Below are 144,179 nucleotides of genomic sequence, written 5' to 3' on the forward strand. Positions count from 1 at the left end.
TTTTGTGGAAAAAGCTAAGAATAGTTTGGGAGAAAGAAATTATACCAAGAGCATGGCGTAGGGCAGGGGGTGTCCTCATTCCTAAGGAGAAGAAGTCTGTGGACCTTAGCCAATTCCGGATGATTTCTCTCTTGAATGTGGAGGGGAAGATTTTCTTTAGTGTAGTAGCGCAGAGATTAGCTAGGTAATTAGAAAGGAATACTTTAACAGATACTATGGTGCAGAAGGCAGGAATACCAGGTTTTGCAGGGTGTTTAGAGCATACTAGCATGATCTGGCACCAGATTCAGGCAGCGAAGATTAAGAAAAGGGACCTGCATGTAATATTTTTAGATCTTGCAAAAGCGTTTGGTTCAGTACCGCATAGCCTCATTTGGAGTGCGTTTGACTATTTCAAAGTGCCCCAGGTAGTTGTTAACTTAGTGAAAGCATATTTTCAGGATATTAGGTTGTGTTTAAGTACGGCAGGTTTCACAACAGGTTGGCAGAGGCTAGAAATAGGCATCATGGCAGGGTGTACAATTTCAGAGTACAAGGTCCACACGCACATCCAAACGACAAAAAAGGGGCAGGTGCTGAGCCAAAAAAAACATAGAATGTAAAGAAGAAACAGCTCGCACACCGCAGGGCTCCAATGTTCAGTCCATTTATTTGCACCGTGTGCAGTGAATAGAAGTAACGTTTCGAGCAAGACGCTCTTCGCCAGATTTGAAACACACAGGGTGATGCCATCTTAAGTACATGTGATGTGGGTCACGTGATCCAATGGGTTACAGGGAAAAGAACATAAAGCAAGCAAAAAAATATATATATAATAAATCACTAAAAGCGCAATACAAGACTCTAAAGTGTTAAATAAATAAATAATGAATAAAGTGCCCTGACACCCATACTGCAACAGTAGTCAAAAACAGAATTTCTAAGCAGATAATATATGCACGTGCACAAGGGCACACTCCCACACAAACACACTAAATGTGATGCGTGTGTACACAGGAAGACATACACATGATTAAAGTCACAATACCAGCAGCAGTATATAACAACTAAATTGTGAAATCTCATATCAAGGCAAGTATACCAAAGATTAAGTGTGAGTACACAATACTGTTGACACCAACAACATCTGTATCAACACAATAAATAAATACACAGGGGAGCGGCACTCAGTGGAACGTGCAGGCAGCCATCGGGCAAAAGTGCCGTCATCAAGCCCTAAAATAACACTAAGGCTGCACCTCAATAGATACAAAATGGGACACTAAAGTCCCAGAAAGTAAGAGGTACCAGTACATAGTGGAGACATGCAGATATCAAGGCAACAACTGACAGAGAATATAGAACAAGTTACAGGAAAGGATGGATGTCCATTTCTTCATTCATACCCTTGGGTGACATAGTCTCTAAAGTGTAAATCCAGAACAATTCATGTTTGAGGAGTAAGTTATTTGCACCCCCCCCCCCCCCCCCCCCCCCCCCCAGGTGGACATACCTGTTCAATACCGATATAACTCAAGGAGGCAACAGTGTGTTTCATGAGGTTGAAGTGATTGGCCACGGGGCTCTTTTGGTCATGATTTCTGATAGCACACCTATGTTCAGAAATTCTGTTCTTAAGAGGTCTGGATGTTTTACCAATATAAGCGAGACCACAGGGGCACTTCAGCATGTATATAACATTGTTAGTTTTACAAGAAATCACACCTTTGACAGAGAAGACTTTACCAATGCATGGATGATGAAAAGTTTTAGTTTTACGTGTAAAGTTACACTGTTGACAGTTGCCACATTTGTAGTTGCCTGGTTCCACAGGACTCAGAAAAGAAACAGAAGTGGGTGGGGGACTGGGATTGTCCGCCCTCTCCAACATATTTCTGAGGTTGGGGGATCTTTTTAATGACTTTCTTTATTGGAAGCAATATCACAGGTAGCAACATGACAGTACAATGTGACAGAGAGGACTTCCATTCTATCATTTTTTCCCAGTTTTTTATCCCTCTCACAATCCCACCCCACTCAAAGGAGAACAGTTCTGTAAATCCAATATCAACATGCAAACAGTACAGAATACATACAACAAATACATGAATAAGGAAAATAATACAGTAAGCAAGTAAATAAAATAAAAATGTTTAAAAACAACAAAGAAAAAAAGAAAATAAATAAAATTTAAATGAATAAATAAATGGGGGGGGCGGGGGGGGTCAGTTGTCGCAATCAGGCAGAGATGTCAAAGATTCAATATAATTTAAGAGAGGTCTCCAAGTCTTTTCAAAAGGGCCTAAGGAACCATTGAGGGAAAATCTAAGTTTTTCAAGATTAATGGACAGTAGCACCTCTTTCACCCACCTGCTGTGAGATGGAGGTTGAGGGTGTTTCCAATTAAGAAGTATGAGTCGCCTGGCCAACAGGGTGGCAAAGGCAAGAAGAGTTTGCATAACTTTAGAGGCAAGAGGCTGCAGGGGGGAGCCAAATAGGGCCAAGAGAGGATCAGGAGAGATAGTAGTGTTATATGCTGTGCTAAGAGTATTAAAGATTTCAGACCAAAATGTGGTAAGCCTGGGACAAAACCAAAACATATGGGAATGGGCGGCTGGAGATTGTTTGCACCTATTACATGAATCAGTTACATTGGGGTAAATCCGAGATAGCCTCAAATTAGTGTAATGAACTTTGTGTACAACTTTACACTGTAGGAGGCCGTGCCTCGCACAGATTGAAGAGGAGTGAACCAACCGTAAAACTTGTTGCCAATAATCATCAGGCAGTGTGGTTCCAAGCTCTTGCTCCCAGGAATCCTTGGGACCGGATGCTGGGGTGTCAATAGCAGAACTGATAAGGCTGTAAATGCTAGAGATTAGCCGCTTTTGTTTAGGATCAAGAGCCAATAATGAGTCAACCAAAGTTTCCGGGGGACGACTAGAGAATTTGGGGTTCTGATTCTGAATAAACTGCCTTGCCTGAAAAAAACGAAATAGGTGGGATTTAGGCAGGTCAAATTTTGTTGAAAGCTCAGAAAAGGACATAAAAGTCCCTTGGTTGTAAAGGTCCCTAAATTTAGTTATCCCTTTATCAAACCAAGTCTGAAAGGTCAAATCAGTGCAAGAGGGCAGAAATAGGTGATTGTTTACAATGGGAGAGAGGTCTGAGGCTCTATGGAGGCCTAGGCTTTTCCTAATTTGAATCCAAATTCTAACAGAGTTTGTTACCACTGGGTTTGAGGTAAAGTTGGAAGCAGTCAAAGGGAGTTGGGAGCAAGCCAGGGAGTGAAGAGAAAGTTTAGAGGATGCTAGTTCCATATCTACCCATGCAGGGTGCTCTACATCTGCTGTGTTGGTAATCCAGTATAAAAGTTTATGAACATTACAGGACCAGTAATAGAGTAAGAAATTGGGCAATGCTAAGCAAACAAGAGCCTTTGGGAGCTGTAGAACTGATCTTCTGATGCGTGGATTTTTATTGCCCCAGAGGAAGGAACTTATTAACTGATCGAGCGATCTAAAAAAAGACTTTTTAATAAGGACGGGGATATGTGAAAAGAGATATAGAAACTTGGGTAAAACAACCATTTTAACTAAACTAACACGACCTACCAGGGATAGAGGGAGACTGGACCATCTGTCAAAGTCTAGTTTACACCTCTCAAGGAGAGGAGCGAAATTTTTGGAGAAAAGTTGATTGATTGAATTTGTAATGTGCACCCCCAAGTATTTAAATCCGTCTGTAGCATATTTGAAAGGGAAAAAAGCAGGGGGTATATTTCTGGCCAGAGAGTTGATGGGGAGAAGTTTGCTCTTGTGGAGGTTAAGCTTATAACCTGAATAGGACCCAAATTTGTCAAAGATATTTAGAACCACGGGGAGAGAGGCAGCTGGATTAGACATGTATAAAAGGAGGTCATCGGCATACAATGATAATTTATGAACTGTACCAGCTCTGGTGATGCCCTCAAACCCACCCTCCTGACGCAGCCAGATGGCTAGAGGCTCAATAGCTATGGCAAATAGGAGGGGGGAAAGAGGGCAGTCCTGTCTGGTTCCACGGTAGAGGGGAAATGGGACGGACTGGAATCCATTTGTGTGGACGGAGGCAACTGGGTTGGAGTAAAGCAACTTGATCCAAGATATAAATTCTTGGGTGAATCCGAATTTCTGCAAAACAAAAAAAAAGGAAGCTTCACTCCACCCTGTCGAAGGCCTTTTCTGCATCTAGTGAGATAATCACTTCCGGGATAGTCGAACTAAGAGCGCTAATGATATTTAAGAGCCTTCTTGTGTTATGAAATGAGGGCTTTCCAAGCATGAAACCTGTTTGATCAGCTGATATTATATTTGATAGGACCCGCTGTAGGTGTTGGGCTAGGATTTTTGACAGGATCTTTAGGTCAACATTTAAGAGAGAAATGGGCCTATAGCTACCACACATAAGAGGGTCTTTATCACTCTTAAGCAGGGGAGACATAGAGGCCTCCGACAGGGTGGGAGGTAGGCGGCTCTCAGCAAAGGATTCATTATACATTCTCTGGAGGGCTGGAGCAATGGTGGCAGAGAATAGCTTAAAAAACTCAACAGTGAACCCATCAGGACCTGGAGTTTTACCATTCTGAAGTGACATAATTGCCTCCTGTACTTCCCTGGTAGAAATTGGATTTCCCAGCTCCCTACACAAATCCTCACCCATTCTAGGAAAAACAGTCTTATCTAGAGGGTTATTTCCATCCCAAACATCTGAAGGGCATTGTGAGGAGTAGAGATTAGAATAAAAAGAACAAAATATCTTATTAATCTTGATAGGATCTGAGGTAACTTCACCTGACGCGGATTTGATCTTGGGGATCAGTCTGGATAGTGTGGCTGCCCGCGCCTGATGCGCTAATAATCTTCCTGCTTTGTCCCCAGTCTCAAAGAAACGTTGTTTAGCGAGGAATAACTGCTTCTGTGTTTTACTTGTGGCTAATAAGTCAAATTTGGACTGAAGCTGAAGGCGTTCTTTGTAAAGAGCTGGGGTTGGAGCTGTAGCATACAAATTGTCGATTTTAAATATGTCCTTGGTAAGTGACTCTGACTCCACCCTTTCTGCCTTCTTTAGGGATGAAACATATGATATAATTTGCCCACGCATAAACGCCTTAAAAGTTTCCCACAGAGTGCATCTAGAGATCTCTGGAAGATCATTAGTATCAAAGAACAAGGAGATCTGCGTATGAAGGAAGTCTTTAAAAGAAGAGTTAAGTCTCCACTGTCTGGAGGGGGGGACACGCCTAGGAAAGCTAATATCTACAGATACGGGGGCGTGGTCTGAGATAACAATGCTATGGTGCTCACATGAGTGGACCTCTGATAAAAAATAATTATCCAAGAGAAAAAAATCTGAAATGGGATTTAGCTCTCCATGGATCAAATAAACCTAAACTGGTCCTATATGTGTCAAGGACTTTAGCTGACTTGGATAACACCTGAGGATTAGAGGAGGACCTGTCTAGGGAGGGGTTTTGAATCAAATTGAAGTCGCCACCAATAATTAAGTAGTGGTCATCAATTTTAGGAAGAGAAGAGAAAAAGCTTGTAATGAATTTATCATCATCCCGTGTAGGTGCATAAACACAGGCCATTACCACAGGCATGTCACATAGTCTACCAGAAATAATTACAAATAGACCATTAGGGTCTTCAATGGAGTTTGACAACTCAAACGGAACACTCTTATGTATGAGGATAGCCGCACCCCTTGCCCTTACTGGGAATTTAGAGTGAAATATATGCCCTATCCAAGGTCGCTTGATACGGTTAACCTCTGAGGAGCAGAGGTGAGTTTCCTGTAAAAAGAAAATATCACCCCTGAGTTGCTTTAAATGAGTCATTACCTTGTTACGTTTAATGAGCTGGTTGGCGCCCTTCAGGTTCCAAGAGATAAAGCGAAGATTCCTACACTGAGTCGTCATATCATAAAGAAACAAGGAGCTCTCCGAAGGAGAAAAAGGGCAGAAAACAAAACAAAAACACAAGACAAAAACAAGCATACCAAAAATACAACCCTCCCACCCCCCTTTCCCTTATACAAACCGAACACATCCACATCTTCAATCCCAACAGGATAACACTTCCTGCTTCCATAGCCATCTCTTGTTCAAGAGGTCATCCAGATGAACATTGTATAAAACATACACCACATTTTTAAAGAACGACTCGAGATTACAGAAAGTCAACATTAGTCTTAACATTTACCTAAGGTAAACAGGCCAGTAATGAGTTTGCCTCAATATTTTCCTCAATAAAGAAACCATTCTACTTAATAAATTCTACCGCAAGACAGAAAAGTAAACAAAAAGAGGTAGTGAGGTTAGAGGAAAATAAATAAATAATCAAATAAAGTGTCTAATAAAGTAATGCTTCATATATGATAGACATGAGTGCATCAGAGGCACATCAGCTAAACCAAGGACTCACTGAGACCAACTTAAAACGTTTACCATCAAAATCAGGACAAAAAAGATAGTGATGACATCACATATAAATGTTACTCACACTGAACAGTTGGAAGTAAACAAAGTCCCCAATGTAACAGAGCAAAATACAATAAGTCTATGCACCTGGTTCCTGGAGCATGATCAGAGTAAACACAGTTCATGCACCTACCAATTTCCATGGTTACCATGACTCTTGTTGAGGATGTCCGGGGGGGGGGGGGGGTTGCAAATAACTTACTCTCAAACATGAATTGTTCTGGATTTACACTTTAGAGACTATGTCACCCAAGGGTATGAATGAAGAAATGGACATCCATCCTTTCCTGTAACTTGTTCTATATTCTCTGTCAGTTGTTGCCTTGATATCTGCGTGTCTCCACTATGTACTGGTACCTCTTACTTTCTGGGACTTTAGTGTCCCATTTTGTATCTATTGAGGTGCAGCCTTAGTGTTATTTTAGGGCTTGATGACGGCACTTTTGCCCGATGGCTGCCTGCACGTTCCACTGAGTGCCGCTCCCCTTTGTATTTATTTATTGTGTTGATACAGATGTTGCTGGTGTCAACAGTATTGTGTACTCACACTTAATCTTTGGTATACTTGCCTTGATATGAGATTTCACAATTTAGTTGTTATATACTGCTGCTGGTATTGTGACTTTAATCATGTGTATGTCTTCCTGTGTACACACGCATCACAGTTAGTGTGTTTGTGTGGGAGTGTGCCCTTGTGCACGTGCATATATTATCTGCTTAGAAATTCTGTTTTTGACTACTGTTGCAGTATGGGTGTCAGGGCACTTTATTCATTATTTATTTATTTAACACTTTAGAGTCTTGTATTGCGCTTTTTGTGGTTTATTATATATATATATATTTTTTGCTTGCTTTATGTTCTTTTCCCTGTAACCCATTGGATCACGTGACCCACATCACATGTACTTAAGATGGCATCACCCTGTGTGTTTCAAGTCTGGCGACGAGCGTCTTGCTCGAAACATTACTTCTATTCACTGCACACGGTGCGAATAAATGGACTGAACACTGGAGCCCTGCGGTGTGCGAGCTGTTTCTTCTTTACATTCTAGGGTGCATAATTTCTCCATTAGCATTTACTATGGCAATGGAAGTAATCATCGACGGGACGGCAGAACGGGTCGCATCTTCCACCAGTTAGGGCTTACATGGATGACATGACACTGGTGACCACAACAATGCCATGTACAAAGAGGCTACTAGAGAAGGTAAATAAGAACCTCAAGTGGGCCAGCATGAAGATCAAGTCTAGTAAGTCTAGACGCATCTCGATACATAGAGGGAAGTTAAGTGACAGGAAGTTTGTCATAGATGATGAGGAAATCCCAACAATTAGGGAAAAGTCAGTAAAGAGCTTAGGTAGGTGGTGCAATGTGGAGTTGAATGATGAGGCACAGGTGGTGAAATTTAGAAAAGATGTGGCAGAAGGATTGGATAGAATAGATAAATCAGAACTTCCAGGAATGTTGAAGTTGTGGTGTTTGCAATTTGGGCTATATCCTAGGTTAATGTGGCCATTGTCAGTTTATGAAATTCCAATATCCGTTGTGGAGAGAACTGAAAGGTTGGTTAGCTCCTATATTAGGAAGTGGTTGGGGGCTCCTAGGTGCCTAAGTAGTGTTGCATTGTATGGAAAAGGGATACTTCAGCTGCCAGTATCTAGTTTAACAGAGGAATTTAAATGTACCAAGGTCAGGACAGAGCTCTTGTTATCTGGGAGTAAGGACGTGGTAGTTAGGAGTGTGGTTCCAAATCCAACCAAGGGGAGGAAGTGGAACCCAAGATCGGCAGTTCAGGAGGCAGAGGCAGCTCTTAGGCATGCAGACGTTGTAGGTAATGTTCAGTTTGGCCGGGGAGGCCTGGGGCTTGGCTCAGGCAAACTGGTATGGAATAAAGCAGGTCTCAAAGATAAAAGAAAGCTGGTTGTGGAACAGATACGTAGACAGGAGGAGATGCTAAGGGGTGCAAAGGTAGTGGCCCAGGCTAAACAGGGACAGTGGTTGAATTGGGAAAGTGTAGAGAAGAGGAAGCTTAGTTGGAGGGACCTGTGGAGTATGGAGGAGAATCGTATTAGATTCCTGGCTACATACGATGTGCAACCCCTCAGAACCTAAAACTGTGGGTAAATGAGGACCCATCATGCCCATTGTGTTCAGGTACTGCAACCTTAAAGCATATTTTGTCAGGCTGTAAAGTTAGCTTGTCATAAGGCTGATATACATGGCGACATAACCAGGTGTTGAAAAGTTTAGCTGCAGGCAATGAAGGGTAAATTCAGAGGGTTTTAAGAATAGTAGTTTAGCAATTCAGTTTGTCCGTGAGGGGGAGAAATACAGAAGGGATAAGTTAATAAGGAGGCAAGAGTGTGGCTGCCTAGAAGGTGCTTGTGATTGGGAAATGCAAGTAGATTTAGAGGGAAAGCTTGTTGTTCCTCAGGAAATAGTTTGTACCAAGCAGAGGCCTGACAGTGTTGTGGTCAGTGAGTCAACGGATAGTTTATTTCATTGAGCTGACAGTTCCTTGGGAAGACTCAGTGGAAGAAGCCTATGAAAGAAAAAAGCTTAGATATGCAGACTTAGGAGCAGAAGCTGAGCAGTGTGGATGTAAAACCAGGATTTGTCCAGTGGAAGTGGGGCGTAGGGGATTCATAGCATGATCAGCTATCTCGTTCCTGGGGGAACTCGGAGTGCGGGGACAGAGTTTGAGGAAGACAGTGAAGGAAATGTGAGATGAAGCAGCCAGAGCTAGTCAGTGGATTTGGATGAGGAGGGATAATGTCAGTTGGGGGCCAGCAGGGGGAACTACTAAGCAGGGTACATAACTCCTTGAGATCAGGTGGAGAGAATCAACAATCAGTCCTCTCAGGAGAAAATCCAGGAAGAGGAGGGTTATTTAAGTGTGGGAGTGGCCTATTTGAATCCCCTTTGTTTGAGACCATGCTGCAAAGTGAGTGTGTTTGCTGATCCTGGGAGTTTATCTTCTCTATCTCCTTTAACTTTAGCTTATATTGGAGTTATGCTATGTAATGTGTGAAATTGAGTATGGTTAATGTGCGAGGATAGGTAGTATCGGCACTGTCTCTACCTGGAGCTCGCATGTACGGAGCCTGGGTTTGTTGAAGGTGGCAGTGCTGTTTAGGCTGAGAAAGCCATGTGTAAGTAAGGTAAAGGAGGTTATTGGGTTGGTGCGGGGAGCAGTGAGACCTGGCATTAGGGGAGTGTCTCTGGGATGCCAGAGATCACTGTCTAGCCTCCTGGAGGTGTCGTGGGACCAACTAGACGAAACACTGGTGAAAGGAGGTTCCCACCTGATGACCCCAAAGACATGTTAGTTTTCACTGCTCACTGGTCTGTATAGTTAAGCCCAAACAGCTTCCTATACAGTTAGCGCTTTCAGTGGCCGTGGAAAGTCAGCCATATTTAAAAAACTGAAGACAAACAAGACCTGCCAAGACACATTCAGAATTGGGAAGCTCCTGGTAGGTCTCAGATGACCTATTTCGCATGTCAGATGTACCTGCCTTCCACAAACACAACTAAAGTTAACACGCTCGCTACCAGCTATTTTGTGCAAGGCATGGAGAAATAGACACCAGTCAGCTTCCATCTTGTGAAGATTGTCTCTACAATGCATGCCTTATGAGGGATTTTTTTTTTTGATTCTACGTGCAACTCAGGGGGAAGTGACTGACCATTGCAACTTCCACATGGCAATCAGCACAGCACAGCGCATGCGTGGTGTCACTGGTTTCCCCGTCACTTCGGTCCGGTAAAAAACACAGCTTTTAATCCAGTTTCTCGCTTTTTTTTTTTTTTTAACGAACCACTTGCTCTCAGCTTTTATTGTATGTACTTTTTAACATGTACTAAGATTTTAAGCCATCAGGCCTGTGGTTGTCACGGATAGGCTACTGCAGAAGTGAACGCGGAAGTCGCCAGCTGCACCGCATTAGCGAGGCGCCAACTTTTAAAAATCTTTTAACTTTGGGAGACCTACAACTCACCATCTGAAGCGGACTGCCCCCTTAAAATTGGGGGAGGTCCCCTTGGACATTTCGGCCCTACGACCAAGGGTAAATTTTAACTCACCTCCATGTGTTTATACTGTGTCCCGGGGGACGGATCTCCAGCACAGGCCACAGGTATGTTGGCGGTGTGTGAGTCCTGCCTCCCAACCCTGTCAAAACTGAGGGAGAGCATCTCTGGACTGCAGGCCGGCCTCAAGGAGAGGGACAAGATCCTCCTGGATTTTACCACCGTCGCCATGACCCAGGCAAAACATATTGCTTACCTGACGGCATCCGGCGCTGGTGACCGGAGCATGACGGCCACGAACAACACCACCCTGCCGTGGACCGGCTCCATCACTACCGGAACTCCGACACCAGCACTAGCCGAGTCCCGCTGGCACCGCCAGGGAGCCAAGCCCAAAACATCAGCACCCTCCACCTCCTGCCTTCGCCCCACGGAGCCGCAGCGCTTCATCGCAGAGGATGGAGCGGGAGCACCGGTGAGCTCAACTCCGCTCAAGCCGAGGGAGCCCTGGTCGGTGGTGGCCAGGGGCTCTGGGGCTCGTCCATCTCCTCCTCCTCCGCCTCCGGAGCTGCTGCTGGATAACAGGTATGACATCCTAAGCCTGCAGGACTTCCCTCCCGTGGATGCTTCGTCCAGCTCGCCTGTGGAACCTGTAGGCCGACATCCAGCTGGCCGCGGCTCTCACCAGTCCAGGAATCGGCGTCTGCTCGTCCAGCCTGACCCCTCCCCTCCATCCCGGTCACAGCGTCACAAACCTCGGGCTCCATCCCGTCACTGCTGTACCTCCAGGCAGTCGGAGGCACGCACTTGGGAGCAGCGCACCCCCTCTGTGCTGGTGATCGGGATCTCCATGGTCAGGCATGTGGAAGTGCACAATGGCCGCACCTTCTGCCACCCTGGTGCTCGTGTCAGTGAGGTTGCATCCTCCGCCCTCCACCTGACTGCCCGGCACAGCTCGGCCTCCACGCTGGTCCTGGAGGCCGGTATCAACGACCTCAGGAGCCAGCAGTCCCTGGTGGACAGCCTGCTGCCTTCCGGCCCACTTTCCCCACCTCGTTATGGTGACGTCACCACCAGCCGCCTTCGTCAGCTGCACCTGTGGCTTTTTTAAACAGACCCCACCTTTTTAAAGGGGACGACCTCCACCCAAACCAGGAGGGATCACAGCTTTTATCAGTCAACACTGACCTGACCGTCCGATCCTGCACCACAGCCATGTCCTGACTCACTGCTCACCCACCTCCACCCTCCTCCACTACACATTGCACCACACACACTTCTCCCTCAGTAGCACCTTCTCTGCAACCGGAAACACAGGACATTCACACCATAAAAATCATCATTACACTTAGAAACTTGAAACCCAGGATTGTTTTTAGACCTAACCATGGTTTTAACATCCTTTTGAAATGTAATGATGAGCGCCAGTTCAGCACAAACATTAAAATGGCAGTGCTGAATGTGCGCGCCCTTTTAAACAAATCTTTTATCATAAATGATTTAATTTTAGACAATAACCTAGACAGTATTCTCCTTATAGAGACATGGCTTGGCACCGACGCACCTGTTGTTCTCACCGAGGCTTCCCCACCAAATTTTAACTTTTTATATTCTATTAGGGGAGGTAAAAGAGGAGGCGGAACTGCATCAGTAATAAAAACCACAATGTCCTCAAATGAAGTTTCTTTCAGCAGTTACACATCATTTGAGTATCATGCTTTTGTTTTTAGCAGCCCTCCTATCCTTTGCATAACGGTTTACAGACCACCCCAGTATTCCACTTCTTTTATCAGTGATTACTCAGAATTATTATCAATCATTCACTCCACCTACAACAGGATTTTAATAACTGGTGATTTTAATCTACACATTGACAACACCTCGGACCCAGTATCCAGAGAATTTTTAAACCTCTTAAACTGTTTGGATTTTAAACAACATATCACGCAGCCGACCCACAACAGAGGACACACCCTGGACCTGGTCATAACCTATGGCCTGTCCGTGGGTGTGTCCTCTGTTGTGGATCTGGCTGTGTCCGACCACTTTTGTGTGTTTTTTAACATCACCACTTTTAACCAACAGGAGGCCCCGGTGAGAACAGTGAGGAGACGCTACCTAACTTCTGAAGTGGCTGCAAATTTTATCCAGATTTTACAGAGCACTCCTGCTGAAATTTTACCTGCACCCTGTGATTTTATTGTGGATAATTTTAACAACAAACTCAAGTCAACGCTGGACTCAGTGGCTCCACTTTTAATCAAAACAATTGTAACAAAACCTACACCCCCATGGAGAAATCAGGAAATCAAACAACTGAAAAGATACTTCAGGAGTGCTGAGAGAAGATGGAGAAAATCAAACCTAACAGTCCACTACGAAATATTACGTCAACATCTCAAAACCTACAATAATAAGGTCAAACAGGCAAGAATTTCCCACTTCAAAAAACTAATCTCTGACAATAAAAACAATCCCAAATTCCTCTTCTCCACAATTGCTATTTTAACAAACAGTAATTTAACAGATCGCCTAAGACAACAACCTGTGCCCTTTGTGAGGACTTTGCAGACCACTTCAGAAGTAAAATCAATGACATCAGAACCAGTCATTTATCTCAACAGATTTTAACTGTGGACACACCTGGATCATCACCTTTACCTGAGGAAACACTGGAGAGTTTTGCCCTGGTTGATGCGAGGACACTTGGTCAAGTTTTCTCCCACGTAAAGCCCACAACCTGCCTTTTAGACCCAATTCTCACACCGTTTTTTAAAACATTTTATGGATTCTTTGAGGAACAGCTACTGTACATGTTGAATTGCTCTCTTCAGACGGGTGTCTTCCCGGTCTCCTTGAAAACGGTGGTGGTGAAGCCCCTTCTGAAGAAGAGCAATTTAGACCCCAACATTTTTAGTAATTATTGGCTTGTATCCAACTTACCATTTTTAAGCAAAATTTTAGAAAAACTGTTTTTAACCCAAGTAAATGATTTTTTAAATACAAATAACACTTTAGAGAAGTATCAGTCTGGTTTTAGGATGAACCACAGTACCGAGACAGCCCTTTTAAAGATTTTAAACGACATCAGGTGCAATTTAGATAACCATAAACTCACAGTCTTGGATCTAACCGCCGCCTTCGATACAGTAGACCATCAAATCACAAATCACATTTTATTAAATAGACTGAGGCACCTGGTCGGCCTCTCTGGTACAGTTTTTAACTGGTTCGTCTCTTACCTTACTGATCGACACTTCTTTGTAAGTATGGATACATGTTCCTCAGGAACCCATGAGATAAAGTGTGGGGTCCCCCAGGGGTCAATTTTAGGTCCACCTCTTTTTAATCTCTACATGCTTCCCCTGGGGGACGTCATCAGGAGGCACGGCATCAGCTTTCATAGTTATGCTGATGATACGCAACTGTACATGGCCGTGTCTCCTGATGACGCAGGGCCAATTGATGCCCTTTTTAACTGCATTTTAGACATAAAGTCATCGATGGCGGCAAATTTCCTGCAGCTCAACCAGGACAAAACAGCGGTTTTAGTCATTGGTCCTGAAGGCCAGAGAGAGAAACTTTTACCAAAACTACAGGATTGTAAAAACTCTGGTTGTGATTTTTGACTTTGAGCTCTGTCTTATTCCACATATTAAAAACATAACAAAGGTAGGTTTCTACCACCTTAAGAATATAGCCAGAGTCCGCCCGTTTCTCTCTCAGGCCAGCACGGAGGTGCTGATGCATGCTTTTATCTCCTGTAGGTTAGATTATTGTAATGCCCTGCTCTCTGGTCTTCCCAAAAAGAGAATCTCAAATCTACAATTATTACAGAATTCAGCTGCATGAGTGCTGACGAGGACCAGAGGGTGGGAGCACATTACACCAGTTTTAAAATCGCTGCATTGGCTCCCCGTGCGCTTCAGAATCGATTTTAAGGTTCTTTTATTAGTTTTTAGATGTCTTAACAGTCTTGGGCCTTCTTATTTATCTGACCTGCTTTTACCATATCAACCCTCGCGGACCCTGAGGTCCTCCGGCACTGGCCTTTTAATCATACCACAAGGGACTAAAACACACGGGGAGGCGGCATTTAGTTATTATGGCCCCTGATTGTGGAACAGCCTGTCGGAGAACCTCAGGGCTGCAGAGACTGTTGATGTTTATCTATCACCTTTATCTTTGTTATTTTAGTTATAGGTTTTAGTTTTGACGCATTTTATGTCTCTGTTTTAGATCATTCTTACCTAGCTATTAACTCAATTTTATGAGCTAAATAGCTTTTTGTTTATTTGGCTCATTTCATACCTTTTATCCTATCCTACTGTTTTAGTCCCTCAGTTTTTAGCCCCAGTGTTTCCTCATGGGGGCCTACCACACTGAGAGTTGTTCCTGGTCTACCGATGGGGGTGCTGTCCCGTGGACAGCTCTGACCTGGGTGGCTGAAGGGCACTGCATCTCGGTGTGGAGCCTCCTGTCTGCCCAGGTTGGGGTGGTCTCTGCGGCGGCACTCCCTGTGGCCGTGGACCATGGGCTTTCTCAATGTGGACGGCCCCCAGAGGTGGCTTTTTCCTTGCCTCGGGTCTCAGTGCTCGGCCATGTCTTTTTAGTGATAGCTAGTGTGTGTGTGTGTGTGTGTGTGTGTGTGTATATTTATGTATCTCTATGTGGGGTGGGAGGGTTGGGTTTTCTCTTTTCTTTTTGTTTTCTGTTTTGGATCTTTGTTGTTTTTAACCTCTGTGAGGCACTTTGTGTTACTGCACTGTAAAAAGGGATTTGGGGTTTTAGTCAGATGGACTAGTGTAATCATGCTGAGTGAACTCATTGTCCATTACAACACAGCAAGATGAGTTACAACAACTTCAACTTAAAAATATACTTAAAAACTCATAGTAATCCGTTCAGTTAACTGCAAATACTATGTTAGGGTCGTCATTTTATGTAACACGCATACGCCGCTGTATGACGTCATGACGCCGACGTTGCGTGATCACGCAAATCTGAAATTCAGCAAAGAAGCTGGCCGATATCTTCAGTGCTGGAACCACGCGCCATAATCAAGTAAGTATATTATATATATGTTTAAACTAGCAACTTTATCGTAGGCAATGCAAATTCATTCATTCATTCATTCGATGCATATTTCATGTTTTGGTCGTTTTGCTTATTGGGAACATAGACATATAGTCTATGATTGGGAATACGTTAGCATGTTAGCGAGCTACCTAGCCGTTGGTTGGAAATTTTGCTGACAAATGGCATCAGTTCACTTCATTCTGCTTTCAATACCTCCACACTCATTAAGCGGTAACGTTAAATAACCGATTAATTAGCGCAAAAAGAAGTGAATTACAAGAGGTGCATATTGTCCCCATGTGTTCTCCCACTCAGCAGCCTCTCGGCCGGGAGGGGGAGGAGGAGGGAGGGAGCCATCGGGCCCGGCACCTGTTCATGTTCATGTTCACGTCCGTTAGGGAGTATCATTTTTTTTCTTTTTGTTAGGGAGTTTAAGCAAGGCGATGGTCTTTTTGACTTCATTGCTGCAGAAAAAGCGACGTCCTGCTTATAAAAAGCTTGACGGTATAAATTAATTAGATCATTATGTTATGAAGATCCGCTCTACGTGTGATTAAAGACGAGCAGAGGGGCAGATTGACTTGTTGTTCGGCGCAGATAAATGCGCTGGTGAACAGCGGGGCTGTTCAGGCTTCTCCCTCCTGTCTGAGCCCGCGGCGTCACGCGTGTTACGCCTTTATGCCGGCGTTGTTGGTTCTGTGTTAAAAACAAAAGGCAGAATATAGAAGAGTGTTCGTCGCGCTGATATTGCGCGATCTCTGTGTAAAAAGGGCCTCTCTCTCCTCTCCGTTGTCAGTTTCAGTGGACAGGCAGGAGTGGAAGAGCTCTGAAACTTTCTTGCACTGAATAGTTTCATTATGTGATGAAATATATTAATAGTTTGTTTGATCATCACCTTCCCATCGTGCAATGGATTGATTGAAGCACATTTGTGATTGTCAATATGTTTTTTTTTTGTTTTTTTTTTAGAAACCAAGCTGCCCTCAACACACACACCAGTAAAACGTAAGGTAAAATTTAAATTTATTAAAGTTTTACTATCAACTTCATCTGTATTGGCCAGGCACCATAAATGGTACACTAACATTTGTCAGCCTAAATAGATTTGTAAGATTTGTTGGTGCACTACTTACTGGAGGGGCTACTACCTTGCTGTTTCCGGCACTTGTTTTTTGTGCTGTCCCTCAACTGAAAAGTCAACTCATCCTTGTGCTCAGTGGTGGAATGTAACTAAGTACATTTACTCATTTACTACATTTAATACTGTACTTAAGGACATATTCAAGGTACTTGTACTTTACTTGAGTTTTTTCATTTTATACAACTTTCTACTTCTTCTCCGCTACAATTCAGAGGCAAATATTCTACTTTTTACTCCACTACATTTGTCTGACAGCTTTAGTTACTGGTTACTTTTCATATCTTTCCTGTCCAGTGAAAACCACGTATCTCCAAATTTGAGGACTTTTAATGTTTGTCATAAATTGCAGGAATAAGTGTTCCTTTATGGGTTGAGAAAATTCTCCTACTTCTTTAAACTATTTAAAAGCCTTCTTGGAACAGCTGGAAAAGGCATCATCACAAAGCTGAAAACAGGGCTGTTTTTTCTCTGAGCTGTGAAAATTTGACTTTTTAGATTTTTGTAGTTTGAACTACCCGATAGTATATAAAGTAGTGAAAGGGATGGTTCAGATTATTTTAAGTGGGCTTGTATGAGGTTGTTATCCATAGTCAGTGTATTACCTACAGTTCATGTCAGTTGGCACGCCCCCAATTTAAGGAAGCAGAGATGGGGACCAGCACAGAAGCTAAGCAATATACTGTATGCTATATTTAGAATATTTTCACCACTTTCACAGCCTTTTCCAACCATAAACTGCTGTTAAATAAACCAAATATCGCTCTCTCCAAAACAATCCTCCTTTGGTAACATCAGACATTTTACCTTGTAGAACATGGGAGTTGCAGGTCTTCCACTGACTTGATCTGTAGTTTGTTTGTGAATCCGAACTATACTTTTAAAACAAGTCACACGATAGCACAAACTAATTGATCAATGCAGCGTTAGACCAGCAACTCCCATGTTCTGTGAGGTAAAATTACTGTTTTCGCTTAAGGAGTCTATTTTACCTTGTTCTAACCATAGAAGTTGAAGTTTTTCTTTTTTCTGTACAGGATCGTTGCAGTGCAGGCTGTGTGGCGTGGGGCAATTGCCCCTCAATGAGGTGGTCCTGCAAGAGTTGTTGTTACTCCTCACCCAGTCAACGCACACTAATTGTCCATTACAAACTGAAGCACTGTCATCAGGCAAGGAACTGTCCTCTTCCCTGTGTCTATGCAGACTGTGTGTGCTCCTTCAGGACAGAATCTTCTCTGAAAAAGCATTTAACTAGAGACCATAGTCAAGCCCGTTCAAAGCAGGTGACCACAAAGTTAAATTGTGAACTGTGCAATTTCTCAGAGGCTTGCAGTGTTACACAGTATTTTGCGCATTTAAAAATACACATACACAATAAGGAAACAGTGAATTGTCCCTTTAAAGACTGTAGTTTTCAGTCTACTGTATATAGTACTTTTCGTGCACATAAGAGCAAGAAACACCACTTCTGTACCGTTGACAATTTTCGTACAAACTTGTATCAAACTTGTACTCCATGCACTCCAAACTCTGAAAGTCCAGAGTTTGAGGCATATTCAGATGATGTAGACTTAGCAACAGATGATTACATAGAGGATCCAGACCTGCATGATTTGCTTCAACACAGAGTTGCATCTCTCTTATTGCGTACGCAAACAGTTTTACATGTGTCTAAGGCAACAACTCAGGAAATTATAAATGAACTTTGTAGTATTAGCTCAGTTGTGGAAGAGTGCACACCAAAACTAATTGAAAGTGTACTGATCAAGCACAGTTGTGCAGTAAACAGTGAAGTAACTTCTGCTATCACAGAAATAGTTAAAAAAGCAAACCCCCTAAGTTTCTTCTCAAAAGACGGACCTTTTAGCTCTGAATACAAAAGAGCAACTTTTTACAAGAATAATTTTAAAGTGATTGAGCCAGTTGAATATATCATTGATGACTCTTCCAGACGGAAATGTGTTTATATTCCACTTTTGAAAGTCTTGACAGAGCTGTTAAATCGTAATGATGTGTTAGATAAAGTCTTGGAGACAGGACCCAGGGAAACTGTTGGACACTTGTGTCAGTATAAAACATACAGAGACGGTCTATACTGCAAAGAGAATATTTTACTCTCGTCAGAAGATCTAAGCATTGCCCTAGGACTGTATATAGATGACTTTGAGGTTTGCAACCCATTAGGAACATTCAAAAAAAAAACACAAGGTCTGTGCAGTCTATTGGGTCATTTCAAATTTACCAATACGGTATAGGTCATCTGTACAGTCAATCTATCTCGCATGTCTTTGTCATAGCAATGATGTGAAGAAGTACGGGTATGGTGCCATTCTTGAACCACTGCTAAAGGACCTTGAAGTACTTGAGCAGCAAGGATTGTATGTTCAGAAGTTGGGAACAACTATTAGAGGTACTGTGCTATATGTTTCCGCAGACAACTTGGGGGCCCATTCGCTTGCTGGATTTCAGGAGAGTTTTAATGTTGACAAATTTTGCCGGTTTTGTTTAGCTAGTCGGAAAGATATTGACATTCACGAGGTGAAGGAGGGAGTGTTTCCACTACGAACAGTCGAAACTCACAAACACAACCTTCTGGAATTGAACAGAGATCAGTTAGATTCCCTGAATGGTGTAAAGAGAGACTGTAAAGAGAGAATGTGTTCTCATTTCCACACAATCCAGGGCTTCCCCCCAGATTTTATGCACGACCTTTTTGAAGGAATAGTGCCAAGGGAGCTGAGTCTGTGTATTAAGTGTCTGATATCCAAACGGTACTTTACAATAGATCATCTGAACTCATCATTGAATCCTTCCCTTTCAAGTTTACGGATAAAACCAACAGACCGCAACCAATTTCACAGTCTTTTGCATTGAAAAATTCTATTGGTGGGAATTGCCATGAGAACTGGACACTCCTGAGATTGCTGCCGTTGATGATTGGTCACGTTATACCACAAGATGAAAAAACGTGGCAAATTCTACTAGATTTGAAAGAAATAGTTGAACTTCTGGCTAGCGGACATTTTTCAGAAGAGACATTGTTGTACTTGGAGTGTAAAATTTCAGATCACAGGTGCCTATTAAAAGAGGTGTTTCCTGATTTCCACCTCCTGCCCAAGCACCACTTTTTGGAACATTACCCAGAACTGATTAGAAGATTTGGGCCCCTGATTGATTTCTGGACTATTAGGTTCGAAGCAAAGCACAGTTTTTTTAAAAGGGTGGTGCATGATTCTCACAATTTCAAAAACATCTTGTTTACTCTTGCAACAAAACACCAGCTTTCTTTAGCTCACTATCTAGACTTGCCAAGTCTTTTCAGACCTGATCTTGAAGTTGGACACATTGCGGTTGTTTCATCTGATACAATAGAGCACTCTATGAAGCAGGCTGTAGAACTGAAATATGGAAACATAACTCTTGTATCTCTTGCAACCCATGCCTGCCTCTATGGCACCAAGTATTCAGAGGGTATGTTTCTGTCTGTGGGGCACACCAGTGGGCTGCCTGACTTTGGGAAGCTAGTTAAAATTGTAGTTGTGTCCAGCAAAGTGTCTTTCATCATTGAACCATATCAAGCATGGTACATAGAGCACCTGCGGAGTTATGAGCTGATGAAAAAACAGTCTTCTGAACTGAAGATTGTGGAACCCCATGAACTTAATGGATATCAGCCATTGTACCCATACACGAGAGCAGGCAAACTGATTGTGACACCAAAAGCTTTCTTGCTTCACTAAGGTACAGTTGAACTGTTGTGGTCTTGTGGTATAGTTGTGGTCAGTATTGCTTAGTTGCTCCTTTGTGATGCTTGCATGGCTATATGTGCCTAAATGGTGTTTTTTGTTGCTGAATTATTGTACTGATGATTTGCTGTTTCCTGTTGCTCTGCATGGCTCAGGTTCTGTCTTGAGAATTCTTGTTTTGTTGGAGTTGCTTTTGTTGGTGTTTTGTTGTGCTCGTTCTGTTAATTTTATCACTTTATAGGTCTCAAAATATCTCGCCAATTGACCGCAGTTGAAAACTAGAGTACTCAGAGAGTGCAGACCTCCGCCAAGCAGCTCAGATTTCCCACCATTTTATTATTTTTATCCACATTGCTTCAACCGATCACCACCAAAATTTTATCATCTGTTCCTTGTGCCATTATCAACCTTTCCTGAAAATTTCATCAAAATCCATTCAGAACTTTTTGAGTTATTTTGCAGACAAACAGACAAAAACATAACCTCCTTGGCGGAGGTAATTAGCCAGCTGGCTAACACTAGCACATTTACAGAATATGTAAATATATAAGTGTGATATAAGTGTGTTGTCCTTATAAATAGATGAATGAAATTAAACTTATTTATGTTTACATGGTGTACTCAATATCAACTCATAATAATGTAGAGCACATTCTCCTGAAAAAATGATATGCAGCATGTCCATATACATAAAAATATTGTAGAAAATGGCTCATAGTTAAGAGTTAAAGGACTTGGATTGCAAAAATTAATGAATGAATGTTTATTGGCTTTATTGCTCATTTTGTCTTTTCTCTTATTCTTTTTTCTCCATCCCCAGAGGAGTTGAGAGTTTCTCACTCAAAGGAAGATGCTGTTGCGAGTGATCATTTCACCACAGGACATTAGGAAGCTCCGATTGGACTCGGTACCGGATTCGGTTGATGGCCTAAAACTGGTGTTGAAAGACAAATTGCAGTTAAGCCACCCGTTTGACCTTCAGTATGAAAATGAGGACTTCCAAGACTTCTGCAACCTCATGTGTTGATGATCTGTGTTGATTCTCAAGGGAGAAGGCTACATTGAAAGTCATCTACTGCCTTGCTGTCTCCTCAGACTCCAGTTTGGACACTTTAGGTTTACCATCATCTCCGTCAGCATCCTCTTCATTGAGCAGCCATTCAGAGTCCTTTGCAGGTTGTTCAAAGCCATGGCCGACTGTCTTTCCCATTCCCACCTTCTCGTATGATATTGAGCTGAGGCTCAGGCAAGGCAATGAGTCTTTCAGAAAAGATGGAACACGTCTATCCATTTCAAGGGACGTGAAGTCTGAGGTTCTGGATAAAATTGCTGAAGCAATTTATTCCTTCAAAACATACCCTGGGAATGAAGAATTTGAGAGTGTAGCCATTGCGCTCGTTGAAAAACACCCTTGCCTGAAAGAACCTGGCTCAACATCTGGATGGTATGGATGGAAACTAAGTTTAAAGTTTAAGATGGGCAATTACAGGCAGAAATTGAGAGAGGCAGGCTGTCGAGAGCTGAAAATAAATTCTGAGAACAGAGGTCCTGGGGACGTGCGAGGGAAGAGAAACAAAGTAAAGAAACCCAGACGGTCCGAAACAAACTTCCTTCCAGATCTCCCACAGGGAAGAGACCTAAAAAATCTTGAAGAAGAGCGAGAGAAGATTGCCCAAGAGATGAGAAAAACAACCCCAAACCTGGCCTTCATTGATGATGCAATGAATGCCACATATGCATTGAGAAGACAGGAGATTATTGAAGAGGAGCCACCTGTGTCTGAAATGAAAGTCAGATGGCCTGCGCTTTTTACTGAAAGACAGGTAAAGTGTGTTCATTTTTTGTTGGATTTATGTGCTTTGAATTTTACCTACAAAAAATCTTAGGATTCAAAAATGTGCTGTATCAACAGGCATGACAAAGTAATGATGTTATTATATTTCATAAATAGCATATTCAATTGAAATTTATAGGCTTGTGCAATACCAAATATTACATCCGGCCAGCTTGCTGAAATGTGAAAATTTTATGTCACTTTTAACTGTGTCAGTATGTCACTTCTTCATATAGATCGTCAAGGAATTCACCAGGCTGATGTCGATGGATCTCAACTCTTTCTATGAGGGTCTGGACAGCCATCTGCACAAACTCCTTCAGTTGTTCAGGTCAAAGCTCTACGAGGGGAATAAAGAAATGACATCCCTACTGGAGAGCCTTGACAAAGATGCAAGTACATTTCTTTACTTTAAAATATTGTTAAGCCAGATCATTCTATGTTCACGTGTAAACTGTTATGTTCTCAAAATAACTTATCTATTTTATCTGAAGACCATGGAGTACAAGCGCTACCGTGTCTTTGTGGTGATCACATACAGGTGCTCTTTGGAGACTTGAGGTGTACTGTGCTTATTCCATCTTGTGAAGGGCTCATTGCATGGGTGGAATATGCTATGGTGACACAGATGTGCTGTGAGAGTTTCAAAATAAAGGCGCATCTTAAAGATGATAATATACAGTATCTCACATAAGTGAGTACACCCCTCCCATTTTTGGAAATATTTTATTATGTGTGCCAACCATTATTATCTAGCACTGCCTTAACCCTTTTGGGCATGGAATTCACCAGAGCTCACAGGTTGCTTCAGGAATCCTCTCCCACCCCTCCATAATGACATCATGGGACAGGTGAGTTTAGGGCTGGATACATACTTGGCCAGTCCATCACCTTCAGCTTCCTCAGCAAGGCAGATGTCATCTACTAGGTGTGTTTTGGGTCATTATCATGTTGGAAAACTGCATTGCGGCTCAGTTTCCGAAAAGGGGCGATCATGCTCTGCTTGGAATTCATGTTTCCTTAAATGAACCGAGCTCATGATGCTCAATCCATCTGCACTCATGAAGATGTGTGAGGTAAATGGCGTAATTTCATCCAAGATGATCCAAAGAAAACTAGTTCACAATGAGCAGGGGTGTATTACAGAAAGTGGGTTTAGTGAAAATTCTGAGTTTGTTGAGAGAAACTCTGGGTTTTCAGTTCCAGAAAGAGGTAATTTAAACTCTGGGTTAGTTACCATGGTAACTGACTCTGAGAACCTAACCTTTGACAAACCCTGAGTTTCTCTCTGAGAGCCAGACATGCTGTTTTATTTTATCATTGATTCAGTCCATATCAAAGGAAGCATAAGGACGGAAAATGGAAGCGTAATTCCTGTGTCAAAAAAGCATATTTTAATCCCCAACACCTTATTGTGTGACTTTGGTGTTTTAAAAGGTTATATCGTCACACAATAACAAAAACAAACCAACAGATTGGTAGACCAGTAACTCCAGTGTTCTGCAAGGTAAAATTACTGATTTTGCTACTGGAGTCTGGTTAAGGGAGAGAGAGCAATATTTGGCTTATATAATGGCAGTTTCCCTTTTCCTTTTTTTTTTTTTTGTCTTAAAGTGGCTTAAGTACGTTTTGCTGCTGACCCTGTTCACAGCAATACATTGCTTAGCTTCCGTGCTTTTTGTCCTGTCTTCTTCTCTAAACTGGGGGGGGTGTCAACCGCCATCTACCGTAGGTAATACACTGACTATCAATAAGTACCTCATACAACCCCATTTCAAATAATCCGAACTATCATTTTAAAATGAAGGCTCTGTCTAAGGTTGGGTCGGTTCTCGGTAATACCAATTCGGTTCGGTACTCCGTCTTGGACCGTTTTTTTTTTGTTTTTGTTTTTTTTTGAGACAGACCGGACCACATACTCGGGCGGAAAGGACTCCACGGAGGTCCGCCCGGTAAAAGTGGACATCCGCAAGCCCTGTGCACACAATACAACGCGGAAGTGCGCTCGACTATGGAAGCCCGAATGACTGTGGACATTCCTCGCAGAGTCCACTCCGCTTATAGTACGCCCGAGTCTGTGAGCACCTTGTGTCTGCCTCTTCGCCAAGCGCACAGCGAGCAGGAGAGAGAGAGGGGGGTGGGGGTGCGGCGGGGACTGAGCTAGGGGGTGCGAGTGCGCCTGCGCCGAGGCCTCTACTGTAGCCTGGAGTTTGTTTAATAGTGACAGGGAGTCGATAATGGCGGACAATTTAGTCTCGAAGAAATCAAAGAATGCGCCACTATGGCAACACTTTGGCTTTGAGCCAGACGAAGGAGGCAACCCTTGTTTGCACTGATTGAGTAAGCTGCAAAATTTATTTGTAAGAAATAATAGAAACAACGTGTTACTGTCACTCTGTTGTCCTATGGTCGTTTTTTATTTTAAATGAGTCAATTGCGCCCCCAAGTGGCAAAAATCTGGTATTACCGACTTGATGCAGTTTTTCACAAAAACCGGACCGTTTTTTTTTTTTTCTCATACCGACCCAACCCTAGCTCTGTCTTTTATTTACCTGTTGGTGTGCTGAATTGTAGTATCTCAGCTCCATTGATGATGGCTTTTTTCATTCACCATGCACAAGCTTAACTCAGAGTGAAAATACTTGGAGTTGATGGAACTGACTCTGATCAACTGTTCTGGAACCAAAAACTCAGAGTTTCCCATCTCAGGGTTAATTAACTCAGAGCTCAGGGTTAGGCTCAAAGTTTTTAAACCTGCTTCCTGAAATAGAACCATGGGTTACACTTGTTTTTTTCCTGCATCCTGTGTGTATGCACAAAATGGCAATGCATCTCTAAAGCACAGACACCTTTGTTGTTGTTTTTTCTTTGTTTTTGCATAAAGCCAACGGATTCTGAAGAAGACATCATCAAGGGAATGGTGATTGGAATCCTTTTCATAGCTGAAGATGTGAAGGAACCCCTTCCAGTTTCCTACAACGATGTTGCTATCGTGATCGAGGAAAAGATTGTCATGCGTCACCTGCGTGAGGTACCCAACACTTTTGTGAACCTGATGGGACTGCTGTACATGCTGAACCTTGACTATCCAAAAGACTTAAAATACACCTTTGAGGTGATTCATGGGAATTGGGTTGGGCTCCTGCACTGCCAGGGTCCACACACTGAAGAACAAATTGCTCAGTTAGAGAGATGGGCATGTAAGATGTCTCTGCATTTGTCCCAGAGAATCCTTTTTTTTTTTTTGCCATTTGTCCATTGCACTATGTAAGAGGGGAAAAAATGTTTTCATGTTCTGACTGATCTCTGTTACTCTATTTTGTTATAAAACTGTGGAAATGTGTCTGTGAGACACTGCATTTATGTTGAACAGAGTGGACATTTGAGTAATGTTTGAATTACTTTTTTTCATGTTCTGACTGACATTTAGTCAAGTTTCTCAGTTAGAGAGGCATTTTTTCTATGTTTGGCTGCATTTTACTGCAGCAATCCTCAACACTCACTCCTCAGACTGAACTCTGTTGAACAGGTCCTTTAGAGTTATTTTTTTCCTCAAAGGATGCTCTTCTTCTTTCTATAGTAATATCTGGAGGAAATGTGTCTGAGACACTGAGACTGTATTTTATGTTGCAGAACAGCTATTAACAGAGTGGATATTTCAGTAATGTATTAAGTATGTTTTCATGTTCTAATTTAGCTCTGTTGCTCTATTTGGAGGAAATGTGTCTGAAACATGTATTTTATGTTCAATCGATGAACAGTCATGTATTAAAGGAACACTATGTAACTTCTGCAGAAAGATGGTAGATTGTCGAGTCTCATTCCCAGGTCGTAAAATACCATTGTTTTGGTTTGATTCTCATCGTTGCTGGTCCGAACCACCAACCCAAAATGTCGGTATTTTACGACCTGAGAATGAGACTCAACAATCAACTATCTTTCTCCAGAAGATGCATAGTGTTCTGACTGACAGTTTCTCAGTTAGAGAAGAAGTTTTTCTGCATTTTACTGCAGCAACCCTTAACACTCACTCACCCGACTGGAGTCTGTTAAACAAGTGACTTAGAATCTTTTTTTTTTTTTTTTTCTTCATTAAAGGAGGTTGCCCTGCTTTTTACGTGTGGGACACTAATTTCAGTTTTTGAGCAGCCCTGAGCCAAGAGCAAGGATGTGTGAGAGGGCCTGAAGACTTTTGTCTATACACTGATTTTAGCTTTAAAAGCAACACTGAACACTTGTGAGTGACTGGGTTGAAGTTGAAATACACTTACATGAATAAAATTTTTGACTGAAATGTCTTTTCAGCTACTTTTTTTTCATGTGTTAATATTTAGGTTGGACTTGGTAAGTTCTCATGTAGATTTATAGTAGCTTCCTAAGTATTGTTCGCTTGTCCTGGTAAGTTTTAGAAATCTGTCAACTTGTGTAAACTTAAGTAACTTGGTAATGTAAGTTGAAAGATTTAAGTATTTCACGTTGAGCCAACTTGATTCACATTTATAAAAACTTGATAAAACGAGTTCAACCAACATCTTTTTCAGTTCTCTTAACTAATGTTTTCTAATTCAAATTATTTGACACAGGAAGTTGACTGAACAAACTGCATGTTGCATCAACTAATTTATTTAAGTGTGATAAACTTTACACATTACATTGACATAACTGAACTCAGAGAGTTAAGTCAACAAACTGCATATTGTATCAACTAATTTATTTAAGTGTAATGAACTTTGCACTTTTAAGTTTAGCTAACTTAACTTAGTCAAAGCAACAAGATGACTTGACTAAGTCAAGTTGAGTCAACAAATCTTTTTTTACAGTGAAAAGTGCCATATAAATAAATTTGATTTGATTTGATTTGATTTGATGAGCAAACTATCAGGCTGCTATCTGGCGGAGGAGTCTGGAGTGCAATCCAAGTGTACCAAATCCAAAGGATCATGGATGGAAGATCCATGATGGGGATCTGGCCATTGAGTGGATGTGAGGTACGCCTGCACCGGAGGCTGTATTGGACCTACTATCATGCTCCTGCTCACGAACATGTAAACTTCCAGAATGGCCATGCCTGCAAAGTGGTCTGCATTGCACAGATATGTGTGAACTACAAACCTGCAGCAACCAGGCAAATGAGCTGGAATGTTTTCCGGAGATGAATGATAGTGATGTGGACGATGAATGATGTGACCAAGTAAATGCTATACTATATAACGGCTCTAGATGACATTATCTCTGTGCTCTGCCTTATGCAATCTATCCCTCTGTTTTAAGGACTCACCAGCCACAGCTCCTGTCTCTTCTCCACCTGATTCGAAGTCTGCCATTGCTGTCTCTCCATGCTCTCCGCTGACATTCAATTTCAGTATAGTAGCTCTATAGTAGTGTTAGTTAGGATGAGGGCAGCAGGTGGCTCCCCCTATTTTAGGACGGCCTACAATGGAGAAATAAGGCACCTTCTTCCCTCTGCTAGCCTGGGAGTCCGCCTTAGACAAGCGGTAGCACTCCCTTTGCCTCCTAGTTATGGGTCAAATAGCAACTGGGCAGCTCTGAGTGCTAGTAGGCCTACTTTAGGCTACAGTAACACTGAGTGTTAGCACAGTAATGGCGTAATCAATTTCCCCTCCTTGTGATTGTCTTCATTAACAAAATTGGTGCATATTTAAATAAAGTATTTCAGAAAAATTGTAATACAAAAAATACTTATCTTAATATGAGTGATCAACTGGGCAAGTTTCATGGGGATATCTATTAGTTAATTTTTCACCCTATTTGTAGTTGTAGTGTTTTGCCTACACGGGTGTAAGTTTGTTTACAGAGTGATAACTATAATTAAGCTACTAGATAGGCAGGGCTATCATACCAAAATATAAAATAGAGACCTGTAGAGAGATAAAAATGCCAAAATTGTTTGGTCCCTTTAAGTGATACCAATTTGTGAAAATTAGCCCCTTGGCCCCTGGACTAAAAAAGGAAGACACTTAATCAAGTTACACAAGGATCAACATCAGATGCAAAATAACACTCAAAACTGTAAGGTAATACTTTTCTTCTACAGCAGCTTGGGTGGTCATTCAGAAATTACATGACAACTTCCTGTAAATAATGCCTGTCACACGTGCAGGATTGGTAGTTTCCACCAGGAGGAACGTCTTTTGCCAGAAATATTAGTCTGAGCTGTTACAGTTTTTTTTTTCAATTGCTAAAACACATTGGTCGCTACTGAAACTACTATTTCAAAACTCTTCACAGTCTGCATTACAAACATGCATCTCAGCTAAACAGTTCATCTCACCTCCAAAACTCTTTCTCACCATCAAAACACATCACAACTGTCTCAAAATAAGCCCATTCATCCACAACACTGACAACAAGTCTCATTCAGGAAGTAAACACTGTCACTGTGAGCACACTGAACTACAAAATACTAACAACAGAGAGCATTACATAAAAGACATTTAATCTTTAAAGTTTGAATGATTCTTTTCACAGACAAATCAGTATTTTATTATAGAATAAGATCTTTGCACTTTGAGTCTACTGAATTGTTGTATTGTATATTGTAACAAGAATGAGTCAGCATCAGCAATGCAGCAATTTGCTTCAGTTACATTTATTTATGTTTTCAGTATCTTGGCAGAGTGATTTACAGTAACTCAAATATATGACCAAGTTCACACTGGCAAAAGTAACATTGTCTGCCAGCACTCTGTCCCGAATTTCTCTCAGTTTTATGGCATTGTTTGCAATGACCATATCAATGAGAGCAGTTTCCTGGGCATCTGAAAACATTCGGCCTCTCCTCCTGTAGGAGGCAACCTTTGAATCCTGCATACAGTAATATAAAACACAAAAAATGTCAGTAGATATAAACATAGTGTACTGTACTGTAAAATGTAGTTCAGTAGTTGAGGGATGAATCTCTCACCTGTTGATTTTCACCGGAAAATCCTAAATATTGATGCAACTATTGAGCATTGCAAGTTTGGCTGCACCCTTGACCTGGCCTCTCTCAAAGAGAGTCCATGATTTACCACATGGTCAATACAGTTTTTCTCATTCGCTTTGGTGCATTTCTCACATCACTATTACAGTAACATTTGCACAAGAGTTAGTGCAGTTCTCAAAACAATCAGTGGAAACTGCAAAACCTAGTTGATAACCTGCAAAACTGTGTCACTTGCTCAAAATGGATAGTTCATTCATTCATGAACAATAGAGTCAAACGGCTTTGTCATGTTTTCATTATGACAGTTTACTCTGTAAGTGTTTTCATATGCAAAAAAGTCAGATCTTGGTGACACTACCTGAAAATACTCAAAACAGCACTATACACTATTTGCACAGCCATTTGAAAACTACAGTAAAGTTACACATTACTGTATTTAGTGAGGTAACAGAGTACAAGACACTGAATACGTATGTTTCATATTTTTACTGCAGTTCTAATTTGTTCACAGCATTGTGCAAAAGAAAAATACACACTTACTTATTGACAACAAACATAAGAAACACCCTTTGGGTAGAGCTGTGCATAACTGCACAAATGCACAACTGTAAACAATATTGCAGGACATATTGGAACATACAACATACACAGTATCATTCACGCACATCCAGACATTCCTGTCTGTCTGGCCACATATTCTCATCTACGTCACACCGAATATCATCCCTTGCAATGCAGCGAGGAAAGTATCTCCTGGAGTGGCGAATCCACCCTCTGCAGGACTCTGCTGTGATGTCTTCACATGCTGCATCCATGGGCGCTAGCAGGGCCATTTGGGCATGTGGATGCCAGTAATATACCTTCCACCTCAAGGCAGAGAAAAACTGGATTCAGGAATGGGGAGTAGGGAGGGAGATATTCCACCAGCATCCTGTCGTGTACCGCAAACCACTGTCTGACCAGATCTGAGTGGTGAAAACGCACATTATCACAAACAACAACATACTTATTCAGATGCTCTCCAATTAGACCCCTCTCATTCTCAGGGATTATGTCCCTGTAAAGAGTGTCTAAAAAGGTCAGCAGATGTTGTGTGTTGTATGGACCAAGAAGAGGGATATGGGTGAGGACGCCGTTTTCTGAGATGGCTGCACACATTGTAATATTCCCTCCTCGTTGGCCTGGGACATCAATGGTTGCTCTCTGTCCAGTGCGATTTCTTCCACGCCTTCTACCTTTTGCCAGATTGAAACCCGCCTCATCAAGGTATATGAATGTGTGCAGCGGTTCCCTGGTCTCCAGCTCCAGTACACGCTTTATCCCAGAACAGAGAGAGAGAAAAAAACTATAACAACTTTTCCTGTGTAACATAATGCATTTTGGACAACATATTGTACAGTATGTACTGTGAATACACAGAACTGTCATGTAAGTGTACTGCATGGCACTACACAAAGTAAACCGTTTACAGCACTGAACATTAGAGTATGCATAGAACACATACATGTTTTACCTGTACATACTGGTGAGGGATCTCCTTCACTCTGTCGCTGTTCCGTTCAAATGGCACATTGTACAATTGTTTCATGCGCATTTCATTTCTCCTGAGCACTCAGTCAATTGTAGCGATTGAAACAGATTCAATATTCCCAAAGACATTGTCATCCTCTATAACAGTGCTTTGTATCTCTCTCAACCTTATGGCATTGTTTGCAATCACCATTGCACAAATGGCTTCCTCTTGTTCCGGAGTAAAAAGGGGCCTTCTTCCACCTCCGCGAGGTTGTCTTGCAATCCTATGTGGTGCAGAGTAAAATTACAGTAATGTACAGTAAACATGAGATACACTGCATTAACCCATATCACTGTAGTGTACAATAACAGTGCTTCCAAATATGGCAAATCTTTACTGTAACACTACTGTACACTACAATACAGTAAATCTGTGCTGCAGTAAAGCTGTAAGTCTATATGTAAAATGTAAAAAGTGACAAGTTCTTGTCCCACTCTAAGTTTCATGTATGACACAATGACAGTAGTGCAGTGCAGATTATTTAGTGCTGAATTACTGTCCAATATACACACCTGTTCTCCCGACGAAATGTTTGAATAGTTGAATTTACAGTGGTTCTCCCAACATTTGGCTGCACCCTTCGACTAGCCTCAGCCATTGTGAGGCCATGATTGACAACATGGTCCACAACTGTAGCCCTAATTTCATCAGGAATCCGCCTATATACTTGGCCTCTTCTTCCTCTTCCCCTGTTTTGTCCCCTTCCCCTTCCTCCCCGCATCCTCACCGCTCTTCCATGACGTTGACCTTCCATTTCTGTGTCACAGTATAATAGAAATGGTACACACTATGTCCTGCTTGTTTCATATATGTTTGCCAAGTGAAGGTTCATGGGATTTAGCTTTGAGTGACTGTGGAGAAGTGGCTTATGATTGGTTACAACTAATGCTTCACACACTCCTCCTCATCAGTGAAAGCTGAGGTTCACCTGAGAGAAATTGTTCAGTTTAGGAGACATTTTCAGGAAAAAATGATAAAGAAATGTAAAAAATTTGCTTGACAGATTTTGACAATTAGTTCAATATTTTTGTATGTAATGACTCAAGCAATGAAATGAGGACTATTAGTTTTATAGGGAATGACTATTCAGCATTCATAAGTATAGTTCATTTTGACTGACATGACATAAGCAAATGATAATGTTATAAAACAGCAGAGAATTGTATGAAACAATTGATGCATGTCCAAAAGCATTTGCAATTTGTTGGAAGGAATGAGAAACTGCTATTATGATGTGCACAAATGACTAAATGTTGTGGAGGTTGAACTAACAGTTATGAGAATTTTAATTCTGATCAGAGAAATGCACTAAAGCAACTGAGAAAAACTGTAACTGTGGCTCTTATCTCATCAGAGACCACAGCTCTTGGTCTTCCTCTCCTTCTTCTCCCTCTCACTGCCACTCTTCTCTCTTCACCAATCTGTCCTCTTTGATCCATATTTCCAAAAAACAAAATTCAGAAGCCATCCCCTTTTATCTGCTTGCTATAGTGACAAGACAGGTCACCTGGGTGGGTTTTCAGCTGCAAACTGCACTCAGCTGCATTTGGAATTATTATTATTTCATTTTATTGTAAATATTTTGATATTATTTTCTATAGATTTCAAGGTGGCTGCAGCAGATATGCACATTATTTTTTCCATCATTCTGTTTTGATTGTGTTTTTAACTGTTTTGAACAAAGTGTGTAAGCATTTGAAAAAATGTGCTTTAAAAGTATAGTGTTTTGCAGGTGGTGAACTCTGACTGAGAAAAGAGTTCATGAATTTTGGTAACTGTGGTCACTGAATGCAATTTGTGTGAAAGCAATGACAAGTGATTCACAGTTTGCTCCACATACACTTCTGTTTTGCTGACTGTGTGGAGAGTTTTGATAATGTGACTCTGGTTCTGACCAATGCTTGTTAGGAATTGAAAAAAACTAATATCTTCCACATGTCTCTCATAAAAAATTTATTGTCAATTATATCAAGTTAAGATTTACAGAGAGCAGATATATTTATTATGATACACAGATGCAATATGAAAAAGGTGTTATTGGACATAAAAGGTACCTTACACAATGTATTTTATTACTCATTTAGGTGTATCAACTGTGATAGCACTTGAGCCTTGACATGTGTATCTACAGGAAGTTCCCTGAGGTGTCTGGGAAAACGTGACAGAGCCAGCTGTGTCAGAAACCATTCCTTAGCACGGCTCCTGTCCTTGAATGTGACCTCTTCAGCTTTGCTGACCTCTGCAAAGTCATCTGAGACTGTGGTGATGTGCAATGGACGGAAGGTGATGGCAAGCATGTCACTGAAGGCAAGGGAGGCCGAGTGGAGGACAGGGGTTGATGAGGACAGCGCTGCTCTGCCTCATTTGGGAAATATTATTAATCAAAAGAGTAAAAAGTGGAGAAATGATGCCTGAGATTTTTATTCCAGGAAAGTTTTATTAGCATGTTGACAGTGCACTGTCATTTTGGCTAATGTGTTTAGTCATAAATTGAAACTTTGAACTGAATGTTATTCTATATGCTGTGTTTTATGAAAATGTAATGAGTTCCAGCTGTGAACATCATTAACAACACTGCTCTCTGCTTATACTGTATCTCCAGCAAGATGTGTGCATGTAATGTTTGTGTTTATGTGTTTGTGTGTGTGTGTGTGTGTGTGTGTGTGTGTGTGTGTGTGTGCAATGCCTGCTAGCCAACTTGTCACTACATGTTTATCAAACTGTGTAGAACAGTTTAAACACCATTTTTCTTGTTGGCTTCAATGTGGTGTCATTCTAGAGACAGTGCACTCCGGCGTCCTCACTGTGTTGACAGTTGGTAACTCCAATTCCTCCATGTGGGCAGCTAAAGATGTCAGACTCTGTTCCTAAACATCTCAGCACATCCAGCCAGATCCTACCAGACCCTACAGAAGCATAGCAGGGTGAGAATGAGACATGCGTTCATCAGGTGCTTTTTTTTTTTAAAAGTTATCATTCTGAATGATGAATTGTTGAGTGTTGGAGATATCGGAGATGTCTGCCTTCTCTCTACTGTAATGGAACTAGATGGCAGCTTGTGGTACTCACAGCACCAAAAAAATATATTTGGAAAACTCAACAGCAATGTCTCTTTCAGAAATCATGACCCGCTTACTCAAGAGAATCCACACAGCTTGTGAACAGTTTCATTGGAACTATTTTATTTCTACCAAACTACACCTGCCAACCATATCTGCGCAAAAGACCAACATCCTTATTCACCTAGGTCCACATTACTTCCTGAGGCTGAGTGCATAATCTGTTTTTCTGTGCAATGAGTTTTTATAAGCAACAGAGCTACTTTTTTAGGCCCCGATCACACAGAAAGCATTTTGCTGGTTGCAAAACGTGAGGTGCACCGCACTGCCTTTTGTGTATTTAATTGAATGTCGCTAGTAAAAAAATGCTTGCTGTGCCTTTTTATTGTTGTCAGATGACCACCGCATTATCTCCTTACCGTAACCTTCCTGTGGAATCAATCTACTCTCTATTTATTTATTTATCTTTTAAATTTTATTTATATTCACTGTAATCAGTATCTAGCTCCTAAAATGGACAGGCAGAGGGTACTTGCTGTAGCTCTGGTTGAGGGTGAGAGGCTGTCAACAGATAGTTTATTGGGCACAGCGAAACCGCAGTTATCATGATCTTAATACAAAACAGCAGGTGTAGAAGCATATAGGTGCAGTATTTGAAACACCCATCATGGAGGCGTACCACCAGTTGGTCCTGGAGCTTCGCCTCCATGATGGGTGTTTCAAATACTGCACCTATATGCTTCTACACCTGCTGTTTTGTATTAAGATCATGATAACTGCGGTTTGTAAAGTCATATACATGTAGCTCTGGGTATCCAACAACCGCTATCAGTTTCTCCTCCATTGTTTGCCAACTGAAAATTTGTCGTCATGACCACTGCAGAAGGCCTGCCTCTGAAATCATCTAATTGGACAAAGGGAAAAAATGGAGAAGACATGGGGTGCTTTTCCAGTGTGAGAGCGCTCTGGCATAAACACTAGACGCCTAGAGCACAGAAAAGGGAGGTGCATAGCAATACAAAAACAGCAAGCAAAAAGTTCAATTCCCATTACAAACAATTAGAAAAAGACACCTCCAGCTGCTAAAATGCTTTCTGTGTGATCTAGGCCTTAACTTGTTGGTAGTTTTATTCAATACCATGAAAGAAGTTCAGAACTCAGAAGCTCAACAAAAGAGGGGGTAGTGTAAGGGTCAGAGGAAAAGATGTAATGGGAGAAAATAAAATTAAGAGTTTAAGAAATACCTGTAAAATGACCATTTGAATATCAATTACTCACACCACGTTAGCTTGAATTTGTGATTTAATTTTTTATTTTTTTTGTATGCTTCCAAGGTTAACGAAGAATCCCAAAAAAAGCAAACAATCTTAATGAATTCAAGTAAACAGGGACCACATTTAACAACAGTGAAACTAACTCTTACCCAACTTGTGCAGCACAGTCCAAATCTCATTTATCCAGTTAAATGTTCAGTACTTTATGAACACATGCATTTTTGCTTAAACGTTACGATTTAAAACATGTCAGTCTATACAGTCTTATGTACGGCTGAGTAGCATGCCTGGGCACACGCATTAATTTGAGCTCAAGTAAAGCTTATACGCATGTTGTTTTATAATATAACATTTTAGTGAAAATGCATGTGTTTGGGAAGTAGTGAACATTCAGTTGGATGAAGAAGATTTGGATTATACAACACCAGTTGGGTTAGAGTTTTTAAACAGATTTTTTTTTTTTAATGTACTTTGTTGTTAAACGTAATCCCTGTTTACTTTAGTTCATGAAGAATGTTTACTTTTTTGATTCTCTATTAATGAGGAGGCATGCAAGAGAAACTTACCTTACTTCATGATTTCATGATAACATATGTTGAGTAAATACAATACAATATACAAATTGTCATTTTTGAGATTCAGTATTCTGTTAAAAGTTTTCTTAAGCATAAGAGGATATATGGTACAGAGAACATGATGTGATGGTGGCAGTGGACTTCTTACCAGGACTGGCAGTGAAGGTGGAAATGGCAGTTTTGAAGCCCAACATCTTACAGATCACCTTGCCATCCACAGTGTCAAAGCTGTCATCACACACGGTGCCCCATACCCCATTGTACTTCACTTCCACACGCCCGCGGTATTTCCCCGGCACCAGACGCACATTTACTGTGATCACACAAAGTTCTGGCTGTTAAAATTATAAGTTCATGTATATATACAAACAGAAGCATAACAAATGTAGATGCTTCCACACAGATGCCCTGCATAGTACAATTAAGCAATTAACATCAAATTATAATATAATATGCTGTGTTTAAAAATGCTGAGCAGGCCTAGCTGGTTCTGATTTTTCATTCTTTTAATTGAGATTTTGGACTGACATGTAAGACAGTGCTCTCTGCTGTATGGCTGTTATTATGGGTTGATCGTATTAAAAATGATGAAACTAATGTTTTCTACCAATTCTTTCTTGAGTTCATTTGCAGTGGCAGTTCTAGGCCAGTTTCAATGGGGGGGCCAAGCTAGGGTCAGTCCTTTTGATACAGGGGCACATACAAGTAGGGTCAAATATCTAAGTCTGCACAATAAGATATTCACCAGATTGATGCCTTTAAATCAAATATATAGGCTACAAAATTTTCTCCCAGGGAAGCATGCCCCCGGACCCCCCTACAGGGTTGGATGTAGTCTCCAAAAATCTTGTGGGAAACACTGGTATACATATATATTAGACTTGCACTGATTTATCGACAGTGCTCGGAACCGGGCCGGTTTTCACGTGATTGGCCATGACCTGCAACCGGCTGGTCAGTCTAAAATATGCCGATTTAAAATACGCCGGTCAACTTCCCGGCGCGCGTATGATTGTCATCGTGTAACATCAGCACCGCACACACACGCACATGTGCAACTCACGGCTTTGGCGATGTGAGAAAGTGAAACATGGGTGGCTTCTCACCTTAATCATTCACACACACACCAAGACAGAGAAGGAGAAAGTTGTTAATTGTCCGTGTTTAACTTAACTGCGGAGCTATCACTGCTGCACTGTGCCGCTTGAAACTGACGAGGCGCATGTCCGCGTGCCGAAGATGCGTGTGTCCACGTGCTTACTGGCAGTTGCGTCCTGAAGACCTGTGTGAATTTTTCCACATACATACATATATATATATATATATATATATATATATATATATATATATATATATATATATTTTATCTTTTAAAATTATTTATTTTAATACTGTACCTGAAGTTATATTTGGGCAAAAAGGAAAATGTTTCTTAACCTGTGTCACTGTTTTTGTTTGTTTGTTTGAGATGATTATTGAAAAGCTGGTTGTATCGTGGTTAAAATGTTCTAATAAAGCAAAGATAGAAAATATTGCAATATCTTGTGTGCTGTATAGTGGTTTGAAAAAAATGAAATCAGAATCGGCCATCCAAACACTCTGCAAATCGGAAATCGGTATCGGCTCCAAAAATTGTAATCGGTGCAAGTCTAATATACATATATATATATATATATATATATATATATATATATATATATATATATATATAAATATATATATGTACCTTACCGGGAGGCAACAGGCTTCTAACAAAACAAGCAGATAAAGATTAGTAGGGAATGCATTGCAGAAGAAGCATGAACAAACTGAAACAAGGAGGCAGTGAATGTGAAAGGACAGATTTTAAGGCCTGCATGACTCCTGAATGGGGTAATTTAACCTTGATGAGAACATATGGTCAGGATGAGACTGGGACAACAAATAGGGAGCTGCTATCTAGAAAACAGGGGATGTGAGATGAGCATGGAAGGGAAGTGGCAAAGGGAGGCTTGGATAGATCTAAACACCGAGATGAAGCTAGGGTGAAATGGCAGTGGCAGGGGATGAGGTCATATGGCAGAAAGAAGGCTGGGATGGCATGATTCTGGAGGCCATGGTGTCTATATGTTGAACGAAATAAAAGGTCAACTAGGACCAACAGAAATGAAAGATCATAGACCAAACCTAAATTAAGGTCTGAAGACCAAACTTAGGATAATGCAAACAAAAGGCAAAGGTGGGGCAACCAAACATAAATTAAAGTCAGCAATTTTCAGCATGACAGCAACAGAAATTAAGGGTCTGATGACCAAACTGAAATTAACATGACTGGTGCGAGGTCCTAGTGACCTGGGCCTATGTATGCAGAAAATAATAAAAGATCAATAAAGACCAAATGTAAATAAAAGGTCATAAGACCGAACGAAAATTAAGATCATAAGACCAACTCAAATAAAATGGTGAAAGTAAAATAAGGTCTTGCGACCAAAAAGAAATTAAAGTCATCTTGACAAACAGAAATTATGGCCCGTCGGCCGAAAAGAAATTACTGTGTATAAGCATGAGGTCCCGTAGACCTGGGTGCACAAGCTGGAGTCCTAAAGACCATCAGTAGAACAAAATAAAAGGTTGGAAGGCCGAACAAAATAAAAGGTCATATGACCAAACAGAAACTAAGGTTGGAAGACCAACTTAAATAAAATGGATAAATTAAAATAAGGTCCGACGACCAAACATAAATTACGTCCAGTATGACAAAACAGAAATTAAGTGGGTCCCTCTGACCAAAGAAAATTAAGTGTTGCAGGGGAAACATTCTGAGGCGGTCCAATGACCTTGGTGTGGTGCATGAGGTCCACAGACCATGGGGGCATTTGCATGAGGTCCCGAAGACCAGGGGTATTTTAGCATACAGCATGGGGTCCACAGATCATGATGGGGCATTTGCATGAGGTCTGAAGACCGAGGGTGTTAGGGCGTACAGCATAAGGTCTTACGGGCCATGATGGGGCATTTGCATGAGGTCCTGAAGACTGAGGGAGGCAGAGCATATAGCATGAGGTCCCACAGACCATGGTGGGGCATTGGCATGAGGTCCTGAAGACCAGGGGTGTAAGAGCATGCAGCATGAGGTCCCACAGAACATGATAGAGCATTTGCCTGAGGTCAGAAGACCGAGGTTGTTAGTGCATACAGCATGAGGTCCCACAGAACATGATAGAGCATTTGCATGAGGTCCGAAGACTGAGGCTGTTAGTGCATACAGCATGAGGTCCCACAGAACATGGTAGAGCATCCATGAGGTCTGAAGACCAAGGTTGTTAGTGCATGCAGCATGAGGTCCCAAAACCGTGATTGTGCATTTGCGTGAGGTCCTGAAGACCATGTAAATGAGCAAGAGATCAGGCGAACGAGGTGAAAGGAAATGAACCAATAAAATTGCATTAAATCACAGCCAACTTGAATAAATGAATACAGCAGAATATGTCCCAGGACCAGCAGATAGAGAATTGGCAGATAGAATTTGTGATTATATAACCAAAATGGAATATTCATGGGTGATGCATGATTGAGGATTATAAAACGATAGGTGAGCAGTAGCGGATGAGCAGGTGTTCGTGCATGCAGCATGTAGTTGGAGGTCCACGGATGACTGTGCAAACGGCATGAGAACGCGTAGAGCATGGGTATTGAGGGAACGTGGGATAAATGACAGCCATCCTAACTGAACTGAGGCAGACGGAACTGGAAACATGAACGAGTGCAAGGAACATAGGACTGCACAACAAGCAAATTTCAGGTCAGCAATGATGCAATAGCAATAAGAAAACCAAACAGAAATGGCAAATGGCTGATGCATGACTGCCGCTCCATCGAATATAAAGGTGGGCAATAGGACAAACCATAACTGGGATTTGATTGAAGGTAGCAGAAGAGGAAACTACGAAAGACCACCACCAGCTATTTGCATGAGTTAGTGAGAATTTGGGGAGCAGAAATTTGATTTATGAATTGGTGCTAGAATGGAGCCATACCTAGTTCCCCCCAAAAACCAGTGGGTACTTGCTACCCACTAAAAAAAAAAAATTCTGCCCTGGTCCTTGATCCCTGTGTTTGTATGTTATATTGATCACTTTTTATTTATTTAGTTATTTAATTTTATTTTATTGTTATTATTTATTTATTTTTATTAAAGAGATGAATTTATTTATTTATTTATTTATTTATTCATTTATATATTTTCTTCCTCCCTGTATTGCTCAGCCTTAATAGATATTACCAACACTGATTGGGAAGTACAAAGCTAGATGCATCTATCTCAACATAAGTGGATCAGGATTATTGCCCAAATAGATGTAGTGGGTCCTATGATAAAAGCCCTACCGCTGAACTGGACAAGTGTCACTAAGAGGATTAGAGATTGCATGGGCATCTTCGAGTGTATGCTGACCGGCTACATCTCCCCTACAGGCAGTCGACGAATGATGCTCTACTTGCTGAGCTCAAATAAGTTGACAACTACTATACATGTCCTTAAAAACAGGAAAAGATCGGGCTGATTAGAGGCTGCCCTGCATACTGCTCTGCATGACGGGATTGAGGCATGTTCCGGGCCCAATTCATGGATGAAATCGTGAATGGTGAATCTGAGATGGATATAATTGTGAAGGGCAGCTCGAATTAAGTTAGACCATTTATGACTGGGAACTGTGATTACCAGAACTGATCAGTGTGCATACCACTGAACTGCAGACAGACTGGAAACATGACAATTAAAAATAGCACAAGGGTTGAGAAAACGCCTGGAGCGCTGCCAGGAAGGAGCTGCTTGCGAGGACCTCTTAATAGAATAGAATAGAGCGAACCAGATGATTGAGCCCCAGCCGTCATGACCACAGTGTGTGTCAGAACGGTGGTTAAAAACATCGTCGCTACTAGGTGAAATAAATCTCACTAAATAAAAGCCCTGCAAGTGCAAACTTACTGACCCTTTCTTAATGTGCATGTTAATCAACCATGGTGGAGGGAGCCCAACACGTGACAATGGCTGCGTCTGTATTTCTGTCCATATAATGATGATAATAATGATAATAATAATAATAATAATAATAATAAGACATTGTATTTGGAGGCGCCTTTCAAGATGCCCAAGGTTGCCTACAGAGCATGGAAGAAAAGATCAGTAAGACATCATTAAAACAAAACAACAACATAGGAACAAATATACTGTAGGCTAGTGCACAGTGTCCAGATAGAGTGAATATGCCCTTTTTTTTTTTCTTTTTTTTTTTGAGGATGCAGTATTGTACAGGAAGGTAATGAAGTTTGATGAGAACAGGGGTGATGAGGTCGGATAATTAGATACAGGTGATCATCCGGGCGGCTGAGTTCTAAATATGATAAATGACAAGAATCAGGCAGATGGATGTAATGGTACTGCAATAGAGGCCGCCATTTATCCTTTGAGTATTTTAATTTTTTAATTTATTTTATTGTCACCTGATGAAACAGCTGTTGTGAGAGCACGTGCATACTATGGAGACGCATGCGAACTCTGCTGTGTTTCCTGAAAGAAAGGGAATGCGAATAAATATGAGTGCTGCAATGAGGCGTTTTTAATTGATTGTGCTAGAAGTATATTCTCGGTCACCTGAAAAACTCGCACAACCCCAGTGGAGAATCGCTGAAGGGCTTATGATTGAAATGATACAGGAAGTGTGGTAAGATAGCGGCATGATGCGCACGTGAGTTTATTTTATGAATGAAGATGAAGAGGAAAACTCGCTTAGCTTAAAGCGAATACCATAGAGAAGAGAACGGAGGGCATAGTGTGCCTGCTTAATATGCTCACTTTGATGAAACCCGGTGAGCCGAAAATTGAGGTCCGGCTGATCATATGAGACACACTTAACAGTGAGGGAGGCTGATGATCGGATGGCTTAAACTGCCGGCTCTCTTGCCGTGAGGGATTCGGGAGCTCCGGGGCTGGAGAGGCTGGAGACAGAATGAAGCGTTGGTTCGGGGTGGACGCCAGCTGAGTGGACCGGTCAGCTGAGAGTGGTGGCCACTGCATGTGGAGGCCTGCGGTGATGATGACGATGACGAGGCAGAGGTGAAGCATGTCCAGGGACTGAAGCAAGGTGTGCGTGGAAGCTTGAGTGGAGTAACGGGGGACGGCGCGTGGCAATCCGGGTGTACGTATGCAACGTGTCCCGGAGAAACAAATCATGTTACGTGTAGGATGGGCCCACATCTTGAATCCGTACACGACACTGAGCTCGAGACTGAAGAAGAAAACGGAGGCAGAAGACGCGCGTTGACAATATGACTTAAAAACAGGTGAAATTGCCTGAACTGGAGGACGTGATGAATGAGAGATGAATCCGCTGCTGCTGAGGAATCGCACGAGGCTGTACAATCAGCAATAGACTGCAGGGAAAAAAGGCACTGTTGCCAACTCCTCAGTAAGAAAAGTAGATATTGGCTGTCCTAAAAGTCGCTAGAAGTCGCCAAATGACGTCATTGCCTAATTTGCATAATTGTCCATATGCATGTAATTGTAATGGCTGCTGTAGGAAAGAGGAATAACGTCGTGGGAGAGACATAAACTGAGTAAAATAACACCCTGAATATGTTTAGAACTACAAATGAACCTTCTTTCAGTGATTTATATTAGACAAAGAAAATTTTACATTTACATCCCGCCCTGACTGTAAACCAGGTTGGGATCAACCAGCGGCGGTTCCGCACATGCGTGATTCACTTGCAGTCTGGACGTGGAGGGGTTAACATCCCCTGCTCTGACTGCTGCTGGGAGGGAGGACTGGGCCGTCTGTGAGTGCTTTGGGGCAAGGGAAGGGCCCACGGCAGCATCCGCTGCTCGTTGAGAAGAATAAGAATGATACGTGCTCTCACAACAGAGTCTCCAGAAGTCTCTAATAACATCAGAAAAAGTTGCTAGATTTGTCGCTAGTCGCTTTTTTGAAAAAGCGTCGCTAGAGGGGTCTGAAAAGTCGCTAAATATAGCGACAAAGTCGCTAAGTTGGCAACACTGAAAAAAGGTAAGGTGAGCAATTGTCGGCGGCGATTCTGCCTAGAATGACAACTGAAAGCGGTAGAGGAGAGAACAGATTTAAAATCTCGTAGTGACAACCTGATTGGCTGATGGAGGCTGTGGCTAATTACGATAGGACAGCAAGAAGAGTGCACGCCCAGTGGCAGCTGATTGGAGGAAGCAGTGGGAGTGAGAGAGGGAATTGTGAATGAATGAGCACGGAAAGGTCTTCCTGATTGAACTTACGCTGAGCTTCATATATATAGGCTTATATATACTGTATATGTGTATATATATATATATATATATATATATATATACAGTACAGGCCAAAAGTTTGGACACACCTTCTCATTCAATGCGTTTTCTTTATTTTCATGACTATTTACATTGTAGATTCTCACTGAAGGCATCAAAACTATGAATGAACACATGTGGAGTTATGTACTTAACAAAAAAAGGTGAAATAACTGAAAACATGTTTTATATTCTAGTTTCTTCAAAATAGCCACCCTTTGCTCTGATTACTGCTTTGCACACTCTTGGCATTCTCTCCATGAGCTTCAAGAGGTAGTCACCTGAAATGGTTTCCAACAGTCTTGAAGGAGTTCCCAGAGGTGTTTAGCACTTGTTGGCCCCTTTGCCTTCACTCTGCGGTCCAGCTCACCCCAAACCATCTGGATTGGGTTCAGGTCCGGTGACTGTGGAGGCCAGGTCATCTGCCGCAGCACTCCATCACTCTCCTTCTTGGTCAAATAGCCCTTACACAGCCTGGAGGTGTGTTTGGGGTCATTGTCCTGTTGAAAAATAAATGATCGTCCAACTAAACGCAAACCGGATGGGATGGCATGTCGCTGCAGGATGCTGTGGTAGCCATGCTGGTTCAGTGTGCCTTCAATTTTGAATAAATCCCCAACAGTGTCACCAGCAAAACACCCCCACACCATCACACCTCCTCCTCCATGCTTCACAGTGGGAACCAGGCATGTGAAATCCATCCGTTCACCTTTTCTGCGTCTCACAAAGACACGGCGGTTGGAACCAAAGATCTCAAATTTGGACTCATCAGACCAAAGCACAGATTTCCACTGGTCTAATGTCCATTCCTTGTGTTTCTTGGCCCAAACAAATCTCTTCTGCTTGTTGCCTCTCCTTAGCAGTGGTTTCCTAGCAGCTATTTGACCATGAAGGCCTGATTGGCGCAGTCTCCTCTTAACAGTTGTTCTAGAGATGGGTCTGCTGCTAGAACTCTGTGTGGCATTCATCTGGTCTCTGATCTGAGCTGCTGTTAACTTGCGATTTCTGAGGTTGGTGACTCGGATGAACTGAGGTGACTCTTGGTCTTCCTTTCCTGGGTCGGTCCTCATGTGTGCCAGTTTCGTTGTAGCGCTTGATGGTTTTTGCGACTCCACTTGGGGACACATTTAAAGTTTTTGCAATTTTCCGGACTGACTGACCTTCATTTCTTAAAGTAATGATGGCCACTCGTTTTTCTTTAGTTAGCTGATTGGTTCTTGCCATAATATGAATTTTAACAGTTGTCCAATAGGGCTGTCGGCTGTGTATTAACCTGACTTCTGCACAGCACAACTGATGGTCCCAACCCCATTGATAAAGCAAGAAATTCCACTAATTAACCCTGATAAGGCACACCTGTGAAGTGGAAACCATTTCAGGTGACTACCTCTTGAAGCTCATGGAGAGAATGCCAAGAGTGTGCAAAGCAGTAATCAGAGCAAAGGGTGGCTATTTTGAAGAAACTAGAATATAAAACATGTTTTCAGTTATTTCACCTTTTTTTGTTAAGTACATAACTCCACATGTGTTCATTCATAGTTTTGATGCCTTCAGTGAGAATCTACAATGTAAATAGTCATGAAAATAAAGAAAACGCATTGAATGAGAAGGTGTGTCCAAACTTTTGGCCTGTACTGTATATATATATATATAGATATGCATACATACATACATATATATATATATATATATATATATATATATATATGTATATATGTATATCAGTGTTTCCCACAGGATTTTTGGAGACTACATCCAACCCTGTAGGGGGGTCTGGGGGCATGCTCCCCAGGGAGAAAATTTTGCATAAAGGCATCAGTCTGGTGAATTCTGAGAGCCAAGTTATGATGGCAGAATATGCTTAGATTTCAACATCTTTGTGCTTTTTATGTGTGAAAAATGTTCTATTTTTATTAATAAACACACTAGTGGTATGTTATGGTGAAGGGTTACACTTAAAATACGGCTAAGGATGAGTGGTTTAACATTTCAGTAATCAAAAGAAAAATGACTGACGTACTGATCTGCCTCTGGAGGGCTTTTTTATTATTTTAAATCATGTGCAGACAAAATATTCTTTTAAAACTCTCTCACTCACAAACACAGTTGCAGATATGCAAACAATACAAAATACGCAATACGAAAAGAAAACCAAAGGTAAGACTCAAATTAATTACACACAAACAGACACAAATTACAGCCCCCCCCCCCCCCCCCCCCCAATGGCGAAAGCATGCACAGATAACTTTGTCTGGATGGACTACGAGGTGGAGTTGCTACACTAACAGATCTACACTTCACTTCAAATCAACAGGGTGAGCAGCACAAACAGAGCTCGGCATTGTTGTTGTGACGGTCGACTTTCTCGCGCATGCCTAGTGACTGGGACCGTAATGCGCATGTGCGAAACGTCTCCATTTTCAGAGAAACTGCATATTGCAAGTTTACATGACAACGGAGACGCTGCCGTTTCCAAAAAATTGCACTCTGGAACCCGTTTTCAAAACGTTGCGTTTTCAGGCACCCAAAACGCCGCTGTAGTGTAAACGATTGGCCAAAATGCAACTAAAGTTTACCATTTTCAGTTGAAATCGTTGTCGTATAAACAGGACCTTATAGTGGCCATTCAAGTCAATGTAAGCTGCTCCACCAGCCGCGGCCTACAAGTGGCTCGGCGCTCCGCTCCGCTAAAAACATGCGCCGGGTCTATTTCTGACGGACGCTGTGCGACAGCACATCAATTTGCAAAGACCAGATGAGTCAAACAGGAAGTCAGGTGCAGAAAAGGCAAGAGTATCCGGTCAATTTTCACAATAAAACACCCATGAAAACTCCAGATCGTATTTCACATGGCTACATCAACATGATGTGACATGTAACTACCATGAGCCAAATGAGAAAGAAAAGGATAACATTTATATTAAGGTACTGTAATAAGCATTAATTAATGCTTAATAAGCACCAATTAACCAGTTAATGAGCACTTATAAGACAGAATAAGATGTTTATTATCATTAATAAGACTATATAAGTGTTAATAATAGCATAATTAACACAGTTATTATTGCATATAGGAGCATTATAGGCACTTAATAGAAACTTGATAACAGCTTATAAAGCTATCCTAAATATTAATTAATAAGATGTCTATTTACATTAATTATGATTTATAAGGGTTAATTATAGAACAATAACCACAATTATTACTGGTTTATAAGACACTATAAGACCCTATCAGATTAAATTAATAAGGTGTTATTAATAGTTAATAATAAAACCGACGTCCCGGGGACTATAAGAATTGCTACTGGGACACAAAGATAATGTGTCTGGGACAATTCCGGGACAGCAAAAAAAAAACAAAACAAAAAGCAAAGCAATATGGAAATGGGTGTTATTTACAATGTCATTACGTATGGGTATCTGAACATCGCTTTTGTCGCTTGAATAATTTCAATAAAAACAACAAAAATATAGTGGCTTTTGCTGCACCTGATCTGACGTGTACATGCACACACACGCTGCATGACGGTCACGCTGGGTGCCACTCGCCAGCTATGCTCACCACTCCTCATCAGAACACAGAACCTAGCAATGCTGAGATGGTTGAAAAAACTGATGCAAGCCCCTCCAGTGCCGCTCCAGTTGGTGTAGGATGTGACACTTGGCTTCGGGACTCTGAAGAAGATTTTTCATCTGTTTCTGCCATCTGTGTGTGTGTGTGTGTGTTTGTGTGCTCCGCCACCGTAAATCATCACCACATGATTCCTGAGCGTGGGACAACTCCTGCTCACTGCTCCCTCAGGAGATGGGTCAAATGCACAGAACAAATTTCACATACTCAGGTGTGTGACAATCAGTGGGATTTTAACTTTAAATCACCGTAGGCCTCGATGCTGCTCTGATGGTCCTGCAGCGCACTCACTCACCTCAGCTTATTTGGATCGAGCAACTGGGTGATTTATTCATGCGTAGTAATGATTATGCCTACTGATTAAACGCACGTGTGATGTTTGTATCAAAATAGGCTATATATCATGAATTACTAGAAAACAAATACATTCTATGTCAAATCAAGATGTTCAGCAGCAGTGAGCACCTCCATATCACCCCAGTTTTAACTAGCTTCACTGGCTTCCAGTATCTTTTAGGATTGATTTTAAAGTGCTTTTACTTGTTTTTAAGGCTCTTAATGGGTTGGGACCAGCCTACATTACTAATTCTTTGTTGTTTTATAATCCTTCACGGCCTCTTAGATCCTCTGCTGCTGGCTTTTTAAATACAAACTACTCTAATAAGAAAATTGGCAGCTCAGCCTTTTTTAACAATGCACCAAAATTATGGAACTCACTACCCAAGGATATAAGAGATACAAGCTCTGTGAACATTTTCAAACAGTTGAAAACTTATTTATTCAACATTGCTTGCTACACCTCCCTGTATGAAAGGTGCTATATAAATAAATTTTATTATTATTATTATTAATATTATTATATAGTCAGAATAGTACGGTCTTGTTTCATAACCACATTTTGTGACGATTCGGCGGTGAGACTGGCAGTCGAATCAGACTTCTTCCAATCGAATCACCGAATCATCGACTGTCCGGGGTCACCCCTACTTATTACAGTACCTTAATATAAAGTGTTACCAGAAAAGGTTTTCAGAGCTTACTTAGATGGTGCTGTGTGTTGCCGTGCAGGCTCAGAGTTGTCTTAACCCTATGGGCCCTAACGACGCATAGTGCGTCCAAATTCACACCTGTTCTTCTCTGAGGATTTTCTCCGCGACCTTGCGTCATAGCGAGAAGCCACGCATATCACGTGAAACAGCGGAACTGTAGCTTTCCGAGAAGGCCAAGCACTTGTCGTTTTCACAGCAAAAAAAAAATTTAAATTTACATTAAAATGATGTATAACAGAGCTCTCATACAGCTCTGCACACACATTACTGTTGGATGGATTACTGGCGAACGCAGGCTTGCACAGAAATACCACACATATCACATGAAAGCACAGGACCAGAGCTTTCCAGTGATACCACACACGTCATTGTGCTGTCATCCCATCACGCTATGAATCCAGATTAATTGTCTACAAAATAAAAACCTGATGAATTTCTTTACAGTCCATTATACAGATCTTGTTATCAGTCACTTCATATAGGGAGGAATATCGTATCTTACCACGTCTTAGGCTTGTGTGTGTTTCTCCCTGTCTATCCACATTTGTAGTCCGGCTTTCAAGATGCAAATATCTCCATATTGTCCAGTTGACACTCCATCAAACTTTGTATGACAAGACCAGCCACTTCACCTTTGCGCACCCGGACAACTCTAGCCTGCTAGCATGCTGACAGGGCCCTAGTCACCATATACATTAAGGGGGACACGTGCCCCCCCACCAATGCCCAAAATGTTCCCCCAGTATATAACTGAAACTGAAAAACAACAACAAACTTTGTTTACTGCAAACAAAGTGGCAAATATTATCTTGGAGGACATCATTGCACTTGGTTGACTATTTTTCTATGATCTTAGATGTAAATATTGCATGTTTCTTTCAGATAAATCACATTTTTGACTTGTGAATGAGTCCATGGAATTTCTTGCAATAATGAAAAAATACTGCCATGTCAAAACACTACATGTCCGCCTGGCACAAACCACATGTTTTGGACAGCTGTGAAGTGACAGAATGTCCCACCATCATGGTTCTTATATTGCCAGATTCCAGAGAGTCTCCCCTCTTCATATATGGCAGAATATGTCATTTTCCAACTTGCTATGCTGAGATACATGTAAAAATGTAAGAATTTAGTCACACGGATTTGTTTTTTTCATTGATATAAAAATCAATATAAAATACAGGCACATAGAAGGACCTGGAATGATGGCAAATTTGGTTAGCCCAGATTGTCCTGAAAAAAAAAACAAGACATAGCATGTGTATGTAGCCTTTATAATGACTGTGATATGAGCTTAAAAGTAAAGGCAGTAAAAATACCCCAAAAACGCCTAGGGCCCAAAGGGATAAATACAGCCACACAATTCTCTACTGATGTTTTTGGTGGGTGCGCCGCTTTAAGTGGTCCGACCGGCAACCTTTTGAGATGATTTAGTTCCGCGTTCCCCCTCCGACTCTTCAGCAGGGGGGCCACGGGGGGGCAGTGGCCCTGCCATTGTTCATTTGCATACTGCTGTTACAGTTAACTGTGCATTTGAAAGTGGCATTTTAGTTTTAGTTAGTAGTTTCTCAAAATCCCTATGCTCTATACTTCTGTTCTCTGCTGCTCTCAGGTCAGTCATGTGCAGACTTACACTCTGGTGCATTTACTTGGTCTCCCTTGTCTCCTTTGGCACCTGGTGGTCCGGGAGGACCTGTAAAGGAAAAATAATACAAATACATCTTCCAACCAAAGTGACAGTTTACATGAACATACAGTCAGGTCCATAATTATTTGGACAATGATACAGTTGTCATCATTTTGGCTCTGTACACCACCACAATGGGTTTTAAATGAAACAATGAATACCTGCTTAAAGTGCAGACTCTCAGCTTTCATTTAAGACTTTTTTCAAAAATTTAGTATGAACCGTGTAGGAATTACAACCATTTCCTCACACAGCCCCCCAACTTTAAGGGCTCATAAGTATTTAGACAAACTAATATAATCATCAATTAAACAGTCAGTTTTAATACTTGGTTGCAAATCCTTTACAGTCAATGACTGCCTGAAGTGTTGGACACATAGACATCACCAGTTGCTGGGTTTCTTCCCTGGTGATGCTCTGCCAGCCCTTTACTGCAGCCGTCTGCACTTCCTGCTTGTGTTTTGGGTGTTTTGGCTTCAGGAAGAGAAACGCATGCTCAGTTGGATTCAGGTCAGATGATATGACTTGGCCATTGCAGAACATTCCACTTCTTTGTCTTAAAAATGTCTTTGGTTGCTTTTGCAATATGCTTCAGGTCATTGTCCAACTGCACTGTGAAGCATCGTCCAATGAGTTTTGAAGCATTTGGTTGAATCTGAGCAGATAATGGTGCCCCAAACACTTCAGCTTTCATCCTGCTGCTCTTGTAAGCAGTCACATCATCAATAAATACAAGAGAACCAGTTCCACTGGCAGCCATACATGGCCATGACATAACAGTACCTCCACCATGCTTCACTGATGAGGTGGTGTGCTTTGGATCATGAGCAGTTCCTTCCCTTCTTCCTTCTCTTGTCTTCCCATCATTCTGGTAGTTGATCTTTGTTTTATCTGTCCATAGTATGCTGTTCCACAACTGTACAGGCTTTTTAGATGGTTTTTGACAAACTCTAATATGGCCTTCCATTTTTAAGGCTAACCAATGGTTTGCATCTTGTGATAAACCCTCTGTATTTATTCTAGTGAAGTCTTGTCTTGCTTACAAGAGCAGCAGGATGAAAGCTGAAGTGTTTGGGGCACCATTATCTGCTCAGATTCAGCCAAATGCTTCAAAACTCATTGGACGATGCTTCACAGTGCAGATGGACATTGACCTGAAGCATATTGCAAAAGCAACCAAAGACATTTTTAAGGCAAAGAAGTGGAATGTTCTGCAATGGCCAAGTCATATCATCTGACCTGAATCCAACTGAGCATGCGTTTCTCTTGCTGAAGCCAAAACTGAAGGCAAAACACCCAAAACAGAAGCAGGAAGTGCAGACGGCTGCAGTAAAGGGCTGGCAGAGCATCACCAGGGAAGAAACCCAGCATCTGATGATGTCTATGTGTCCAACACTTCAGGCAGTCATTGACTGTAAAGGATTTGCAACCAGGTATTAAAACTGACTGTTAAAACTGATGATCATGTTAGTTTGTCCAAATACTTATGAGCCCTTAAAGTCGGGGGACTGTGTGAGGAAATGGTTGTAATTCCTACACGGTTCATACTACACTTTTGAAAAAAGCCTTAAATGAAAGCTGAGAGTCTGCACTTTAAGCAGGTATTCATGGTTTCATTTAAAACCCATTGTGGTGGTGTACAGAGCCAAAATGATGACAACTGTATCATTGTCCAAATAATTATGGACCTGACTGTATTTCATTAACTGATTACATCACACTCATAGCATCAATGTCCTAGGTCATTTTAAACAGGACACAGCAGGCAGTGAGATGGCTCATCGCCTTCATTTTGTGTAGCTCAGCAACAGTTAAGTGAACTGGACACTCTTACACATGTAAAAGTTTATTCTAAATAGTACTGTAGACACTGTATTTGTTACCTTTTACCCTTAACAGTTTTAGCTGTGTCTGATGTTGTAATGTAAAACGGTCTGTGTTATACACACACAGAGTAAAATACCTGGGGCCAGATGTAGAAAACTCTACACAACAAAACGAACAAAGACAGAAGTATGTGCACACATTCTAGTCGTAACATAGGATATATAAAACCTCATTTACGATTAGGCTGTTTTATAAATCTCAATCATTGTGGAACTTGGTGCATACGCATGAGCCATGTAAGCATGTTAGTCGGACTGAAATCATACTAAATTGAATTTCTCAAAGTCGGACTAACACATCCAGATAACATAACTGGGAGTTGAAATACTGCTGCATGTATACAGTCAATTTGGATCCAAACTTGCCTAGGTGCTCTGCACATGATCCATAATTTCCACCCCAAGCTTTGACCCAGAAGTTGAATATTGTTGAATGTGTAATAGAATAGAATAGAATAGAACAGTCCTTTATTATCATTGTGTATGTCAGTGTATTGTCAGCGCATCACCATTAAAAAACCTAACACTACAGTAATAAATACAAAAACAACCACAAACACTACAGTAATAAATACAAAAACAAACACAAACACACACAACCATTCATTCTGTCATTGCACGATCCCGTCATTGTATATATGTGTTGTGTTAGAGATTGTATTTTATGGCATTGAGGGTGGTTATTGCTGTTGGATAGAAACTGTTTTTGAGTCTGTTTGTTCTTAATTTGATTGTCCTGTATCGTCTGCCTGATGGCAGCAGTTCGAACATGGAGTGTCCAGGGTGAGAAGTGTCCTTTACAATGTTCTGCGCTCTTTTGACACAGCGAGCACTGTGAAAGTCGTCCAGTGAGGGGAGGGGGCAACCAACGATTTTCTGGGCCGTGTTAATGACCCTCTGGAGCGCTTTCCTCTGGGCTGCTGTGCAGCTTGTAAACCACATGCATACACAGTATGTTAGTATGCTCTCTATGGAGCACTGGTAGAAGGACACCAGCAGTCTCTGTGTGATGTTATTCTTCCTGAGCACCCTCAGGAAGTGTAGTCTCTGCTGGGCCTTTTTCAGCACCTCCGAGCTGTTCACACTCCAGGTCAGGCCCTCCTCGATGTGGGCACCCAGGAAGCGGAAGTCCGACACCCTCTCCACACAGTCCCTGCTGATGATGAGTGATGGGATGTCAGTTTTTTTACTCCTGTAGTCGATCACCAGCTCCTTGGTCTTTGATGTGTTGAGGAGCAGGTTGTTCTCTCTGCACCACACTGCTAGATGTTCCACCTCGTCTCTGTAGGCAGACTCATCCCCCCCAGAGATGGGCCCCACCACCTTAGTGTCATCCGCGAAATTCACTATGACGTTGTTGTGGTGAGCAGGGGTGCAGTCATGTGTGTGTACAGCAAGGGGCTCAACACGCAGCCCTGTGGGGAGCCGGTGCTGAGGCTGAGGGCTGTAGATGTGTGATGGCCCACTCTCACCCTCTGGTTGCGACCAGTAAGGAAGCTGTTGATCCACATGCAGGTGGGGTGTGGAATGCCCAGATCCTCCAGTTTGTTCACCAGTTTGTGAGGAAGGATGGTATTGAATGCAGAGCTATAGTCCACAAAGAGCATCCGTACGTAGCTCCCCTGCTGCTCCAGGTGGGACAGTGCAGCATGGAGGGCTGTAGCTACGGCGTCCTCTGTGGATCTATTAGCCCTGTATGCAAACTGGTGTGAGTCCAAATTTTTTGGCAGGAGTGATGTGATGTGACCCCGGACCAGCTTTTCAAAGCATTTCATCACCACCGGGGTGAGAGCGACTGGCCGGTAGTCATTGAGGCTGGAGATGTGAGGTTTCTTGGGCAGGGGGACGGTGGTGGAGGACTTCAGGCAGGGTGGGACAATGGACTGGGCCAGGGACTGGTTGAAAATCCTCATGAAGACTCCAGCCAGCTGATCCGCGCAGTCCTTCAGTACACGTCCAGAGGCACCATCGGGTCCAGCAGCCTTCCTCGGGTCCACGGCCCGCAGTGTGCGCCTCACCTCATGCTCTATGAGGGTGAAGCTGCTGTGGACCATGGAGTGTGGTGTGGTTGCCTTGGGTGGTTCCACCTCGAAGCGGGAAAATGTTCAGCTCCTCTGCCAACAAGACATCACCCTCAGCAGCTCCCAAGGTGGACCTGTAGTTGGTAAGATGTTGGACTCCCTGCCACACCTGCCTGCTGTTGTTACTTTCCAGATGTTCCTCAATCCTCCTCCTATAGTCCGACTTGGCCCCTTTGATGCCTCTCTTCAGGTCAGCCCGGGCTGCACAGTAGAGGGCCTGGTCTCCAGACCTGAAGGCGGTGTTCCTCTCTTTCAGCAGCCGCTGGACCTCCCGGGTCATCCAGGGCTTCTGGTTGGGGTATACCCGGATTCGTTTGTCCACGGTAACAGTGTCTATGCAGTATTTAATGTAACACAGTACACTGTCCGCGAACACCTCCAGGTCTTGATGTACAAACACATCCCAGTTGGTCCTGTCGAAGCAGTCCTGCAGCTGATGAGAGGCTCCGTCAGGCCAAGTCGTTACAGTTTTTGTGATGGTGGGTGCAGTTTTCCTGAGGAGGGCATATGTAGGAATTAACAGCAGAGACATATGGTCAGAGTGGCCCAGGTGAGGTAGTGGTTTAGCCCTGTAGCCCAGCTTGATGTTGGAGTAGACCTTGTCCAGTGTGTTATTTCCTCTAGTAGCACACTCAACATGTTGGTGGAATTTAGGGAGCACTGCTTTCAATTCAGCATGATTGAAGTCCCCTGCTATAATGTGTACAGCGTCAGGATGTGTGCTCTGCTGGCTGCTAATGCTGCTATACAAATGACTGCAAGCCGCTTTAGCATTAGCGTCCGGTGGGATATAAACAGCTGTTACCATGACGACGGTAAACTCTCTAGGGAGGTAAATAGGCCTGCATTTCACAGTCACATACTCCAAGTCCGGGGAGCAGTGGTAACAGAAGAAGAAGCCAGTAACAACATGACGAAATCTACATCGAGATCTGTGCATTTTTGGACAGATGAAATGTACAGAGCTGTAAAGTTGTTCACCATGGTATCAGTTTTGCTGCTAGCTACCAGTATCCAACATATTTGCCGATTGTTTGGTCTGTGATGTAATAAGTCAACTGGAAAAGGTCCAATACCAACAAGCTGAAAGGGAGCATATTGCCACCTACTGTAGTAGAGTAGGACATAATGGATTCCCTCCTGTGCTTGTGTACTGGGTCAAGGACAGTGGTCCAATCAAATGGCCTAGTCCAGCTATAACTGGAGCTCCACTTGAAGTGACACTTACCTTTCTGCTAATTTTACGCTTTTCTTTGTTTAGGTTAAAATGCTATTAATAAGTTGATGGCACACTAAAATGCAAGTGAATTCCACCAGAGATCAAAACTCATAATTATACCATTCTCATATGGTTCTAAGAAAACTCCGACCAGTCATTGCATGCAATGATTGGCCGAGTGTCCTTTCTGTCTTCCTTGCATGGAGGCCTCCAACTGACGTAACCACTCGCGTAAAATCGAGCGATGGTGAAGGCTGATGCAGTTTCGTCCTGAGCTAAAAAGGAACGAGATGGTCGCAGAGTTTCTGCTGGACAGGTATTTTTAGTTTGCCTCTAATATAACATAGGCTATAACGTAATATATGACAACACAGCATCCAATTGCTAATGGCTAACGTTAGCCTACTGTAGCGTAGCCTCTGAAACATTAACGTTATCTTCCTTGTGCGTTTCCACTTGCTAGTAACGTTAACGCTACTATCTAACATTAGGACTGTAACCTTATTCTAAAACTCATCAGTTAGCACTGACTCTGGTTGAGTTTTAAAACTCTGGGGTTGCGTTTGACTGTCTTGGTTGTAACGTTACACTCTCTCTCTCTCTCTCTCTCTCTCTCTCTCTCTATCTATCTACAGTATCTAACATTACCTTTGCAACGCCTACGTCTATCATAGACATAATGAAGATGTAATGGAGGAGAGGGGAGTAGGCCTTTGGAGGGAGGTGGAGTTGTAGGAGGAGGGGGATGGGACTTTGGAGGGAGGCAGGAGTTGTGGGTGTTCAGATTTTTTCTAGGTGCTATGTGAAATGCAAGAAAGGTAAAAGTAGCTTTAAATGTCCATGTAAACATACTGACTAAGAAATACAGCAAAGAAAGTGCAATGTCACCAACTTGCACTGGCTAGCTTTGCAACAGAATGATAAAATTAATCTCTCATTAATAATGTAAAATTTATAAATGCGCCTTTGATTGACATTTTACATAACACTGTGTAGCCTGCAAAAATAATAACACTATCAGTGAAATTGGCTGACAACATAAAAACAATGTTTTACCATGAAGTCACATCTCTCACCTTACATGTAATCTCCTCTTACCATTTCATCTGCAGCTATCTCAGCTAACACAGTATGGGCACTGGTCTAAGGTCTGTGTGAGGAGCTCAAATTCTAACCACACATATTTCTCTCTAAAAAACACCAGGTTATGTGTAAGAAATGACATCTGCATACATACTTATACATCTGGCCCCTGGTGTTTGGATTTTTGTGACAAAAGTTAGAATGTTTTGCTATTATCTGGCGTTTTCTGTAACTTTCTGTAATGCTTTGCACAGTACATCACGTACGGAAGAAGCATGACTATAAATCCTGTAATTTTAAGACACACTCACCCTCAGTTCCATTGAAACCAGGAGGTCCACTTACACCTGATGACAAGACAACAAAATAACATCTTATGAAAGACATCCATGATGTGGGCTGCTAGACCTTGTTTAACCACTAAATGAACATGAGTGGATTAAATCTACAGTTTAATGTTCTGGTTATCTTTAGAGGCCAGATCAGCAACCAAAAATTCTTCTGATTCACTGGACCGTGATGTCTGTGTTGAATAAGCTGGCAAGTGAGAGTCAGTGCAAACTGAAGCACACTATGTTAAAAACATAACAGGTATGGATTCACAACTCTTGACACTCAACATGTGTAGCTTACTGAAGTTCCTGTAGTTTTGCACAAGGAAAAAACTCCTTACAATGCAGACACAGTCTCCCTCTGAAGCACCTGGAGTATAGGATTTAAATCACAACAAAAACACTAATGACTCACTCACCAGAACCCTGCGCCGCGCCAGGAAACTAGAGCCCTATGACTCAATACACTGCATGATATCGAATACACAGGAATTACTGGCTCTTTATCTCGGAATGATATGTCAGTTCAACCATATAAATGATACGCAGAATGCAGCTAATCTGGAGGGAGGGCAATCAGAAGGTCACTTGTGTATTCCAGCTAACGACAGATTCCTGCTGTCCAGGGTAGAAAGGTCTCTAAAATAGCATGTAGAATGAAAAGAATCCTCAAACACTCAAAGGCTCAGTTTTAGTTTTGTGTTAGTAGCTTTTTAAGGAGGAAGACCCACCATGCCTATTTAATAGCAAGGAAACTATTTAAAGTGAGGAAGGAAAAATGGATTTCAGGATGGTTTTATTTCCATGTATTCAGGTCAGGTTGGACAGAGATTCCACAGTGGTGCTATGAACTCTTCAACCAATATTCGCATCCTTACCTGGAGGCCCGGGTTCTCCTTTCTCTCCCTTTGCACCTGGTCCTTGATCCCCTGGAGCTCCTGGAGGCCCAGGTGGACCCCTAGGACCTGTATTCACACACACACACATGAGTGAAGATTGTGTACAGCCTTTTATGTTTTTGGGTGCACATTCACAAATGCAAGCTGTGCAAATTTAATTATTCATCACGTGAAACAGTGCCATGTCAGCAATATTACAGATAATGACAGAAGTTGAAGGAGGAAGAGAAACTGAACCATTTCATCATTTCAATCTGCTGTTACATTTTTCCATCCAGTGACTGAGTTTCAGTAAAGTCATTTGGTATTACTGTGAGTCAGTATGTGAATGATTCAGTACACACAGTATAAAGAAAATATTATGAGGATTTTTTCCCTGAACACACATTCTCCCCTTCAGCACTGCCTGGTTTATTTGGAAAGAGCACTGTAACAAGTGTTACACCCGCAAACGTAATAACAGCCCACAAACGTAATAAACCACAAACGTAATACAAATCTGCAGCTTTGAATGTAATAATCCCGCAAATGTAATAAATTTCCCATTAAATCCGTATTAACAAGAGGCAGAAAAAAATAAAATAAATCCAATTAAACAACATATTTGCTGCCACAGAGTAATTCTGTGAACTGACAAGGAATGACCAGTGTGTGTGTGTGTGTGTGTGTGTGTATGTGTGTGTTTCCGTAAGTTATTTCTAACTTACTCAGAACGCTGCTCTGTCACTTTCTGACCCGCCCCACCCGACCTGCGGGTTGCTTGTCAACACACGCATCACTATTGGCAGGTGTATAAGTAAACAAACAACAACAACCACAAAGATCATTATTCAGTCTCATATTACATTTGTGGGAAGTTATTACAGTTTAGATTTTCACCTTCCCACATATGTAATAATTTTCCGCAAATGTAATAGTTATTACATTTGCGGAAAATTGTGTGTTACGTTTGTAGCAGGCAGCTGCTATTACGTTTGTGGGAAATTTATTACATTTGAGGGATTATTACATTGAAAGCTGCAGATTTGTATTACATATGTGGTTTATTACGTTTGTGGGCTGTTATTACGTTTGCGGGTGTAACAAGCACTCTTCAAAAAGCAGTATTCTAATGTATTTATGCATCAAATATATGCTAATTAAAAATGAAACTAATGGGCAATATACACAGTGTCCAGCTACACTACCTGGGCCTGCTTTTACTTGAGCAACTTGCATCTAATCTAATAATGATATTAATAATAATAATAATAATAATAATAATACACTTTTTTTGTATCATATAAAACATATCAAAAATATAGCCTCAAGACAACACAGACCATTAGAAATTCAAAACTGCAAAAAATCTAGACCTTTTACAGTTTTCAACCCCTGTATCAGAGATAATTAACAGGTTTTGTGACAGTCCAACAGATGCTCATTCATTTACAACAAATAAGAGAAAAAATTAAAAAGCCAAATCTACTTCAGGCCTTGCTCTCCATTGGCAATGCCGTCCAATTGTTGTAAGGCCAAATTTTAAATCAGGCAAGTGCCCCCTATATAGCAATTTCAGAATAATTTTATACATGTTGTTCAACATTACTATGAAACATATCCTGCAAGTTTATTATAATTGGACAACCAATTTCTGATTTATTTTCTATTTGTGTTATGCCACACCCTTTTTTTTTTTTTCCTTTCTAATAATCAGAATGAAACCCACCACTTTGGCCATCAACTCCTGGCTCTCCAGTTTGTCCCTTGAGTCCCATGTCACCCTTTGGTCCTGGAGGGCCAGCAACACCAGGGTCACCTGGAAAAAAGTATACAGATATAAGATTTTCTGATGGACTGCATTTTCTGCTGCTCAGCACTATCACTGAAGAATACTAAGTACAGTGACTGTAGGCTGTATACCAGTCAGGAGTCACTAACCAAGTCCTCAGTTGAAGTTGAAGTTGTTTAGGCCAAACCATAGACTGTAAAAATAATGGACGCTACTGTGACCTCACCCATCAGTTTGTGGAGTCCTGTTTTAAAGCCTCAAGTCTGGCATGTCAGCTGTCCCTATCTTGGTTGTTTTTGGAGCCAAAAGTGACCATATTTGGGTGAGAGGCTGGAGCTGTGAAGGACTGAGGGGTGGATCTGACCAAGAAGCTGAGGACAAAATCAGCAGACAGCCTGTCGCTCAAAGTGGCCCGCCCTTAAGTATGTGTAGCATAAAGCCTTAATAAAATGTAAATGTGTGAGTTATACAAAAAAAAATCCATCCCCATACAGTTGTCATGAATGTTGAAATTAGCTATGGAGTCCAAAACTGTTTTTTGTACCTGGCTTATTTCTGCTGGTTGGGCATTTTAGCATGGTGGTCTATGGGGATTGATGGGCTGCTGGAGCCAGTCTCAAGTGACCATTAGAGGATCTGCAGTTTTTGGCACTTCTGTGTTGGCTTTATTTTTCAGCCCTAGAGGATGCCACTTGGACCAAACACAGGACAAGTGTCACTAATTAATATATTTCAACGTAATTACTGTATAGTGTATTATAAGCCATTTATTTTGTTGTATAGTTTGTATACTGCTTATAAATAGTCAAGATTTACTAATTCAAATAAACACAAGAAGTTTGTGCTCTAAAAAAAAAAAAAAAAAAAAAAAGGATCAGCACTCAGTGAATAACCTGTTAAGCCCTACGATAAGCTATTATGGCAAGGCTTAACTATACAGACCAGTGAGCAGTGATAACTAACATGTCTTTGGGGTCATCGGGTGGGAACCTCCTTTCACCGGTGTTTCATCTAGTTGGTCCCACGACACCTCCAGGAGGCTAGACAGTGATCTCTGGCGTCCCAGAGACACTCCCCTAATGCCAGGTCTCACTGCTCCCCACACTAACTGAACAACCTCCTTTACCTTACCTATACTACCACAGAGGAGGTAGACCCAGGGAAGGAAGCCTTGTTAGGCTATCACACTCCCCCGCCGGGTTAGGCTGTACAGTCTACCTCCCCAAGACGAGCCCTCACAACAATGACACCTCCAGGAGGCTGGACAGTGATCTCAGCCCAAACAGCACTGCCACCTTCAACCAAACCCAGGCTCCGTTTATGCGAGCTCCAGGCAGAAGCAATGCTGATACTACCTTTACTAGCACATTCACCATACTCTATTTCACATGCTACATAACATAACTAGAATGTAAGCTAAAGTTAAAGGAGATAAATGAACTCACAGGATCAGCAAACACACTCACTTTGCAGCATGGTCTCAAACAAAATGGATTCCAATAGGCCACTCCCACACTTAAATACTTCCTCTTCCTGGATTTCTCCTGACAGGAAGTGGATCTCTCCACCTGAAATCAAGGAGTTATGTGCCCTGCTTAGTAGTTCCCCCTGCTGGCCCCCAGCTGACATTATTTCTTCTGTAATAGATAAACTGGCTGCATTTAATTGCTTCATCTGACATTTCCCTTACTGTCTTCCTCAAACTCTGTCCCCGCACTCCGAGTTCCCCCAGGAGTGAGACAGCTGATCTTGCTATGAATCCCCTACACCCCACTTCCACTGGACAAATCCTAGTCTTCCATCCTTGCTGCTCAGCTTCTGCTCCTAAGTCTGCATATCTAAGCTTTTTTCTTTCATAGGCTTCTTCCACTGAGTCTTCCCAAGGAACTGTCAGCTCAATGAAATAAACTATCTGTTGACTCACTGACCACAACACTAAGTCAGGCCTCTGCCTGGTACAGACTATTTCCTGAGGAACAACAAGCTTTCCCCCTAAATCTACTTGCATTTCCCAATCACAAGCACCTTCTAGGCGGCCACACCCTTGCCACCTCACTAACTTATTCCTTCTGTATTTCTCTCCCTCACGGACAAACTGAATTACTAAGCTCCTATCCTTAACACCTTCTGAATTCACCTGTCTTTGTTTCCCTTCGATGCCTGTAGCTAAACTTTTCAATACCTGGTTATGTCGCCATGTATATCTGCCTTGTGACAAGCTAACTTTACAGCCTGACAAAATATGCTTTAAAGTTGCGGTACGTGAACACAATGGGCATGATGGGTCCTAATTTACCCACAGTTTTAGGTTCTGGGGGGTTGGTAAGACATCGTATGTAGCCCCTACCAGGAATCTAATACGATTCTCCTCCATACTCCACAGGTCCCTCCAACTAAGCTTCCTCTTCTCTACACTTTCCCAATTCAACCACTGTCCCTGTTTAGCCTGGGCCACTACCTTTGCACCCCTTACTATCTCTTCCTGTCTGCGTATCTGTTCCACAACCAGCTTTCTTTTATCTTTGAGACCTGCTTTATTCCATACCGGTTTGTCTGAGCCAAACCCCAGGCCTCCCCGGCCAAACTGAACATTACCTACAATCTCTGCATGTCTAAGAGCTGTCTCTGCCTCCTGAACTGCCGATCTTGGGATCCACTTCCTCCCCTTGGTTGGATTTGGAACCACACTCCTAACTACCACGTCCTTACTCCCAGATAACAAGAGCTCTGTCCTGACCTTGGTACATTTAAATTCCTCTGTTAAACCATATACTGGCAGCTGAAGTATCCCTTTTCCATACAATGCAACACTACTTAGGCACCTAGGAGCCCCCAACCACTTCCTAATGTAGGAGCTAACCGACCTTTCAATTCTCTCCACAATGGATATTGGAATTTCATAAATTGACAATGGCCACATTAACCTAGGATATAGCCCAAATTGCAAACACCACAACTTCAGCTTTCCTGGAAGTTCTGATTTATCTATTCTATCCAATCCTTCCACCACATCTTTTCTAAATTTCACCACCTGTTCCTTATCATTCAACTCTACATTGTACAACCTACCTAAGCTCTTTACTGACTTTTCCCTAATTGTTGGGATTTCCTCATCATCTATGACAAACTTCCTATCACTTAACTTCCCTCTACATATCGAGATGCTTCTAGATTTACTAGGCTTGATTTTCATGCTGGCCCACTTGAGGTTCTTATTTACCTTCTCTAGTAGCCTCTTTGTACATGGCATTGTTGTGGTCACCAGTGTCATGTCATCCATGTAAGCCCTAACTAGTGGAAGATGCAACCCATTCTGCCGTCTCTCCCCACCTACCACCCACTTAGAAGCCCTGATGATTACTTCCATTGCCATAGTAAATGCTAATGGAGAAATTGTACACCCTGCCATGATACCTATTTCTAGCCTCTGCCAACCTGTTGTGAAACCTGCTGTACTTAGACACAACCTAATATCCTGAAAATATGCTTTCACTAAGTTAACAACTACCTGTGGCACTCTGAAGTAGTCAAACGCACTCCAAATGAGGCTGTGCGGTACTGAACCAAACGCATTTGCAAGATCTAAAAATATTACATGTAGGTCCCTTTTGTTAATCTTCGCTGCCTGAATCTGGTGCCAGATCATGCTAGTATGTTCTAAACACCCTGCAAAACCTGGTATTCCTGCCTTCTGCACCATGGTATCTATTAAGCTATTCCTTTCTAAGTAGCTAGCTAGTCTCTGCGCTACTACACTAAAGAAAATCTTCCCCTCCACATTCAAGAGAGAAATCATCCGGAACTGGCTAAGGTCCACAGACTCCTTCTCCTTAGGAATGAGGACACCCCCTGCCCTACGCCATGCTCTTGGTATAATTTGTTTTTCCCAAACTATTCTTAGCTGTTTCCACAAAAATTTAAGGGTATCAGGCGCACTTTTATAAACCCGGTAGGGGACTCCATTAGGCTGTGGGGCCGAAGAAGCCTTTGCACGCCTGACCACCTCCTGAACTTCCTTCCACCTAGGTGGCCTGACATCCATCTCATGCTCTGTCCCTCCTTATGGAGGGATATCCGGTGGAAAACCTACTATCCTATTCTTCTCTAAATCTGAATATGTATTTCTCAAATATTCTTCAACCTCTAACCTTTCTGCTTTGAGCTGCCCTCCCTTTTCCTGGCTGAACAATCCTTTAACAAACTTAAAAGGGTCCCTGAAAAAACCTGTCCTTACATGTTCCTTCTTCCTCCTCTTTTTCCTGAGATGCTCTGCCCTTCTAAGAACTGCTAGCCTGCTTCTCAACTCCTCTTGCAACACCTTAATTCCCTCCCTTTCTTCTTCTGTAGCCTTTTTCCACTGCTTTCTTAACTGTCTCCTTTCCTTGACTAACTTCTCTATTTCTCTCTGCCGCCTAGACTTACCTGACTGTACCCTCTCACTCCTCTTTCTCTCATGCACCCCAAACCTCTCTACACCATATGAATACACTATATCTCCCATCTTTTCTAACCTTTCTATTGCATTTCCTCCAAGCCTACTCAAGATTACTGACAAATCTCTATTAACTATCTCCCATTCTTTACTGTCATTTGCTCTAGGCCGTCTAACTCTAACCTTTTGCTCCATGGTTCTCTCTCTGACTGGCATACTGACCTCAGTGTCGCCTGCATCCTCTCTTACTACCCCCTCCTCCTCCTCCTCCTCCTCCTCAGTGGCAGCGTTACTGATATCCTGCGAACTGTGGTTTTCTACCTGCCGCTGGACTTCATCCGACTGACTCAACTGACTTCTTAGGAAGTACTGATCAATGTGGCTACTCTGCCCTTTCTTTGCCACACACTTCTTCTTTCCCTGATGAGTTCTGAGGCCTTTCACTGATGTTACTTTCTGCCAGCCGCAAGGACAAACCTGAAGCATCTTGTTCTCAACTGTGCTACTTTTATCCTCTACAGATGCGCTCACCTTGCCCTGCGTGCTGCTAATTCTAGCACTGGTGGATAGGTCCGTGCCCCTATCCTTCACTGAGTCACAGATCCAAGTCATAGTTGTGTCCGTTCCAATGTCTGTTACCGTGTAATCCACCTGTGAGTCATCTTCCACCCCTGCTCTCGCTGACTCTTGGGGTATTTTTCCTATGGTGGCTGTAGCTAATTTTGGTTGTAATAAGGCTGCTAGGCCTCACCACTGCTACCATGGGTTGCTAACCCATGCCATCACCGTTGGGGTCTTTTCCCTCCTGTCAGCTGTCTTTCCAAGCGGTCACATGGTCTTTCCCTTGTTGTCAGCTGCCCTATTCACAGCAGTCACTAGCTGGGCTAGTTCTGAATTCAAATAAACACAAGAAGTTTGTGCTCTAAAAAAAAAAAAAAAAAAAAAAAAGGATCAGCACTCAGTGAATAACCTCCTAAGCCCTACGATAAGCTATTATGGCAAGGCTTATCTATACAGACCAGTGAGCAGTGATAACTAACATGTCTTTGGGGTCATCGGGTGGGAACCTCCTTTCACCAGTGTTTCGTCTAGTTAGTCCCACGACACCTCCAGGAGGCTAGACAGTGATCTCTGGCGTCCCAGAGACACTCCTCTAATGCCAGGTCTCACTGCTCCCCACACCAACCCAATAACCTCCTTTACCTTACCTATACTACCACAGAGGAGGTAGACCCAGGGAAGGAAGCCTTGTTAGGCTATCACACTCCCCCGCCGGGTTAGGCTGTACAGTCTACCTCCCCAAGACGAGCCCTCACAACAATGACACCTCCAGGAGGCTGGACAGTGATCTCAGCCCAAACAGCACTGCCACCTTCAACCAAACCCAGGCTCCGTTTATGCGAGCTCCAGACAGAAGCAATGCTGATACTACCTTTACTAGCACATTCACCATACTCTATTCCACACGCTACATAGCATAACTACAATGTAAGCTAAAGTTAAAGGAGATAAATGAACTCACAGGATCAGCAAACACACTCACTTTGCAGCATGGTCTCAAACAAAATGGATTCAAATAGGCCACTCCCACACTTAAATAACCATCCTCTTCCTGGATTTCCTCCTTACTTACACATGGCTTTCTCAGCCCAAACAGCACTGCCACCTTCAACCAAACCCAGGCTCCGTACATGCGAGCTCCAGGCAGAAGCAATGCTGATACTACCTTTACTAGCACATTCACCATACTCTATTTCACACACTACATAGCATAACTACAATATAAGCTAAAGTTAAAGGAGCTAACTGGACTTACAGGATCAGCAAACACACTCACCTTGCCGCATGGCCTCAAACAAAATGGATTCCAATAGGCCACTCCCACACTTAAATACTTCCTCTTCCTGGATTTCTCCTGACAGGAAGTGGATCTCTCCACATGATCTCAAGGAGTTATGTGCCCTGCTTAGTAGTTCCCCCTGCTGGCCCCCAGCTGACATTATTTCTTCTGTAATAGATAAACTGGCTGCATTTAATTGCTTCATCTGACATTTCCCTTACTGTCTTCCTCAAATTCTGTCCCCGCACTCCGAGTTCCCCCAGGAGCGAGACAGTTGATCTTGCTATGAATCCCCTACACCCCACTTCCACTGGACAAATCCTAGTCTTCCATCCTCGCTGCTCAGCTTCTGCTCCTAAGTCTGCATATCTAAGCTTTTTTCTTTCATAGGCTTCTTCCACTGAGTCTTCCCAAGGAACTGTCAGCTCAATGAAATAAACTATCTGTTGACTCACTGACCACAACACTATGTCAGGCCTCTGCTTGGTACAAACTATTTCCTGGGGAACAACAAGCTTTCCCCCTAAATCTACTTGCATTTCCCAATCACAAGCACCTTCTAGGCGGCCACACCCTTGCTTCCTCACTAACTTATCCCTTCTGTATTTCTCTCCCTCACGGACAAACTGAATTACTAAGCTCCTATCCTTAACACCTTCTGAATTCACCTGTCTTCAAAGATACCTGTTTCACAAGCCAAGAATTTATAAATATGTGGTCATGACTCCAAGTGCCCCTACAGCAGTTAACTGTGAAGTTAATTCCCTTCATGACAGTTTAACTAAATGTTGAAAATTGTTTGCTACACTACAGACAATGGTACGAATACATTCCAAATCGTTATACATCTATAATTAATTATTAACTTATTATTATTATTATTGGCCCTACACATGGTCAAAAGTCATACTGGATCCTAAAATACTATGAATATACCCACTACAGTATGTATAAGTAGGTCCGTGTGTGTCAAAGTACAGAGCATATGATCTCAGTGTCCTCTGTGTTACTGTAGAAACATCCCTGTCTGGAGCAAAGTGTTGGACAGATGGAAGTTTGTTTGGATTTAATCTGCCATTTGTTCCTGATTACATACATACATGCACACAAACACAAGCAAAGGTTACTTAAGGTCATTATCACAAAATGTAAGTTTGATGTTATTCAAGGACTCATATTTGGGTTTTTTTTTGTTTGTTTGTTTGTTTTTTTGTTACAGTAGTGGTGTGGTCGGGTAGGGGTGGGCCTATTGGAAAACATCTGCCGCAGACTCTGGTAATTTGTTGGCTTGAGTAGAAGTCCAGCCCTGATAGAGATTTCATACAGGAAATGTCAGACTAAGTTGTGAGGGTATGTGAAATAATGGCTAAAGCCCATCCATCAGCCAGTTTTCATCAGCCGTCTGACAAGAGATGACAGGTCATCAACGCTGAGATCATCGGCAGACCTGCAGCTGAAAGCTAATGCCTCCTGCTGCACACATATGCACCTTTTGCTGAATCAGTTGTAACCAGATGAACTTTTTACACTGAGAAACTTTATTCTGGTGTCGTTTTTAGTTCAGAGGTTCGAGTGAGGCTCTAATGCTGCCAGGGTTGCACAGTTCATTCTCTTTCTGAACCACTCTGATATCAGACCCTAAAATGTGATTATTGTTCCGATGCTTTTGAGAGAAATGTAGATTTGTCTGTTCTTTCTTTTTTTGTGTTGACCAAGTAATTTTGTGATTACAGCACCAGGAAATCTTTGGTCCCTAAACACAACCCACTCATATTTCACTGTTTAACTTCAGCTTCTAACATTTTTTTCTTAACTGGTTAAGGTTGACTCACCTTTGAGGCCCCTCTCTCCTGGTGCACCTGGGTGACCATCTGTACCTGGAGTACCAGGAGGTCCTGAGGACACACACACAATTTTTTTTAAAGGGACATTGTGTAGCATTTTCAGTTGTTAATTGGCAAAAATCGATATCTGCATTCATAAATTTGTCATCATTGGTGTACTATTACCTCCACCAATAATCTGACTTAGTCTCGTAAAAGGAGAATTTCAGATTTGTTTGTACATTGGGCGGGTAAGTCGCTTGGGGGGGCTCCATAACGTTTCACCATCTTGAAATTACATCCGCCAGCAAGGGACCTAGCACTACCAGGGAATAGCCGCGCCTTCTGCGTTTTTGTTGAGAGCCAGGCGCTGCGTGACTGAGAAGTCGAAGGAGAGGTGCTTTCCTACTAACCTGGCAAATTTGAAAGCCTGCACTACTGCAGCATAACAAAGTCCCACTCTTTGAGCATAATGCAGGATCATGCATATGCAGCATCACGGGAAATGGAGTCCTCATCGCCAAGGAAGCGCAAAAGGGAATAAAAAATGCAACTTCGGGGTAGCCTTTCCCAGGCGGAAAGAGCTGCTGAAGGAGAAAAGTAACGCAATCACAGGCCAACGCCGCTGTCAGCGGCGCAGTGACGCAAGGAGAGGGATGAGGTGTGTGAGGTTGAGCCACTTGTCAGTTGTCAAAAGACAAGACGTGATTGGTTTGTTTCGATTTACACCCGCCCCAACAATCCTACGTTGTAAACACAGCCAGCATGGTGAGGAGGGGGTTTGTCAACTCGCGTCATGTGTGTCTGTGTAGGAGCCTGAATGAATACTCCATGTAGTATCGGATGACATGGTTTCATCAGTGTTATCATAGCTTTTTGGTGCACAGCGGCTACAGTTGTTGCAATACATGTTTGAAACAGTGAGGCGCTAGAGTGTGCTATCATCGCTAGTTTGAATGCAATATATGATTTCAGTGTTAGACGTGGAGAAATTCCTAGACACTGTGGCTTTAAGGGTTAATGAACTCTGCCCATAAGATACTATTAAAGCTGTTACAGTTTTATGCTTTGCAGTTCAACCCCAACAGTCAGACCTAAACTATATCCCAAGATGAACTGCCAGAAGACGAAGCTCTTTGTGATACATACTAATTGTCCACATTGTCACTTAATGACAAGTACACACACACATACACACACAAACACACACACACACACAAATGTGTGTCCTACCTGATTTGAGGCTGATGTTTGTCAGTCTGCCCTCCAGGTTGTGAGTGCTGGTGTTGAGCTGTTTCAGGTCAGACCTCAGCCGGTCCAGCTGACCCTCCTCTCCACACATACTGTTGACCTGTTGTCATGGCAACCAACAGAAACATGACTGGGATGTCAAGAGCAACACTGTAAATCATGACCACATCAAATTAATCAAAACTAGTTTGACAGCGAGACAGTGCAATTTCTAAAAAGATCATTCCATTTTAATCCTACAAATTGAAACCTTGCAATTTTTAAGTAATACATCCCATCCCTCAGTATATGCTCAGGGGTTTTATTAGTACAGCCTTATTTGGTCTGGTATGACCAGTAGTTTACTGTTGCTAATGTTATTAACAGACTGTACATAGATATTGCTGTGTCATTGATATTTCTGAGTCCATTCACTGTAGCTATGTTTTAGCTACTGGTGCAAAACATTCTCACTTCCAACTCATCACACATCACTGTTTGGTCAGTGTACTTTCACGTATACATATGACACACTAGGTTTCCTGGGTGCATCTGTTGTTGACGTTCTTATACGCAGTGTCAATTTACGCCTGTTACATCCTGTTCGTTAGATGCATACAGTCAGGCCTCCAGGAAGTGTGCTGGGCTTTGAAGCCAGTGCTTCTAGTGGCCATAAAGTAGACTTACATTGTGAAAGACAGGTCTGTAAATCAGTTTGGATTTTTTTTTTTTTTTAGCATCACAACCCCTGCAGATTGACTCATTCCACTGCCAAGATTTGATCCATTCAGTCCAATAACATTTGGAAAGTCTAGAGGAGCCACAAGATTACATTACATCATCCTCATTCAAGTTTGAGAAGCGCTAAACCGAAATTCAACCATACGGCCATTGGAAAGTGAAACACTTAGCTGCCCTTGGTCACCGTTATAAGTCTCCAGTGCACCTGCTTTATGAGCCGCACAGTGCGGAAGCGGTGCCTGTGATCTGGGAAATTGTATACACATCAGTTGAACCATTTTGGCTTCATGTGCCACTGAGCAACTTTCATGGGAATGAGTTGGGCCCATGCTCCCAATATGTCCATCAGTAAAACACCTTATATTTATGTTTATTTCTTTGTGTCACAAAAACATGTGGTAGGTTTGGAGAAAAAAAACATCACGGTCTGGCTCAACATTCATGAGGGAAGTGAACACCAACCTGGTGTTTATTGGACCTACCCATCCTCCCTCCTGCCCACCTTATAGGGACTTTCCATCTCCTTGAATTATGTTGATGTCTGGTGGTGTTATTAACCGACACCCACCAATGGCATAACATACCATCGCAAAAAGAATGCCTGCTTTTCATCCTTGACTGATGCGGAAATCAATGTCCAAGTGACATATTTGATGACTTCATAATGAGAATGGATCATTTCGGTTTAACATTGCACAAGGTCCTTATTTCCATTAATAACGGACGTATGAGCAGACTCTCACCCTCTGCCAAGTTTTGTAACAAATGTATTAAGTGAATTTTCAACCCAACACTTAAATGAACAACATTCAGAGAAATAAACAAATATGGTGTACTTAAAAACATTGCCATCAAGGCATTATCTTCTGTAATTTTAATCCACTTTGATCTGGCAATGCAACATAACAAATCTAATTGCAAAAGAGATAAACAATGTATACAACTAAGCAAATGAATACAAATAATGTTCATAGAATATTCATGAAAGACGGGTTTCTGCAGATTTCTACCCCTAACTTCATAAAAATTTGTAGGCTTGGTCTGTTAACTGATTTGGCTGTAGCATGCTTTGCTTATAATGAAGAAAATATGGCACATACATGTCAGACATACAATCACATTATCCATTTATATTGCTGTAATTTAAAACAAATATTATGGTGTTTGAGCTTTTTAAGCAGATCTTGTTAGTCCTTAGCCTTGAATTTGTTGTTTATGTTCTCACACCACACAACTTCTGCATTTCATATTGTGAGTCATGGTCAAATGTAAAATAATAACTGAATTTGTCAGCCCAAGCCATGAAGTGGTTTCTGATCTTTGAGAAATAGAGCTCTTTTAGTCTTTATCTGTTTCAGTTATATCATAAAGGAAATCTGTGAGTACAAAAGAAGCCCTGGGATGAGGTGAATCTTGTCCTCATGTCCAAATGTATCACATTTTTGGAAAATGTGCCAGTTTGCCCTCTCTATTACCTCCGCCAAGGAGGTTATGTTTTCGCCAGCGTTGGTCTGTTTGTCTGTTGTCTGCAAAATAATTCAAAAACTTATGAACGGATTTTGATTAAATTTTCAGGAAAGGTGGATAATGGGACAAGGAACAGATGATAACATTTTGGTGGTGATCGGTTGAAGCAAAGTGGATAAAATAATAAAAAATAAAGTCTATCATCTGACAGCCTCAGCAGCAATTCCAATTTCTAAAGATGGTGAAAATAGCACCATCTGGTGGCCAGAAAGCACGTCTTGTTCTACTTGCTAAATATTGTTGTAATTCTAAAGTTGAAATTAATGTTCTGTGTTGGAAAAAAAGAAAGTGAAAAATACAAAAAACATGTTGGTACAAAATAAAAACGAAATAAATACACCACAGTATCTCCGTGGTGAAGGCATATATAACCCATTCTCGGAACCCATCGGCTGTATTCGGTGTCTGACTTCCGGCAGACAGCCTCTCCGATTTTTTGGCATTCCGGTTTGATTTGGGCGGAGGAGGCGAATTTCCGTTTCCGACTTCCGTTTATATATAAGTAAATATGCTGAACCATTGCGATGGATTCAGAGTTTGCAGTGACACCAATTATGTTCCGCCTCGTTAGTTCATTGCACGGACTGTTTAACCTGGCAACAACTGCAGCCACACCTCAAACGTGATTGGTCAATATCACGCGGACTACAAACAGCCTACAACCGGAAACCAGGGCTCTTCCGCTCTTCTTCCAGAGGCAAGATCTCCGGGGTTTGCCTACAGTCTCTACATTCACTGAATGTAGAGTCTGTACATAGAGACTATATATAACCTAATAATGATAGTGATCAAATAACCTAATTGTGATGCAGGCTGCAAAATCTGATGCAGAGGGGGAGGAAATATCGCCTACTTGGCGGAGGTCTGCACTCTCTGAGGGCTTTTCTAGTCTTTCATATGAGGAGATCAATATAAATTTTAAGACTCTGTGTTGGCACTGGTCAGGAGGTGCTTGGCCTAGCTTAGCATACAGGGTAAATTTGTTATGTTCGGATGAGTGAACAATCTGCTCTAAAGTGTCTGTTACCTCATATATTGTTTTTGTCTCCTCTGTTTCATATTGTCATGGTCAGCCTTTTGTGTTTTTTTTTGTGCACCTAGCATTGTGCACCTGGAACACTTTTGGAGGTCGGAAGTTAGAAATTTGGGAAATTCTTACCTCTGACTTTGATCTGTGTACAGATTAAGTAAGGGATAATGTATAGTGAGCCGATGACTGTTGAAAGATAACTCCATTACAAGCAAAACATGCTACAGCTTAAAACATGGCTTACTACTAAAACATTCAGTGATGTGACACAAAATAATGATTAAAGCATGTTTTATTAATTCAAAATTTTGCCATGCCAGTGCTGCATTTTGCCACTCCGATCCTATTTGGCCTGTGTGGACTAATGTTAATTGATTTTGATGCTCCTCAGTCTAAGGCCGTTGCTATGGCATCCCTAGCAACGGAGCAGCAGAGCAGTGGTGATACCTCAAGAAATAAACACTGCAAATTTTTTTGATTGACCAATCAGAATCAAGTATTTAAGAGTGCCATGTTCTAAACAAAGGAAGCATGTTCTTTAGTAAGTGTCAGAGATATAGGAAGACATTGGCCAGAACGGGGCTAGCTGGTTTTCTCTGGTTCCAGTCTTTCTGTTAAAGTCCCGGTAAAGCAAAAATAAATGTGTAATGATTTGTCACACCGCAGAAAAATGTGTCATTGACCACCCAGCCAAAATTTATATAGTATATGACATTAGGTTTCAAAATCATAAAAAAATGAGCAGTATTCTCTGCTCTGAGATGAAGCTGAAATAAAGACCCCTGCTGCAAAGCCAAAGACTCTTGTTAGCAGCTAATCCTGTTGCACATTCATATCTCATTCATCAGCTAACAGAAGCTAACAAGAGCACAAAGCACATACCCACCGCAGTGAGCAGTAACTGCCAGAAGGCCAGTTAGCTGATTCAGCCTGAAAGATTATAAGGTTCATTGGTGACAGCTGTTTAGCTTGTGTTTATATGACTGTGGTATTTAAAGCAACACAATGGAGGGTTGCACTTTTTAACTCACGGGTCCCCCTACAGATGAAAAACGGTATTGTCTGTTACAACTGTCAATCTTTCTGCGCGTGCATTTATTGACAAGCCAACGATACAGGTACAGTAGCCTTATAGCATTTTGTACATACATGATTAGACCGATTGCTTTATTTATTTATTCATTTTCGAAACTTAGAAATGAGTTGCTCTCTGCATGTCCTCACAGCACGCGCACACACACACACACACACACACACACACACAAACTCAACAGAGTGAAGTCAGACAACAGCAGAGAGGCCGAGGTGCAGATGAAGGGAACATAACCTCAAGCTTACTCTAGTTGATGACAACTACGCTTGTTACTATAAGTAAGTGCGATACAACCTCTGCCAGCCAAGCCAATACTTTATCAATACATGTGATCAGCATGTAGAAAGCCATATTTCAATCGGTTCTGTCTGCAGTCTCTCATTCACCGCTATTATGATTCATGATCGCGGTCGACACAAGCACATCGTGTTCGCGGCGCTAACAGCAAACTGTTAAAGACAAACTAAAATGAAAGCTGTCTCTATGTAGGTAGACTCACAAGTCAGTCTTTAGATGCTTTGCTTAACTAAAGACTGATGTCTTTCTCCCTGATTTTGTGTTTAGATGGGCGGATACAATTTCAGAGTTTAAAAAAACTCCCTACGTTGCAGAACCAATAGTAAATCCACAGGGCGGTCCTTCGGTGGCTCACTGAACTCTTGTGCTCGTAAACATAGTCCGACTGTGTTAAAAGTTTTAAACAAAGTCACTGTAAGTCCTTCATTTCCACAATATTGCGGACTGAGCACACGTTTGATAAAACGGAGTTAAATCTCTCGGCATCCATTTTCAAGCTCTCTGTGTGTTTGTTTCCTTGTGGATGAGAAAAGGGGGAGCGCACATTTCCAGGAGGGCGTTTCCTTTTCAAAAATGCAAGAGCTGTTGCTTTGTTGCCGGCCGTTTTCTCCAGTGTGTTAAATACACTTTAGAAAGGAGTGTCCTCAGACTATCAGAAGGCGGAGATCTGTGATTGTCTGGTGGCGAGACTAGTATGTAGGCTAACACTTTATCTTAAAATGTACCTGAGGCAGCCGACCTGCAGACAGTGAGTCTCCTAAGTAGAGGGTAACAGCAGTAACAGCGCCAGGTCACAATTGGTCTGGCATCTCTCCTCTTCTTTCAGCTCTCGCCAGCGTTTGAAAGCTGGGCCAATATTAGTCCTTGTTCAAGCTCTTGTTTTATCACTCTCCCGTTTTCTTTTCTTTGTCTCTTCGGACAACACCTTCACCTTCTTCCTTTTCTTTGTCGCTTCTGCCATTACAACCACGTCTAACTTCGTTCTCCTCAGTTCGGCTACGCTACTCTAAAGAGAGGAGGGGGATATGACGTATGCTGTAAAGCAGCCAAATTTTGTAGTCCTTTTTGTGTCCGGGTTCCTACCCGAACCCCGAAACTGCATAGTGCCAGTGCAAGCAAAACAGACGCTCTCAAGCAACGACAGAGGTGTCATCCAACCTATTGTGAGTTAATGTACCATCACAAGGATCTTGGATATATATTTTGAGGGCTCAAAAACTCCCTTGTGTTGCTTTAACAGAGATGTTTTTTGAAGTATTTATTACCCTGGAAGAGCTCAGGGAGCTCGTGGAACATAGCAAACACACCACTCACACACAGGGGCTGAATGAAATGACACTGATGTATGTGGTGCGTTCAGAGTTAACATTTGTAGTGATGTAATATTTATATAGTAGGGGACGGGTTATGATAAGGGTTGCTTCATAGTGTTGTCGAGCAGGCTTTTAGGCCTGACTCCACAGTTCAATACTACACAGTTTTCAATCCGCACATTTTCAACAAGTATCTCCTAATATGTATAATGTGTTCACTGATCACTGATTTTGCTTTATCTGCACTTTAAGCTAGGCTAACCACATCCAGACTCAAACTCTGTAGTTACCACACAGACATGAGACTGATTCTTCTCATCTCACTCTCAGAAAAAAAATATTTGTAATGACCTAATTAACTGATGGTAATTATTGCAGGGCCTTACATATGCTTTTTCTCACTGATAAATTGAATAAACAGAGCCTAAGTAAATTAAAACCTAAACTGAATCTGAATTAAACAAAAACTAAACTGCACTGAAGCTATGCACAGTGTGTTCAGAAAAATGTTCCATATAAACAGGAGGAGGACCTGGCTCTTCAGGGCCCACAGGTGACTCCTCAGAGTCTTGGTTTCTTGACTGTTGTTATAGAGCAGAGTCTGGATGTTGTCGTCTCCCTGCTCTCTACTCAGAGGGATGTAACTGGACTTCAGCTTCTCCAGCCTGGGGTTAGACAGTGAAGACCCCAACGTGAAAACTGGAAAAGAGAGGAAAAAATAGCAAAGCACATTTTATCAGTAACTGCAATCACTTCACATTCACAGTACATAATGACATCGGTTTGATGTCTAGTTTGAAAAAAAAAATCCAATCTGGTATAGGAATATTCTTGATTCTCTTCAATATATTGCATTTAAAAATTAATATGTGAAAACAAATAATACTATCTGCATGTAGGTGTACCTTTATAAATGAGAAAGGCATTAAGGGCGGTCTGGAATATGAGGTAAACAATAATCACATTAAAACACCACTGTCTTCTGGGCCTCTGCGGCTTCAGATCTGCAACACAAACAGGAAAGTGCATTGAAACAGCAGAATGGGATCAATCTCCTGCAGCAAACTAACATTTTTTTAAGTCATCTCTGGGGACCAAAAGAAGTCTGATTCAGAGCATGAAGCATTTGGACGACTAGTGGAAAATGTCAGCTCCTGAAGTTTTCATAATGAAAACCTATGTAGATGAGTTTTTTATTTTTTGGCAGAAAAGCCGAGAAACTGACACTAGACCAAACTGGTTATGACAGAGGTAAATTACTGTCCCCTCTGAAGGTGTCAGAGGAGCATGGATGGATGTGAGTCAGCAGGGGCCTACAGGTTATAAGAATAGTTCTCAATCTCAAGCTGAGCCCAACGGGTCCCAAAAAGCCTGAGGAGTTGGACAGGGTTTGGGCCTGGTACGGTAGGGCTCAGGAAAAAAAAAAGCCTTTGTTGCTGTTTATCAATTGCAGAACACAGCATATAGATTTCATGTAAATGAAAAGATGATCAGGCTTATTTCTGGTTGCCAGTAGATGGATATGACACCTCTGTAATGTATTATGGCCTAAAGTGTTATCAAAAGTGTTAAATTTGGGGCAGATTGGACAATACACACTCAAGTTAAATCAGCTTCCTGTTTTGTGGCAAATAATGCATTGCTTTACCAATGTCCATCCATCCATTTTCATCCCCTTATCCAGGGCCAGGTTGCGGGGTCAGCAGGCCAAGCAAAGCACCACAGGCATCTGTCTCCCCAGCAACACTTTCCAGCTCCTCCTGGGGACCCCAAGGCGTTCCCAGGCCAGACGAAATATGTAATCCCTCTAGCGTGTTCTGGGTCCACCCCAGGGCCTCCTACAAGTGGGACGTGCCCAGGACACCTCCAGTGGGAGGCACCCAGGAGGCATCCTAGTGAGATGCTTGAACCACCTCAACTGACCCCTTTCGACGTGAAGGAGCAGCAGCTCTACTCTGAGCTCCCTCCGGATGTCCAAGCTCCTCACCCTATCTCTAAGGCTGAGCCCAGCCACCCCATGGAGAAAACTCATTTCTGTCGCTTGTATCCGCGATCTCATTCTTTCGGTCACTACCCAGAGCTCATGACCATAGGTGAGGGTTGGGACCTAGATGGACCAGTAAATCGAAAGCTTTGCCTTCCGGCTCAGCTTCCTCTTCACCACAACGGACTGGCGCTCTGCAGGCACCATACCCAACCTCCACGCGAGACTGAAAAGCCGTGTCAGGCAAGACAGCCCAACTCATCCACACCCAGCACCTTGCCACTAGGGGCTTTTTTGCCTGTCTTGTATAGGACAGAGTGAAGGGGGTGAGAGAGAGAGCGGGGGGTGACTTGCAGAAATAGTCGCAAGCCGGAGTCGAACCTGCGACCGCTGCAGCAAGGCATCGCCTCTGTACATGGGGCACCGGCACTATCCACTACGCTACCGACGCCCCCACTGGGGAGCTTTTTGACTGCCTCATCAAACTCTGCCAGGGATATGGCAGAGGTTGCTGAGGTAGGTCGATCATCGATCTTTGGCCTAGGATGTTCTGGTACCAGGTACACTGATGAACCTCCCTGTGCTCGAACATGGTGTTCGTTATGGCCAGTCCATGACTCTCACAGAAATCCTCAGGCAGGCTGCTCCTCCCAGTCACCCCCCTCCAGGCTTCTCCGTCATTGCCCACATGAGCGTTGAAGCCCCCATGGTGAACAATGGAGTCCCCAGCCGGCACCCTTTGCAGGACGCTGCCAAGAGACTCCAAGAACGCTGGGTACTCCGCACTGCTGTGCAGAGACCTTCTCTTTGCGACCCGCAGTCGCTTCGAGGCGACCCTCTCATTTTCCGGGGAGAACTCCAACATGGCGTCACAGTATCAAAGTATCCCCATACCCACCCGGCGCGTCTCACCCTGAGCAACTCCAGAAAAAGCGTGAATCCAGCCCCTCTCCAGGAGTTTGGTTCCAGAACCAGTGCTGTGCGTGGGGGTAAGCCCAACTATATCTAGTCAGTACCACTCCACCTCCCGCACCAGCTCCGGCTCCTTCCCCACCAGAGAGGTGACATTCCACATTCCCAAAGCCGGTTCCGCACCACCAGGGATCAGCACACCAGGGGCCCCACCCCCCCCCCTGCCGCCCGGCACACGTTGCACCAGCCCCCGATTTCTGTCCCTGCAGATGGTGGGCCCACAGGGCGATGGCTCCTTTTTCCTTTTACCAATGTCGTTAAATATAAAGTTACAATCTTCACAAGTAAGCATCATCAAGGTCATAAGGCTATGCTGATCACATTTGAGGTGGATCTGGTCACCCTGCTGGGACAACTATATGAAAGTATAAAACATGTAATTTCCTGTTGCCAGTGGATAGCACACGTAGAGCTTAATTTTTGCTCATAGTTGTCATGAGGCTGAGACACTTGTCATGCCTGAGAAATTATAACCAGATTGGGCTCATGTTACAACAATTTTCATTACAAATTTGTTAAGGTATTTGTACCTTAAGATACACTGGTTTAAACAAAACAAAATATCCCCAAATATCAGTTTCTCAGTGAAGCACTGTGGCTGTGTACTGACACCTCATCAACACAAATGCCAGAAAAAATGTTGGCATTAGCCTCTTTTCCAACATTTCCAGCTTTTATTACCAGGAATTTATTTACCCGGGTAAAAGAATTCCTGGTAATCTGTGTGGTTTGCGTTTCCATCGCACTTCAAAGCTCTGGAAAATTTATTCAAATTAGCGTGATGACCTAGATGGTTCGGCGTGTGCCCTGTATTTGGCTCCGCCAGCTTGGCTGGTTACATGCTGGTGTAGAGAGTAAGGGCTGTTTGTCTCAGCCAGCAGCTAAGTTTAAAAGTATTTTAAGATAAGTGTCAAACTAATTTAGTCTACATAGCTGTCATTTGAGCTTATTAGTATCAATTCGCTATCAGCTGAACTAGCGTGCTGTGCTTGTGTAAGACATAAAGTTAGTGTCGGTGGATGTGAGACTGTGGACGGAGCATACTGAATATCGCTGTCTACATGTTTACATGTTCAGGCTGAACATATGTATTGATAAAATATTGGCTTCTTACCAGCTACGGCTTAATGTCACTTAGCTGCGTAGCCGCGGTCAACTCGAGTCACTACGGTCTTTGATAATTCAGCTCCAGGGCTAATTTAGTACTGGGTTTCGGTACCCATCCTTAATCAAAATATGAACAAAGTGAAGCTTGTAGAAATGAAATAAAGTTTGCAGACACACTGACACGGAAGTGCGGAACGCTGCGTGAGTGTGCTCCACCGATCAGTGTTTTTCGGCAGCCCCGCCCCTCAAGAATTCCGGGCAATCTGAGAAGTCCTACCCCCCTACTAGGTACTTTTTACAGAGTAAATTTGGGGATGAGGGAACGTTTTTTACCCAGGTAATTTTGGTGGAATATGAAGTATGAGTAACCGTATTCTGCTGAATACAATTACTGTCTTTAAAAATTGATTACTTGAAAGGATTACTTTGTTTTGTTTTATTAGTTCTAACACTGTGTCCTTACTGAATGCGATGCGAGGAGCATCAGTTTGATTGCACTGTTTTCTATTAGAATGTTCTGACTGGCTGTGAACAACGCAGTGCTGCTGATCTGAGCTGAACTTGTGTCAGACATTCTCTTTCTATTTATTCCTGTCGCTCACTTTGAAAGCTTCATGGTGGACAAGGAACTGGTGATTCATGAATCTGAAATGAGGAGTTATTGACACAACACCTCCTCATTTAACTGCAAAAACCTAAATAAGGTATCAGTTGTCTGGAGGGAGGTCACGAGGAAGCAGAAAGTTTCTGCTAAATTACCTTTGCTAATAACAACCTACTTGCTGCTGGCTAGTTTGTATGTAATTTCCAGTAAATGCCAGCTCACAGCTGATAGGTAGCTTGCGTGGTTTCTTTACATGACATAATAGAAGTGTGTATGTAATGGATTTAGTGTGGACAGAATTTGATTCTTGCTTGCTGTTAGAACACACTGTAAAATCATATGAGGCACAGATTTCCCATTAGGCTGAGAAATTAAGCCAGTGTGGAAGTGCCCAAAACTGCAGTTCATTGAACAGCCACTTGAGGTTGGCTCCAAAACAGAGTCAGTCCTCACAGACCCCCATTTTTAAAATGCCCAACTTCACAACTGAAATAAACATGTTTACAGCCTGGTGCAATAAGGGGTTTTGGTCTCTATAGCTAATTTCAACATTCATGATAATTGAACAGGAATAAGCTAACCCGTTTATGTTTTATTTAAGGCTCAAAGTTGCACATATTTAAGGGCAGGGCTGCTTTGATTGACAGGCTGTCTGTGAGGCATCACCACAGTCTGTGAGTCAGATCCACTCCTCACTTTTCCACAGCTACAGCCTCTCCTCCAGATATGGTCACTTCTGGGTATTAAGATTCATGATAGCGACAGCCAAAATGTCAGACTTGAAGCTTCAAAACGGCAGTCCACAAACCAATGGGTGATGTCACCTTGGCTAAATTAGTTATACATCTACGCACCTGCCACATGACAGTGTCAGAGGAGACACATGGCCAGGACACTGTTGTGTGTTTTTGTATGACAATATAAGACCCAGACAAATGAGCTCAGCAGGACAAATAAAATACAGTACATTACTTAGTTTGAGTAATCTAATGGAATATGTTCCAAATTACAGTTTAGGGCATGTATACAGCAATCTTAATACACTCTCCAACACTGTGGATGGGTTACATTTATTATTATTATTATTATTATTATGTAGTGGATATCTTTAAACTTTGTTCAGCTGTAGTTAATGTGTGGTAAGGTTGAGGCACAAAAACACTATGTTTGGGAAAAGTTTATGTTTTGACTTGAAATTTCAGGTCCTGGTTGCACATTCCCTGCTGGAAATACAGCGATGTCTTGGTAAAATAAAACAATTTGTGGCACTATCCCAGCAGGAAAAACACATCTGGGGGGTATTTCATCAAGTAAAGGCAAATCCAGGCTTAAATGGCCAAGTCTGGCTAATGTGAGCCAGAGTTCAGTTCCATCAAAGTGGCTAAGATCAGCCTCACATTGGTAACCATGGAAACCATGGTTCTGGCTAAGCCTGATACATCGAGCTAAACTCCGGTTTCCGTTCCATCAAACTGAGCCACAACTTCTTTCCATCAAGGTGGTTAACCTGAATCCCAGCCTAGTAACCATGGTAACTTATGCTGCCAGGCAATCCTGGTCTGTAGCAGGATTAAGGCGAGGATTAGCTCCATCTATGATCAAAAAATGTTCAATAGACAAGAACAGACACCTAAAAGACAGTTCTGCCAGTGCTTTTACACACTCACAACTGTCATGTAATGATAAAATAATATGTAGATCATAAAATATATATAAAAAATTAACTATTAAAAAACTAATTAAAATGTAATAAAAATAAGATAATTTAAAAAACCCACTTACAACAGTTAAGCCAAAATCAATTTAATAAAAACAAAACTATAATAAAATGAAACTGAGGCATTAAAAAAAAGAAAGCACATGAATATGTGATTGCCCTCCATCCCCATCACACTCTGTTTCCAATTGGCTAGCAAATTCACAGCCAATTAAGGTCAACTGACACTGGCCAGAGAAGGAGAGGGACACAACAAGAGAGACACAGAGACAGAGCAAGAGAGGATGAATTAGGAAATAATGGCATGCCTCTTCATCAAGGGTCCTGTTGATGAGGAGGCCCACATTGTTCAGAGGGCCTTCCAACCACCACCAGCCTGAAGGGTCTTCCAGGACAGGACCAACCCATTGATACAGACGGACTCCTATCTGTGGAGAGGTACTGGTTCAGCAGGCAGAGCATAGTGTATCTATGCAGTTTGCTGGAACCACACACTATAAAGGTCACACGCTGCAGCCAGTCTCTGACCACTGTGCAGTCAGTCTGTACTGCACTGAGGTTCTTTGCTAGCGGTACATTCCTGTATAGTGGTGGTGATGCTGAGAGGCTAAGTAAGGCAGCTGTTTGCAGAGAGGTAAAAAGGGTGTATTTTCTATTCATTTTGATTATTTCTAGCATCACCATACGTCATGCATAGGGCTTGATTTGTTCACATTAACATAGGTTATCTTTTATATTTATGAATTAACCATGACACAAAGCAACCACATTAAAATGGGACACACCATTGTGGTTTGTCTGTTCCTCATCCTATAGCACACTCCATACATTTAAGGGGATTTTCCTTATTTTGATATAATAAGGGATAGTTTACAATTGACTCCCAAATGATGAGAAATAGATAATTGATTCACTATCACCTGCATTCACTTAATAGGTTTCCTCATCTCCACTGAATTGATGGATTTGCTAAATGTCATTTTCAATCAATAGATAAATGTAATGTGATTATTTCCTATAAACTGATCATTTCGGAAATGTCATAATCTACAATCAATTATGTGATAAATACGATGACTGACATAAAATAGTTTGATTAAATTCATCATCTGAAATGTACATAGGAATCAGCAGATAAATGTGATAAACAGTCTATCACTAATATTAATTTACACGTGGTGAATTTCATTAGGCAGACTTGAACTGTCAGATTTAATAGGTCTTCTTATCTACATATATTTTGTCCCTTTGATGCAGGATTTATAGAACATGATATTATGCTGAAATGCTGAATTTTCTTTGTCACTTACACAGCCTGTGGGCAATATTCCGTCACGCCACCTCCCTTGCTTTATTAATTGCTGCAGTATTGCCTTTTTCTTATGTCCTTATAGTCCTCATACACTTCCATAAGGAGCGTTTGCTCCGCCTTAGAAAAAGCCTCCACTCACTCCTTTCCTTTGCTTTTTGACATTTTGCAACATTTTCGGCACTTGACTAGTTCAAGATTACACCTTAGTCTTGATATTCTTAGCTACATTGATGGAATACCCCCCTGGTGCCTTAAAAACCACTGGAAACGCAGCAATGACTGGCTTACAACAACTAGTTTTGTTGTTTGTTGGTCTCAAAAAATGGTCTACAGTTTAGCAGGCATCTCGCCTAGGTGACACACCGTCCACCATCCCCTCCACCTCCTGATGACAATGTCACCTCAGATACTATGTCACATGAGAAACATTGATATGGTTAATAAACATGCAAATATAAGATGTTGTGGTTTGTAAAAATGAACAATGTCAAAATTTACTTTGAACGACTGGACTGGCCCCATATTTTCTGTTGTCATTGTAATCTAATGATCTCATAGACATCTAGGCCCATTAATTCATTCATATCTGACCTCTGACACACATTTTTGTTGGAAAGAATAATTAATATGTCAGCTTTGGTATTGCTCAGCAGTAAAACACCCTGAGCTGAGTCTACAAGATTTTTAAGTAATATGTGTAATTATTTTGTTAGACCCTAGTTACAGGATCAGTTTTTGTGCACTTAACTTCACCGTTTCTTTCCACATCCACCCACACACCTTAACAAGGTGTTAAGGACATTTAAGACATTTACTTTTTAATTTACTGTTTTCTTGTAGTGTGTCTATGAGTGTATTTGTATGATGTATTATGATTTTGAATTTTCTCACTTCTATGTAGTTGTGTTGTTTGTGCTCCTGCTTGTTGAGAGCTCCACTAAAATGATCTTTTGTCACTTTAATTTCAGGAGCCATTTAAAGCATGTACTTCAGAGAGCCTGCTGTGTCTAACAGGAAAGATGAAACAGTGCTACCATCTACTGGTCACAGCAAACACTCATTCACTCTCAGGTTTAATGGTTACAGCTGATGTGTCTTAAAAGCAAAGGAAATTTTGTACAAATGACCAGACAAAGCTAAAGGCAGCTTTGTCTGGTCATCTGGCCAACTAAACAGATAGTAGTACACATAGACTACACAATACACCATAACACACTCCTACAATGGTTACTTTAAAATGACACTAATTGCTCGTTTGTTCACAATACAAATTATTTCCATCAGGGTTTCTAGCGTTTCTAGAATATGAGGACATAGGGGGCTTATCAGAGATCTCTGTAGGAGGTCAGTGGGGGATCCTCCCCAGGGAAAGCTCTATTTTGAAGCTTTTTTATGCATTCAGGCATTTTATTTACCCTTTTGAATAATTACAAATTGTGATTTTAATATATAAGTAGTTGTTTGTAATTAGTAACAGAATACTTTGCAACTGCTATCATTAACGTTTAGAGAATTTTACAGTTGTGCTTGAGTATTTCCATTTTATGCTACTTTATACTTCTACTTCCCACATGTCAGAGGGAAATACTGTCTTTTTACTCCACTACATTATTTGTCTGCTTTAGTTACTTTGAAAAATATAATCAAAATATAGTCAATTTATAAATTATGATGTATAATTATAGATTAAACTACCCAACAGTATATCTATAAAGCCTTTAACATTAAAGTGACTGCAGATGCATTCTCTCTCTCTCTTGCACGAGATCACACAAAATCTGCTGCTTAAATGACACAGAGGACCCAAAACTTGTATTTTTGATCAAAGATATCACATTGTTTGTTTCGGGGGCTTTAATGCATGAACAGAAAAACAGATTATCAGATCGGGGGCTTTTTATCATTATCATTAGGCCTATTCTAAGTTTTAATATAGTCTATATATTTACATCTGGGGCTAATTATAAAACTTTAGGTGTTACCAAACTTTAAGGACTGAAGCCTTGGATGCCAAGGCCTAACCACACTACTGATTTCCATAAAATACTTGTTGCAGTTGGGTGCTGTGTGAGAACGCAGCTTCCACAGCAGATTCTGTGCTACTTTCAATATTAGCTCGATAGATGAGCTCTTTGTTTTGTGTTCTTTGACCTGAAAATAACTTTTGATCTGGTGCTGTCTCCTCCTCGTTTTTACTACCCAACATTGAAGAAAGACTTGTGTCTACAACAGACCTCTTCTGTGGCACACACATTGACTTATCAAAGAAGTAATAACACAGGGGTAATTGATAATAATTATATTATTATTATCATTGTTATTATTGTTATTATTATTATTATGCTCTAATAAACCCACTGTGCACTGCCTGCCCTGCAGCACCACAGAGCATACAAAGCTCTCGCTGTTTCACAGGAGTCTGTAGAGCTAATGGGAGAGTGAATATTGGACTTAACATTCATCAGGGCCCGTATTCACAAAGAATCCTAAGACTAAAAGTAGCTCTTAGTGACGTCATTCTAAGAAAAAAAGATTTTCCTTAGAATTTTCTCTTGGTAAGATAAAAGTTATTCACAAAGCATCTTAGGCCTTAAGAGAGCTCCTAAGGTGAAAAACTGTTAAGAGGAGGGAGGAGGACTTTTAAGAAGCCTAAGAGTGTCTTAAACAGAGAAGATGGCGGAAAGACAGAGAGGAAGGAGAGATATTCTCCATATATTGAACGACAGTGATTTAATAAGATGCTACCGGCTTGATTGTGCAGAGATAATGTTTGTGGCTGACCTCATCAGGGATGAGCTTACTTTTCCCACCCAGCGTAGTAACGCAATAATGCCCACTTTGGATTGCAGCACGTACCAGCGCTTCTCACACTCATCGCTTGTGCATAAAAGGAGAGGGAACGACGCATTAATTTGTCAGGCAATACACTCCCAAGTCTGCCTCTTCCCTTGTGCCGTGATCCTGGGACCGAATTTCCCTCTTAAAACTCCTTTGTTCTCCTCCATGAGCTGTGCCAACAGCAAGCACTGCTCTTCTGTCCAGTTCGGCTTTCTCGTTCCATTTTTTCTCCATTTCATTCGTTGTTTTGGTCATTCACAGCAATCACAGTAATTGCTGACAGCTAAGTCTGCGTCCACCATTAATATCAAATAGATTAAGTAGTAAAATTACCAGCATGGCGAGTAAACATAACAATAAGCAAATCAATATAATAATCGGCATGTGAATGAGGTACGTTCAAAGATTTTGAAGCTGCGTAACAATTCATTTCATTTTGCTGAGTTTCATCATCATGACATAAAATTATTTTCACGATTACACATTTCTTAATACAGTCTAAGTTCTATGATCGGTTGATTTCACTGTCCATTCATTACTAGGAGCGCATTTTTTTTTTTTTGTAACAACCAATCACAGCTTTTAGAAGACTGCGTCATACCTAGCAACGGGGTCAACCACACCTCGTCACTAAGATAAACGTTTCTGTCCCCTCCTTACTCAGAGTTGCTCTCAGAAACTTCCTGAATCACTCTTAAGCTAAGATTCCTTGCTAGGAATTTTTAGGCTAAGTTAGGAGCTCTCTGCAACTCCAAATGTTTGTCTGTGTCTACCAGATAGGTAACTGTTTGCTGACACATTATCCACAAAAACTTCATGAGCTGATATGTCAGTGTTATGCAAAGGTGTCATTCACACTGGGGACACTGGGGACATGTCCTAAAATGACCCCAACCCATGTAAGCTACCAAAGACCAGGGACCGTATTTACAAACATTCTGAGAGTACTCTCAGAGAGCTCATAACTTAGCCTAAAAACTTTTAGTAAGGAGTCTTAGCTTAGGAGTGATTTAGGAAAGCTCTCAGAACAACTCTGAGCAACGAAGGGACAGAAATTAGGTTTGTACGAGATGAGCCAGTCCTGCACAGATTCGATCATCGGCGATCGGCGCACAATGCATGCCGGTTAGTTTTGTGTCCGACTTCATCCCGACTTGCTCTGACGTATTACAAAAGTGGACGGCGATAAAACCGCGAGAGCGAGGTGGCCGCAGTTTTTAGAGCCAGTCGCTGCAGTTGCTCTCCACCGACTGCACCGCCTGGCTCTCACCTGATCTAACAGCTGATTGGTTCAGATGTCGACTCAACAAGATGACGTTTTAGATAAACTACTCATTTTTGTTGAATTCTAGAGATTAAGATTGTATTTGTCTGATCTGAAGGTTTATTCTGTGAACAGAAAACATGTTGTGTGACTGATGGTGAAAACAAACTGATATATGGGTCTGACCACTTTTTTAATGAACTGACATCATTCCAGACAGGATGTAAGTGTGTCTGTGACTTCCTGCACAGACTGAAGGCTGCTGGAAACTGTCGGGAAGCTGTCCAACTTCACCGCAGCTTTTTGTCACCACCCCCAGCTGCGGCCGCCTGCTCTCGTCTACTTTTCAGGCGAGGAGCAGTTCATCTCCAACGAGCCTAATTTTATCTTAGTGAGGAGGTGTGGTTGACCCTGTTGCTAGGTGTGATGCATTCTTTTAACAGATGTGATTGGTTGTCAAAGACACGCCCTTTTGTGAGCATGAAAGGTGTGGACACCCAGTGGAAATGAAATGAACTGCATCACAATATGAGATTGACAGTGTTGTCATTGTTAGTGTGATGGTTGAGACAGACAAAAGTCATCATTGCTGCACTCTTGCATTTTTCCAGTTTGGGAAATGTGTCCATATCACTTAATGAGATCAACCACACCTTATCCCTGCACAATCTCATCTGTAGCATTTCATTTACTCACTTTCATTTACTCTTAAGCCTCTTAAAAGTCCTCCTCCCTGCTCCTAACAGTTTTTCACCTTAGGAGCTCTTTTAAGGGCTAAGATGCTTTGTGAATAACTTTTATCTTTACAAGGACCTAGTCTTTACATCAAGGGGTAATTCTAAGAAAACGTCACAATTCTAAGAATTTTCTTAGAATTTCGTCATGTAGAGGAACAGCCTCTCTAGACTTCCCTTGAACCAGTATTATCGATGAATGGACCCATGAGGCCACTGGAGGGTCAAATGTTTATTACTCAACCCCAGTATCACCTCAAACTGGACAAACACTTCTTTCAGCCATCCTTAGGCCAAAAGGAGGTAAAAAGTCACTTGGGATCCCCTCAAGTTGCCATCTTAAAGTATCCAGCCTTGCAAAACGGGGCAAAACGCGGTGATGAACGACCCACTAGGATGTTTGACCGATCTGCATGAAACTCCATACACATAATCTAGGGACCAATATCTAAAGTTCCCTCATGGCAAAAGTTGGAAAACTTACTAAAACTGAGCTTCTATAAGGCAATGAATATTGCGGAGGGCGTGGCTCATCACATAAAGGTGTATAACATCTCAAGGGTTTCACCCATCACCACGCAACTTTGTAGGCATATGACCACACATAATCTGAGGGGACCCCTCCATTATTGACCCCATCAAACAAAATGGGGGCGCTAGAGAGCTCATTTCTTATCTAGGCCTAACCGCCATATGGATTTTTACTAAACTTGGTAGATATGTAGAACAGGACGCCTCAAGGTGACTGGAGAAATTTAACTCTAATTGGCAACTGGGTGGCGCTATAACAACAGAAAAATGCTTAAAAGTGGCTAAAATGCGACTGATTGCTGTGGCTCCCCCTGTGGCCGAATTTTGCTGTTTTTTTCTAATTTGACTAAGTCATGGTATGATATGCTGTACATAATCACGGAAACTGTCAGTGTGTCATTCTGTCAGTCAGTCATTCTGTCAGTCTCACATTTTTCTACTCACTGACGTGGTCAATCTATGTGAAACTACACATAGGCATTGAGGATTGGCATAGGTAGAAGGTGACACAGCTACTTTTTCCAAAAATTGCACTATTAGTATATGCTTTTACAAAGTCGCTTTTAATTGAATTGTATGCATTCACCCCATGAGTTACTGTGCATGCACGTTGATATATGTATCCACCTCAAACAGACATCAGCTGTAGCCGAGCAGCAGAGTTACACTGTGCATGCACGTTAATATATGCATCCACCTCAAACAGACATCATCTCAGCTGCAGCCAATAAAGGTAGGCTTATTAATTACTTAATTACATTTACACTGCTAAAATGTGCACATTGATGTCAAATTGACAAGCTAACCAATTGCCATTTTGTGTAGGTGTATGTGTGCGTGGGAAGTTGCCCCATACCCCTCAACTTTGTGTTTGTGTGTTCATGAGTGTAGCTAGGGGAGACTTTAGATATTGGTCAATCATACTATCAAATTCACAAAAACACTGTCTGAATACATTGCTCTTCTTAATGGGTTCAGTTGACTATTTAATCTGCAATTTCCTATGACCTGTATCCCAAACACACACCATGTGAAACTGTGGGCAACTGTGCACTCAATGGGTATGGACTAGTATTATATATTTGGAGTTAAAATACAGTTGAATTTATTAATCAACCTGTTTTCATGAATATGTTCTTCCTCATTTTGTTTTTCTCTATATATTGCAACTATAGATTAGTCTGGAGTGTGTGTATTTGAAGCAGTTTATACGTGTACTTTGCTGATACACGTGGCATAATAGTCGTATTCATTTTAATTGGATGTTAAAAAACAATTTTGACCATAATGAGAGGAGCATGTGCCTGTCATGCATAACATGTCAAAGTATATGATCTCGTATAATAAAAAGCATTAAGTTTCTTTAAAATAAAGTAATAAGCCTATTTTACAACTAAGAAGGCCACCTTAGTAAAACCCGTCCCCCTTTTGGCTGGATAAAACAAGTGGGCTTGGTGCATCTGGCTCTCTTCTTGTTTTTGCTCTTCTTGTTTTTGCTCTCTTCCGTGTGTCTCTCTTCTTGTTTTGTTCTTGTCTTCCTTTTTGTTTCTTCTTTTTCGTATCTTAGCCTCTGTTGTATTTACGTTTTAGTTACGCTTTTATACTCTCTCAATCAAAGTTATTTTAAACTTTTAATTAGTCGCTGATTAGTCGCTTCCCTCATTATGAGGGTGGTGCCCCAAACTTAATTACGAGTGCAAACATTCTCAAAAAGTTATTTCCCCTACAGTCACCACTAGGAGCAACTCTTAGCACTAGGAGGCTTTGTGAATACAGCCCCAGGGGTTTATAAATGAATGTGTCACTGATGTGAGTTTGTGCCACATGCACATATAAAGAAGTCTGAAGACTAAATTATGCCTACATGTGTGCTGACTCAGCAGAGATAACATGACATAAGAAAAGTTGATCTGTAAGAGAATAAATATTTGAAAGCAACACAGAATGTCTCAGAGCCTTACCGCATTATATTCCAGTATACTTTGGTAGTCTTAATTTTGTCTTCCTTCACATAACAGAATTTCCACCATAATCAAGTGCATAAAAATTCATCAGAATGCAGGAAAATTAAGTGTTTGATGCTCAATATTTTCTGGGAGGGGACCCCCAGACCCCCCACTTCATATGTATGGATATGTATGGATGGAAATGCTCTTAATGTTTAATGTACTAATGCTGAAAACAACTGGGAATGTTTCCTTACATTGACAGTAAACTATATAAAGATGTCCTTTGTCAGTTTATACTTACAGAGTTTATCCCATGACAACATTGCTACTTTTACATTCTTGAGCTTTCTGCTTTAAACATGTAGGTTGCTGCCGTTACTACCACACACTAAAGTTAGGCCACAGCCCTGGCAACATCAGAGCCCCAGTTACTGTGCAGTAGGTTTGATTTTAATTACATTTAAGATGACAACATCCATATGTAAAAAAAAATTGACATCCTAAGTCTAAACTTTAAGGGTTAGAGCCAGTGGCATTGTTAGGCCTGGGCGTCTAAGGCTTCAGCCCCGTATGTTTTATGAACAGCCTCCTACCTATAAATAGACTGCGTATATATGCATATATATATATATACAGTACAGGCCAAAAGTTTGGACACACTTTCTCATTCAATGCGTTTTCTTTATTTTCATGACTATTTACATTGTAGATTCTCACTGAAGGCATCAAAACTATGAATGAACACATGTGGAGTTATGTACTTAACAAAAAAAGGTGAAATAACTGAAAACATGTTTTATATTCTAGTTTCTTCAAAATAGCCACCCTTTGCTCTGATTACTGCTTTGCACACTCTTGGCATTCTCTCCATGAGCTTCAAGAGGTAGTCACCTGAAATGGTTTTCCAACAGTTTTGAAGGAGTTCCCAGAGGTGTTTAGCACTTGTTGGCCCCTTTGCCTTCACTCTGCGGTCCAGCTCACCCCAAACCATCTGGATTGGGTTCAGGTCCGGTGACTGTGGAGGCCAGGTCATCTGCCGCAGCACTCCATCACTCTCCTTCTTGGTCAAATAGCCCTTACACAGCCTGGAGGTGTGTATGGGGTCATTGTCCTGTTGAAAAATAAATGATCGTCCAACTAAACGCAAACCGGATGGGACGGCATGTCGCTGCAGGATGCTGTGGTAGCCATGCTGGTTCAGTGTGCCTTCAATTTTGAATAAATCTCCAACAGTGTCAGCAGCAAAACACCCCCACACCATCACACCTCCTCCTCCATGCTTCACAGTGGGAACCAGGCATGTGGAATCCATCCGTTCACCTTTTCTGCGTCTCACAAAGACACGGCGGTTGGAACCAAAGATCTCAAATTTGGACTCATCAGACCAAAGCACAGATTTCCACTGGTCTAATGTCCATTCCTTGTGTTTCTTGGCCCAAACAAATCTCTTCTGCTTGTTGCCTCTCCTTAGCAGTGGTTTCCTAGCAGCTATTTGACCATGAAGGCCTGATTGGCGCAGTCTCCTCTTAACAGTTGTTCTAGAGATGGGTCTGCTGCTAGAACTCTGTGTGGCATTCATCTGGTCTCTGATCTGAGCTGCTGTTAACTTGCCATTTCTGAGGCTGGTGACTCGGATGAACTTATCCTCAGAAGCAGAGGTGACTCTTGGTCTTCCTTTCCTGGGTCGGTCCTCATGTGTGCCAGTTTCGTTGTAGCGCTTGATGGTTTTTGCGACTCCACTTGGGGACACATTTAAAGTTTTTGCAATTTTCCGGACTGACTGACCTTCATTTCTTAAAGTAATGATGGCCACTCGTTTTTCTTTAGTTAGCTGATTGGTTCTTGCCATAATATGAATTTTAACAGTTGTCCAATAGGGCTGTCGGCTGTGTATTAACCTGACTTCTGCACAACACAACTGATGGTCCCAACCCCATTGATAAAGCAAGAAATTCCACTAATTAACCCTGATAAGGCACACCTGTGAAGTGGAAACCATTTCAGGTGACTACCTCTTGAAGCTCATGGAGAGAATGCCGAGAGTGTGCAAAGCAGTAATGAGAGCAAAGGGTGGCTATTTTGAAGAAACTAGAATATAAAACATGTTTTCAGTTATTTCACCTTTTTTTGTTAAGTACATAACTCCACATGTGTTCATTCATAGTTTTGATGCCTTCAGTGAGAATCTACAATGTAAATAGTCATGAAAATAAAGAAAACGCATTGAATGAGAAGGTGTGTCCAAACTTTTGGCCTGTACTGTATATATATATATATGCATATATATGTATATGTATGAATACGCAGATTTTGTGTGATTACGTGCAACAGAGAGAGAGTGTACTGGTAATAACAGCAGTGTTGCAGCTGGTAAAGGTCGCGCTCATTTATGAATTATTAGGTGATTATATTTTGTTTTCAAAGCACACAAAGACAAAATGTTGTGGAGTATAAAGTACAATTTTTCCCTCTGAGATGTAGAGGAGTAAAAGTGTAAAGCAGAATAAAGTGGAAATACTAACAGCACCTCTAAATTACAGTATACAGTTGCAAAGTAGTACAGGTACCACATTTTTAACATCACAATTCATCAATAATGTGGAAAAACTAAATAAAAATAAACAATTTTAAGGGTAAATAAGATGGCAGAGTGCATGAAAAGCATAAAAATAGAGCTTCTTAATAAAAAAAAAAAAAAAAAAAAAAATCTCAGGACAGGATACCCCGAGAGCCAGAAATCTAGGCTAAGACCCTGATGTCCTCAAATCCTAGAAACACCCCTGGTTACTTACTTACTACTACTTACTACATACTTCTACTGTTATTATACACATATGATTATTGTCACACATGTATACTATCAGATATTAATATATTATTATTAATTATAATATTATTACTTTCATTAATGTTGTTGTAAGCTACTGTCATTACCATCTGTCCTGCATCTCTCTCTCTCTCTCTGTCTGTCTCATTGTGTCATACAGATTACTGTTAATTTATTATGCTGATCTGTTCTGTACGACATCTATTGCACGTCTGTCCGTCCTGGAAGAGGGATCCCTCCTCAGTTGCTCTTCCTGAGGTTTCTACTGTTTTTTTCCCCTGTAAAAGGGTTTTTTTGGAGAGTTTTTCCTGATCAGCTGTGAGGGTCTTAAGGACAGAGGGATGTCGTATGCTGTAAAGCCCTGTGAGGCAAATTGTGATTTGTGATATTGGGCTTTATAAATAAAATTGATTGACTGATTGATTGATATAGCAGGAAACAAATTAAATTCACAGAAAGACAAGTTGTTTTATATATGTTAATACAGTTGTTTACATATGTTAATAATAGATAATTGCCACCACAAACTACAGTGTGCCTGGAGGATCTGTTCTCTCTCTCCCTCTCTTATTTTCTATGTTTACTTCCTTTGGGGTCTTTTACTTCTTTATGTTAATATCCCTTTCCATTTTTATTTAGATGACACTATTTTTTGGATGATCTCAACAGCATAACTGGCCTTAATGACTGTCTGGACATTATGATGGGCTGGATCTCTCAAAGTTTTCAAAAGGTGGGGCGTTCTGGTGGCCAGGTAGTTAAGGTGCTTACCAGATAACTTTAAATATATAAATTCAAATAGAATAAGACAGAGAGACTATTAGCTCCCAAAAGTGTTCAAAAAACATTAAGAAATATTTCTAGAATCAGACTGACTTGATCCTTTGAAAATTATGACAAATTAATCCAAGGTAAGGTATAGTTATGATGCCATAACTGCAAGCCATTATGACAGGCCCCATAGGCAGGCCCCTAGTTAGTTTGGAAACACACACATGCACGCACGCACGCACGCACGCATGCACATGCACGCACGCACACACACACACACACACACACACACACACACACACACACAGTTTTAGACATATATACAGTATGTTTTGCAACTGTCTGCTGTTTGAGCTGAGTCTCTGTTAGCATGCATCTGTATGTATGAATTTTTGCATTGTTCTCTGTATTTTAATCTTTATTCAGATTTAGTCTTCTTATTCTTTAATGTATTATTTGTATGCTTATAACTAAATCTTTTATATTCTTTTAGGGTGACTATTCAACATCAGTCCAGGGACAGCAGATGTAAAATAGCCTTTAAGCTAATTCTGGCATGTTTACATTTAAAAAAAAAAAGTTTTATTAATGTCCCTGATCACTAAACCTTAAAATAAATAAATAAATAAATAAATGTTTTACCAACAGTGTGTCTAACTGCCGCTTTCATGTTATATCCACTTGCAGATGTGCCCAGCTTGTCAGTCTTGAGAGATTTTGCACCTAAACTAGCAACTGTAAATCATTTTGTCCCGTTACATGATTAAACAGAGACATGATATAGGACAACATCAACATATATATTACTCTGCATTTATCGTTACATATCAGTGTATGACAAAAACTACAAAAGAAAATAGGAGATTATTAGTATATTTTATGTTACAAAAACAGAAAACCATGATGGAGACTGGTTTTCCTTTTTGAGGGCACAAATAGAAAATCTTTCCATTTTTGATTTTTAACATGTGTTCTTTGAACACCGGCGTATTCCAGGTGGCGATTGGGCCCCTCCACCCCATGGGCCCCCGCACAATCGCACTGTCTGCAATGTCTATATTTACACCCCTGAATGAATCCTTGCTTTTGTGTCATCACGACTACTTTACTGTCATTTATTATACTGCTTCTGAGGAGCTAGAGCTCCTCTGCAAAGGGGTTCAAAAGCTGCAGCGTATCAGATGCTACACAGTGAAACAAATGAGAACATGTGTCACTTGTTGTGTCCATAAAGTCATTTGACATCTCACAGGTTAACCTGTATTAAGTGGATATTCTTAGAATTTAAAACCTGTAGGTTTGGTTACTATGTCATCTCTCAAAATTCAGGGTTAAGACTCCTATTTGCTTTGAAAGGCTTGATACTTTCTGTCTAATACTCACCATCAGGCTGGAAACTGTAGAGATCAGTCCTGCTGAGTGACATGTCAAACAGCGGGTTACTCTGGGTGTATGAGATCCGGTCCACTGATGTCTCCATACTGTCTCGGGTCCAGAATCACCTTCACCCCCTACTTCAGGAACTCTTATAACACACAGTGCATGATGTTGGGAAAACACAATTCACCCCAGATTGCAACAGAGCCTCCCCATGACACAACTCACATGGCCACGGATTGAAGTAGAGGAAGGAACTTCATCTGTTGCTGAGGTGGCCAAAATTCAGCAGCACAACACCCAACAGTACAGCTGCTCAGTTGAATGAGGAAGTTGTTGCTCTAACCACACATGCAACAAGGCCTTGCAAAACAGTAACAGAAATCAAGTTCAGTATTTTTAACACTGTTAGAATGACTGGGAGAATGATTATTGACAACCTGTTCTTATTGCTTTACTATTACGTCCACTGGTTGAACTGGTGCCAGAGCAGCAGGATCACATAACAATCTACAATAGAAGAGAAAAGGGCAGGTTGAGTCAGTCACTTAGTCACATGCAAAATGAATTGTTTAAATGAGCACGTTCATCCCCAATATAGAACTAAATATCAAACTACTGAATGTGGGCCAGATGATACAGGAATGGCTCCTGATCTTTAGGTTTTCAGCAAGCCAATATTTTCTCCAAAAAGCCCCATGTGATCATTAAAGTTTTGATCTCTGAATTAAAGTAGGGAACACAAACTACTTAGTTATGATTGGGGAAAGATGGGGATCATGGTGAAAAGAAACCGACTGTTGCAAAGTGACAGTATCCAGCATGAAAATCTGAAACTTTGAACCTGCTCCCTCTGTGGGTCTGCTTGACACAATAGCTTTGCATAGACAAAGGGCTTCACCACATGCCCATGGTGCATCAGTGGCCCTTCGATTCTATGATTGATTTAGGTTTGATTTGAATTTTTTACTGATATATGGCCACTACACCTTTCTGTATTTTTCAGTCTTATAATTAACTGCTGTTGTCTGTGCCATTAATTTTGCTCTGTGGGTGTTTGTTTGTTTTTTTTCTTCTTTTGTAACTGTGACACTTTGTATGTATACATTTAAAAAGCACACTGTGTTTGCTTGCAATGTAATGCTTTGTAAATGATTCCTTGCCTTGTCTGTGCAGTCCTCAGTGCCTGAGAGGATACCATAGATAGTTGCACAGGTCAGGTGTTGGTTCCTGCTCTGGCCTTCCGGCCTGCTGCACCTCCTCCGGTGCCAGTGTGGGCAGCTGCAGGGTCATCAGCTGGATACCGCCGTTCACCGATGTTTCGCCCCCTGCACCAGTACATCTCCTGGCGGGGGGGCCAGGGGCGTATGGGGACGTCTCCCCGCCACCCCCTGCAGCTGCCCTTAAAGGGGTGTTTGCCCCCAACCATTTTCCTTCCTCCGAAGCCACAGCCAGTAGCTTGCCTTCTCAGCCTCCTTTCCCAGCTCCTTCACGGCTTTCCACAGACTTGTCCCGGACATACCAGCACTACAGAGCAGCTGGACTACCGTCTTGCCGGCAAAGCCCCTGGTATTGACCTCCACAGCTGACCACATGACGACGTCTGGTCAGAGAGTGGTTGTCACGATCTCTCTCGGGAACACCAGCCGTCTTCTGAGGTCTGCCAGCATTTGCCATTCCTTGCCTGGTCTGAGAATGGAGACCTCCTGCGTGGGTGTGCTGCGCGTTTCGCCTGGCTTGACAAACGCAGCTAGCGCGGGCCTTGCCGTTTCCTGGATGCGGTTCGCTGCCACCCTGCATCTTTCCAGAAGCTCTGCCAGCTTGGACAGTACTTGGTTGTGGCGCCACCTGAAACACCCCTGGGCCAGCGCCACCTTGCATCCTGATAGAATGTGCTGGAGGCTCGCCTTGGTGGTACCACACAGCAGACAGTCAACCTCAATCCCAAACCACTGGGTGAGGTTCCAGGGGCATGGGAGCGTGTCGTAGACTGCCCTGATTAGGAAGCTCAGTCTCTTCTGTAGCGTACTCCAGATGTCTGCCCAGCTGATGCGCCTCTGCACAGTAGCCTCCCATCGCGTCCAGGCTCCTTGGCTGCCCTGGGATACCGCCTTTATGTGGAAGCGTTCCTGCTTCACCCTGGTGACTTCGTCCACCACCATGGTCTTCCACTGCTTCTTGGTGGCTTTGGACCAGAACTGTTGTGGAGCGCCCCAGCCTAGGCCGGCGCGACCTGTCTGGGTTAACCCCATCACCTCCTTGTGTTGCAGGCTGGCGATGGCATTCTCCACTTCAGCGGGCGCTTTCCACATGTGGGCAGGTGCCCGCTGAAGTGGAGAATGTGGAGAATCCCCTGTGCGGATGGGGACTTTTGCACTTCTTATCAGATGGTCAGCGGAGTCCTTCAGCTCCAGCACAAGACGTGCCTTCTCCTGCTTGTACCCAAGGCTGGTGGATTTCAAAGGGAGCTCCAGCATATTCCATCCGAAGAGGCCTGCATCTGAGAAGCAGTGGGGCAAGCCCATCCACTTCCTGATGTAGCTGTTGGCTAGGCTGTCCATTCTGCTGACCTCTGACATGGGGACCTCACTGACCTTTAGTGGCCACATCATATGTTGGAATAGTGTATGCTGGTAGCACCACACCTTGTGTTTCCCTGGTAGCTGGCTTTGATTGATCTTTTCTAGATCCTCTGCAAGTTGTTGTCGGGCTTGCTTCCCCATCTGTTTATCGGTCAAGTCTGCAGTGTACTGCCTCCCCAGGCTTTTGAGTGGTCCTCCAGCAAGCCGTGGAATTGGGTCATCTCCAGCGACAAAGATGGTCTTGTCTTGGGGCACTCCTTTCCTTAACGATAGACTTCTTGATTTTGCTGCCTTTACTTTCATTCTTGCCCATGAGATCAGCTCGTCGAAACACTTGAGGAGCCTTGCTGTACATGGCGCAGTCTGCAGGATGCTTCTTACGTCATCCATGTAGCTCCTCAGCGGTGGGAGCCTCTTGCCTGATGGTAGCTTGATACACTTTTATAATGAAGTCAGCTCAGGGTTGTCTGACACAGAGAGTTCAGATGATCCAGTGGGATCCAGAAACACCTCTCAGTCACCAAGAAACCCTCCTGCCCCAAGTGGCCAGAAAAAATCAATAAATTAAGCTTTAGATAGGCCAATTCTCTATGACACTGAATAGATGCAAACTAATAGGTCTCTATACTCCTTCACAGACTGACTTTGCAATATGCTGCATCATTTCATGGACTGAACTGTCTTAGGAAGTCATGACAATAGCCATGTTTCTGTTCAAATATATCCAAAGTTACTAACAGCTGCTTCATCAAGCTAAACAGTTGGAGATAATTCTCCAGACGGGTGCCATTAACCACAACAGAAGAAGAGGGATGCAACGAGATGACTTAATCAAACCTTAATAGAAAACATGATGGAAATATCTCATTTATGTTTGTTTCATGTATTAATTTATTAGCTTATCTCAAAATTGAATAAAATCATCACACCTGTCCACATGATGAGAATATGACGAGGCTCAGCAAAGGTTACATCTCCTGTGTTAGCTGACAAAGTTCAACCTGCCACAGGAGCCGCTGATGGAGTTTAACACAGAAAGCATTCAGTGTGTTCTCTGTGTTCTGTGACTGATAACCCGGAGACCCAATGGGAGAGGAGCCCTTGAAAAGCCTGGCATGAAAAGTTTGGCTCTGTTTGCAATGTTTTATTTCTAAGTAATCAGTGTCATAACAAAATCAAAATTGGCTGAATGAAGTGGTACAAAGACACTGCATTACAAGCTGCAGCAATGGTACAAAATGGAATACATCGTCTCCCCCCCACACACCCCCACCTTGTTTGGAAGTGAAGCAAATGTTGTGCGGATGGATGAAATCAGTTTCAAAACAATACAATACTATATACAGTACAAATTTAATGTTTGTTTCTATTTATGCTGCTTGTTTTTAACTGCTAGCTTAATAGATATTAACTGAGTGAAAGATCACATCAGTTGTTGCCAGATCTTGAAAGGCTGTGTTGCTAAAACAGAGAAATGCCTCCAGCAAAGTTCATTTTCTCATGATTTTCTGTCTGAAACAATGTCATTTCAGTATCAGAATGTTTACTAGGGTTGGGGCTTGTGAAAATGGGTGCAATATTTATTTAGTGAGGGTGAAAGAAGCAGTCATAATCTGTATTCACGTTCACTTCTCTCACTGGAATGAATAGACTGCCGCTGATCTCCTTAAGGGGCGGGGCAGTGGTAAAACCCTCAAGACATTTAACCTAAGGTGGGCCGTCTAGATGAAACAACAGTCTCTGATTCAGCTTAAACTGTGTGATTGATGGGTTATACCGCTGGAGCACAAATACACACTGTCATGACTTTCCCCAAGAACAGGAAATCAGGATTTTGAAAAAATGAGAAGAAGGAGCAGGGGGCCCAGAATTTCATGCTACGCCTCTGTGCATCATAGTCTAGTTTGGATCAACCTCCAAACAGGACAAGAACAGCTTGCAATGGACCATCAGGTCATCAGAAAAGATCATTTGGTGCCAACCTGCCCTCCCTCCAGGACTTGTTGTAGGCCTCCAGAGACAGAAAGCAGGCTGAAGAAAATCACTGCAGACCCCTCAAAGTGGAAAACAGTTTAATTCAAATAGGCTTTTATTGACATGAATGTTTAACTTACATTATTGCCAAAGTTAAATTGCATATTACTGAATAATGACTTTTTACACAAGAAAACAAAATAATTACAAGACAGCAAATATACTTTAAATCCACACATTGTTTTACAGATGTAACCCCTCAGAAACATGTACTACATGACTTACTAGTGATATTGGTGCATGACTGATGGGGTTTCCTAATGTACATGCTCTTAAATCATGATCATAAGCCTACAATGAAAAGCAAACCTTATTACAATCTCTTTCAAAATCAGCTTAAATTGCATAAACATTTTCTACCAAAGTGAATTATACAGGTCATAATTCAATACATTTTAGTTTCCTATAAAAAAAATCCCACTATAATGACAAATTCAGTGGCTTGATTTCTGGATCCATCGGTCTTTTAGTTGAATTTATTTCTTTTTGCTTACTATCTCAGTTTTGCTGTATGTTTTATCAGAGTGGAATAATTACATCAATTGATCACTATACTTTCCTAATAACCTGCATGTTCTGTTCTAAAATCATAATTATATCAACATTTTTCACTCTACATGTAAGAAGGTGGTCCATTTGTATCTGAAATGAGTGTGGGCACTCTGTTTTCAAACTGTAGCTTAACTAACACAGGCCAATATGTTGTTAAACTCATCCTGCTTGTTCTCATGCAGCTAATTTGGTTCTTGAAATGCAGTATTGATATGTTCCTGGAGTCATCTTGAATCAACATTGTATTGTGATCTGTTGGTGAAATTATCACAATTAAGAGAGTTATACATATACATGCTTATATTCTTATACACGATTAAACATACAACAAAATATGGTTTGACATACTGAGCAAAAATACAGGGCTTCACCCTGAAGCCTGGGTCATAATCCGGCTATCAATATGATGCACATTTACAAGTTTGGGTTTAAAGATTGCACAGTTCCAGGTGGATTTTAAGACAGTTTTGAAGAACCTAAAAATCCAGACTCATGTTAAAGCCATCACCATTCTTATCTGGAGAAATTATCCATGAATGTGGCCAAGCTCCTATCTGTCTATAACAACGGTGTCAAACTACTTTTGGTTCATGGGCCACATACAGCCCAATTTAAACTCAAGTGGGCCAGACCAGTAATGGTAATAATAATAATAATAATAATAATAATAACTTTGATTTATATAGCGCCTTTCAAGAAACTCAAGGTCATTTTACAATACATAGTAATGAAACAATAACACCAACAGAACAGTACAATACAACACAAGCAGTACGGAAAAGCAACAAAACTAGCCTATAACAAACAAGAGAAGAAGTACAGTACATCTCCAGAGAGATGTATTCTGGTCAGGGTGAAAAGACTCTGAAGCAGCATTTTACATAGAGTAGGTTACTCACTGTTTAACTTGCTTCTGAAAGCTGATACCTCTTAGACTTCACACATGCATCAATATTAGATGTGCAAAATCATCCAGGCAGTGGCACGTGCCACTTAGATGACTGGTATTGCTGGTTCGAACCCAGGGTGGGGGGTTCGAACCACGGGATAGGAGAGCCCTTCTATGTGGAGTTTGCTTGTTCTTCCCGTGTAAGCGTAGGTTTTCTCCAAGTAGTCCGGCTTCCTCCCACAGTCCAAACACCCTGAATTGGTCCTAGGTGTGAATGAGAGTGTGACTGGTGGTTTGTCTCTATGTGTCAGCCCTGTAATGGTTTGGACCTGTCCAGGGTGCACCCTGCCTCTCGCCCAATGTCAGCTGGGATGTCCAGCACACCAGTGACCCCTAATAGGATAAGTGGTCATGGAAAATAAATGAATGAATGAAAGTCATCCAGTGGGCCGGATAGGACCCTTCTGACCGACAAACCATATGTTTGACACCCCTGATTTATAACGTTATGTCCGTTAGTTTGTCATGTTTATCTCTGTATCATCCTGTAAATGTGTTCTTAGCATTGCCTGTAGAGCCACTGAGTCGTGGAGTCAAATTTCTTTCATGTGTCAACATACTTGGTCATGTAGGTTGATTCTGATAGAGTATTTGTGGGTTATTTAGTCTATTTTACACACGGTACTCCATCGACCACTAGATGTCGGTCTGATACAATTTTCTCTCACTGTGTGCTCACCGAAGTATTTGCATTGTGAGGCACTGTGTGATGATAAAATTGATGAGGAGTGAACAGTAGATGCAGCGTCGCCAGGTCCTTCAGAGGATCCTCAATATCACAATTTCCAGTTGCAGTCACAGTAGGCCTACAGGTGTTTATTTGCCACCAGGTTATCGCCTAAATATTTTACAGCTTGGATTTCGTAATTATGAGTCACTCATCTCTGGCAAGGTTGCTAAATGTTTCGGAAATATATTTCAATTTTCATTATTTCGTGTTTCTTTTTCCATTTCACTTTCAGCCGTTTTCATCGTTATACTGGTAAAGTAAATCAAACAGAGCAGACTTGCTGTAAGAACAGACTCCACCAAAGTTATACTACTGGATGTATCTTTAAACAGAGACCTCCTCTACAAACTGCATGTATGGTTGGCTCTACTGTACTTCTAGTGTCAGTTTCCGAACCAAAGCATGTTAAATCAGGCTGAAACATCTTAAAATCGAGGCAACTCCCTTTACAAACTGCCAGTTACCCGCAGCGTTCAGACTGGTGCTGTGATCTTTGTTCATACCGGACTGCTCCTTTAAAGCTGTCTTCAGGGAGGGTTCAGACTGTCCGACCAGCAGCTTCAGGAGGCAGGCCTGTTAAACTGAGTCACTGTGTGACAAACTCCAGCATCTCACAGCAAAGCGCTCCCCTTTGGCGTTTTAAAGGTGAGCACAGAAGAACGGTTCATTTCGGAGTTTGGTGCGTTTAATAATAATTTCGTGTTTTAAAAAAAGATTTACTAAAAGTTTCACCCAGTGCTGGAAAAGCTGCGCTTATCTATACAGTTATTATTATTATTATTAGGCTATTATTATTATCATACCATTATTGTTGTTGTCACTGTAGTCATTAAGAGAATAGAAATAGGCGTATTTATTTATGCAGACCTTATTCATTTCAAATGCGTTACAGCTGTAACATTTCTGTCATAATGATCAAGTGTGGATTTTATTTAATTATTTTCTTTCTTGCGACTATATCCCTGTCCTAATATCTCTAATAACCAAGTTATAAATTATACCATTCAACGAAAAAGCCTTATCTCGAGCGTCTGTGTATTGCATTTATTTTAACGGAATAATTGATATTATTTCCAGGCTACATTTTAATCCATTGATTTGTATGCTTGCTGCCGCATCCTCCCTGTAGTGACACCAAAGATAATCTTAGAAAAATCGTAATCTTTGCGGAAATGGCGAACTGAGCTGATCAGAAACACTCTCTAAATCTCAACCCTTTCATTAGAGGAGCTGACCGACAAAATCAAAATCAACTAATCTTCATCCAGAAACAGCTCATATTAGCCTCACCTCACACTGTGTGTGTGTGTGTGTGTGTGTGTGTGTGTGTGTGTGTGTGTGGCCTGCAAGGTGGGTTAATCCAAAAGCAGCGAGAGGAAAAGCTCCTCTTTAACAGACCTGATAGTGTGTTGACATGTGTTGTTTCGGCAGCTTATGGTCCTTTAGGCTTCGCATTATCTATAATGATAATTATATATATATATATATATATATATATATATATATATATATATATATATATACATGGGTTATTCTAAAAACACAAAAGGTATATCGTATTAAGTAACAGAAACAATATAATTTTCAATATCATTCATAAAACAGAGTGTAGTTCATTGTGTCTGGTGCACATAAATAACAAACAAACAAAAAGCCTGCTAAGACAAACTAACGTAGAAACAATAAGAAAAAAACACTAAGATAAATGAAATAAAATAGAATGAATCACAGACACATTGACTCTCTGGAGAAATATTGTAGAATTATTGTGAGTGTAATATTGTTATGTACTAACACTTAAGGTCATTTAAAAGTCTCAATCGATGAATGCCCGATAAAAATCGATTGCTATTAAAAATGATAGTGAATTTCTCCGTATAGACAACAGAGGTAGGCTACTTTTCAGTCCTTGGTGTAAGAGGCGCACTCACTCAGGCCTCCAGCCTCACATAAAAAAATAAAGAAAAATAAAGAACAAAAGCCTTAATATGAATTACACCAATTAAGTTGTTCTTCCCTGCAGTCTCCTCTGTATTCCAAGCGCACGGCGACTTTTCTATTAACACCTTGAAAAGGCTCTTCTGCAGCGCGCCTGTCTATTATGTTGCATTTATTATTCTATCGGCCCACTTAGCGTGCACTTTGATGAAGTGTTTGGCGCGGTGATGGTGACAGAGGCTTTGAGCCGCTCTCCTCCCGCAGCCAGGTGATGAAGGTCCGGCTGATCAGGCGGAATACAGAGTAATTAAAACCTATAAATTATCCACCGCTGCTTCTCTCTCTCACTGAGAGATAAGAGCGCGCTTTTCCGGAGCTCGGCCTAGAAGACAATACCGGCTGACAATGGAGGCTGTACCTCAGAAAGGAGGAGAAACCAGGGGAGAGTGGGGTGTGTATCAAACCTGGAGATGTATGGGTGTTAAATGGACATATATGAGCAAATAGGTGGTATACAGTTTCGTTTGGCTAAAAGAAAACATACGGTGATGGTTTGGTCCTGGTTCTTGAAGGCCTGTACTTCATAGTGACTGTGTGTTGTGTTGTCTGTGCGCGTGCTTGTGTGTGAGCGATAAGCTAAAATGCCCTGTACAACAAGTGTACACTGTGGACTACATAAAAGCTCCATATCCGCGAGATGTTTGGATGCCGGACGCATAGTATATTGATGGGAAGTCATTTCACAAGAAAATTCGAGAATCAAAGCAAAATCTTGTTTCGCATGCAAGTGTCCCACAGTGTCTCTCCAGTTAACAGTCAAATGCCTGGAGGTGAGCAGTTGGATTTCATCAAACAACAACAAAAAAACAGTTAACGAGTACGGGGGTGTTTTGTGGTGTGTGTGTGTGTGTGTGTGTGTGTGTGTGTGTGTGTGTGCGTGTGTGTGTGTGTGTGTGTGTGTGTGTGTGATTCTTCTCCTGCTCTCCCTCAGCTGTAAAAGATGTAACAGATACACTGTAACAAGGCTGAGGGCGCGGAGCAGTGATAATCTCTTGTTTGGTTTCTGTGTGAAGTCTGCTCGCTGCTCCACGGCTCCCCTCTTGGCTCAGAGACGCCTGACATTATTGGACGTCGCCACCCCTTGTCCAAAAGTGTCCCGGTCGGTGATTGGCCCGCTGCGCTTTGGCTATTATTCGTGTATCTCTGGTGTGTGTGTGTGTGTGTGTGTGTGTGTGAGATGTGAGGACTTTGTGAAGAGAAGATCCGACTGTCATGCAGCGGTGAAAAGCTCTGGGTGTGTGAGAGCAGTGCGCAATAGCAACCATAGCCAGTCTTAAGTCACCGACCATGACGCGCAGGAGCGCCTTTACGCAAGCAGGATGTCCACAGTTTGCGAATAATTACAGCAGCCAGCAATATTTCGGTGAGAAAATAACTATGTTTTAGTGCTTCCTGTTTTCATATTTTGGATACAACACAGACCCACAAAGTGGAAGTGGATTGAGAGAACACGAGCTACGTTCTTCCGAGAAGCAGCGATGGAGGAGCAGCGGGATCTGAACAGCACGGACAGCAGCGAGGGAGAGAGCGTCTCCCCGTCTCACAGCCTGCCCTCGCCGCCTATACTGCCGCTGCAGGTCGCCCAGCAGGCCCACAGAACCACCAACTTTTTCATCGACAACATTTTGCGCCCGGACTTCGGCTGCAAGAAGGAGCACGGCCTGGGCCCGCGGGAGAGGGCGCAGACCTCCGGCCGGGAACGCGTCCACCCGGTGGTCAGCAGGCCGAGCCTTCCCGGGACGCCGTGCCAGGATTCCAATTGCAGCAGTGACAGCACTTCGTCTTCCGCCTCCTCCACCTCTTTGGTGAGTCCTAAAAAGAGTAACAGCAGCGGCGGAGGAACTGAAGCCGCCTCCACCGGGAGCAGCGGCTTGAAAGCCGAGGACAGAACTGGCGGCGGGGCGGGGGAGAACACGTCCTCCTCGCTGGTGGTGCTGAACGGCACAGGGGCGCCCACACCGGAGAGCCAGCCACTTCTCTGGCCTGCCTGGGTCTACTGTACCCGGTACTCGGACAGGCCCTCATCTGGTAAGACAATAGTTTCATGAAGTGAAACAACTCCGATCGTTTTAGAATGGAGGAATATCACAAAAGTTTGAATCTGACACAAAACAAGATACATTTCTACGTGGAGCCATTTTAATCCGAAAAATCAAGATACTTTTTACAAAAGTAAAGCGCGAGAAAATGTTTTAAAATTTCTTAATACCACAAACTGACCCAATCTTATTTTTATCACTGTTATATATCTTTATAACCTTTTTTATTTATTTATTTACTTCATCTTAATATCCAACTTGTAGGCCAACATACGGCGTTTCCTGGAAAGTGTTTAAAAACATTTGGTTATGTTGTCAGAGTTAATCTTTATTTTCATTTAGTAGAATGGTTTCTTTCCAAATCATTTCATTATTTAAATCCCCAAAGAGGTCTGTCGTTTAGGACAATAGTACATTTATTAGATATTAAATATATCGCACGCTCCATCATTCTTATCAACGAGAATTTCATGCAAACTAAAAATTATATAGTTCATAATTTCCATTTTGATTCGACCTTGAGTTTATTGAAGCACGTTGACACCAACGCGTTTCAATGAAAATTCAACACAATATTTCGAAAATGATTCCTAATTAACCATTAAGAAAACAACAACAACGATACAGCAGCATGTGTTGTGCAGAAATTTGCAGAGTGAAAACAATATAAACGTCTGTTGTTTTCCGCCCTCCATAAATTTCTGTTCTTTTCTAACGTGTCTCTGTAGCTGCATCCGTGTATTTATAACACATTATGAATGTAAAAGGAAAAACTAGATGATCCGTAGGCCTAGATATTGTTTGTGTATCACACATTTCAAATAGAGAAGATAAACACGTGCAATTGAGATTTAGAACAGTATCCTGCAGGCTGAGTCAAACACGTGTTCATCTGATTTATTTAACTATTTTACTCTCTTTTAGACACATTGTGTCTTGTTACATTTCCATAAATTGGCCAGCATCGATCCTTTAGGATTATGATTGTACAGATAATAGAGGCACCAGCCCCGCAGCTTTTGGCTGTGTGTGACACGTGTTTTGGTTCAAGGACTTGATGTACAGATCTACAGCAGACACTTTGTATCGATATAAAGTAATTTCCTCTGTGATGGCTGGGTGATACTGTGTGTAACCTGTTGTCCAATTCCGAGCCGGCTGAGGTGAAGATATGAGCTGCTGGCGGAATAAAACACAATAGAATTAGATGTAGCTAAATAATGGCTATCAGCCCTCCTTGCCGCAGGAGACATTTTGAATTCATTAACCGCCTGTTTGATTTTAGTCTGACTTCAGCAAATCACCAAAACACAAAGACAGCTGGTAGGCTGTGTGTAAAATACACAGAGGCTTTTTTCTAAAAAAAAAGAAAGAAAGAAAGAAAGAAAGAAAGAAAGAAAACAATTTATATATGCCTACCCTATAGCTGGCTTTTCTAGCTGCTATTATTGTGCTAGAATACACGTGCCTGCTAATTAATCGGATGTATTTCATGCATTGTTAATTTGCATGAGAAATAGAAGCCGAAAATTTTGAATTAATTAATATAGGTTTTGTTGATAGCCTAAAAATAAATATAATAAACAACACACTCAGTATTCAACTGTAAACAGGTAGTCAACATATTTTATTCTAATATCCAGATATGATCTTACATTAAAGGAAACTATTGTTCGGATGATTTCTGGGGGGCCGGTGTGCACAACTACTGCGCATTATTTGACTATACCATCAGTCTGTGTGGTGTAGCCTATTTATTAATTTATCTCCGTTCAGCCTGGCTGATCTCTAAATTTCAGTTTTTATAATTCGCATTATTTTTTGTGTTTTTCTAACTTTAAATAAGTCTGTAAGACAATGCAGTGACGTGTGTGTGGAGGGTTTGCGCCTTAAATTCTGTCCGTTTTCTCCACTTAACGGCTCCTTTGTGTGTTCAATATTAAAATACACACCGAATTTTGACTTACGTGATTACACTCCTCAAACATAATGCAATATTCGCGTAGCGGTATCAATAAATGCTGAACATTGCGTGCTGTATTCATCCATGCAGTGATAATAAGGTAGTAATAACGCGTGTGTTAACGGGCTGGAGTTCACAGCCTGCAGCATCACTGACTGCTGCTGCCGCTGCTGCTGCACTGTCGCACATGGAACACAAATGACATGGCCTACTTTACTCTGTCAGTAAATAATATGAATAATATTAATGGCGCTTATATCCATGTTGGTAATATTATAGGCCAAATACACTGTTACTACTGAGTAGTATCGGGATGATATCGTTAATGTCGACTATTATTATTATTATTATTATTATTATCATTATATTATTATTACTACAAGTAACAATAATAATGATATTAATATTGTTGTAATATTATAAATACACCGTTTCTACTCAGTACTATGTTCTCGTGAATGTCAACGAATAACAACAATAGGGCTGTTGTTGTTGCTGTTGTCTTTTTCTTCTTCTTCTTCTTCTTCTTCTTATTATTATTATTATTATTATTATGTCCACCATAACAGTTAGAAAAATTAGGCCTATATATAGGCTAACAATTCCCGTGTGTGTGTGTGTGTGTGTGTGTGTGTGTGTGTGTGTAGACTGATAGGTATGACTGTTGATTTAAAAATTAGTTCTAGTTTTTTTCGACCTTTTTGTTTCATTGTCAGTTATTTTTTAATATGCGCTGAATATTTATATTTCCGCTGTGCCGTCCTTTCGCCCTTACTGCAGGCCCAAGGACACGGAAACTTAAAAAGTCGAAAAGCGGCAAAGAGGACAAGCGGCCGCGCACGGCCTTCACGGCCGAGCAGCTGCAGAGACTGAAGACGGAGTTCCAGGTGAACCGCTACATTACGGAGCAACGGCGGCAGTCTCTGGCCCAGGAGCTCAGCCTCAATGAGTCCCAGATCAAAATCTGGTTTCAGAACAAGCGAGCCAAGATCAAAAAGGCCAGCGGCTTCAAGAACGGGCTGGCGCTGCAGCTGATGGCGCAGGGACTGTACAACCATTCCACCACCACCATCCAGGAGGACAAGGAGGACAGCGACTGAGGAGCCCGGCCGGCCGCACCAGGACGCAAGACTGTGCGCTGTCTACCGCTCTCCTCCACACACACATTGTACATTGTAAATAAATAATATCTAATTTAATGATGAGGATGGAGAGCGAGAGCTGAGCACATCTCCCTCATACGGTTTGTCAACAGCTCTCCTCTTCTTCATGTCTGTCTCCTCCTCTTCAAACGTGACAACACAGCAGAACAGACTGCACATTCTTGGACTGACCTGCCACCGCAAAACCAAAGATTTTATTGGAAAACAGAGCCTGGACCTCTTCAAAGACAATAACGAAAATAGCAACATACCCCAATGCGCTTATTTCTGTGTCCCCTGAGCTGAGAACTAAATGGACCCCTCCTCCACCACCACCCGCTTCAGCCGTAATAAACCCACACCGGCTGATGTTTCTGGGCTGTTTCTCCTCCCTTCAGCTCATGTTGATCTGGTTCCATACGGCGCTGCTGCTGCTGCTGCTGCTGCTGCACGCACCCGTCCTCCAACAGCCACAAACACCACCAAGCCAACCCACCCAAACACCGCGAGAACAGCCACTGGCTCCATCAGACTTTAGTTTTTTTGTTGTTGTTTGTTTTTGTTTTTTGGTTCTTTTTCTTTCACCCCTGGACCAACTGACTTCTACGACTTGTAATAATCAATAAGAACTATATTAAGAACTGTAATAATCCTACAGTGCATTTACAGAGATTTAAAGTGCCACAAACAAACAACATAGTGATGATACAGCGGATACTTAAACATCACTTCTGAGCACGAGACACACAGTAAGTCCCCATCGGGAATGATACAGGAATATTATAGAAACAATATAATGGGCCTTAGAACTGTGAACACTGAGGTCATTATTATTATTATCATTATTATTATTATTATTAGTAGTAGTAGTATTAGTATTATTATTACAGAAATTGTAGATTTTAAGAATTTAAAGGGACTTTGTGTTTTTAAATGAAAATGCATTTGCAATCAGAATTGTTTCTGCTGATTCAGTATTTTTCAATGCCAAATATTTCAATTTGACAATTTCTGGCCAATCAGCACAATTAAAAAAAATCTGTAATTTCCCACTATAATCTTTGAAACAAAATTAAGACCGTACAGAAATTCTAAATTCATAATTAACAGAGCAAATAAATTGTAAATTTTGTTTTGTTTGTTTTGTTTGAGGTACCTGGAATCATGACCTCGGTATCTCTAAAATCCTGCAGCCTCAGTCTATATGGCCTATAATAATGCTACAAGACACATTAATACATGAAGGTACAGCCGAAATTCAAAAGAAGACTGCGGCGTTAAAGTTATTCATATTAATAAGAACAATGGATCAGATTTTTATAGATTCCTGTTTGTGTGATAGGGAAAGCTCGTTATTTTACAGTAGCTACGTCTTTATCTAACGCTTATGGCATCTTTATCATTTTATTGTGATGATGTTTGGAGCCAAAGTGTGTTTGTACTGTTTCTGTGAGAGAATCTTCTATCATATTCCGACATTTTCACTGTGGTGTTTGTATAATACCCCTCTGAAAGTGACCATAGGATTACTACAGTTCTTACAGAGGGGGTGCAGCCTGTACAGAGGGCATATACTGTGTTGTACACCAAATCACAAATGGAGTATTTTGGGCCGTCTGTGCTTCATTTCCTCTGGTATTGCCTTTATTTATACACAAACACAGCAAACAGCTATATGTTAACTTCTCCCCGGAAGAAGAGCGGGGGGATATATTATGTAAACCATGTTTCCAAATAAACACTTTTATATTGGAAAAAGAAAAAAAAATCCTCAGGAAACACACTGCCCCATTTTCTCTAGTGGGTGACAACGAATATTTTGGGGGGGGGGGGGGGGGGGGGGCTCATTGGTTCAAGTGAGTGGGACAACTGAATCCATATTCATAAGTCATTTCCAAAGGAGGTGAATTTACACTGCGAGACGCGCCGCTATCAGCGCTGTTCAAAGCGTTGCAGAGCATGAAATTGCCTCACCGTCTCTGTGTTCACTCATTTCATCAGCCAGCCCTCTGTAGGTCTGAAACAAAAATATAGAAGTGTTGGAGCTAGGAGAGAACCCTTCCTTTGTGTGTGCGGCTCAGCGGGGTCAAGGCCATGTCCGCAGCCTGCATCTCATCCCAAAAATGACTCTTAAAAAAGCAAAGTAATGATGGACAAAAATAAATGAGGCAGCCTAAAACCAGGTCTGTATTCTGAAAATGATTTTATTTTAAAACCACAACAAATGTTGTGACTTGACTTGACTTTCAATCTTGGCAGCTATTATTTGGCGTGACTTGTCGGATGACAAGATTGTTTTAACAAAAAAAACATATCCTATTTTTTAATATACTAAACACTCCACATGAATAATGTTTTAAATGCATTACAGTAAATGGTTGAATGACCTTTTAAATACAGCTTCAGATCCCAGATCATTCATTCATTTCTTTTAACTTGGTCCACATTTACAAGAAACAAAAGTCTTATTTTGCATTTTAAATGGTCAATATTTTCAGGATCTGATGTTTACAAAGACATACCAAAGAAAAAAAATTAAACATATAAAATATTTATTTAAAATTGTAGTTAATGTGAGCCTCTGTCAATGCCACTCTTCTTAAATAGGTGTGTGTGTGTGTCTGTGTGTGTGTGTGTGTGTGTGTGTGTGTGTGTGTGTGTTAGAAAAAAATTCAAAAATGAAAGAAAAGCAGGCAGCCTCTCGCCAAAATAATCCCTTTTTTATCAAATGAATTTATCGCTCTTGTCCTCTTACCCAGCTAAATTACAGGAGGAGGCTTCAGTACATGTCTTTACTTTGGGGCAGATCATTATTTACTGAGGGTGAGGTGAACTCATGTGATTTTAAACTGCCAATAAGGAAAAGATATGTGGAATAGAGAAATGCCCTCTGGTTACTTTGAGAGGTAAATGAATCATCACTGATAGATAGATCATCACACATAGATAGATAGATAGATAGATAGATAGATAGAACATTATAGTTCCCCATGTGAAGCTGTTCAGATGGTAAACTGAGAGCTGTGTTGCTGACAACAGTCCACTGTACAATTATTTTGGACCAAATTACTTATCGAGTGAGCATCTTCCTGATGAAACCTGGCTATTTCCTCCAGCGTGGAGGTCATCTGTCATTCGGAGTTTCATAGTTCCTGTATAGGAAGAGTTTGTCTCTTCTGTAATCACTCTTGAGCCAGTCCAAACAAAGTATAACCTCCTCTCTTAAAAAAGGGAAAGAAAAAAGAGGGTAACAGTAGGCTGAGATCAATTTGTCAAATTCAAAGGTAATTGTTGTGACAGGCTGACTGGATCTTTGCCTCTACCTGTTTTCTCTCACTCTGCTGCTGGCCTCAGATCTGCAGGGAAGAGAAGGCAGAGTTTGCTTTGCAGGGCCTCTGTAATTATCCAGTAGAAACAGAGAGATAGGATTATATAATTTATTCACATGCTTCAGTCCTACTTTTTCATTCCATGCATGCATAATTGCATAATAAAAGCACAGTGTGTGCATGTGTGTGAAATCACAGAGTGTGTTGCAAATTTCAACACAATTAGACAAATTAACATTTCCCTACCAATTACACAGGAGTGTGTGTGTGTGTGTGTGTGTGTGTGTGTGTAGCAGTGGACTGAGTTTGTACGTGTGAAGCAGAGGGACTGCAGACAGTGGCCACGCAGCCAGCCCTGCGGCTACAAAGCAGCTTTAATTTACATGCAAATGAAGGTAATAAACAGAGTCACTGCTGCTGTCTTCCCTGCTGATGAGGAACTGTGTGAATGTACAGTATCAAAATCCACACTCATTTGTTCAAGAGAAATAAAACAAAAAGCGCTGATCTGACTGGTCTCTGCCTGTGTGGGTCAATGACTTTTAGGTTTACAGAGCACGAGGGCTGACCCAGGATCAGAGCAGGAGCTGTATGTTTTTGCTGTATCTGTGACGTTTTTCCAGTTCTAACAAAAGAGAATATTTAAGTACATCTGCTCTTTATCGTTTCTCACCTAATGAAAAGCCATTTTTCTTGGGAGCGAGCAAACAATACAATTTAAAGTTGATCGGAGGTGCGACCAATAGGATTCAAACTGAATAAAAAATTAAATCAGGTTTAAGATTTCAAATCAACAGATAAACACTTAGATCATTCTACGCCTGCTCTCATCACTAGTTTTAGGTCATAGATTTAAATAGTTTGTTGTCATGCTGACAACATAATTACATGTTCAAACATAAAATAATGCACCAAATACATATATTTTCAGTGTCTTCAAGTACTGGGATGAAGTCAGGTAATTTGAGCCATCAGGTAAAATTAGACAAATAAGCTTTTACATCTTGGGCTCTTTAAATATCAGCAGCAAATCACCATCACAGTTTTATTTCTACAAATATCCTTTATATGAAACAACCATTTTGATTGGTTGATATAATTAGGAGGAGTAGAGCAAAGAGTCAAAAATCCACAGGTCCCAGAGTACTGCAACTAAAACAATGTGTATAATAAGACAAATGGTTGTAGAATGCTGCATTTTATAAAATGTTTGACTTATGATCAAAATATGTTTATATACAGTTTACTTTTTTATTGGAAAGGGGTTTGAGTGAGTACTTGATGCATTCAGGTAAAATGGGACAAAAAATTTAGCTGAAATAGGACATTTATCTGAAGTGAAACCAGCATGTTTTTGGGCAACCAGATGCCATTAAATCACGAGTTATGCTATTGTGTGCCACCTTGTGATATTACAGACATTTTTAGCATTTTTATCACTTGAAAAATATTTAAGAAGTTGCAGTGAGTCCATGTCAGCCACAATTAGCTATCGGTGTTACATGCACGCACGTCTATTGTAGACAACATGGCACCAAGGAAACAGGCAGTCAAAGAACAGGGAAAGAATGGCAGAAAAGTCAGAAAATGTTTTTTCATGAATAGCCACAGTTTACATTAAAGATTTAATGAATTCATGACTGAACTAATGAATGGATTTAACCATTTAATAACAAACAAACGTGTCCCATTTTACCTTACTACGTGCCCCATTTTAACTGAACATATCATCAGAGTAATGTCCGGGTTTTTGAAGTGCCTGAATGTCCAAAGTTTCTAAATTATTTTAAGTGACAATATATTTTCCTCATAGACAGACATATAAACACTTAAAAATAATCTATGGAACATATATGAGAATAGGTTCAGGCTGTGGGACACCTGCAGACAAACTGCGAAGCACTGATCTCTCTAGCATACAGTGTACCACATCATAAGGAGACACTGTCTGATTTCTGCTGATCGACTCCGGGTCTGACCTGTGTTCAGTCTGGTGTCACGTTGAGGACACCCAGAAAACCTCTCTGTTCACCCCACTAACTCATCCGTACTTGCTCTTTGATCCTCAGCAGCACACATGCATGGACACACAGGCAGGAAGGTGATCAGATACACAAACATACAAGCAAAAGCTCTACATGTACAAAGACTTGTATGCATGTGTTCCCCCACATACACAGGCACAAACACACACACACACACACACAGTGTGGCTGGCAGTGGCGGGTGGTGCAGGAGGAGGCAGACTAAAATTCCACATGTCTCTCTCTGTCTACCAGCCTGTCAACAAGTAAGCTGTGAGGGCCAGCAGAGCAGTTGTGGCACAAATGGCCGGCGTTGTTTTATCATGGGTAAGTAACAAAAGTGGCTTTGAGATGTACAGGCCTCCTACACTGCTGGTAAGCACAGACTGTTTGTGTGTGTCCCTAAGCTGTGTAAATCATACATGGAATATCTGGTAGATGTTTTTACATAAACGTGTGTGGGTGAGTGTCCATCTGTCTGACTGCTAGACTGTGTGCATTTAAGGTGGATTACAACGATATATCATTTTCCAGCTAAATATTGCAGTTTGACCAGTAGTCCACCTGTTGTCTTTAATGAAACAGGCAGAAAATGCTGATATAATTTGTTATGTTCTCTGCTTTCTGTCACTTACTTGCTCAGGACTGTTTATGTGTCAGTATTGTCTCCCCCAGTTTCTTCTGTTGCTGAGACATGGGACAGTCTGCATTTTAACACCCGACAACAGTAAAATTATTTTAATTGGTCTGTTTTTCATTGAGAGTTTTAGCACCCAGTGATTGTGTAAAAGCCTCTCCAGAGGTTTTGATACAGGAGGAAAAGGAGAAAATAAGCCAATTTAAGGATACACATGATTTAGGATAGAAGCTGCTTCAGCCTACAGATATCACAGATTGTATCAGCCTCCACAAAGACACACTGGTTGGACCCCGATGCAAAGACACACTGCTGTTTTGGGGTAGTAACACTCCCCAGCGGCCCACCTCCTCTCAGCCCCCATTTCCTCCCAGACGAACCATGCAAACAGGATTAGCTCATCCTCAGATGAGAGCGTTTCAAGAAGTCTGGTGTTACATGGTTTGATTCCACCATTCTTTAACCGAACCGCCATTCAAAGGGCTGAGCCGGACATCCCCTGCTGAGGCAACGGCATTTTGATTCAAGCCAGCAGGTAGGTGAGCGTCACCCGAAACCCACTGTCTGCCTGATGTGTTTCTGATTCAGTTTTGGAATAAAGTCACATGTGAGAGTTGCTTTAGAGTCTTTGGTGGTACTGGTTGCAAACCATTTAACAAAACCGGATTTCTCATGTTTGTGATGGCAGATAAATGTCACAACAGAAATGTCCCTGCAGTGACAAGTTTTTCTTTCAATCTCTCAAAAAATATAGTCTCTTGAATATGTTCTTAAGAGGTGCATCATTTTTAGTAAAACAGAGACATGTTGCACTACATCATGTCACTGATGTTTTTACAATTTCTAATTACTTGAGGTACCATCCCATCATCCAAAATACACTCCCACTTCAATCCACAAGATATGAAGCACACCAAAACACACCAGCATTTTATTTATTTTCTGAGCAGTGCAGTAAAACTGTCTCCTCCGCTCCTCTGGGCGGCCACTATAAAAGGTTAAAGAAGTAATAAAAGTGACAGCATTGGCAAGATTGTCAAACAAAATGGCAGCAGTGTCTGTGTGTGTGTGGTTAAAGGACAACGGTTTCTGCACAAGCTTAAATATTAGAATGTACAGCAGGAATTCATATCTAAATATGATGAAAGAGATGAAAAAAACCCAATGTTATTTAATAAAAACCATATGAGGAAATCTGCTTCTTATCATATCAGAGCCATGAGACTTTTAATGAGACAACAGCCAAGGTCTTTTCATGACTCTGGTTTACTATAATATGCTCCTGAAATTAGGTTGTAAAAGCACCAAATTTACAACTTCTCTTAAGTTATATATTTATCTATTTATTTGTGTTTGCCTGAAGATGTTTTATTGTATATTATTGAAGAATTGAACGGCAAATATAAGCCTTCATCTATGTTTCTAAACACACACACATCGACATTGATACACTGAATTTAAATTCAATGCAGCATTTGAATAAATTCTAGAAGCAAGCTTGGATTTGAGTTCAAGTTGAGTCTGCTTTGCCTATTATGTATATGAACCTAAATAGTTGTATTTGTCTTCACACAGATCATTTTTTTGTTTGTGTGAAAACCCTCCTTTCTGTACCATATGCCCCATTAATATGTATGAGTGACTGGGGGGAGGTTTTTTCATTGCCACAGCAGTGCAGACATTTATAGAGGTGTCAGAGATAGATAATCGAGGCAAGGGCTTCTCTGCATGAAATGAAAATACTGTTGTAGGAGCCTGTGTGCACCTCCTCTGGGCAATAATAGACTCACACTGTGTTGTGATATTGAATCTTATCATATTCTTGCCTGATAAAAGGTTACATAGTGTTTGCAGTGGAGGAGAGATGGACAGTACTACCACTGCAGTTATTACTGAGCAACAGAAGGCAGGACACAGGATCGCTATCAGCAACGTCAATGACAATGTTTTACACGAGAATACACACACACAAACACATAATATTCAAATGACTATTATTCAGTGAAGCCCTGAGAGAGGACACATTAATACACAGTATGGACTACAGCATATCAAATATCTAATACTACAGCTCTACTGTGTCTCCGCTGTATTTGAATATCATGAATATGCGAAATTAAACTCACATAAGAAAGGAAGTAAGCAATGTGTCATTACTGGAATCAATTCTCATCTAATGAAAAAAATCTGTCTTTGAATTTAGTTCAGCCCTATGTTTTTACCAGAATTTGCAACACACATGGATATTTGTTCAATATTGTATCTATATCAATATTTATTACATCAAGTGTTTATAAGGACTTTGAGCACATGTCAAGAATGTGGAGGTGAATACATATCACATATCACATTTCAATAAATAATTGTATTTGACTTGCTTGAAAAATCTCACCCTACAGCCAGCAACAACCCAACTTCTGAATTAGAGCAGTCAGCTGCAAATCTAATGGTTTTCAAGCTTCATTAATCAATATGTTTATATTAGGGCTGTCAGTGTTAAGGTGTGGTCTTCACACAACACTTTTTTTTTTAAACATACTAATTGCCTGTTGCTATTTTGCACCCTTACTTATAATGAAGCTTCTGCAGCAGCTTCCTGCTTCCTGCAGCAGTGATGGAAAACACAACACCACTGCATCTTTGAATGGCTCCTTTCACTTTAAAAATCTCCCTGAAGGCTCAGTTGACAAGTAATATGTATGATAAAAGTAATATGAACCTTGTGTATAATGGAATTAAAATATTATTAAACTACTTTGAGTTTGAGCTACCACCTACAACCTAAGTATACAGGTGCAGCTAATCAGACTGATGTCAGCGGGCAATCACATCACCATTGCTGGTAAAGCACTATTTTGGAGTGAATGAATCACCACGGACCTGATGATGAAACTAAATCAAAGATGTTAACTAAAGCATTGCGACATGGGTTGAAAATGACCACAGACCTACATTTTAATTCCTGTGTGTGATTTATCCTGGTTTCATGTGAATAAAGAAAGACTCTCCCAGCTGCTAGGCTAATTTATGCAATGTAAAATGGGGAACAATAGTGGTGATGTGCTGTCACATTAACTGGGGATCATTGGACATCAGTGAGTGATCACTGCACTTTCTCAACTGTCAGAGTGTAATCCTGTCAGAAAACAACAAAAACAAACAAACACTGTATTCCACAGAATAAGCACTTTGAAGTTGTCTCCAACCTCTAAGTCATGGTTTCAGACCACATTGTTGTAGCAGTGCAGCACTGATTTAAAATAAATAAAAGGAAAAACCAAGATCATAAAGAATTGATTTGATTTAGAATAAAAGTAGTCTCGTTAGAATTGCCTCACCTTGTCAATAGGGACTTCAAAACTGTTTGGAAATGCAAAATAATGGGATTTTAAACATGCTATAAAAAGTGATTAAAATATCAAAATTCAGCTATTAACTGTGATTTCAAAAATGAATTGTTTGACAGCTGTATGTTATATTTCTTTAAAAAAGTAAACGGGGTCCCTAGACAAAACCTACAAAGGATTATAACCACTAATCTGCAGTTCCTCTCAGTTCGACAGAGCTTTAAAGCCTCCTCCTGCTCACTGTTTTGGTGTCAACTTTATTGTTTATACTGTCCTTTTAACAGGCCCTCAGGAACAATTAATCCCCTCCTCATAAAGACCTTGCAAGTTTGTCCAATCACTGCAACTTTTCCATGAAGTTGACCAATCATCATAGTTTGCTGTGAGTTCGCCAGTCATAGCTTAATGTCACCAAACTCACTTCCTTGTTTCAGGTTGTGATGATGCAGACATGTAAGACACGAACAGACCAACAAAAATAACTGCTTAAGGCTGTGCAAGGCAATTCCCTGATGTTCTGCACAGAAGCAGGAGTAAACTGTTTAGCTCCATGTGCAACGTTGTGGTGGAACACAAACAAAAGTCATCAACACTTTTCTACCACAAAACACACCCAGAGAATGACTGAAATGTGTGGACAGCAGATAAGCGAAATCACCATGACAGAGGCTGCTGCATCCAAGTGCTGAAAGAATCAAGGTAAGTTAAATTAAATATGCAGGTTAGTGTAATATAAATCACAAACTCAAAACTCTGGTTGTATTCTCCCTGGAGTAAGTAGCATTTGATTCTTTTAACATATACACACATACAAAATCACAACTTTTTTTTTCAATTTTCACTTGCTCCTGTAATTTCCTTGCAAAACACTGCCTAAAAACATCACAACATGCATTGCAAGTATTATTATTTTCTCCAAAAAGCTGCCCTATTAGGCCATAACACCCTGTGAAATCGTGGAGGGACTGCTTCAAGGTCAGGAAAGTCTGTGGTCATTATTCTGGGAGAGACATATCAAAATGGAAAGATATTGCAAAACTCAACATTATGTTCACTGCTGACATTTTATAACTTTCAATGCCAACATTGAAACAACGATTTATTCCCACACTGCCTGTGCATGGCAGCTAAGTATTGTTAGGATTTCACAACATGAGCATTTGGTCTGAGAACTTGAACTCTGGTTTCTACTGTGAAAATCAGACAAATTACATGCCCATGCACACCCAAGTTTTTATTTGTCTATATGAAGAGCACAATACTTGCACTGTAAGCAAATAGTTCCAATGAACAGATCATGCGTCGCAGAATTGTTCGATACGAAGGTGAGAGGATACCGGGCTGCTACAACCTGCCCTGGGCCAGAGGGGCCTGAGGCTACTGACAGTGGTTTGAGGAGGATTGTCACAGCACTAGATCGAGCTTGACTAATAAGCAATTGATTGGGTAGGGTCTATGGTAAGGTAAGGTGTTGATGTCTTCAGTGAGTCTGATGGTGTATAAAGTACAGAGAGGCAAAGACTCAGACAGAGAGAGAGATGGAGACCTGCAGTGGCTGTGCTCATCCCATGTGTTCCTCAAAGAGTTCAAGTTACAACTGGGAGGCATTTTGGGAATGGTGCTCAGCACAGACCGTGCCTAACAGCTTTAACACCAGCAAGCGTCATGTGTGGTCCCTATGGAATTCTGTGTGTGTGTGTGTGTGTGTGTGTGTCTGTCTGTCTGTCTGTGTAAGAGAGAAATGGATCACATGTGTGTCTGAACCTGTACATTTAATTGAGGGAGCTGAAGTTAACTAGTGCGTCGTTGGTGTACAGTGAGTATTCACAGTTAAAATCATCATCGTTGCTGGTTGATACATCCACAACAGGCATCCAACGTGTACAGCTATGGAGTTTGTGCAAGCAGATGAAACGCAGTAAAAACCGGAGAGACACAGTTGCTGAGTTTTTTATGTCATACAGTGACTGCAGTTAAACGGTGCTGAATTGACAGGCACAGTGTAGATCATAGGTTTCATTGTTAGTCAGATGGATGTCATGATGTCATTGGCAATATTTCTGGATGCCAATGTATTCTGGCAGGCGTGAAGAGTGTGTATATGTGTGTGTGTGTGTGTGTGTGTGTGTGTGTTTGTGTGCTCTTACATGTCTGTGTATGTGTAATAGAGAAAAGAGGATGAGTCGTCCAGCCCAGGGTTTTTTCTTTTTCATTAAAATGAGAAATGACAAGTAAAGCAACAGAATGATCTCTGTTTATTGATTATACCATATTATATAATCTGCATATTGGAATATCATATAAAATTAATTTCCAGAAACAAGTGTGGTTTTGTTATTGTTTTCCTCTTTTGCAAGGAGCTACTTGTTTTTGCCTGCATTTCTATATACCAGTGGTGTTGTTAGGCCTGGGCATCTGAGGCTTCAGCCCTGAATGTTTTGTGAATAGCCCCGGATCTAAACAGGCTGTATATATATATTTTCAAAAACGTAAGAATAAGCCTAATAATCTAAAAAAAGCCCCAAGTCTATTAATGTGTTATTTCATTCATGTGTTAGAGCCCTCAAAAATATTTTGATATTGTTGATCAAAAACACAAGTTGTGGGTCGTCTGTGTCATTCAAGAAGCACATTTTTTGTGATCACATGCTTTATATAGTTCTGGGTAGTTTAATCTCTAATTGTACATCATAATTTTTTGTTGATTATACTTTGCATTAATAATCTCAATCGTAAAAGTAACTTAAGCAGACAAATAAATGTAGTGGAGTAAAAAGTACAATAGTTCCCTCTGAGATGTAGAGGAGTATAAAGTAGCATAAAATGGAAATACTCGAGTACATATACACCAAAATTCTCTGAATTTTAATGATAGCAGTTGGAAAGTATTCTGTTTCTACTCAATATTAAGTACTGACAACTACTAATATTTTTTAACAACACAAGTCATCATTAATCTGGAAAAATCAAATAAAAAGAAACAGTTTTTAAGGGTAAATAAGATACCAGAGTGTATAAAAAGCATCAAAATAAAGCGCGTTCATTAAAAAAAATAAAATAAAAATCCTGAGTGAGGATCCCCACAGACCACCTTACAGTGGTCCAGGCTAAGCCCCTGACATCTTCACATCTTAGAGACGCCCCTGCTATTGCATGTTTACAAAGAGGTAAAATGCCCTGAAATTAGCATTTATTTGTCACAGTTGTGAGATACAGACAGTTTTCACAACCTCATCTATTCAAAAGGAAGACATTTTTTCCTGTTGGATACTTTTTAATGACAGACAGGGTTGCAAAGGACATATAAAAGAATATTTCAGTCTACAATCACTGTTAAGCTAACATGTTAAATGCTAAGAGTTCTAAAGCACAAAATGTTGACACGGATGTTAATTCCTCACATGTTTAATGAAATGGTTCTGCCTAAAGACATGAGCTGTAGTCCGTAGCGTGTATTTCATCTGTTAGATCCAGCCTGGGCCAGGACTATGATTCAATAAAAGTAAAGCACTGACTCTTTCTACTGTGTGCTGAAGGAAATTCCTCCACCAGAATGCAGTCCTACAGCATTCTATTCCAACTTTTTGCTGACTTGATAACTTACCACATGAAGGCTCACTTCCTTCACTGCGTATACATCTGTGCTGATGGCTTTATGCAGTCCTGTGAAAGTCAAGGGCCATGACACATAATTTAAGCAACCTTTATTTATTTATATATATATATATATATATATATATATATATATATATATATATATATGTTTGCATTTAACAATTGAAGTGAAACTTTTACAGTATGAAACTGATTTTAAAGAATATAACATCAACTTTTTAAAAATCAATGTACAGAAAAATAGGAATGAATAGCCAACAAAAGTCAAGGTCAAGGAGGTAAACTGTTTAGTTAAAACTATTTCTATTTTCTATTTTTAGCATTTTCTCAACACCATTTGTTTATCAGGCAATGGCTGTAAAAACAACACATTGCTGTAGTGAATATTCATATCTTTATACATGGCTGACTTTGCACCTTGGTGAATAAAGCCTGCTTTGTCTTTATCTTGAATTTTTGTTTTCTATTCAGTTTAGCTTCCGTTGGTTTCCTGAGTGGCTTTGCTAATTGAGTTAAGTTTTAATGTATAAAAATGTTTAGTTTTAGTTTGGTTTTATTAGTTTCAGTATTAGTTTTTTGTTTGTTTTTTACATTATAATATGGGGGTATTTATCAGGAGCAGCATTTAAGAAGTTCAGAATGTTATCACAATATAAACACAACTCTTTGTGAAGGCAGTTCACTCAGAGTCATGTTGACATCCCAGTCTCAGTGAACATATGCACCAAATGCCTCCTCAAGCTTGCTGTGTCGACCAAATTGACAAAGACTAACATGAAAGGCATGTCCTGTACATTTTGATTTTAGTCTACTTTTCTAAGTACATAACATCATTTCAGTTAGTTTTTATCTTTTCTAAAGTCTAGTTTTTATTTTAATGTCAATTAACTAAAATGTTTTTTTCACACCTAGTTTTAGTTTTTACTTTGTTTTAGTACACTATAATAATCTTGCTATGACATCATCAGGGTTATTTTAACTGACTTGACAAAGGTCCTCCAAAACCACAGGAAACCATATACAACTCAGAAGTACTCCCCATGTGAAGTAATTGGACTAAATGGGAGATATTGGCGGTGTATCCCTTTAACAGACAAGACCCACATTTTTGAAATTGCTGTGAAATATCTTCTGATATGCTGCACTCCTCACAGTGAAAGACCCTGTGTGTGGAATACACAGGTACTGTCCTTTTGGTAGATATTCACTTGCTGTGATGTAATTGAGGTATGCCTTAATCAACTGGGCAGTGTGTGTAATCAGCTGAGGGCGGTGTTGAGAAATAAAAATGGCTAATTAATTACAGATAGCTACCGTTGCAACACCTCACAGAGGCACAAATGAGCTACAGGACACGACACAATTAATGAGGAGAATTAGATGGAATGACCTTGATGTATGAGTTGCAATCTGCTAAAACACCAAATTTATTAGAGAAGATGCTTTAAAATCCAGGTTCAGGCACGTTTAAATTCAGGTCAGATTCATTTTGAGCTGAGCAGCAGCAGCAAATCTGGCGTCTACGTGCGCGATTCTGCTGTAGGCGGAGAGTGAGGAATACATAAAATTGTGGGGCATAATTCTTGCTCATCGCTCATCCAGAAACAATTGGTTATATGCTTTTTAGCAAGGCTGAATGGCTGCCTTTGTTGGATCCCAATTTATCATCTCCCTGATTGCAGCATGAGGGGAAATGTGCTGCTTTTCCAGGGGACCCTCCAGAGTGCAGAGCTGCACAGCTGGTCTGTATAAGCTGCCTGAGACACTGACTGATTAACTTGCTGCAGGTGCATTTGCCAGCCTGCACGAGGTCCCATTCAGCAGCAGTTGCTCTTCATCACCAGCGTGTTTGAGAGCCTCTTAAAGGTGTTAACCACTGAGTTTACATCGATATATGCAGAAACATATTGTCCGTAACACATATAGAATAGTTTTAAGTGGGAAGATCAAAGCTGTTTGGTGTGAAGTTGTACAGTTATACATGTTTTTGTATCTTTAATACTGTGTGCACTTTCTTTGTGTGAGGAAGTTTGTTTTCAGTATTCAAGTTAATATTTGACAACATTTCCCTATTCCAGCCACCCATCTTCTCTCCCTCGCCTGCCAAATCATAATCTTTCAAGAAGCTGGATAGAACCAGCCCATAAAAGCTCTATCATTGTCCCACGATCCCCACTTGTTCCCATAGTTGAACTTTGGAAACCACTGCATGTGCACCTCAAAGGTTTATAGACTCTCTTAGTGGTAGACTTGGAGCCAAGGACTCCCATATGGAAACCATTACACAGTTGCAAGAAACAGATTTGCTTTCAGCTCCCCTTTTGGTGTGGAAGCGAGAGAGAATGGAGGGAGAGGTCAATCACATGTTTTCGCGTAAACAGAGCAACCGTGTGGCAAGAGGTTTGTGGAGCACACCTATTCCTGGAGGCTTCATGGTGGTGTTGGCAAATGAGGAGGTGTGTAGCGTTAGTAAATGGAAGCAGTGACCCTGCAGAGGTCAAGATGAGCCTCTGTGTGGTCTCTTTCCAACACCTTACATCTGGAACGTATGAGACACTTCTCACACCCAAATATAAACTAAAAATACCACACGAGCACATACACTCGGTCCTTCTAACAGAAAAGATCACCTTCACTTGACATAAAAGTAATGATCAGCAGATCTGCCATAACAATAAAAATTTAATTTGCTGATTTATATCACATACAAATAGCACACTACAGTAACCTGCTTACTGTATGAGGTGTCTAATACCAGATGTAGCACACCTGCATATACGCACCTCTGGGAAGGGGGATTTATAGGGAAAGGAAAAATTGCTGCTATAGAGAGATGAGAGACACAGTAGCACACTCTTGGTCATTCCTTGAACACGTTCGCAGTGTTACACTTGTTTGTATATAAAAAGGTGACAGAAGTAGTTGTGTGAAAACTGCATGAAAGGTTTGAGAAAGAAGTTCCAATACTTCGGCACAGCTGATCACTTGGTACATGTAGCAAATGTGATCTTCTGACAGCTCTTTCAGAGAGTTATGGAAATTGTCGAATGCAGCCCCCTAAACCTCTGGCTTATAAACCCAATGCATGCCTCATGGATCAAGAAACATCACAGTTACCCCAGTTCCACCAAATTAGCTCTGGTTCTTGAGCCATTTCCGTTCAGCATTCTTAGAACATTGGTGCTATCTAATGAATCGGCCCGTATTTCCACCAGTTTTGCACAGGGCTATTGTAATATAAGATGTCTCACAAAGTAAGCCCATGATAAAGTTGTGATGAAACCACAAAAGGTATGCAAATTAGGCTTAGCTATAATGTTGGTTATAGGGTTGGTGTCACTTGGGTTTTTTCTGAAAGTGGTGCCAAAACGCAACATTAAAATGGTACAGGTTCCTAAACAGTGCCTAAACCAAAACGGCAGTCAACAACATGAAAGAATGGCTTTCTTTTAAATTGCAAAAGAAAATTTGAGCTTAAAATTGAATATATTACCATGACAGTTTAAAATACACTTCGATATATAAATATGTGTAATCCGGCATGTTAGTATAGATTGAGATTATTTCTAAAACGCTGCTAAAACAATCATGTGTATAGAGATTGTTTTTGTTTTAGAACGCAGTTTTAATATTAAAACATATTAATGTGGATGTGGCCTAAGGGTTCATTTGTGCTCAACATTAGATATGGAGACAGAGATGGAGCCAGAGAGGGAGGAGCCTTCTGTCCATACTCTGCATTCATTTCATTAGAATTTGTGCCTATTTTCTGAAAGTTTACAGATACAGAAGAAATGGAGCAGTACAAGCAGAGATTGTGGAGGCAGCGTACATACAAGTGAAAAGCTGCCATACAAGTGAGAAGAATTCTCCATCCACATGTTGAAATGTATATAATTGCCACACATACCACCACTGTCTGCAGCGCTGCCTCCATGTAAATACATTATTAAGACCTCCTCAACCATCGCTTTGTTTGTTGTTGTGTGAGACTTTTGACTCCACCCTCTCGTGGCATATATTGGTTGTATCTATGCCAACATAAAGGACTCATGGAAGTATGAGGGCAGTGACATTTACAATGTTTGAAACAGACTTATGTATTTTTGTACATAAAGAGAGTTTAAGAGTATAAAGAGTACAAATGAGCCTTAAAATCGAAGATTCAGATTCAGATTCAGATTCAGAATACTTTATTAGTCCCAGAAGGGCAATTCATTTTTACAGATCATCAGAAGATTAGTAAATGGTAATCTCCTTCTCCTTTGTTTTTCTTTTAAATTAACTGATTTGACTATTCAAGTTTAACCTTTTTTCAAACCACACTGAGTTTACATTAGTGAGCTTATTCCAGAGTCTGGATCCTCTCTATTCATGAAACTGTAAAACAGTCAGCATAAAGGTCTAGAAATTACAGGGAGATTTAGATGCATATTGATAATGATGGTGGCAGCTTGAAAAATAAAAACAGCTAATGATAAAGCTACTTAGAGTCAGTTAAGTTTAACTTGACTTAATGTTTGAATCCAGCATGCAAAAGTTTTTTGTTTTTTTTTAATGTTTTCAAAGGTGATGTTCTGTTAATTCTCTCAGGACTAATGTTTATTACCCTGCCAGTTTCTGTAAGGTATATTAGCCGTATGGTATCTGCCAAAGTGCAGAGGGCCATATGTGCTGCCATGCTGTTAGCGACAGAGCTGCTGTTACAACCTGGTGGAAGCAAGCAGCAGAGAGCTCTCTATTCCCACAGGTAAACCTATGATACTTTGTTTTCTCTGAGTGGGACTCTTGTGATCATTATTGTGCTTTTTCACACGAATGAAAGGGTTGTTGTTGTCTTCAGAGAACGATTCATCCTGCCTTTTGCTACCCAACTAAGTGTCTGATTTATTGTGCGAATGCAGAAAGAAAGAAAGAAAGAAAGAAAGAAAGGTTTCACAGTGCTTAACACCTCAACCTTAAAAGTCGACCTTAACCTTCTGCTGCGGTGTGATAGTGCCAAAGGTCATGCAGAGATGGAATGAGTTTTAGACTTTAGAATCAGGGCACGTTGGACCATGTCTAATGTGGTTCAAGCCAGGAGTAATGGCCTTTACCTGTCTGCCCGGCTCGTGCTGCAGCATCCAGGCACAAGATGAGACGCCGTCCTCCTCTTCCTCACCTTGAACACGAGCAGACACCACACACACTTATCACCCTTACACACACACACACACACACACACACACACACACACACACTCTACATTATTTTCTTACATTCTCTCACATATGTACTGTATAAACACACACAGACTCTTAAATGCATATGTATGCAGAAAAGCAAACACAGTATATATCTGTTTATTCACATACACACACCTGCCACTCACTGTATACACACACACACACACACACACACACACACGCATACACACATATTTACACACACGTACACAGAAAGCTGCCAGACCAACAAAACCAGGCACTAACAGTTACTGTAATAAAACTGTGGGCAGTTGCTCTGCACACACACTCACACGTCATTTGTACACTATAAGCCCAGTTTTTAATGGTGAAGAAGCAGAATATGTCAGTGGCTAGAAAACAACCTAAAATACATACCTAACCAAAAAACAAGGCTTCAGCTTCAGGAGTATGAGGATGCAATAAAGGTGAAACTATCAGGTAATGCCATTTGCATATTTTTGTTACCAATTTAGTGCAGGATCCTTTGATTTTGTTTTCGGTGCCTAGGTTGGATGGGTGGGGTGCTCTCTTTTTTGTTGTTGTTTTTAAGGTTTTTCTCTTTTTTTCCTTCTTTTGTTCTATTGTGAGAACGATGTCTATATTAGATTTGTAAATGCACTTTAATATTGCATTTCATTTACCAATAATGGCCGCGTTTCCCAGTTAAGAGCAATCTTAAGACTTAAGAGCACAGTTAAGAACGTCTTTGGTAAGAAGGGTCGCTAAGATACGAGTGTTTCCCAGATGCGTTCTCAATGCCCTTCTTAGGGTCGCTCTTAAGATCGCTCTTTAAGAAGCTCTTAACAGGAGCAGGACACTACCACGGGGCTGAAACTAAATCAATTGATGTCAGGCAAATCGATCACCCACCACTTAATCAGCGCATAAGTCACACACAGCGCTGCTACCTAACGCACTAACTCCCTGCTGCTCATGTGTATGTGTGTTCTAATAATTCTTATGAAAAACTAAGAAGATAAATATTTGTTAATGAGCTATTTTCATGATGAAAACAAGACTACAACTAAATAAGAAGTAGTAGAATCATAAGGAAATGTATTATATTTAAACAAAAAAACACAGACGCCTTGCTGAGGCCGGCGCCGTCTCCCACCACCTCCAGGAAACTCCCCACTGCGTAAAAACGCAGCGCAGCCAGGCACTGCACCTCCGGGCTGAGGGCAAAATTGTACCGGGTTGCCCTCTGGATGTGTGGAGACACTAGTTGATGAGGCGTTGTATCTCAGCACGGTGCAGCCGGTACTTCATTTGGACAGCCCGGTCTGACAGCACGTCCAGTGAGCTGAAGTGCTAACGCACAAATGTATTTACATATACGGTTTGGCTTCACACACAGCGACGCTATTGGTTAGCAGCGAGAATATGCTGTAAAGCAGCCATGGTATCTACACGTGTGTGATGTGGCAACGTCTTTATATAGAGTAGCGGGTGCAGCGTCCCTTGATGAGGTTCCAGCTGAGCTCAGTTACACCTGTCAGTTGCCTGATATTGTGAAATGTTGCAGGTTTGGAGGGTGGATGTGTTTCTGTTGCGCCTTGACACATTTTTTGGATGCGGTAAACTATCTGATATGTGCATGCAGATGTGGGATATGTGCGGACAAATTATGATAAATGATAGTCATGATGATTCATTTTATTTGTGTGCCTGATGTGCACAACACTACAGGAACACACTTGTTATTCCTCATACTTATTTTTCTTCTTCTTCTTTTTCAACGTCTTCTTAGCGCTAAGAGCGATCTGGGAAATGCGGCCAGTTTCTATATTTGCTAATGATTTCTACATATTGACTCCACTCTTAGTAAATCTGCTTTAAAATCAAATTAGTAAATTATATTTGCCACATGACAAGAATAAGGACCATAACTTCTGCCCATGTTGTTCTCAATGGACTATCTGTAATTCGGGAGTTTAGTGGTCAGACATTTCTCAGAGCAGCTTTAAACTTATACGTCCCCCTGCAGTCTATTTAGAGCTTATTATTTTATACCAATGGGTGACCTTACATTAAAATTACTAAACCATCACCAACTAAACAAACTTCATGGGGTGATGAAGGCCACAACTGGCACTCATTGGTTCTTCTGTGCCGTTTCAAAGCACTGCTAGGGAAATGTTGTTTGCTATCATCTAGATGCCAGTGTCATGGTATATTTTAACTTGTCTTTTAAATTGTTTGTGGTTGCCCTTGTTTTCTTGTTTTTATGGTTCACCTATAACATGAATTAACATAATTCTTAGTTTTTCTTTGTGGTAATCTCATTTTTGTGTTCTTTTTGTGTTTTATATTGCTTGTTTTGGAGTTGCATATTTTGGATTTTTTGTTCTATGTTGTCTGTCTGTAACTTACAGTGTGCCGCTGCCTGTCTCTGCCAGGGCACTCTTGAAAAAGAGATTTTTGATCTCAAGAGGTTTTTCCTGGTTATATAAATAAATAACTTGTGTCTGAAAGCTCAAACACATTTCCAGTTAGTAACCTTGTGCTAAAACATTTCGAAGGTCAATCATGAATAATGAGCCAATAGATAAACCATTTCTTTTTCTGTAGTCTTTATCTATTCATTATTATTATTATTATTATTATTATTATTATTAAGCTTAAAGGTCCGGTGTGTGGGATTTAGTGGGCTATATTGGCAGAAATGGAATGTAATATAATACGTATGTATTCTTTAATGTATAACCATCTGAAAATAAGAATGGTTGTGTTTTCATTACCTTAGAATGAGCTGTTTATATCTGCATAGGGAGCAGGAGATCACCATATTGCACCACCATTCTTCTACAGTAGCCCAGAATGAACAAACCAAACACTGGCTCTATATAGGGTCATTCATGTTTTCACATCGGCCACCGTAGTAAGAAGCCCATCTGCAACGAGTAGTGTCGGAGTTTTGCTGGTTTGTAACAGGAAACTGCTTTATTCAGTGTTTCTACCATTTTTAATCATATAGTAATATAGACCTGCATTTGTATAGCGCCTTTCTAGTCATCCAACCACTCAAAGCACATTTTTACACTACGAGTCACGTTCACCCATTCACATACACACTCATACACTGGTGGCCGAGACTACCATATAAGGTGCCACCTGCTATTCAGTTTTTTTTAACTCACTCACACACCGATGGAAGCATCATCGGGAGCAATTTGGGGTTCAGTATCTTGCTCAAGGATACTTCGACAGGCTCTGTGGATAATACACCTCTCATGCAGCTTTTTAACCACTTTCATTTTGTTCTGGAAAGGAAGAGACCTGTGCAGATAATTTGGCTCACAGTAAAAACCTCCTGAATGTCTGGATCAGAAAAAAGTGAGCACACATTAAGTTGTCAGAGAAAAAGGGTGAGCACACCTTAGTTTTGTGTGCTTGCCCTACACTTAGCATGTGTTGGGCAAGCCACCTGTTTGCGGAATGCCAAACAGCATCAGGGATCCACTGATTTGTAACAGTGTTTTTACTGGTTTAAATCACCTGGACCGTTCGTTTTTGAGAGGAAATCTGTGTGTAATTCAGCTCCTGATAAATACCTCCTGAACAATGAACACTGACGGAATTTCAGCCAGGGAGAACTTTTAGCTTGTTGCAATCTGCAATTCACTGCTAGACGCCACCAAATCCCCTAAACCTTACACACTTTCACCTTTAAAGCATTTCATTTCTTGTTTCATTGTCCTTTGTACAATGAGTTGAGGAAATCTTTGTTTGAAAAAGTTCAGGGGAAGAATCCCGACTTATTTTGGATGTGTGAATATGATATGTTGAGTTGGTTCTTCAAGGAGGAGATCTATGTCTTAGCTAGATTTATTGAAAAAGCATGGACATTAAAACAGAAAACACTGTATCCTACATAAGAATACAACACTTTGACTTTTTTGTTGTCGATGGATTACATAAGATTCTTGTTTTCTCCATCTTGAATTGTTTGTATATATATTGTGTAGTGTCTTGTAAGCCCATGTGGACTGGGTACTTTAATGTGCATGACACTTAAATAAACAAATCAATAAATCAATCAGTCAAATAAAGCATATAATCAGCAGCTCATTTGCATTTTTTCAGTATGTTTACTGTTTGTCAAAAGGAGCATCTTACTGTGAACTGCAGTGGAATTTTAAACCAGTCTAAATAAACCATACCCACATATCTATTCAGACATTATTATTCCTCTACCCACGCACATTCACAACATGCATCAACATGCAAACAACACACACAAAAACACACAAGTACTGTGGGTTGAATGACTTCACTACACACATCCACACACAGCAAGCAGCGACACGCTCACTAACAGTGCTGGAGCCGCTGATCTACAGCTGGTGAAGAGGATCCTGCCCAGGTTCAGCTCTAACTTCACCTGAAGGGGTTGAACATTCCTGTGCCATCAGTCACAGTGAGGCAGCTCCTCAGCTACCTGTATGTCTCAATCCAGTTGTCCGACAAACCTTACCGTCTCATAATTGATCACACAGAGGAGGGTGCTTGAGGCAAAGACCAGGCAGTAACAGATGAATAAGAGCTGTTTACACAGATAATATCTACGGGGCGGCAGTAGCTCAGTCCATAGGGACTTGGGTTGGGAACCGGAGGGTCGCCTGTTCAAGTCCCCGTCCGGACCAAAATATGGAGCGTGGACTGGTGGCTGGAGAGGTGCCAGTTCACCTCCTGGGCACTGCCGAGGTGCCCTTGAGCAAGGCACCGAACCCCCCAACCGCTCAGGGCACCTGACCAAGGCAGCCCCCTCACTCTGACATCTCTCCACTTTGTGCATGTATAGGTCCTGTTTGTGCATGTGTGTGTCTTTCGGACCTGTGTGTAATTGACAAACAGAGTGAAAAATTGAATTTCCCCTCAGGGATTAATAAAGTATATAAAATTTAAAAAAAAAAAAAATTAAATCTGAAGACATATCTCTCTTTGTGTAGAATTTTCATAAACACCAACCTTTTCATGTATTATTAATCAAAATTATCACTGGGCCTCTGATGACGTTACACCTTTGGCTCTGATATTTCCCTTCCGCATACCGTACACTGACACTCACATCAGCACCTTGGCATTTTAAGCAGATTGGTTCAATAAAAGTAGTAATTAACTCTTAAATATTAATGGAAAGCTTCCTCCATCCAAACACTTTAGCATACTGTATGTAGAGAAACAGCACTGGTCCATTCGAACACATTTTCCTTATCCGCTGTGAGGGTCATAAGGACAGAGGGATGTTGTATGCTGTAAAGCCCTGTGAGGCAAATTGTGATTTGTGATATTGGACTTTATAAATAAAATTGATTGATTGATTGATTGATTGATTGACTGTTTCCGTGTGTGCTGGGACAATATTACTCCATGCTGACAGTTAACTTACACTTGCTCTCTGTATCTTTAGCCCTTTTTACACAGAGATCAGGCTATAGAGCTGAACTGATGTCTCTATTAAATTAAATAAAAACTAAATTTCTCTAAAAAGACTGCAATTGGAAGAGAATATAATATTTTTCTTGATTAATAGTATAATGCTATGATGTCTATGAAAGGTTTTATTTACAGAGCCCTCCCCAGAGTTTAATACACTCAAAATGCCCATCCCATATATTGATTAAAAAAAAAGAAAGAAAGAAAGAAAGAAAGAAAGAAAGAAAGAAAGAAAATGCTGTGCTACCAAAGGCAATGCACCACCATCCAAAATAATAACTAGCATATGTAATCATAATCATTAAACAACTTCCATTATTTCCATTATTATTACTACTGGTTTCTGGTATGCTGTTCTGAAGTTGTGTGTGCGTGGTGATGCTGTACTTGCTGTGGGTATACGATCATTGTCAAACACTGTAGTCTCGATTTCAAACGTATTAAAAAGTGGAAAACTAGAATGTAATATGAGTGTTACATAAGCCATATCACTGTTGACTGTTATAGTTTTTGTAAAGTGTTAGTAGGTCATAAAAAATGTCATTATATTTTTGTCATTTTGACCCCCTGTTGATAACCCATGCTTCAGAGGTGAGTGATCTCATCTTTGTTAAGTGATAAGATAAAAGCCCACCACAAAACCACCAAGTGATTCTTATTTAATGTGATTAGCTTTCTTGGACATTCTGTGTGTTCTGTATGTCTTTATGCTCAGCTCACGCCTGACCCGTTGGAGGCCGTCGGAGGCTGAGGTTCAGCCAGAGTTCACCGGGCTACTGCCACCACAAACGCCCAGGGAGCCTTGTTTCCATGTGTCACTCTAATGTGGCGGAGAGATGAAGAGCTGCTCACATCCAACCTTCTGTCTACTGGGGCCACACGCTGCCTCTGACAGGGACTGAAGGGGTTAGTGTGCGTGTGTGGGTCTGTATATGTGTGTAGTGTCTGTTTTAGGTGATGTTTACATCACATCTGAAGGTATACAAATTCAAATATGGGTCTGATGTTTTTTAATCACTGTAAATGCCTACAAACTGCATGGAATCATATTTCTTCAGTTGTGTTGTGGACATGTGTGCTACAGAATGATTTCCTGCCATACATGTGACTTGTATTTGAAGGCTCACAGTGGAATGTGTCAGAGAGGTTACTCTGTGCTAGTTCAGTCAAGTTCAGTCAGGAACTCCATTTAATGTCATCATTTTTGAACAAAGTTCATTTTACTTGGAACTTGGAAATACTAGTTTTACAAAAAATAATAATAATAACTCAAGGTTCATTTTTAACCCTATCTAAACCATAAGATGTGGTTGAAAGCTTCAGTTCCATCTGTACTGCTCTACTCCCCCAGGGAAGCTAAATATAGAAAATATTACTGACCAAATGTTCTTATTAACTAAATGTCATTTTTACGGTTATTATTACTGTGATTATTATCTTTTTATTTTATTTTATGTATTTAATTATTTTATTTTTATTTTTTTGCCTGTCCACAAACTACACTTAGTTCTAATCCGTTTCATATACACATACATTCATAAGGGGGCTTTTTATTTCTTCCCTCTTCTTTTCTCTTTTTGTTTTACATTACTCAAACCGATTAATCGAATATCAAAGTAACTGACAACGGATTAAAGGTGTAAGGGGTGTGCTCCGCCTTGTCCCTGGTGGCTGGGGCTACAAGTTCTCTGTAGCGGGTTGCGGGCAGGGTAATGAAGTCAGGGTCTACTATATAATTCTCAAAGATGAAAAATCATGCACTCTTCTCGCTGTAAACCCCCAATACACAGGCACCCTCCTTAGGGTCTGGGGGCTGTTTACTCACAGGGGTTGTGTCCACAATTGGCCAGTCCCCTCCTATAAAGGTCTGGGGGTGACCCACAGCTGGGCCAGTCAGTTAAGCGGAGGAGAAACATGAAAGAAAAAGAGAGGATGAGGAGGAGATGGAAATGGAGAAAAAGAAGGAAGAATGGAGGAAAAAGGAATTTGGTAAAAGAGAAAAACAAAAACAAAACAGAAAACCTTGGTTGACCCTGACTGACCCATCCTCCTGACTAATCGTTCCTGCTGACCAACTTCTGGGGCTCGAGTTGTGCCTCACGCCCGCTAGTCAGGGCAGTGCTTACTCAGTTTCTTTTTATATAAAGAATGGTACACCTTTTGTCCACTATTATTATTACTAGGATTTTTTTTCTCTTTATTAATTGAATTAATTTTACAGTAGTAGTAGTATCTATTATCATTATTGTTATCATTATTATTATTATTGTTTAATTAACTATTCTTAGTATTATTATTACTATAAGTAATTAAGTTAGTTATTTATCTTTTTTTTTTTGTGTGTGCTTCCCCCGCTCCTCCTTTCTACCCTATTTCACACACACTTGCCTGCACACCCATCATCACCTAACCTGTATGAGGGGTCAAATGTTTCACCTAACCACACTACAACGCGTCACTTGCGCCTACTTAGGACACATCAGATCTAATCAAACCGCGTGAGCGCACGCCTACATTTTGCATAGGGTTACTATGGAGACACGAGTGTTACACACACGCTCGCTACATGACGCGCAGGCATTGTGCGCTCCACTCACATGACGCGCTCACACGTCTTATCAGTACGCGTGCACAGCGCGTTACAAACGCCACACATGCACTACACTTGCGTGTGCTTGTGAATCTCCCACACACACAGTGCATGTACACATCATTAACACCTGAACGCGTCAAATTACTTTGGCAAACTGTCTGTCTCCATAGTTTACACGTGCAGGCAGGCGTGTGTGTGTGTGCTTCACAAGAAGTGAAATGAATAAATGAATCAAGTTGCAGCAGACGTATGCGTGCATATACACACGTGTGATTTTTTTTAATCTTTATTTTATCCTCACAAATCAGAGCTACTGACCACCCTTGATGTCTGGCTGTGGTTTAAAAATATTTAACTAAGATAATATATAGGCTACAACAGCCTAATTGTGAATATATAGCCTATTATTGAATTGGATCCTAAATGCTGCAAACCTCCATCTGTATGTTTACATTTTTTTTCGCATTTTGCCGTTTTGTGAATTTGACTGTTTATGGAAACAGCTTTTCAGGCATCCTTAAATCTTACTCCCCCTCTCCCATTCCTAGTAGTGGTATATCCCGCACTCTTTCCAACGGGCGGGGCTAGCAGCCGTTAGTACTTGGCAGCAGTAGCAGCTGTGGCTGGACCCGGCTGCCCACATCGCGCATCACAGGCATAGACGTCGGAACTAGGGGTGCGAGTGGATGTGGGTTCCCCGGAACTGACCCCCTTTCCACGAGAGCAGCTAATAGAGCTTAGATCGGGCCCAAAAAATCCAGCTCGACTCGGCCCGAGCCCATGCACGTTATGTCCGGGACCGGCCCGGCCCGTCCAATTAACTGTAATTATGGGCCCGAGCCCGATTTAAACCCGACATTTTTCAATAAGCTGGCTGTTATAATTAAGAGTATTTAACCGCAATTCTTGTTATTTGTGTTATTTGAATGGCACAACACGGAAGCATGATTATGTAGCCTAATAAAACAGGTGTTTATTTTAGGATCCAGGTGGTGAAGGGCTGTGCTAACTAGCTTGCTATGCTAAGACGTGCGTGCATAGACACGTCGTGTGGTCACAGGGGTCAAAAGTGTCAGCTCTTGAAGCAACAACACGTCGTGTTACGGACGTGTGACACCTAGCATCGCTATGCTAACTAGCTTGCTATGCTAATCAGACGTGTGTGAGTAGACACGTCATGTAATCACAGGGGTCAAAAGTGTCAGCTCTTGAAGCAACAACGCGTCGTGTTATGGACGTGTGATACGTATATATATATAGACTTTATATATACTGTATATATAGGCCTATATATATACACACACACACATATATATATATATATATATATATACAGTACAGGCCAAAAGTTTGGACACACCTTCTCATTCAATGCGTTTTCTTTATTTTCATGACTATTTACATTGTAGATTCTCACTGAAGGCATCAAAACTATGAATGAACACATGTGGAGTTATGTACTTAACAAAAAAAGGTGAAATAACTGAAAACATGTTTTATATTCTAGTTTCTTCAAAATAGCCACCCTTTGCTCTGATTACTGCTTTGCACACTCTTGGCATTCTCTCCATGAGCTTCAAGAGGTAGTCACCTGAAATGGTTTCCACTTCACAGGTGTGCCTTATCAGGGTTAATTAGTGGAATTTCGTGCTTTATCAATGGGGTTGGGACCATCAGTTGTGTTGTGCAGAAGTCAGGTTAATACACAGCCGACAGCCCTATTGGACAACTGTTAAAATTCATATTATGGCAAGAACCAATCAGCTAACTAAAGAAAAACCAGTGGCCATCATTACTTTAAGAAATGAAGGTCAGTCAGTCCGGAAAATTGCAAAAACTTTAAATGTGTCCCCAAGTGGAGTCTCAAAAACCATCAAGCGCTACAACGAAACTGGCACACATGAGGACCGACCCAGGAAAGGAAGACCAAGAGTCACCTCTGCTTCTGAGGATAAGTTCATCCGAGTCACCAGCCTCAGAAATCGCAAGTTAACAGCAGCTCAGATCAGAAACCAGATGAATGCCACACAGAGTTCTAGCAGCAGACCCATCTCTAGAACAACTGTTAAGAGGAGACTGCGCCAATCAGGCCTTCATGGTCAAATAGCTGCTAGGAAACCACTGCTAAGGAGAGGCAACAAGCAGAAGAGATTTGTTTGGGCCAAGAAACACAAGGAATGGACATTAGACCAGTGGAAATCTGTGCTTTGGTCTGATGAGTCCAAATTTGAGATCTTTGGTTCCAACCGCCGTGTCTTTGTGAGACGCAGAAAAGGTGAACGGATGGATTCCACATGCCTGGTTCCCACTGTGAAGCATGGAGGAGGAGGTGTGATGGTGTGGGGGTGTTTTGCTGGTGACACTGTTGGGGATTTATTCAAAATTGAAGGCACACTGAACCAGCATGGCTACCACAGCATCCTGCAGCGACATGCCATCCCATCCGGTTTGCGTTTAGTTGGACGATCATTTATTTTTCAACAGGACAATGACCCCAAACACACCTCCAGGCTGTGTAAGGGCTATTTGACCAAGAAGGAGAGTGATGGAGTGCTGCGGCAGATGACCTGGCCTCCACAGTCACCGGACCTGAACCCAATCGAGATGGTTTGGGGTGAGCTGGACCGCAGAGTGAAGGCAAAGGGGCCAACAAGTGCTAAACACCTCTGGGAACTCCTTCAAGACTGTTGGAAAACCATTTCAGGTGACTACCTCTTGAAGCTCATGGAGAGAATGCCAAGAGTGTGCAAAGCAGTAATCAGAGCAAAGGGTGGCTATTTTGAAGAAACTAGAATATAAAACATGTTTTCAGTTATTTCACCTTTTTTTGTTAAGTACATAACTCCACATGTGTTCATTCATAGTTTTGATGCCTTCAGTGAGAATCTACAATGTAAATAGTCATGAAAATAAAGAAAACGCATATATATATATATATATATATATATATATATATATATATATACAGTATATATGCTATAAGTGTAGCCTATATATATTTACACAGTTTCTTTCTTTCTTTCTTTCTATCTATCTATCTATCTATCTATCTATCTTTTTATTTTCTTTCCTTGTTCAGGCACTATTTTTAACACTTCTACAACAGATCATTTGTTAGCCTATAATAACATGATACTTGCAGCTTTATGTTGTTAATGAATTTAAAACATAAATTTTAAGGTCAAGAAAGTCATACTTTGTGGTAAAACTGTTGAGATACAAGCTTTTTAATTAGAAAGAATAAACAGGAGGAGGTCGCGTATGTGACGTCATAGTCCCAGGGGGGTCTGAGGACTAGGGAGACCCACATGTTGTGGAACAACCACCGTCAGACCCTGCTCACTATTCCTGAGCACTCATCCTGTGCACAGAATCCACTGAAAAAGCAGATCTACAAACTCACCATCCATGGCACATAGTTTGATCGCATATGAATTAATGTATCAATTAAATATTGCCCTTAAATAATGATATATTAAGTGGGTTAAGTCATAGTGACCTAACCATTAATTAATTAGGCTAATAGTGTGGACCATTAATTGATGAGTTAATGATGAATTAATGTATGAGTTCATCATTAAATGTATAAATGTGCGTTAGGCCTACCTCAATATCTTAAATCAAATTGTTAACGCTATGAGGCTGATGTGGGCAATTAATCATGAAATAGCCTTCACTGCAAGACAGAGCGGACATTGAAAGAAACTAGAAGAGTTGAACTTTCCATAGCTGTGAGTTGCTTGTTAGAGCGACATCCCAGTGCTGAGAAATACAGCATTGAATTAACGAAACAGAAATCGTCTGCACACACATTTGCCTACACAGGCTAGCCTACTTGTTTACATAACTTATGAACTCGTTTGCACAGATATGAAACAAATGGAGGAAGAACTGAAGCAGCTTTGTGATGATGCTACTCAAATATTTTCACACATTATGAGGACAGTTCAAACTTATTCTGCAAAGTAGCTTATGGTTTACTAATTTCCCATTTAACTGTTATCACAGACTTGTCTCTCTGTTGTATAAATAAAAAAGTTCATATCACTTCGTGACTTGCTGCATATCATAAATAAACAGCAGATCAACCAAAGTATTTTTGAGAGATTCGGCTTTTAATCAACAGCACACTGATATTGACAGATTCCAGACAACCTCAGTTATACAGTTACATTAACTGGAAAGTGGTTTGACTTACTACAGAAAATATATAGTCAATAATAAAGGTGGTGATGTTTATTTTAAAGATATACATTTAATTTATCCAACAAAAGAAATTCTTAAAATGTACAGACCTTCTGTCTGAATCCTGTGTATTCTGTAAACTGACACAGAAACTATTGTTAATTTATTTTATGAATGTATTTATGTTCAGTTATTTTGGACTGATGTTGACAATTTGATTCTTTCTGTAGGGTTAAGATTAATTTGCTAAAAAAAAAAAGAAAAAAGAAAAAAAGGACATTACTTTTTATTTGGAGAAAAACAATATGGACAGAAGACATCTTTTATTTTTAAACCATTGTATTTTAGATGGAAAGCTTCATATCCACAAAAGCAAGAGGACGGAAAGGAAACCCAATATACACCAGTTAAAATATGAACTAACCAATATGAAAGTCATCAGGACCTTGAATGTTCATGAAGCCTTAAAATCCTCTCTATAACTTGAACGTACTCACGACTTTGTATATTTGTTTTTATTTATTTACATTCATGTTCATGAATTAAAATAAAATTGGAGGGAAAAAAACAGTTACACAATAATGAAAAGATATCCCGGCTGCCAGCATTTTCTGGTGAGATAGGCTATGTTAAACAGAAAGTAGTGGGGAAATGTATGGAGGAAAGAGAAGTTGCAGAAGAGCGGGCTTCATTATAGAGCATCTACAGTGGCAGTGGAATTAAAATGTATTTTGTAGAAAATAGCTCTTTTAAAGTAAGAAAAGTCAAATATGAGGTGTTTTCTCATATTTGACTATTTAAGAAGGCTCTTATTTTTTCTTATTCTACATCAGAATCAAATGAAATTTAGTGTGTGACATTCTGAGGTGGTCTACTATCAATCTGAAGTGAAACCATCCTCTGGAAACATGAGATTTCATTTTTATTCAAAATAAAATCAAAATGAAATCTCTATACAGTCTGGTATTATGGCACTGACTCACAAACCCCAGACTCCATCTTGTGGCAGGAACAGGCAACAACACACAGCACCCCAACTGCTGTGGAAATAAGTAGGTATAATAAATAATATAACAATTTCATGAGAAAATCCCCTTGATATAAAGCTGCAAGTATCCTATTATTATAGGCTAACAAATGATCTGTTGTAGAAGTGTTAAAAATAGTGGCTGAACAAGGAAAGAAAATAGATAGATAGATAGATAGATAGATAGATAGATAGATAGAAACTGTGTAATTATATATAGGCTACACTTATCATATATATATATATATATATATATACCTATTGTATATATATATATACAGTATATATGTAAGGGATAATGTAAAATGAACCGGTGGAATCATCTTCCTGTTACGGTCCGGGAGGCAGACACCGTCTCCACATTTAAGACTAGACTTAAGACTTTCCTCTTTGATAAAGCGTATAGTTAGGGCTGGCTCAGGCTTGCCCTGTACCAGCCCCTAGTTAGGCTGACTTAGGCCTAGTCTGCCGGAGCCCCCTATAATACACCGGCCTTTCTGCTCCACTGTCTCTCAGATGAACTCATATCACAGCGGTGCCTGGACAGCGTGACGTGTGTGGTTGTGCTGCTGCCGTGGTCCTGCCAGATGCCTCCTGCTGCTGCTGCCATCATTAGTCATTAGTCATACTTCTACTGTTATTATACACATATGACTATTGTCACACATGTATACTTCCAGATATTAATATATACTTTCAACATATTGTACCACAGTAGCCAGAACTATAACTATAATATTATTACTTTCATTAATGTTGTTGTAAGCTACTGTCATTACCGTCTGTCCTGCATGTCTCTCTCTCTCTCTCTCTCTCTTTCTGTCTCTCTCTCTGTCTCTCTCTCTGTCTCATTGTGTCATATGGATTACTGTTAATTTATTATGCTGATCTGTTCTGTACGACATCTATTGCACGTCTGTCCGTCCTGGAAGAGGGATCCCTCCTCAGCTGCTCTTCCTGAGGTTTCTACCGTTTTTTTCCCCCGTTAAAGGGTTTTTTTGGGAGAGTTTTTCCTGATCAGCTGTGAGGGTCATAAGGACAGAGGGATGTCGTATGCTGTAAAGCCCTGTGAGGCAAATTGTGATTTGTGATATTGGACTTTATAAATAAAATTGATTGATTGATTGATTGAAAATAACACCCGACAGGGGAATAGCAGAGGGGTTCTATTCCCCTGAAGGGAGTTCTTTTCCCAGTATTTACCGGCTCATTATACATTATCCCGCTTATTACATGGCTAATTATCAGTTAAATAAATAATTTGAGACAGAATATTGATTAATTATACGATTTTTATTGATTTATAAATTAAATCGGGAGGAGAGAAAAAAAAACAACTGCCGGCAACAGCTGAATCTCCTTGTCAGGGCAGCGTCCCTAGCAACGCTGGGCTACATAGCAACGGTCATTACACAGTAATATCAGACCTCTGAATGCCGCGACTGACCAATCAAAATACAGTTTTTAATAGAGCTGTGTAATATCTATCTATCTATCTATCTATATATATATGTATACAGTAGGTATACATACATACATATATACTGTACATATATATATATATACAGTACAGGCCAAAAGTTTGGACACACCTTCTCATTCAATGCGTTTTCTTTATTTTCATGACTATTTACATTGTAGATTCTCACTGAAGGCATCAAAACTATGAATGAACACATGTGGAGTTATGTACTTAACAAAAAAAGGTGAAATAACTGAAAACATGTTTTATATTCTAGTTTCTTCAAAATAGCCACCCTTTGCTCTGATTACTGCTTTGCACACTCTTGGCATTCTCTCCATGAGCTTCAAGAGGTAGTCACCTGAAATGGTTTCCACTTCACAGGTGTGCCTTATCAGGGTTAATTAGTGGAATTTCTTGCTTTATCAATGGGGTTGGGACCATCAGTTGTGTTGTGCAGAAGTCAGGTTAATACACAGCCGACAGCCCTATTGGACAACTGTTAAAATTCATATTATGGCAAGAACCAATCAGCTAACTAAAGAAAAACGAGTGGCCATCATTACTTTAAGAAATGAAGGTCAGTCAGTCCGGAAAATTGCAAAAACTTTAAATGTGTCCCCAAGTGGAGTCGCAAAAACCATCAAGCGCTACAACGAAACTGGCACACATGAGGACCGACCCAGGAAAGGAAGACCAAGAGTCACCTCTGCTTCTGAGGATAAGTTCATCCGAGTCACCAGCCTCAGAAATCACAAGTTAACAGCAGCTCAGATCAGAGACCAGATGAATGCCACACAGAGTTCTAGCAGCAGACCCATCTCTAGAACAACTGTTAAGAGGAGACTGCGCCAATCAGGCCTTCATGGTCAAATAGCTGCTAGGAAACCACTGCTAAGGAGAGGCAACAAGCAGAAGAGATGTGTTTGGGCCAAGAAACACAAGGAATGGACATTAGACCAGTGGAAATCTGTGCTTTGGTCTGATGAGTCCAAATTTGAGATCTTTGGTTCCAACCACCGTGTCTTTGTGAGACGCAGAAAAGGTGAATGGATGGATTCCACATGCCTGGTTCCCACTGTGAAGCATGGTGGAGGAGGTGTGATGGTGTGGGGGTGTTTTGCTGGTGACACTGTTGGGGATTTATTCAAAATTGAAGGCACACTGAACCAGCATGGCTACCACAGCATCCTGCGGCGACATGCCATCCCATCCGGTTTGCGTTTAGTTGGACGATCATTTATTTTTCAACAGGACAATGACCCCAAACACACCTCCAGGCTGTGTAAGGGCTATTTGACCAAGAAGGAGAGTGATGGAGTGCTGCGGCAGATGACCTGGCCTCCACAGTCACCAGACCTGAACTCAATCGAGATGGTTTGGGGTGAGCTGGACTGCAGAGTGAAGGCAAAGGGGCCAACAAGTGCTAAACACCTCTGGGAACTCCTTCAAGACTGTTGGAAAACCATTTCAGGTGACTACCTCTTGAAGCTCATGGAGAGAATGCCAAGAGTGTGCAAAGCAGTAATCAGAGCAAAGGGTGGCTATTTTGAAGAAACTAGAATATAAAACATGTTTTCAGTTATTTCACCTTTTTTTGTTAAGTACATAACTCCACATGTGTTCATTCATAGTTTTGATGCCTTCAGTGAGAATCTACAATGTAAATAGTCATGAAAATAAAGAAAACGCATTGAATGAGAAAGTGTGTCCAAACTTTTGGCCTGTACTGTATATGTACAGTATATATGGACCGTTTCATTCCTATTCTGTTGCTAGGGCAACAACTTTGGTCCCTGTTCACTTCCTGTCAGCTTCTGCATTAACATACATTCAAACAGGAAATACAAAGAGACCCATTTAGAATGTTTATGTTGTCCAGTTTGAAACGGTCTATATAGCCTATATAGTATATACGTGTCACACGTCCGTGACACAACGCGTTGTTGCTTCAAGAGTTGACACTTTTGACCGCTGTAATCACGTGATGTGTCTACGCACGCATGTCTGATTAGCATAGCAAGCTAGTTAGCATAGTGATGCTACGTGTCACACATCCGTAACACGCGCGTTGTTGCTTCAACAGTTGACACTTTTGACCCCTGTGATCACATGACATGTCTATGCACGCACGTCTGATTAGCATAGCAAGCTAGTTAGCATAGCGATGCTACTGCTCCTGGGTCGATCCGAAAAATAGTTTCCCTGCACCATGTTGGAGGAATTTCTAATCACCGTCCAATATTTATTCATATTGCAGGCTAATGAACTGGGGTTGAGCGGACCGGTTGCCATGGCGACAACGACAATGCGTTCACCTGTGGATCTGACAGAGACTCTAGACTGATCATACACAGCTGGACTTGATTGCAGGGCACGAACTGAGAAAGGAGATCCGAGCGAGCGACAGTTTGGCTCTGGGAAGCGGAGCTACTGTAAAGTGCCCAACGAAGCCACCTTTATTGCATTCACGGCCGGGAGGGGGGGCAAAGACAGCCAGTGTAGGTGGAGAAGTTCCGGGGGTAGGGTGGAGGTTAGTTAAGGACCGGGGAATTCCACACAAATGCCCCGAATTGTCAAAGTGACATCAAAGCTTTACGTTCACTTGACACAAAAACTCTAGTTTTGTAAGTAGACAAAATTGTTTCAGTCAGATTGTTTTTTAGTCCCTCTTGTTTCTGGTACATTTATTATTAGGGACCTCGGCTGAAGGACGAAGTCCCTCTTGTTTTTGCTGCGTTTATTAGGGACCTCAGCTGAAGGGCGAGGACCCTATTGTTTTTGGTGTGTTTATTAGGGACCTCGGCTAAAGGGCAAGGACCCTATTGTTTTTGTAGCGTTTATTCGGGACCTCGGCCGAAGGATGAAGTTTATTATTTAAGTTTAAGTTTATTATTATTATTATTATTTTTATTATTTATATATATATATATATATATATATATATATTAAGGGCCCGAGCAGGTCACAGACCTGCGAGGTCCCTATTGTTTTTCTCCCGATTATTTATTTATTAGGGACCGAGCCTACAGGCAGAGGACTGCTCACAGAGCAGTCCTCGCCAAAGGCGAGGACCCTATTGTTTTTGGTGCGTTTATTCTTTCTTTCTTTCTTTCTTTCTTTCTTTCTTTCTCCCGCCGCCTCTTTGAACTGGAATTTGACCCCCTAAACATGCTCAAAAACTCACCAAAATTGGCACACACATCAGAACCGGTGAAAAATTTTAGAAAATCATGAAATTAACCCCTAAAGTG

General features: G+C 41.2%; 2 protein-coding genes across 8 annotated transcripts; one reads left to right on the top strand and one right to left on the bottom strand.

Annotated features, from left to right (window-relative positions):
- Positions 1–29,748: 29,748 nt before the first annotated feature.
- Positions 29,749–94,279, bottom strand: marco (macrophage receptor with collagenous structure). Of its 7 annotated transcripts, XR_013493242.1 has the most exons (13): positions 94,057–94,275; positions 74,969–75,067; positions 74,596–74,762; positions 68,066–68,183; positions 66,842–66,904; positions 58,675–58,764; positions 56,946–57,032; positions 56,047–56,082; positions 49,413–49,472; positions 35,909–36,073; positions 31,365–33,758; positions 31,000–31,075; positions 29,749–30,593 (listed from the first exon to the last, which is right to left on the bottom strand). XR_013493242.1 is itself a non-coding variant. In XM_033618153.2 (11 exons), the coding sequence occupies exons 1-11, from the start codon at positions 94,151–94,153 to the stop codon at positions 33,628–33,630; spliced, it is 1,113 nt and encodes a 370-aa protein (XP_033474044.1). In that variant the 5' UTR covers positions 94,154–94,275; the 3' UTR covers positions 29,749–33,627. The 7 variants fall into 7 exon arrangements, 3 of the variants coding, with proteins under 3 accessions (XP_033474044.1, XP_033474046.1, XP_033474045.1); XR_013493241.1 differs by having other exon boundaries at positions 29,749–31,075; XR_013493240.1 differs by having other exon boundaries at positions 31,000–33,758.
- Positions 94,280–104,243: 9,964 nt separating this feature from the next.
- LOC117250631 (homeobox protein engrailed-1a-like) lies at positions 104,244–109,813 on the top strand. Its single transcript, XM_033616644.2, has 2 exons — positions 104,244–104,923; positions 107,678–109,813. Exons 1-2 carry the CDS (start codon positions 104,374–104,376, stop codon positions 107,995–107,997), a joined length of 870 nt encoding a protein of 289 aa, XP_033472535.1. The 5' UTR covers positions 104,244–104,373; the 3' UTR covers positions 107,998–109,813.
- Positions 109,814–144,179: the final 34,366 nt, after the last annotated feature.

This window comes from Epinephelus lanceolatus, chromosome 14, assembly GCF_041903045.1.
Source record: "Epinephelus lanceolatus isolate andai-2023 chromosome 14, ASM4190304v1, whole genome shotgun sequence".
Lineage (NCBI taxonomy): Eukaryota > Metazoa > Chordata > Actinopteri > Perciformes > Serranidae > Epinephelus > Epinephelus lanceolatus.

Excerpts from the sequence above, each read along its gene's own strand:
- marco (XM_033618153.2), bottom strand. The coding sequence starts at position 94,153 with ATGGAGACATCAGTGGACCGGATCTCATACACCCAGAGTAACCCGCTG. Across the intron at positions 58,765-66,841 it reads AGGAGAGAGGGGCCTCAAAG|GTGACCCTGGTGTTGCTGGC; the intron begins GTGAGTCAACCT and ends ACTTTTTTCCAG. Across the intron at positions 56,083-56,945 it reads AGGAGAACCCGGGCCTCCAG|GTGTAAGTGGACCTCCTGGT; the intron begins GTAAGGATGCGA and ends TCTTGTCATCAG.
- LOC117250631 (XM_033616644.2), top strand. The coding sequence starts at position 104,374 with ATGGAGGAGCAGCGGGATCTGAACAGCACGGACAGCAGCGAGGGAGAG. Across the intron at positions 104,924-107,677 it reads CTCGGACAGGCCCTCATCTG|GCCCAAGGACACGGAAACTT; the intron begins GTAAGACAATAG and ends CCCTTACTGCAG.